Source organism: Peromyscus eremicus, chromosome 16_21 (genome assembly GCF_949786415.1).
Source record: "Peromyscus eremicus chromosome 16_21, PerEre_H2_v1, whole genome shotgun sequence".
Classification (NCBI taxonomy): domain Eukaryota; kingdom Metazoa; phylum Chordata; class Mammalia; order Rodentia; family Cricetidae; genus Peromyscus; species Peromyscus eremicus.
Genome location: NC_081432.1, coordinates 33,629,116 through 33,773,294, shown reverse-complemented (window position 1 = coordinate 33,773,294; position 144,179 = coordinate 33,629,116). Strand labels below are relative to the sequence as shown.

General features: G+C 43.0%; 3 protein-coding genes, 1 long non-coding RNA gene, 2 other non-coding genes and 1 pseudogene across 7 annotated transcripts; 3 read left to right on the top strand and 4 right to left on the bottom strand.

Annotated features, from left to right (window-relative positions):
* The first annotated feature begins 4,873 nt into the window (after nt 1-4,873).
* Nucleotides 4,874-15,826, top strand: Cnot11 (CCR4-NOT transcription complex subunit 11). The gene is made up of 7 exons (XM_059281580.1): nt 4,874-5,506; nt 6,817-6,981; nt 8,510-8,662; nt 11,128-11,330; nt 13,020-13,222; nt 15,381-15,477; nt 15,557-15,826. Exons 1-7 carry the CDS (start codon nt 5,002-5,004, stop codon nt 15,752-15,754), a joined length of 1,524 nt encoding a protein of 507 aa, XP_059137563.1. The 5' UTR covers nt 4,874-5,001; the 3' UTR covers nt 15,755-15,826.
* Nucleotides 15,827-16,805: 979 nt separating this feature from the next.
* On the top strand, nt 16,806-21,689 carry LOC131893963 (tumor susceptibility gene 101 protein-like; annotated as a pseudogene).
* Nucleotides 19,204-19,318, bottom strand: LOC131893988 (small nucleolar RNA SNORD89). Its single transcript, XR_009374783.1, has one exon. It is a non-coding gene; the product is annotated as a small nucleolar RNA SNORD89 (small nucleolar RNA).
* Rnf149 (ring finger protein 149) lies at nt 21,630-47,421 on the bottom strand. The gene is made up of 7 exons (XM_059244136.1): nt 46,953-47,421; nt 36,256-36,506; nt 35,135-35,203; nt 31,859-31,941; nt 29,550-29,646; nt 26,033-26,228; nt 21,630-22,941 (listed from the first exon to the last, which is right to left on the bottom strand). Exons 1-7 carry the CDS (start codon nt 47,404-47,406, stop codon nt 22,898-22,900), a joined length of 1,194 nt encoding a protein of 397 aa, XP_059100119.1. The 5' UTR covers nt 47,407-47,421; the 3' UTR covers nt 21,630-22,897.
* LOC131893987 (small nucleolar RNA SNORA33) lies at nt 43,484-43,612 on the bottom strand. The gene has a single exon (XR_009374782.1). It is a non-coding gene; the product is annotated as a small nucleolar RNA SNORA33 (small nucleolar RNA).
* Nucleotides 47,422-76,511: 29,090 nt separating the features above from the next.
* Nucleotides 76,512-92,603, top strand: LOC131926779 (uncharacterized). Of its 2 annotated transcripts, none has more exons than XR_009383564.1 (5): nt 76,512-76,760; nt 78,057-78,119; nt 87,359-87,416; nt 90,544-90,777; nt 92,441-92,603. It is a non-coding gene; the product is annotated as an uncharacterized LOC131926779 (long non-coding RNA). The 2 variants fall into 2 exon arrangements; XR_009383565.1 differs by lacking the exon at nt 92,441-92,603 and adding an exon at nt 91,430-92,192.
* An 11,675-nt stretch (nt 92,604-104,278) lies between these two features.
* Creg2 (cellular repressor of E1A stimulated genes 2) lies at nt 104,279-142,643 on the bottom strand. Its single transcript, XM_059244061.1, has 4 exons — nt 142,209-142,643; nt 139,348-139,517; nt 106,035-106,148; nt 104,279-104,678 (listed from the first exon to the last, which is right to left on the bottom strand). Exons 1-4 carry the CDS (start codon nt 142,641-142,643, stop codon nt 104,531-104,533), a joined length of 867 nt encoding a protein of 288 aa, XP_059100044.1. The 3' UTR covers nt 104,279-104,530.
* Nucleotides 142,644-144,179: the final 1,536 nt, after the last annotated feature.

The window sequence follows — 144,179 nt, the reverse complement described above, 5'->3', positions numbered from 1 at the left end:
GATGACAAGTACCTTTACCTGCTGAGCCACTTTGCTGACCCTCTGTCAGATCTCAAACCTGGGACAAATAGTAAACTGAGGTGCCTATCAAACATATCAAAGCAGACATGGCTGCCAGATTCTCCCAGCATCCCTCAGTCCCTACCTGTCACAGGGTATGGCTGGCCTCCCCTGGCCCCTATCCTGCACTCTCCAGCCCCGGGGCTGACTGCCCTTCTCCCGCAGCTCTTCCCTATGTGATCCAGCCATTCTGGCTCTGCTGGCCCTCTGCATCTTTTGTTCCCTCTTTGCCTCCTGGTCTCTTGGCTCCCAGATCTCCCTGTTATAGGAATTCAGCAGAGTCACTGAATCCGGGGTAGATATTAGAATGAACAACCATTTTTAGAAGTACTTTGACTTTGAATAATCCTTGTGGAAAACAGTGATTGTTTCCTGTGATCTGTAGAATTGTTTTGTTTGAAGGCACATTGTAGCCACCCCGTGACTTTGGTCACAAGATGTCTCAGGCACACCTGAGGCTCTTGTACTATTATGTATTGCACATGATACATAATGGAGGACTAGAGAGTCATGGGGATGTGTGATGCTCTTCTTTAGTAAGACATGTAAATTAGATTAGGAACCTTAGTATGAGGAAACACTTTGTGTAACTTCCAATAGATACACTTTTGTACAGCTGTTTGGGGTTCAATCCATCAGAGAGGCTGGACCTTCCTGCTGCCAGATAGGTCTTAAAGTTTCATCTTGGAGCACCTTCTTTCTTCAACTGACCTGCGGTATAGGGTGCACTCCGACACCTCCCTTCTTACCTTCCCATCTCTCCTCACAAGGCACAGCTCAGTCTGCTGCTCATATCCATTCTGGACTCTCCCAGATGTCTGCCTCTGGCTATGCTCTCTGGCATATCTACAATAAACTTTCTCCTCCACCCTACGGAGGAGCAGTCAGGTCCTCCTTCTTTTCTTTTTTTCCTTCACCCTCATGCCTTGTTTAAAGATGTTGTTGTTGTTGCTTATCTTCACTCAAGCAGTTCAAAGGCAGACTACTCCCTGATCACCATAGCTCCCTGTACTGGGCTGACACCAAGGCTCCATCCACATGCTGTGCCATGGATTTCCTCCTCTGTAATAAAGGTTAGACCCGAGGGCTATCTCCTATCACATCTACCTCCATTTCTCCTGCTGTCGGATTCTTCTCATGGATTCCAAAGTTTTGGATCCTGGGAGGGCCTGTTTGGTACACATTGATTTTGTATTTTCTTTCCTTAAGTGTTCTCCATTCCCAGCAAGAAAAAAACAAGCAGCCAGCACTCCATCTTCTCCTCCTTCTTCGTTAGTTCTTTCCCTTTTCCATCAGCTTAGAGGCTAGTGTGAAGGACAGCATCATACTTGTTTTTCTCATTGCAATTTCTCCCTTACATGGGCAATTCTTTTCTGGGCAGATGGTGTAGCCTCAAGATGCATGTCTTATGTCCAGAACAAGGGCCATGTAACTGATGTCACATCTGGCTTATGATCCTGTCTTACCCACACTGCATGGGGGGGGGGGTCACAATATATCCTTTAGTCTATACGTCACAGGACAATATGGGGTGTCCCCACTCATTAATGAGGCATCCCGCTCCATAATGCATAGAGGAGCAGCCATTGTGGGATTCTCCTCATGGACACTCCATCCTACATTGGAGCTGCCTTCGTTGTATCTTTTCGCCCATAGTAGGGTGAAATGTAGGCCATGAAAATGAAATAACAGGCCGGGTGGTGGTGGCGCACGCCTTTAATCCCAGCACTCGGGAGGCAGAGCCAGGCGGATCTCTGTGAGTTCGAGGCCAGCCTGGGCTACCAAGTGAGTCCCAGGAAAAGCGCAAAGCTACACAGAGAAACCCTGTCTCGGGAAGAAAAAAAAAAAAAAAAAAAAAAGAAAGAAAAGAAAAAGAAAATGAAATAACAGGGATAACGCAATTGTTACTGCAGCAACAGAACATGCCAGTTCACACCACAGAGGGAAAGAGCCACATTGGGGTTGCCTGGCGTTTGTTCCGCCCTCAGATGGCTCAGCTCAGTAGGTCTCATCACCCACAGCAGAGACAACACAAATGCTCCTCACAAATGTGTCTTTGGTGCTTTTATGTCCCTGTTTATGGTGTTCATGTCTTCATCCCAAGTAGGGCACCAAAACCAGACCTCAAGTTTAGCTGGGTGAGTCAATGAGTTCAGCTGGGAGCTTACTTACAAGATACTTACAGGAGCATGGGGAGGGGTTACCCACAGGAGCATATATACCAGACTTTTTCTTTTGGCCCACCAACCAGCTTCCAAATCATGACATGGAGACTTATTATTGGTTTTGAATGCTTGGCCTTAGCTTATGCTCGTTTCTGGCTAGCTTTTTTGTTTCTTTAACTTACATTAACCTATTTCTTTTCGTCTATATTTTGCCTTAGGGCTTCTTACCTTTCTTTCTGTAGGTCCTACTCTGTGTCTCCTGGCTGGCAGCTGCCTGGATGCCCTGGGCACCTCCCTCTCTTTCTCCCTCGTTCCCCTCCTTGAGTCTAGCTATGGCCTCCTATTTATCTCTGCCTCCCCTAACCCTCCTCTGCCTGGTGACTGGCGGTTTGGCTCTTTATTAGACCAATCAGGTGCCTTAGGCAGGCAAGGTGAAACAAATGTAACACATCTTTGCATAGTTAAACAAATGCAGTACAAACAAATGTAACACATCCTTACATCATTAAACAAATGTAGCATAAACAAATGTAACACACCTTTACACAGTTGAAGTAATATTCCACAGCATCAACAAATGTAACACATCCTTACATCATTAAACAAATGTGGCATAAACAAATGTAACACACCTTTACACAGTTAAAGTCATATTCCACAGCATCGGCAAATGTGACACATCTTTACATAGTTAAATATTCCACAAGAAGCATAGACAACTTATAGGCAACTACACTGCATAAGTCTTCTAACCCAACAACTGTTCACTAGCATACGCCTTGGGGGAGGGGCCGTGCCTTGTGCATCTAATACACTACTTCACAAGCCCCATGCGCCCACTCTCCCTTCCACAAGGGAATGTTAGCGGGTCCAACCCTGTGAGGGTTTCAAGAGGGTAATCACAGCTGTTCTGACAGCAACATCCGGGGCTCAGAGCACAGCCTTCGGTACCAGGAGGCCACAGAAAAACTTAGAGGAGACACAATTAAGGCCAGATGACAAAAGAAGCAGGGATTGGCATGGCGAGGCAGAAAGGGAAGGGACACCAAGGACTTTGGGTAAATGCCAGAAGTTAGTACAAGACAAGGAAGGATTCTTCCCTTGATGCCTCAGAGGGGAATGCCCGAGCTGACATCCGGATTCCAGACTTTCAGCCTCAGAAAGGGAGAGAAAGTTGGTTTCTACTGTGAAAATGTACCAGTTTGTGGTTATGCCACAGAAGCCCTAGAAATGAACACAGAATGGAAAACTCGAGAGGAACTCTTGGTACCCCATTAATCTTGATGGAAGAGCAGCTCTATTTGGGGGTAACATGCTATGTTCAAATATTTTAACACATCTTGAAACACCCACACGGTACTAACATTTAAATGATTAATAAGTAGTAACAATGAATAACTAGCACGAGTCAGTTTTAGTATTGTAGACTAGCTATCACAAATAGAGTCTACAATGTAAAAGGGCTCAAAGAGAATGTAGTTGATTTACAATAATAATAAAAATAAGAGCTAATTTGAATCAGTTCCCCCATTTGCCAAGTTATGTTCTCCGCTGACTGTAGTGTTCACTAGCAGGACTTCTCTACAGGTTTAATAGTAAATTAAAGAAGGCTTTAAAATATGCATCCTACCCAACACCTCTTCCTCAAAAATTTCTTTAGAATTTTGGCGGTAAGCAAATAGAAAACTCTTAAGCTGCTGCCATTATTTAGCACAGGGTAGCAGGTGATGCTGATGACATTCCTGTCGGTACTGTAGTTCTAGCGTGGGTACCAGTCACCACCAGTGCCCACGTGTGTGTGTGTGTGTGTGTGTGTGTGTGTGTGTGTGTGTGTGTGTGTGTGTGAGGGCATGGGGAGTTGGCAGCGGTGTTTTTGAACATCTGAATCACATCACAGGGGACCAGACTAAGAGGCTGGTATGTAAGGAAATTTCCAGGGTTTTCCAGTGTTCAGCCAAGGGGTACAGGCACCCTAGAGCAGGCTAAGGAAAAAAGAAATACAGCAAACGATTCTGTAAATGAATATTTCTTGAGACACGTTCTCAGATTTTTGTTTCCTTTTTTTTTTTTTTTTTAATTTCTTTGAGAATGGTCTCTATGTAATCCTGGCTATCCTGGAACTCACTCTATAGACCAGGCTAGCCTCGAACTCACAGAGATCCACGTGCCTCTGCCTCCTTAGTGCCAGGTTCCCGCCCAGGTTTTTGTTTACCTAGCCGTGCACAAACGCTTCCATGCAATAAATATGATCCCATCTCTGAGAATACAAGTAAGTCTTGAAATTTAAACTGGTTGTGAGAAACCTGTTTTTATTTTGTATACAATTTCACCATGAATCATTAACAATGTTCTGTTAAGCCAGTTAGCATCTAAGACCCATTTTTCAAATCATAACTAAGGCAATATTTTACTGGGCCGGTTTGGCACCAACCAGCACCCAGAGACAGCTTTTGCTGGCTTTAGCCACACCTTCGGCCCACCCTATGTTACACAGGCAGCAAAGGAAAGACTGGACGGACCCCTCTCTGTCCACGGGGCCCCACCCTCCAGAACGCTCCTCCCACTTCCGGGCACGGCGCCCCGCCCACCTCGCGTCTCCGGAACCCGGGCTTGGTCTCTCGCGCTATCGATCTGCGCTTGTTTCTCAGTTCCGATCGTCTGACTTCCGCGCTGTTTTGTTTGCGACGCTGTCGTGTAACGGCGCGCTTTACGGCCGTTCCCCGCGAACCGGTGCCAGGGCCTTTCGGCCGGGCAGCAGGGCAGGCGGGCCAAGTGGATGCCCGGCGGCGGGGCGAGCACGGCGTCTGGCCGGCTTCTCTCCGCAGCGGATCAAAGAGGAGCGCGGGAGGCGGCGGCGGCGGCGGCGGCGGCGGCGGCGGCGGCGTTCCGAGGCGGAGCAGGTGGTCCCGGGCCGGGGAGTGGAGGCCCCGGGGGCCCCGCGGGCAGGATGAGCCTGACCCCGAAGGAACTCTCAAGCCTGCTTAGCATCATCTCCGAGGAGGCGGGCGGCGGCAGCACTTTCGAGGGCTTGTCCACCGCCTTCCACCACTACTTCAACAAGGCCGACCACTTCCGCCTGGGCTCGGTGCTGGTGATGCTGCTGCAGCAGCCGGACCTGCTGCCCAGCGCGGCGCAGCGTCTGACGGCGCTCTACCTGCTGTGGGAGATGTACCGCACCGAGCCGCTCGCCGCCAACCCGTTTGCGGCCAGCTTCGCGCACCTGCTCAACCCCGCGCCGCCCGCCCGCGGCGGACAGGAGCCCGACCGGCCCCCGCTCTCAGGTACCTCCCACAGCCAGCCAGCTGTGCGGGTGCAGCCAGCTGTTCTACTGGGAGCTCACCGGCTAGGAAAATTCAGCCTCCTTGGAGAGGACCCCCCCCCCCCTCCACCCCTCCGCGCGCGCCTCCTTTTCCACACTTTTACTAAAATAGGGGAGGGGTAGCCAAAAGTTCCAAGTTGTTTTTGTCTTTGTTTTTGCTTTTTTTTTTTTTTTTTTTTTAATTCACTGCACTCCAAATGATCCCCCGCAACCGATAAAAAACCAACACATCGTACAGCCCACCGAAGGACTGCACATAGTTTAGTATGTTAAATACAGGTCATTTATTATTTTAAGGCCCTGGGGTATGTGAAGTTATAGCCAGTGACACTGAGTCTATCCCCCCTTTTAAGTCTCAGTAAAGAAGTCAATATTCAAGTGGCAGGTTGAAATCCACATTACATAGCATCTAACGTCTTTGCAGCCGCCTTCTTGGTCTGCAGGAATGTCACGTGGGCAGAGAATGAAGTCTTTTCTAATTCACTGTTAGAAGATGCGTGTCTCTGGGGCAGATTTAGAGTGTTTACTTTTGCAGCATTGCCGATATCAGATGTAGATCAGATTCGAGGATGCTCCCTTAACTTCAGTGCCACAGATAGACAGCGTCACCCCCTTGACCCCATGAGCCTAGCCCAGGGCTCTAGGACAGCTATACCCACCACTCACCACGTCACACGGCTGCATTTTAGATTTTTTTGAATTTATTTTTATTTTATGTGCATTGGTGTTTTGCCTACATGCACGTCTGTGTGAGGGTGTCGGAAGTCTTGGAACTTGAGTTACAGAGAGGGTGAGCTGCCATGTGGGTGCTGGGAACTGAACCCCCCCCCCCTCAACTGGAAAAGCAGACAATGCTTTCAACTGCTGAGCCATCTCTCCACCCCCCCGGCCCCCCAGATTTTTTTTTTTAAGTGTGCTTATACTGGGCTGTACTCCAAGCCCTAGGAAAGCAATTCTGATTGCTACCATATGTAAGCTTTAGCCTTTGCAGGGATTGATGTATTTGATAACAGAAAATTCTCAATAGTTATTAAGGCCATAAGTTTTATTGACACTCTGGAGATCACAGACTCTCAAGTGATACAGTTGCTTATAGACTTTATATGTGATTAATTGGAACTCAGTTACATTTAGCATATAAACATAGTTTGGTGTGGCAAGTAGCCAAATGCTGTTTTACCAGATTCAAGTTAATTTAAAAAAAGTAACCAAAAAATAAAAAATAAAAGAAGTAACCATTGGAGAGACATCGGTATACATTTTTATTTGCAGGGTTTTTGCCTCCTATAACTCCACCAGAAAAGTTTTTTCTTTCCCAGCTGATGCTGGCACCCCCAAGGGAGCTCTTCAAAAAGACACCTCGCCAGATCGCGTTGATGGATGTTGGAAACATGGGACAGTCTGTGGACATCAGCGGCCTTCAGTTGGCCTTGGCAGGTAAGGAAGGGCCGTGGTTGGGGCATTTTGTCTGCTCCTGAGAGCCTCTGCCTAAAATCAAGATTTATTATTTTTTTAATTTACCTTTTTGCCTCTCTTTCTCCCCATCTCCCTGTCTGCCACCCTCCTCTTTTGTTTGTGTGGGTTTTTTTTGTTTGTTTTTTTGGGTTTTTTTTTTTTTTTTTTTTTTTTTTTTTTTTTTTTTGGTTTTTTGAGACAGGGTTTCTCTGTGTAGCTTTGTACCTTTTCTGGAACTCACTCTGTAGTCCAGGCTGGCCTCGAACTCACAGAGATCCGCCTGCCTATGCCTCCCGAGTGCTGGGATTAAGGGTGTGCACCACCACCACCGCCCTGCTTGTTTTGTTCTTGAGACAAGGTTTCTTTGTGGCTGTTCCTGGCTGTCCTGGCACTTGCTCTTGTAGACCAGGCTAGCCTCTAAGAGCTGCTCCTGCCTCTGACTCAGGTATTGGGCTTACAGGTGTGCATGCCTAGCTGCCATCCCGATTAAACCCTTCCACCCCAGTGTCCCCTCCTTCCCTGCTGTCCACCTTTCTCAAACGGGTTCACTCTAGCATTGCCTTTCATGTTTGTTTGCATCACGTGTGCTGTATTACCTCTCTTCCTCCCTCCCTTAAAGCCTCCTTATACTCCCTCATGGTCCACTTTCTAGTTTCCCGGAATTTACACACATTACCATATTGCATAGGTTAAAATCTGCATATGAGAGGGAACCTTCTTTGTCTGTCTTTCCAGCAGGAGGGAGTGACTAACAGGGCCTTCTCTCCTCCCCTCAGATGGAAGCTGCCCAAATCCCTTTCTTCGTCTGCTTCATACTCTCCCCAGAGCTTACCACACAGTTCATCTCTGAATGAGACTTGGTGGCACAGGCCTTTAATCCCAGCACTCAGGAGGCAGAGGCAGGCAGATCTCTGATTTCTAGGCCATCCAGGGTTACATAGTGAGATCCTGTCTGGAAAAAAACAAACAAAATATAACATAAAACAAACATCCAAAATCCAGATCATCTCTGTAAGGCACGAAACAGATGTCTTATAGTAGGATCTGTGTACTAAAGGTGTGGTTGTGGGTAATTCATATTGTGTTTTCTGAATTTTAAAAACACAAGCAAACAGGTTAAATTTTAGTGACTCTAAGGGGCAGAGATTTATCATTAACAATTTGTTCATTTCAGAAGTTTTATTTAAAATTTCCAACCAGTGCCTGCTATATATTGGTTTTAACAGTAGGTATTTGTTAGAAATACCTACTGTTAAAATCATTAGTCCTTTTTTCCTTGCTGGGATATTTTAATGTTATTGTTTGGTTTATAGGAATTAAAGATACTTATTTTGCACTCTGTTCATGGTGTTCTCAATTTTAAAATGTTCTTTGTCCCCCCAATCTCAAATGGCTAAGGTTTAAGACCTTGAATTCTTGATCCTCCTGCCTCCACCTTCCAAGTGCTGGGGTTGCAGATGTCCTGCCCCCAGATCTGGCTTAAAATGCTTCTTGTCTGAATCTCTTCCAGAACGTCAGTCTGAACTGCCAACCCAGAGTAAAGCTAGCTTCCCAAGTATCCTTAGCGACCCAGACCCGGATTCCTCTAACTCTGGATTTGATAGCTCTGTTGCATCTCGGATCACAGAGTCTTTAGTCAGTGGACCAAAGCCACCTATTGAAAGTAGGTATATATGGATTCACTGTATAGCTTAAGGTTTATTCTAGCGGTACTCCGTGGGACTTTTCAGTTCTTGCAATGCTTGTTTTCATTGAATCTGATGAGAGACTAACTACTGCCTTACTGCCTAGAATATAGCAGAGATGAATGGTACAACTGAGTTCCTTTTTAAAGCAAGTTATACACTAGGATGTTTATTACTTATTTGTTATATGCCTGCCTGGAGATAGAAATTTGAATTTTACTAAAATGAATCTTTTAGTTTGTTTTTGTTTTAATGAGATGGGGTCTTGTGTAGTGCAGAGGAGCCTTGAAAACTCTCTGTATAGCTGAGGACGACCCTAAAATCCTGAGCCTCCTGCTTCTGTCTCCCAAGTGCTGCAGTTTCTGAGGTGTGCCATGCCCAGCTTTTTTGTTTTCTTTAAAGTGTTTGGGATCAAACCCAGGACCACTGTGTAAAAGGAAAGTACTCCATAGCTAAGTTCCATCTCCAGCCCCTTCCAGACCTCAGTCTAATAGAGGTCATTTTATACTTCTTTAGTAATCTTTTTTTAAAGATTTATTTATTATGTATACAGCATATGTAACTGCAGGCCAGAAGAGGGCACCAGATCTCATTACAGATGGTTGTGAGCCACCATGTGGTTGCTGGGAATTGAACTCAGGACCTTTGGAAGAGCAGTCAGTGCTCTTAACCTCTGAGCCATCTCTCCAGCCCTCTTTAGTAATCTTATCGTTACCTTTTGTCTCTCAGTTTTACTGACTTGACAGCCTTTAATCTACTTTAATTGACAAAAAACAAACAAACAACAACAAAAAAAACCCAAAACCAACCAAACAAAAAAACTCTGAATTTGTACCATTTGGTTTTACAAGCTTCTGGGTGGTTTGAATGACAAAGACATTCTGCACAGGGGTAGGAACATCATCTCCTAATTACAGTGTTTTCAGGACGTGGAAGCTTACAATGTGACTTCCATTTGGTTTAAAGTGGTTTTACTGTTTGAAGTTTAAGCTAGTCACAAGCATGTCTTCAGATCCATGGGACATGGTGGTTTTTGGTGTTTGGAGACAGGGTTTCTCTGTGTAACCCTGGAACTCACTCTGTAGACAATGCTAGCCTTGAACTCAGAGATCTGCCTGCCTCTGGGTTTGAGTGCACGGGCCATCAGCCAGGTATGTGTGTAACTGAGTGTAGTCACACCTCGACATTCCTACCTCACATAAGGAGTGCTTCCTGTGTTGTCCAAGGAGAGACACGGGAATTCATTCTGGTGATGCTAGGGAGCCTGCGTTAGAGATGTGTGCTTGGTGATTCTTTGCCAGCAAAAGACTTTGTTAGTAAATTAGAGATTAGTCTCAAATTTGGGAGAGCCTAGGATCCATAACAGGACAAACCACCTTCCGTCCTATGTGGGAAATGCTTTTTGGAAGGCTGGGTAAAAGTTACTATTAGGACAAAAAGAGAATGTATTGCTGTACACTAGACGCCGCAGAGGGGGAGTGAGAATTCTTTTTATCACAGTTTAGTGGATATTACTTGCTCTTAACTCCTGGGTCTTTTGTGGGGTTTATTGTGCAGGCAAGACCATAGCTGGGTAGATAGGTGGGTGTCTGTTTTGTTAAGTAGTAAAATTTACCATGCAATTTGTCTTTCTTGAGACTGGCCACTTGGATATAGTACTGTGGGTCACTAGGAGTTAGGCTGCAACTAATATAATTTACATAAACGAATGTTTATGTAAGACATTATAAATTATAAGCCACTGGTGGCAGGCTCTGTGACTTGGTTGTCATAGTATGGGGTTTTAGCTTTTCATCTGTGTAGTAACCAAGTAAGGTGTGATGTTAGTTCAGGAGAAGTCCTAATGAGTTTATTTTAGTATGTTGATAACTTACACTTCAACCTTGAATTGCAGGGACAGCTCCAAGCACTCTATAGCACTGTGAGGTCCTGAGTGCAAAAATAATATAAAGAAAAAAAATAATAAAATCTTAGTTATAAGCTGGGTATGGTGACAAATGCCTTTAATCCCAGCAGAGGCAGGCAGATCTTTGTGAGTTTGAGATTAACCTGGTCTACATAGTGAATTCCAGGACAGCCAGGGCTGCATAGTGAGACTTTAAAAAAAATAATAGTAATAAAAATCTGCCAGTTGGCATCTGCATCCTTAGCCTAAATGGACATACTTAAAACTTCATGCACATGATTTTGTCTTTCCAAAAAGCAGATTTGGTTCCTGGCATCATGCTGATTTTGTGTGTGTGTGTGTGTGTGTGTGTGTGTGTGTGTGTGTTTTCTTAGGTATAATTTGGGTGGAACTCTCATTTTATATCATTACTATTTGAAGCATGAATTTATCATATGTTCTTATTAAAGACATTCTTGCACTTCATTAAGTGAAATGCACATGAGGTGTGTGCAGATTTTAGCTCACTGATACAGTCATGTATTACTGTCATTATAGGTCACTTCCGGCCAGAGTTTATCCGCCCACCACCACCTCTCCACATTTGTGAGGATGAACTGGCCTGGCTAAATCCTACAGAACCCGAGCATGCCATTCAGTGGGATAAATCAATGTGTGTTAAGAATAGCACTGGTGTGGAGATCAAGCGAATCATGGCCAAAGCCTTCAAAAGCCCTTTATCTTCTCCCCAACAAACACAGGTATGTATGTATTACAAACAGTGTCCCATCTGTGACCCATCACAAGGTTTTCCTCCCATAAGTGATAAGTCAGCAGTCAGTGGTTGATGTGAGCCAGCAGGAGGAAGCAATCTCTGAAGCTGTGTTCTGACCTTTCCTCGTTTGATAATTTTGCTCTGATGAGATAAGAAGTCTAATGAATGAAAATGTCTAGACTCTGTGTTCATTTTGTCTCGGGGAGGTGGTGGGATAGGAAGAGTCTCAAATTAGGGCACCGTTCCAGGTGCGTATCAGCTAGGCATGTCATATGCATTGCTGTATTTGGCTGGACAGTAACTCGAGGATGTGTGGAGTTGTTGATGTTGTATAAACAGTGAGGTTCAGGGAGTACACTAGGCTTTAGCATATGGTGTTTAGTGGTGGGGTGAGGTTATCTCCCTTGCTGCCCAAGATTACAACTGGATGGACACCCTGGGTTGTATGTTTCATTAGGTTTATACACTTTCAAGTTAGAACTGGTAGGAAGATACTGTTACTTCCAATTCAGTTCATCATTTAAAATGTCCATTAAATTTTAATCCAATTAAAAAAAAAGGTTTTATGCATATGGGTATTTTGTCAGCCTGCATGTCTGTGCACTGTATGGGTGCAGTGCCCACAGATGCCAGAAGAGGGCATCAGATCCTTTGGAACTGGGGTTACAGATGTGAGCCTCCATGTGGGTGCTAGGAACCAAACCCTGGTCCTCTAGAAGAGCAGCAAGTGCTCCTGACCACTGGCTCATCTTCCAGTCTCCTCCACAAATATTTTTGAAGTGATGCAATTGTCTGTAGTTTCAGTTTGCTATTCGACAATCATGAAACAGTCCAGTGTGGAATATATAAGTAGCTGAAAGAAGATAAAGAGTTAAAAGAAATAGGCATGGTGCATGCCCGTAATCCTAGCACTTGGAAGGTAGAGATTGAAAATCAGGAATTAAAGATCAGGCTCCACAAGATAGGGAACTCAAGGGCAGCCTGGGCCACAGGGTAAATAGCCTCAAGATAAATGAATTCTTTTAAAAGAAAAAGTATGTATTTGGACAAGGATAACAATTTTTCCATCTCTTATAATTTGCGAAGTGTGGGTATAACTTGAACTATAAAATATTACAGGTAGAACACTTGAAGTATTTCTGTTCTGTCCCTTTCTAGGGTATTTCTGTTATTTCTGGGTGAGACAGGGCATAGCCCTTATTCTGAATTATTTTGTGGTTTATGGAGGGTGTGTGGCTTTTTTTTCTTTTTTAAACTGAGACAGGGTCTTACCGTATATACCTTGAATAGCCTTGAACTCACAATGTAGCCTTGGCTGGCCACCTCCTGCCTCAAGTGCTACCACACTCAACTTGGTTTGTGTGTTTTGGGAGAAGTTAGTAATTAAGATTTTAAGAATGACACTATTATGGTCATACTGTATTCTGCCAGACAAAATCAAGACTGTCTTGTCTACAGGAAGAATGTCTAGTGGATTTACAAATTGTCTTTTTTTTGTATCATCACAATTCAAATTTGAAAATACATCAAGACATAATGAACATGGATTTGAGGGAAGACATTTAACAGATTAACTTAACAAAGATAGTTTTTATAATTCTTATATAAAACGTGTTTGTATGCAGGAAAAATATTTTAATATGACTCAAAAACCTCTCAATTTGGTTTTCTTTAGCTACTTGGTGAGCTGGAAAAAGATCCCAAACTTGTTTATCACATTGGCCTTACTCCAGCGAAACTTCCAGACCTAGTGGAGAACAACCCTTTAGTCGCTATAGAAATGCTGCTGAAACTCATGCAGTCAAGCCAGATCACGGAGTACTTCTCTGTCCTGGTCAATATGGACATGTCCTTACATTCGATGGAAGTTGTAAATCGGTAAGTGTTCATGGTCCGCCAAAAGTGTAATTAGTATTCAAACCCTGAGTAAATGACCTGGAACTTTGAAAAGCTGTGGCAGGTTTTTCCCTTTTCTGATACTGTTAGCCTAAACTGATCCTTAGTGTTCACTACATGTGACTTTAGCCTCCATTTGTAAGAACTCAGTTGTTAACTGTACTTCACTGTCTTTTGTGCCCCCTACAAGTCCAGGTTTTCATCCCTTGGCAGCCAGTACGTGTGGCCCTTAGACTTGCAGCACTAGGCACGCACTCCTGGAGAGTACTCGTGCTCTCCCAGCTTTTGTTGGTGTTCTTTGAGACAGAGTCTCTCTGTAGCCCTGCCTGGCTTCCCAGCTCTTTGTTGACTTTGTCTTCAGTGACCATCAAGGAAAGAATGCATTCCCCTATGGGTGTGGTCTATGTAGTTTTCATCACAGATATGTTTTAGGTAAATTACGAATTAAATGTACTTCGGTGGGTGGGTATTATTTTTCTGAGGTAATCTTTACCTTCTTTTTGAAATAGGATCTCATAGTATCCTGGCTTCAAACCCTAGCAGTCCTGCCTCATTCTCTGAGCCTTGGACTAGGGGTGTGAACCAGATCACATTCTTTTTGAACATCTATATGTAAGGTGGCAACTTTTTGAAACTTGAACTAAAGATTGTGTTAAGTCAGCTGGTGACAGAAGCTTGGCTGGTAGCTCTGTGCACAAGAAAGAGGTGGGAGAAGGAAGCAAGAGCTTCCCAGTTCCTTTGTAAGCATTGCGTCACTGGTGGAGCTGGCTGGCTACTTGTTGAAAACACACTGCTTGCTTCTACCTCCTTTATTATAGTCACAGTTGCTGTTTTTGCGTTGGCTAAATTCTGCCATTGGATGGAGCAATCTGAGTGTTCTTGGATTCTTCCTCACTGCATTCCTGTAGTGTCTTTACCAGTCAAGTCCTAGTTCTGCTTGTTTTCTAGCTTATCATAATTTATTATTCCCAAGGATAAGCAGCCTTGCTGCTGATCTACAAATCTCAGTAGGCAGTGCTGGTGGCAGTTTTCTTAAAGTACTTTAGTGCCTTATGTTTTTTTTTTTTTTTTTTTTTTTTCGAGACAGGGTTTCTCTGTGTAGCTTTGCGCCTTTCCTGGAACTCACTTGGTAGCCCAGGCTGGCCTCGAACTCACAGAGATCCGCCTGGCTCTGCCTCCCGAGTGCTGGGATTAAAGGCGTGCGCCACCACCGCCCGGCTAGTGCCTTATGTTTTAAGGTCAAATAGTTTACAGTAGCCAGCCCAGTGTCCTAATAGTCCCTGGACTGAACTTGAACTCTGTATGGAATTCTTACCTGATTCCATTTCTCTTTCTCTCCCTCTCCCCTGCCCCCCCCCCCCCTTCTTTTGAGACAAGGTTTCTCCATGTAGCCCTGGCTATTGTGAAAATCACTCTGTAGACCAGGCTGGCCTCGAACTCAGAGATCCACCTGCTTCTGCCTCCCAAATATTGGGATTAAAGGCCTGCACCACCACCACCTGGCTCTGACTCTTTCTTATTATTCCACTTAATCCTTTGGAAAATACTTAGGCTTAAAAACTCTTAAGCTTGTTACATAGATGCTGAGTCTTTAAGACTGTGCAATAGTCAGTTCTAAGCCTGTGTTCCATGCTCAATTCTCAGATAGGCCTGTTTTATTCCCTATCAGTTCGAGTAACTTTTGAAGGCTTTACCAAGTTCATGTTTCTTCTGCAAAGCTCCACTTTAGTGTGATTATATGTTGTGCTGTTTGGTCTACCTTCATCTGAGCACACTGCCTCTCATAGTGCTTACACTTACAGGACTTTTCTAAGTTTTAAATGATGGCAGTACCTGCTGAGGTTGAGCTTGGACATGGGTAAGACTGTGACTGACAGTGATTTAGCCTGGGAAATAAGTGTTTCAGGGACATAGCATGACACTCATTGCTTAATGGGTAATTACAGAGTATAATATGTAAGTATAAACTTAATAGAAGTGTCAGAGGTTTAAGTGGCTGTGGCTCTTGGGTTTAAAAGTAGAGAATTGGGTCACATAAATTTTTACTAGATGACCACAGGGAAATTTTGACTTCATATTTACAGTACTTCTTAATATTGGCAAATACAATGCACAGCTCAATTTTTTTTCCCTAAAACAGACTAACTACAGCTGTTGATCTACCTCCTGAATTTATTCACCTTTACATATCAAATTGCATCTCTACTTGTGAACAAATTAAGGATAAATATATGCAGGTGAGTAGTAGAAATGTTTGTAACATTATTATGTGCCAGGAAAACAAGTTCCTAAAACTTGTCCCTTTTTCTTTTCCAGAATCGTTTGGTGCGTCTTGTGTGTGTGTTTCTCCAGTCTTTGATCCGTAACAAAATTATTAACGTGCAGGACTTGTTTATAGAGGTGCAGGCCTTCTGTATTGAATTTAGTAGGATACGGGAAGCTGCAGGCCTATTCCGGTTGCTGAAGACACTGGATACTGGGGAAACCCCTTCAGAGACCAAAATATCAAAATAATACCTCACCGGAACTTCTCCTTCTATTGCTCAACTGTATTTGGATTGGTTTTTAAAAACTGTTGAAACTCGAGTGGATTGTTTGCTTTATCTAAGAAATATAAATGACACTATTTAACTTAAGCAAAAAAAAAAAAAAATTCCTTTTTCTTAGATGATTTTCCATGGATGAATTTTGGTAAGAACTTGGGAAAGTGTCTTTTAACTCTCTTGTTGATGACAATCCATAGGAGGAATAGTTATTCCAGGAAAGGAGGTGCAGGTATTTCTCTTAATTTAAAACAAAGTACCCACTTTTTTTTTTTTCCTTTTTTTAGAATAGTAACTGCAGGTTTCCTAGAAGCCATGAACCCTGCTTTTTGTAGCTTCTAGTACAAAACATGTTCAATGAGAGTAAGTGAAGACACTGAGAATTTATGGTCTGGTCTGTGCTTAGAGCAGCTGAGTGTAGTTATTAAGCAGGGTCTGAACCAGGGGCTAACAATTTTTTGTTTTTTCAAGACAGGGTCTCTCTGTGTAGCTCTAGCTGGAACTTGACCAGGCTGTTCCAGGCTGGTCTCAAATTCAAGAAATTCACTTGCCTCTGCTGGGATTAAAGGTGTGCCATCACTGCCTAGTTGGCACACCCTTCTTGGCAACAGTGTTTCCTGGGCCTCTAACAAACATGGGCACTCCCAGGCAGGGACCTTTTGCTAGGCTATAATAGCTGGAACTTTAGCTGGAACTTTATTCTCTACTAATGGTAGTCTAAGATGGGCATTTGTTGTTGTTTTATAGACAGATAGGAGCTGGTATACCAATAAGGGTGTACCCTAGATGCCTGTTTGGTGGGGAAGTTGAATAAGGTCAGTGCCTTAAAAAAAATTTTTTTTTTTCCCCCCACAACAGGTTCTGTCTATGTAGCTTTGGCTGTCCTGGAGCTCACTATATAGACTAGGCTTGGCCTTTGAACTTAAAGATCCTCCTGCTTCTGAGTGCTGGAATTAAAGGTGTATGCCATCACATCCAGCTTTTTTTTTTGGTCTGACTTACCTTCTTATTTAAAGAAATTATGAAAAAATTCCTCTTATGGAGGCATTCCTAGAACAGATTTATAGATAGACTCTGTTCTCCAACATTTGGCTAGAGTTAAAGGAAGCCAAGCTTGGTGGTTGTGTCTTATTGTACAAGTTAGTCTTCTAATAGCAGAGAAGGAACAGAACTAACTCCAGATGTGTAACACATTCTCTTTATCCTTATGGTTAGAGGAATGAGCCTAGAGCCGCTGTAGGAGTGACCACCTCTGCACTAAACAGCTGACTTCTCTCAATGCCTCCAAGTGACCACCACCATTTTGCAGATGGCACTGGGCAAAGGCCAGCACAGGACCAAAACAGTTTTAGAAGGACAGGTTTCAAAGACTCACTGTGGGAACAGCTCTACAGCTATCACCATGTCTAACCTGTAGCCCAGGACAGCTACAGCTGCAGCCCAACACCAAACTGAAAACTTAAATACCATTTTAGGGAAGGCCTATGTGTGCATGTGTCTTTAAAAGGTGATCGTGTCGTTCTTGAGTGAATTCTGTAGATGACAAGTGTCCTGTCAAGATGTCTAAAGGATGGTTGCCTGAGTTTAGTAAAATACATTTAACCTGCAGCCAACAAGGACAGAACTTGGGACCCAAACACATGCCTGAAACTTATAAAGCCTGTCATAGCCTTGTTAAGATGACACCAAGACATGGTAATTCACTATGTTCATTTTCATGTAACTGCCAAGACAAACATGGTACACCCCGCCCCCTAAGGTACAAGTTGGGAAGGGACTCTTGTAGTGAGAGCTGTAGCAAAAGGCACAAGCAACTCAAAAATTCCTACACATCAGAAAATAAGTCATGTCGTGGCACACAAGAGGAAAAAAATCAAGTGTCCTTGTTGATTTTGGAACCCCAAATAAAATTCTCAAATACAGACCCTACAATGAAGTCAAGATCACAGTCTTGGTGAACATTAGATGTACATAATCAAAGTTTGTAGCACCACTAAATTACTAGGCTTAGCATGTTTACACTGGAAGTACACCCTGGTTCAGCCCTGTAGTCTCAGCTACCTGGGTTTACTGGAGCAGGATTGCTTAAACCTAGAAAGTTAAGGCCAGCCTGGGCAAACAAGTTACCATCTCCAAAAAAGTAAGCAGAATTATAATCTTGAGTGAGACTGAATAACCACAATCGACTTTGAAGTATAATTAAACTAGTTTAATTTAACAGGTTAAAATTCAAGATTTTTTTTTTAGTTCAACTTAAATCTTCAAATCACCTGTTCAGGAAAAAAAAAGAACACTAGTCAGTAACATTTTAAGAGTAGAAGTTTTTTAAAAACACATTTTGGAATCCCAAAATACAAGCACTTAAATAATTTTCAACAGCATTTAATCAACTTTACAGAAATAAGATCACTAAGTTTATAGGGCACATTCTTATTTACACCTAATTTTAAGTAGCACACTTCATATATTTTAGTTAACATTTCCATAGTAATTGTGGATCTCAGAGTCTGATCTACGAGACAGTCTACACAATAGCTCTTGGTAACGAGAGTATTTATCTGAGAAATTAGTAATTAGGAAAAAGGTTTCATACATTCATCAAATCTTAGCAACTGCTTACTAAGACTGCTGATTTAATTTCATCCTGCTCTTTTTCTGTAACTACTACTGTCTATATTAGGAACATTAGGCAGAAGCTTGAGATTTGGTAACTACAATGGGCCCACAGAAAATACTGCTTTTCTCAAAGCTTTTCATCAGCCCAGCACACAACCTACCATTTGTCAGAAAGATGGACTTTTGTTCCTCATATTTTCAAATGAACAGGTATATAGATACTTCAACTCATGATTTTGTTCTAGACTTCACTGAGGCAGGTGGCTGGCTGCATGGCAGACACTACTATAATGAGGATTCATCTACAACTATTTTTGGAAATGAAACTTTGACAAATGTTTCTAAGGCCATAGAAGCAAGACTGAGCTGAGAAGAGTCACAGGTGGCTTTTCTAATGCAGTGTCTCGTCAGAGAAGCACATCACAGTAAACCACAAAGCCATCTCTGCTTCAGACCAACACCTAGTGCTTAGGAAATGACAAAGCAATGTTTTCCTGATCTGTACAAACTACATTTGTCTAAAACAATGTCCTCAAGTTCCAGCTAATAATAGAGACACACTGATTAAACCTCATCCTTCCTTGAGCAAATAATATCAATTTGCCTCAAGGACACTGCTGCCCAGTTTAGCTATCTTATTCTGGGAGGGCTACTATTATTTTTATAATTCTAGCAGTCCTTGATTTGATAAATGTATTTAAAGGTACACTGATGCTGCTTGGTCAAGGTAGTTAGTCTAAGACACTGATTATTTTTCTTAGTGTGGGAAGCTGACCACAGGCAGGAAGCTTCCACCCTGGCATTACTGAGGTCAGACAGTGTTTCGCTTCAGGAGGTTTTGTCATCGTGTGCCCACACAGAGAGCAAACTGTTGATGGAGACACTGCAATTCGGCCTTTTATTGTCATCATTCCTCAGCAGCCATTGGAAAGAAAGGTTCAAGACCCCAATCAGTTCAGCAATGTGAGAAACAATTACCTGCCAAGTTGAGAACACGTGGTCCCAACTCTGGTTTTCTGCTAAGAGTCGAAATACCAATCAATACTGTAGAGTGAAAAGCCAGGAGAGCAGGAACACAGCAAATAACGTTCTGTGTCATGGACACTGCCTCTTTCAACCACAGCCTCCAATCTTCAAAACACTATTCAGAGTCAGAAGTGGTCCACATGCTTGTAATCTCACCACTGGGAAAGCTGAGACAGAAGGATGGTGAATGCAAACTCAGATTGGATTAAACAATGAGACCCTGCCTTAAAAAATGCTTCAAGAATGGTTAAATGATTAAAAACAATTTACCTTGCTCTATCACAATATCCTTTGTAAAAGCCAGCTTCATCCGCTGTTAGAATGATTACAGCATTTTCCCTGGCATGTCTTAAATGACAGCACTAATCTATGTGATAAAGAATTCATATTTTGGAGCTGGAGAGATGGCTCAGAGGTTAAGAGCACTGACTGCTCTTCCAGAGGTTCCGAGGTCCCGAGTTCAATTCCCAGCAACCACATGGTGGCTCAAAACCATCTGTAATGAGATCTGGTGCCCTCTTCTGACCTGCAGTCATACATGCTGTATACATAAATAAATCTTAAAAAAAAAAAAAAATTCATATTTCCTGTCTGAACTGACCACACAGAGAGGTTCAGTGAGAACTTGTAAAACCAACTTTGAGACTCTTAGTAAGTGCTCAAAATAGGAGAGATTTTTCTTCAACAGCTCATATTAATCTGGTTGTACATTTCTTTCAGTAAAATTCACCACATATTTTACTATGAGTAGCTAGAATCGAACTGTAAAAAACAGCTTTCATGTCTTAGATATGGCTCTAAGAATAAATTTAGCCTTTAAAATTCTATTTTCTTGGTGCTGACTTGGGATAGCCTCTGCATTTCTCTGGATGCTGATGCTCTGCCTATGAAGATGTAGGTGTAGAGTGCCATGGTGCTGTCCCACGGCCAGCTGTAGGAGATGGTGTCCATATATAAACACATCTGTATGTGAAACTGTCAGTTATTACTCTATACAAAGATCCCAAAATTGTACTGGACTCATTTTTTAAATGATGGCAGTTCCAGGGAACTAATGAACCTTACTAGAACAATTCCTGTTATTATGGAAGCAGTATGTGTAATATTCCAATATACCTATGGTTGCTGGATACAGACACCATCCCATTTTGTTAAGTCCACTAGTTCAATGACTACTGAAACAGAAAGCATGTAGTTTAAAATGGGAAGATCTACCTTCCATACCTACATGAATAGAAACACTTACAGTCAGACTGTTGAAGCTTATTCAGGTCATGACTGCAGTGTTTAGAGAAGGATCTTTTCAGTGTTCTCCATCCTACCATTTCTACATCCTTTCACTGTACCTAAAAACAGGACCACCAAAGACCTACATGCCAGGCATGCCAGGCATAATTTCTATACCCATCTGGATACCTCTCTCCCTAATCCCAGTGGTTACCCTAGCTGTCCTTACCCACCAGGTGGTCCATACCCTGCCAAATTCCTAGTATGCTTTCCAGGATCCTGTGGTCAGAGATGACATAATCAGTAAGGACACTACTGGAGCACCTCTCAACAGTCAGTGACAAACTGAGATGGCAGGTGGAGGAAATGGATCACACCTAGGTAGGGCTCAATGCTTTGAAACAAAGACCACAACAGATCACTGGGAACTAGAAGAAATGGTCACCCATTTAGATTAAGAAATAGCTGAAGTTGATCAAAACAGAACTCGTGAAGAAAGATAATTAAATTTTGCTCTGGAGAAAATGGAAAATAAATCTGAAAATGATATTGATGAAGTTATTCCTGAATCTGTATGCAGAGGAAATGCTATGAAGATACTTATCTTTTACCCGGTGGAAGCCTCAAAGTGGAGAGTAATAGACCTGGATATGTTCCTGATTCATGTCTGTCTCCTGTCCTGTAAGTAATTCCAGCTGAGGACGTTAATGCAAAAGGCAAGAAAGACTGTGGGTCAGTGACCTCTACTGACTTGTGGTGTCAGCCAGAAACACTTCTTAAAAGTCTTTTCTTGGGCTGGAGAGGTGGTTCAGTGGTCACAGAACTCAGGTTCAATACCCAGGACCCAGAAGGCGGCTCATGACCTTCTGTAATTCCAGTTCCAACAGATCCGATGCCCTCTTCTGGCCTCTTTTGGTACTAGGCATGCAGATGGTGCACAGACATACAGGGAAAGTACCCATACACACAAAATAAACTTAAAAAAAAAAAAAGCACTCCCAGTTTATTACTGAAGTGTAAAGTATTTTGAATCAATATATTTTCTGTATCCTTTGGGTAAAGACTGGCTTTTATTAATACACTTTTTATCCTCTGTAAACTTTTTGTGCTGAATGTTGGGACTGATTATGCTAAATAAAATTTGTTATATAAATTTTTTTTTGTCACTAAGCATTTATTTTTGTCTACAAAGTAGACATACAACACAAGTTTGGGATCAACAAAGGACTCCTACTCTTATTAAAGTATTTGACCACTCTAAAGAACTCAGACAACAACCTTCAAAGGCTTTATCTGTGGGAACATCAAACAGAGGAAAGACGAATAAAGGTCACAGTATTGAACTATCTTAAAATCTCATTAGGAAAATGTTATTTTAGTCTAACAACAAAAATCAAAAATTTTAATTTAAATTGTTTTAATTGTAAAGATTAGGGCCACTGAAATATACTAATCATTTAAAAACATCACAGTATGTTTACTTGATTTTCTTAATGAATCAATATTTTAATACTTTTAATGTGCAATATGGCATTCCTGCCATTTTTTTTGTGTGTGGAAAAACACAGATAATTTTTTCTCCTTCCAAGTGTCAAAAGAAAATAGGCAATAAAGATAAAAATGCAAATCATAAAATCAACTAGTGTTCTTTTCACAATTCCAAACAAGAAAAAGTTATGCTTGGTTTTGAAGTCTCTATGGACAATATAGTGCAAGACAGTTAGTTGATTTCTCTTTCCCCTCAGTCCCTTCTTCTTTTTGGCTTGAACTCAAAACCCTCTTGCCTCAGCCTCCTGAGTGCTGGGTTTACAGGCGTGCACCACTGCACTGCCCATGGCAAGGTTTCTCAGTTTACGAGTTCTAAAGAGTCTGCTTCAGAGAATGTCCATTTGATCAATTACTGAATTATATTACACAATTCTACTTTAACTTAGAAACAGAATTTTGTTTAACAGTACCACAGAAGCTAGTCTAGTACGCAGAAATATCACCACCCCCACATCTGTGACAGTCTGACACAACAAAATTTATGATATACATCATACTTTAGTAGATAAATAGATGAAGGCTAATTAAAAGTCCTCTTAGGAATAAAATATCTCAGCCCTTTGTATCAAATCTGAAAGGTAAAGTAAAATAATATCCACTGTTTTCAAGTATACAAACTATGCCTTAGAGTAAAAAATTAAATGTCCTGTAGTTCAAGCCAAGGCTCTGTCGGGGAGGCTGTCGGGGAGGCTGTGTGCTAGCAGGTGGCTCCTCCATGCTGAGGGTCGTTCCTGCAGGCTCCTACAACAAAGCATCAGAAGCCACCCTAGGTCAGTAGGTCTGTCCAACCTCAGTTACACATATGGAGATAATACTTTAAAAAGCAAATTATAGAAACATTTAAATAAAACTTACATGTAAAAATGACAACCCATCTCAAAGAACACCAGTAAGAGAAATATCCTTCCTTTAGTGTGGTAAACAGGCTTTCTAGTGTTTCCTGAGCCAACATTCACCTAGTGAGTACCTTTGAAGGACCTCTGTGTTTACACATCTCACAAGTGGGGCCATGTTCTTGAGAAAAGAAATTTAGTTTTCTTTCTGGTTCTTTCTGATTCTGAAGTCAGTGGCCCAAATCATCTGTCTCAACAGGATTCCTAAAAGCAAAATTCCTCACTATGCCAAATACACTGCCTTGTAATGTGGTCAGTTCAGTGTTGGCCAGAGAAATGGCGCGACCAAGTCCCAGCTATAATTATGACCTGTGAAATCCACTCCCTAGTGCTGCCCACTCTCCAAAGCATTCCTTCTCCTCTCTCCTCTAGCACTGGTTTAGAACTTAAGATATAAGAGCTTGGAAGATAGTTCAGCTCAAAAGTGCTTACTTACTACCTCAGTCCAATCCCTAGAAAACTCATAAAAAAAAGTTGCACGTAGTAGGTGTGTGCTTGTAATCCCAGCACTAGAAAAAGTAGAGAGGGATGATGGATCCCTGAGGCTCTCCAGTCAGCCAGCCTAGCTTAGCAGGCAAGTCCCAGGGCAGTAGGAGACCTTGTCTCAAAAAGGAAGTGGATGATGCCCTGAAGACTGACACCCGAGGGTGACCTCTGGCCTGCACAACAGTGTGCACCACTGCACTTTCACCTGCATACACATGTGCAGTCCACCCTCCCAGTACACATATATCTGTACACAATAAAAACCCAAGTTCTAACGTTTCTGTAAGTTTTCCTAAGCATGTTAAAAGACACACTGATTCAATTTGAATCTTACTGTTTTGGAAATCTTCTAGGATGGCCAAATTCAAAGTTAGAAGCATCAATTATTCTCAACTAAAATAATCTATAGATTAATTCTACTAAAATATTGGTGGGATTGTCTTTTAATTGACAAAATAAAACTTTATTTTATGTGTATGCGTATTTTGCCTATATGTATGTATGTATACGTGTATGTATGTATGTATGTATGTATGTACATACAACATGCATGTCTGGTGCCTGCAGAGGCCAAACAGGGTATGGAATTTCCAGGAACTGGTGTTACAGATGGTTGTGAGCCATCATGTGAGTGCTGGTAATGATCTCAGGTCTTCTGGAAGAGCAGCCAGTGCTCTTAACCATGGAGCCATCACTACACCCTCTTTTGTTTGGAGACAGGGTCTCACTATGAGTCCTAGCTGGCCTGGAACTCCCTATATAGACCAGGCTGGCCTCACACTCACCAAGATCCACATGCCTCTGCCTCTCAAGTGCTGGGAATAAAGACATCACACCACTATCACACCAGGCTCAAAATAATTTCATAATTAATCTTTAAAGAATGCAGAAGAGGGGGCCAGTAAGATGGTTGAGAGGTACTTTCTGCCAAGCCTGACAACCTAAGTTTGATCCCTGAGACCCATGGTAGGAGGAGAGAACTGACTACTCAAAAGTTATCCTCTGACTTCTACACTTGAGTAATAGCACACCTGGGTACCCCAATAAATCAATGAATAAATTAATTAAAAGGGGGTAGAAATGGGGATGTAGCTCAGTTGGTAGAGTGCTTGCTTAGCATGCACACAACCCTAGGTTTGATCCCAAGCACTGCATAAAAACCATGGTGGTAACGCATGCCTATAATCTTAGCACTTGGGAGGTGGTGGTCAGATAAATCAGAAGTTCAAGGTCATCCTCAGCTACCTAGGGAGTTTGAGGCTAGCCTGGTCTACATAAAATGCTGTTTCAAAAAAGAATTTGAAGAAAAAAAAAACCCACAAATATTAGCAAAATACAAGTCAATAATTCTATAGCCAACCCCAAGAAGAAAGACTTTCCTATTTAGCATGTCATAAAAGGCCTAAGGAGATGCTAGAAGACAAAAAAATTATAAAGAAACTGAAAGATACAGAAATTAGGCACTGGAAGATGGCTGAGTGCCAGAGTTTGTGCTCAGTATTCCCCAAACCCCGAGTTCCATCCCTAACACTAAGAAGAAATAAAGAAACTGAAGGAAAAGATAACAATATAATAATATATGACAGAGGTTGTGTATTTTCATAATTAAATTCTAAAAAGTTGTAAGAAAGGGCTAAGCCCAAAGCTGCAGGTTTCAGTGACACACCACTGCAATACAAAAAAAGCTGCTTTTCTCAAGAGTCTGTGGTGGTTTGAATGAGATGCCGCACAGGCGCACACATCTGAACACCTGGTCCCCAGCCGGTGGAGCTGTCTGTCTGGGAGGAACAGTGGTCTAGCCTTGTTGAGGTGGTCTCTGGGGGTGGGGCTTTGAGGTCTGAAACCTCCGCACCAAGTCCATTTTCTTTCCCTCTCTGCCTTGAACTTGTGGATGAGATGTGAGCTCTCAGCTACTGCTCCAGCGCATGCCTGCCTGCTGTCATGCTCCCCACCATCATGGTCATGGATTCTAACCTTCAGGAAGAGTGAGCCCCAATAAATGTTTTAAGTTGCTTTGGTCATGGTGTTCTGTCATGGCATTAGAAAAGTAACTAAGACAGAGCTTGAATTAGTATGAAAAGTTAGGTGGGTTGAGAAGCAGAGGCAAGGAGACTATGAGCTATGCTAACTATACAATACAATGAGAATACAAAAAGCCAAACAAAACACAAAAAAAGTAGAGATGAATTGAGCAATTAATTCAGAAGAAAAATTTAAATACAAGATAGTCATAAAAATTTATCTAGCAATGATAAAGAACATTATACATTATAAGAACAGCTTACCAAACATTTACACGATATTTCCCCGTTCTTGAGAATGTATTTATCAAAAGGTTAAAATGGTATCTCTAAGTGTGGGACTGTAGTTTTCATTTATGCTTTTATATTTTTCTCTTTTCCACTCCACTCCATCACTGGTAACATCGTGGTGTTATAACTGCAGCCACATACCTAGTAGTGCTGTGTCTTCCCCGGCATCTTCTTTAAAGCAGGGGCGGTGTGGCCCAGACTCACTTGAGGAAGATGATGGAAGGCTGCTTTCCCCACTCCTGTCCTCATCGTGGGATGTCACACTCAGATTCCCAACAGAAACACTTCCCGGAGCAGCGTCTGGAATGGGTAACTCCTGTGGATCCTCAGGGTCCCCCTTGAGAGGTAGACAAAAGGCAATGACTTTTTCAGTGACATGACCACACTGTGGGGTCATTTGCTCGAAGTTAACACAAGACCTCCTTGACTCTCTACAGGTAATCTGGTGGGAAGCACACCACCTACCTACTCAATCCAATGTCATGATAAAAGGGGTTACTTCGCAATAGGCAGCTTTCTAAGACCGACCAAGTTTGGTTGTTTTCCTCTAAAGATAGTCTCATGCAAGTTGCGTCTCACCTTTTAAACTATTTAGTCACAAAGTGGCTTTCCTGAAACTTTCTTCTTGTAGAGTGTGAACTTGTGCAGCCTCACTGCTGTTCCCTCAGGAGGCAGCCAGGTGCCCTAATGACAGCCCCAGGCTCAACACAGCCCTGGGGTGTCAGAGACAAACAGTCTCTGAACAGCTAAAGGCTTCAGATTTTTGTTTTAAAGTCAGTCCTGACTTCTTCCTTATATATAGTTTCTCAGCTGTGCTTTATCTCCAACTTCCCTCCCTCCCTCTTTGCTGCTTTGAAGGACGATAATGAAAGGAGGGCCAGGGACTCCTTTAGCACCACTACAGTAAGCCTCAACACGAGTGGGTGGTTGTTTCAGACATTCTTCTTGGTTAATCAAAGAGCTAAAGCTGCACGTGGGCAGATGAAACTGCTGGAAAGTGACTAACATCTGGTAGGCTTGTGAGCATGGGAGTCACAGGCACTCGACCTCCTTGGGTTCTCAGACATCTTTGGTCTGCTCTATGTGCTTTTTTTTAAAGCCACCCCCTCCTCCCTCAGCAGTAACTTGGCATCCTAGACACTCAAACCGCTCTTTCCTGACACCAACTCATAACACATCAAGCAAACATTCCTGTTGTCGTAATGTCACAATGCCAACTCCTGTTCAGCCCCATCCCAACCGGTGTCTCTAAATACCTGCCAAACTCAAATCTTCACAAATCTCTAACCTGATAGTTCATATCCCTGTGCACATACCATCCACCTACTAGACACTGAGGGGACAGTCAAAGCCCCCATCAGTCCCACTAAAATATACTCTCTCCATCTTTCCACATCTAACAGGCAGTATAAGATCTTTCTTTTCTGATCCAGATGGCATTTACCATGTTCCTTGTATCTCTGGATATGTACTGGCTCCATTTGGCCTGAAAGAGAAATCCTTAAGAGTCCTTATCTAGCAAAGGAGCTGTACCTTATTTATCTCTGAGCCAAGTTCAGCTTAACATCTTAGACAGCATTGTTTGCCCAATGAATGCAGTGGACACAGCTTCAAACCAAAGGACTGCCTTTAAAGGCTGTCTAAAGGGTCACTGGGACTCTTGAGTGGTTATAAGGGAATAGAAACCTCTAAAAATTGAAACATCAAAGACAGACAAATCCTTAGCTTTGAAGTTACAATAACTTTCCATCCTTCACAAAGTAAGTCATACACTCTGGTTCTCTATAGTCTAGCTTCTTGAAATAAACACTCCAAGAAAATAATCCAACTTCATATAAAATGAAAACTGATTTCTAATACATGAGTATATGTGGACTTATAATCTCTAAACAAAATGTATGAGGGTGCAAGTCTTTGGCTTAGCTAAGAACAGAAATCAGTCTCACATAAATGTCAAGAGATGAAAAGCTGGTTTTGAGTCACTTAAAAGACAACAACTTAGCACAAGCTTTAGAGTGCACCTAAGGGAGTTCAAGACTTTTTTCAAGAAAACAATTCATCAAGCTCTATGATGAATCTCTTTTAAGATTCTGAACCATCAGGCTCAGCTTCTTGCTAAACTGTGGTTTCTATAATAGAGAGCACAAACCAAACTCATTAGGGAGGAATGCTATCCCAGGCCAAAGTGACTGAAGGAAGTTTAGGTATTCTGTAAGAAAGACACATTTCAGGACAAAGCAGGATAAGGCACAGCTGGGTGCCAACCTTTCCTCCCTGAGGAACTATAGCAAGGGCATCCTGGACCACCATGTGAAACACTCTACAGGGCATGTCAGCAGCAAGAGATCTCTTAGTATCTGCTGAAGACATACCAAGCTAGAAGATGATGTCATACCTGCAGCCTATGAAGCCAGTCTTGTTCCATGGGCAGTTTGTTAGTGACACCATTAAAGTTGCATAAATGTTCATCCAGTTTATGTGCTGTGGGGAACTGAATCTGAGGCTTCAATGCAAGGTATTCAAGCACTCTGAGCTACATTCCTAGTCACTTCAAATATTTTTTATCTAAAATACTTTAATCAGTAGTATTTTGAGTCATAATAGATCATATGGAGATCTAAAAAACAAACAATAACAACAAAAATACCCAAAAAACTTAAAAAGAGCTCTTCCATATCTTTTCTAAGTAGGGAAGAAATAGCTTACGTTTGAAAGCCAGTTCCTTACCAATTAGCTATGAGACCTTATATGAAAAGTCAGCGACTCTAAGCTTAAGTTTCTAATTAATAGAGTAGGGATAATAAGAGTACTTCATATAGAGACTGTGAAGATAAATGTGAAGATAAAATGTAATCATGTGTTTAAGGCTTGGAGCAAGCATGTGGCTAGCTATTGTTATAATCTCTTTCATTTTACCCTTGTATCTCCAGGAAGATCCTTGTCCATCAAAATATCACAAAATAGCTGGGCGGTGGTGGTGCACGCCTTTAATCCCAGCACTCGGGAGGCAGAGCCAGGCGGATCTCTGTGAGTTCGAGGCCAGCCTGGGCTACAGAGTGAGTTCCAGGAAAGGCGCAAAGCTACACAGAGAAACCCTGTCTTGAAAAACCAAAAAAAAAAAAAAAAATCACAAAATAATGGGCAAAACTTAATATAGAACAAATTTATCCTGTACTAATGAACTGTGAAACCCAGCAACAGTGAAAACAGATGTCAAAAACTGTTGGGTATAGTATGTGTAAAATGTGTCTCTGAAGCCAGAAAATGTAGAATGCTCTTCTGTTTCATACATTCTATGATTCAGGTTTACATAAACCAAACATACACATACATGTGCACACACACGCACACATACATGTACACATGTGTACACACACACACACACACACACACACTACTATAGTATACAGAACTATACTGCTCTAAGTAGTTAAAAACTGGGGATACATGCTAGCATCTTTTTCTGTCATAAACTCAGTTCACTGATTTTAGTGGGTTACTCTACAAAGTCATTTTTAGTACAGAAAACTTCTTTAGATAACAGCAAGGATATCAGAAGGAGCATTCTGTCTGTTCCTCTTGCCTCTAGTCATAATAAAAGTGAGATACTCGGGAAGAACTGGGGCAGAGATTGAATATAAACAAAAACGTAACAAACCCAATATCCCAGGGCTTTGATGACATCAAGTTTACACATTGGACACGTTCGGTGATCCAAAAGCCATGGGTCAATGCATATTCTATGAAAAATATGCCTAAAAAAATTAAGTATGTATTAATGTCTTAAAATAAATGCTTCCGTATCTTATAAAGGAAATAATGCATTTTACCAACATATCCCTCTATTAAAAGTTAGACAACAGTACACTAACATTACAGTCTAATCACTTATCTATTTTCTTTTCTATTTTCTACTTAAATAGATTTTGGACTTAATAGTGAAATGTTTTTAAAAAGTGAAAGCTTCTCTTCATTCCACAAAATAGGATGGATCAATTTCTACCACATACCAGGTTATACATTTCTGTGTGTATACTATTTTATTTTTTTGAGATAGAGTCTTGCTATGTCATTCAAGCTAGCCTAGAATGTGCTATGCAGTCCAGGATTACCTTGGATTTAGAATCCTTTACCTCTGCCTCCCAACTGTACTAGGATTACAGTTATGTGCTACAGTGCCCAAGCATTTTTATGTGACTTAGTAGAACACTTATAAACCACTTAGGCTAGTAAAGCCCATAAATAAGCTCTTACTACTAATAAACTAATCCTAAACTGAGCATATCTTTAAGTGGAAATACGTGACAATACCGATGAGCAGCACGAAGAAGTTGTTTCCTCTTGTGTACCTTTAGGAACCCTTCTTTAATAAACATCTGTTGCTACCAGGAAGACACATACACGTTCCTTTCTTGTTGGTTTATCTTGGTTTCCTGCCCTTCCCATGTTACGTGTGAAGTTAATTAGAGGCTTTGAAGCCAGACAGATTAGGCTCAAGCAGTAGCTGTGACTAAAAAGCATGACCACAAGGAGCTGTGTCTCCCCTAATTTCTATACCTACACCATGAGCTGTTCGCAGTGTCTACAATAAGTATATACCTAGTAACTGTTCATTATTATTGTTCATTATTATTACTCTTTTTCTCTTTTTTCTTTTTTTTTGGAGACAGGGTTTCTCTGTGTAGCCCTGGCTGTCCTGGAACTTGCTTTGTAGACCAGGCTGGGCCTCAAACCTACAGAGATCCAACTGCCTCTGCCTGTTATTAGTCTTTTGAAGACTTTTTCTATTAAACAAAAGCTGCAGTGCCACTAAAAATAGCAATTCTTAACTATGTATCAGTCTAATCCAGCTTATCATTCAACCTTAAATTAATACTAACTGACCCAGAAGAATTTTTCAAAAAACAAGAAACTTCTAGTTTTGTTGGGGGATGTTTAACATATTGCTCCGGAGAAAAATGACCAAAATAAAAATCCCAATAATGTGCACACCACAGCGTATCTGCAGAGGTCAAGTCAAGCTCAGTGCAGACATCAGCACATACCTACTGCCTCTCTCCTGCGCACTCTTGAGCATCACTCTGAAAGGGGAAAGACCTGCTCTAAAACCAGCCTAAAACTCGACTTTCAATGCTTTTCTGCAGAACACGATCATCACATACTGACCTCAATTCATTAAGTATCTACTGTGCTGACCTTAGGTAAATGCTGACAGATTTTAGCCAGACACTTTTCTCAGTGAACTCTTATTATTTTAATACTCATTTTTTTATTTCCTCAACGGAGATATCAAGAACTTAATCTACGAAAAAGTACTATATACGTAGTAAAGTATTTTGTTAAAAAAAAAAAAAAAAGCAAATACACTAACTTGTAACTTGATTCTAAATTATGTAAAGTATAATTGAAATTTATCAGACTTGGAAAAATCTAATTTTCACACATACAAAAAACTCTTCTGCTGATTAGCAGTTCTTTTAAAAAAGTCAATTACAGTAGCAGATTATTAAAATGAAATGGCAACTTCCCAGGGTTAAAACTGCACCTGTGCTACTGAACCTGAGTAAAGGGAGGAATACTCATTTTTCACAGCTTCAAAAGGAACTCACACTCAGGGGATAAATAATAGCAAACCACTGCCTGCTTTCAGGTCACAGAAGGCCCTGGGTCCTTCATCTTTCCTCCTTTAATCAAGCATGTGTTCTGCTTCACTAGGTGTCCAATAGAGTCTAAACAAGCCTTGGGAAGACTAAAAGCCAGTCTAAAACAAAGATATAATGGATTTTAGTGCTCACCTAGAAGTCTCTCAAGCTGAGTAATTTTAAGGAGTCTTGAAAACAATATGAAAGATGAGCTAATCAAAGATCACAAGATCTTCCTATCAGAAAAAGCATGGAACTCTTTTGTCAGAAAACTGAAACTTGTTAAGTAATTTTTAGTATCTTAGTAGGAAAAACTTATTCATACTTGCATGGCAGGATTCTGATAACATCCTTTACTTTAAAGTTTTCAATACACACTGCACAATTCTCGGCATCAATATCAATTCCCTGCAAAGAGAGTTAGAGTTACACACACACATTACACATATAATAAGTTAGAAAAAAAAATGAAAATTGACTAAAACAATGGATTCTACTCTATGCTGGAACAACCTGATCTAAAAACACAGATAATCATACTTGGCATTTACTTCTTACTACTATATCAAGCAGTTATATAAAGAATCTAAATGAAAAGAAAGAAAAATTCATTGTCTGCCTAGTCAAACATTAGCAGTTTTAAATAGTATGTTAGTGTTTGAAAAAATACAGACTATTGAGGGCTATAGAAATGCAAATCACACACACACATTTTTTGAGACAAGGTCTCTTGTTTTCAGGCTGACCTAAGGTTCATTGTATAGCCAATAGTGATCTTGATTTTCTGATGCTCCTGCCTTCATCTTCCAAAAGTATGGATTATAGTAGTGAACCACCAGGCCAAGTTTATATGGGGCCGGAGATCAAACTCAGGACTTCATCAATGCCAGGAAACACTCTACGAAGTTAGCTGCACTCCAGTCAGGCTTGTTATTATGGTTAAACAAAATATTTTCAAGTATAATACTTGAATATTCAAAGTCACTATTTATCTTCTAGAATTATTTAAAAGAGATTTGTATCTCTCTTAAAAACAGTTACTTCGAGGCCAGCCTGGACGACCAAGTGAGTTCCAGGAAAGGCGCAAAGCTACACAGGGAAACCCTGTCTCGAAAAACCAAAAACCAGTTACAACTTGGAGAAAGTACAAATGGCTACATATCTGAAATTTTACTTCATTAGTGTTAACCCCTCCATTAGAACAAGTTGCCACTTTTGCCTAACAAATGAATAAATGTATAAAAAACAAAAATTGTTGGTTGTAGGTTGGGAGAGTTGGCAACATTTCTCCACCAAGAATCTTTAGGCCATGGACTCTTTCTGTGAGTTAGTTGGGGTCAGTGTAGCCAGGAAAAGCTGAGATTCTGAGGCAGGGATTCAGGAACTCAAGCAGTATTTGCTTCTAAGGCTGCAATTTTGGCAGCTTCACATTATGAAACACAGCCACACTACCCTTGAGTTGTTATTTAAACATACCCTTAGCCAGGTGTAGCAATTAACAAGGAAGCAGTAAAAACCTGATTTAGTATGTACATACCATTATCAAAGACTATTAAAATGAACTTTAACAGCATTTTAAAATTTTATGTTGTGATATTTTATAAAAAGATTTTCTTACTATTCTTATGTAAGTAGTGTCCTTGTATGAGTTTATGTACACCATGTGCATGCATAAAGCCTCAGAGGCCAGAAGCACTGGATCACACCATGTATGTATGAAGCCTCAGAGGCCAAAAGCACTGGATCCCCTGGAACTGCAGTTACAAGTAGTTATGGGCTGACATGGGTGCTGGAAACCAAAGCCAGGTTCTCCGCAGGACAAGTTAACTCTCTAGACCACTGAGCCATCTCTCCAGCCCCTTAAATTCTATGTTGTAACAAAATAATTTCACTTGTATTTCATGTTGTGCAGGAAACCATTTTAAAATTCTTTAATAATTTACAAGCTTATACATTATTGTAAATAAATCCACAAGAAAAGAAAAATTAAAAATATAATCACTTGTCTCCAGAATTGGATAAGATGCAGACTGCAAAAATTCATTTTCCTATGTAAGTTCACAATGTAAAAATGCTTCCATATCCAGGTACACACTTCACAAACCATTTAGAGACCTTTTAAAAATTATTATGACAATTTTAAAACAAGCTCCTAGTATCATACTTTAACAAATGCTGGGTATAGGAAGAGAATAGTATCAATTTACTTATATTCTCAAGGGCTTGGTTCAGTAACTTATACATGTGAATCTGTCTTCTCACATGTAAGCAATGAGATTTTTTGCTAAGGAGGGGAAAAAAAAACATGCAGCAGGTACAGTAGAATTTTAAGTTTGTACAAAGTCTTGATTTCCTTCCTGAAAAGGAATTGAAGAATAAACTTTTAGAAATCAATTCTCACAACCTAGATTAGCATCTAATTTATAAATCAGAAGAATTTCCTATTAATATCCATGAAAAACTCTACACATACTCTGTATGGCTAGTTATTAAATGGAAACTCTCCTGGTGATTTGCAGGATAAGAAATCAGTACTTTGCACCAACTATTAAAATTCCACTATACTACAGTGTAAAAGTTATTGGGGGAAGGAATGACCCACCCATACAATCCTGAGCATATCTTAATCCTAACTATACCACAGAAGCCATTGATAACAGATTTCAATTTTTAAAACTCAAAAGGTCTGTAATTTAATGTCTTTTAAGAAAAGTCCTTTAAGTAGGGCAGAGGAAGAGATGTAAGTAGTTTCTTATAGTCTTCCTTTCGTGAAGGGAAGGGAGGAATGGAAGGTGAAACAGATTGAGTCTCAAAGCTTAATGAGATAAAATCAGCATCCAAGGGACTGCTTCAGCCCACAGCTATAAGGCAACATGTCACTGCAGAGGATGGCCCACTACAAGACCAAATGTTACACATTAGCAAAGTTCCCTTCTAAGGGTGTATCCTTGAGGAGTTAGTGCCTCTGGAGTAAGGTTTTGTTTGCACTGTTCCCTAAATGCTTTAAATCTCTGACTGAGCATGTCAGAAAGGTTCCCTTTTAAAAGTATAGTTTAAAAAATATGCTTTCTCTCCTCTACAAATGTTCAGTATTCTCCCTGTAACTGAGGGGCTTTGAGAGAATGTGCACATAGTCTTAGAATTCATAGCATCCCAGGTCCATACTTTTAAGTGCACGGCATCTTTATTGTCATTTACTTTGGCCCAATGGAACTTTCAGTGACAGGAATATTGGCACATTGTTGTCACTGAGTACATACAATGTAGGAACTATCTTTTAAATTCAGTGTAATTCATTTAACCTTTTTGGGAGGTGGGGTGCTGGGGTCAATTCAGGACTCTACTATTGAGCCACAGACCTGGACGGTAATTGTAATTCATTTACATTTAAACAGCCATGTGACTAACGACTGCTCTAAAGGGCCTCTTCATTCATTCCATCTCCGCCAGCCTTTCTTTAAACTACTGGAAGAGACATATGAAGGCTTAACAAAGCTCACATGCTTGTTACTGCTCAACAGTAGACTGGAGAGAAAAGACTTCCCAAAGACACAAACATCCTCCTGTCTGGACCCCAAACAAAGCACAATCAAAGTATTACCTTCTCTCCATGCTTTACAGTATGTAGTGGAAGCTGGCCAATAACTTTCTTAGTTTCCTTTCTATGATTCTTGGGGAGAAAAACAGTATTATTAAAATAGTCTTTAAAAAATAACCCGTAAAATACAATGTAAACAAAACAGAAAAGTTTTCATTAGTAAAACAAAGTTAAATGATTACTATGAAAATAACTTAGAAAAAACTTTTGATATATAAAAGAACCATATAACTTATAAGCTACTTGGTAAGCTTTTTTTTCTCTCTCTCTTTCTTTCTTTCAAGTCCTGATTGGCCTTAAGATCACAGCACCCTTCTGCCTCAGCTAAGAATGTATTTGTTTACTTACTTGCTTATTTGCAATGAAGTCTAGGGCCTCACACATGCTAAACAAGTACCCTACACCACAGGGCTATATCCCTAGCCCAGCAATAGTTGCTTTGAATTCTGTATCTGAGAAATACCCCACCCCCACCACTTTTGTGATGCTGGAATGGAACTCAGAAACTCCTAGCACTCTAAACATGTGCTGACATTCGGCCACACTTTCAACTTCCAGAAAACAATTCCTACACTTAAACATTGGCAAGAAAATAATGAAGCCCAGGAAGAAGGTACCAATTCACTCTCCATCAATAGTCCCTAAGAGAAGAGCCCTGCCTAGTTATCAGACCAGGAAGTCTATTGTGCATTAGGACTCAGTATGCCACTGGAAGCCTCTGGCTCTTCTCTCTGCTCAAGAAAGGGCTTGCTTTCAGATAAATAGCTTATCAGCTACTATAGTGCAGACAGAGCAGGCCGTTCCTCTTTGCTCCTCAACCTTATGCCAAGCTAGAGAACAGGGTTATATAAGCTCTTTCTGTCACATGCCCTTCTGCTAGTCCTCTGTCTACAAGAAGACAAAGAGGGTACAGGTACCTGCAGGAACCAAATGTACAAAAAGTAACCTAGACTTAAAAATACATTCCAATTAAAAAATTCATCAAAGTGAGGAATACTCAAATAAGCAAACTGAAATTAGTGCGATTAAATGTAACTTCAAGTAGTACATAGAATGTATTTATGAGCTATCATTTAAAATGAACCAAACTGCATAAATTAAAATGAATAGTTATCCATAACTACCTGACTTCCAAACTGTGAGCCAGTATATAGGAAACGCTGTATATAATAGAATATTAGCCATGCTAATGAGATAATCATCATCGTGATGAAGGCAATGGCCACAAACACCACAGACTGACCACTGATGAATTCTTGCATATGACGGGTACCAATTGCTATGCTCATTTTTACTGGAATTCCTTTTTGCACCAGCTCAAAAATTTCTCGTCCTTTTGGGTAGCTAATCATAATGACGACTGTCTTTCCTGTCCCTGCACAAAAGAACAAAGAAATGAACAAAGAGAAAAGTTAGATAAAATTAAGAGTATGTTCTTCAATACATCAAATACATTTGAAAACTTCAATAAAAATGAGTAATATTCAGCAAAACATCAACTGCCAAAACTGGTTCCAAAAGAGAAAACAGGCTGACTGAAATTAGGAAAATCACTATGAACTATTCTCTGAAAAGCGAGGACACCATTTAGATTCACAAATGAATCTATCATTAGACCTTTAAGAAGCACAAAATACTAATGGTACTGAAACTGTTCCATAGCTAATTAAAAGGCTACTTACAATTTTTTCTAAGCTAGGCATGGTGGTGAAAGCCTTTAACCCAGAGGCGGAGATAGTCGACTTCAGTTTAAAGATAAGCCTGGATTATACAGTAAGTAAAGGCCAGCCTGGCTAGACAGTGAGACCGTGTTGTGCCTCCGCCCTCCCAAAACCACCACCCCAACAGCTGCAGATGTGCCTCAATGGCAGAGCACCTGCCTCGCATGTACAAGGCCCTGTGTTCAAATTCCAGCACTATAAAAAGGTATTAAAAACCAAACATGGTAATAAAAAGCAAAAGAATCATACAGGTTAATTTCATTTATGATTATGAATGTTCCAGGGTAGCCAAGAGCTACACAGAGAGAAAGCCTGTCTCAAAAAATCAGGAAAAAGAAAAAGAAAAAAGGGAATATGAGAACTCTATTGTGATCACTACCATTTTTAAAAATTTTTTATTTTGTGGTTGCCGTATTAGGCATGAGGCTCTTTTTGATGCTGAATATTCTCTTTTTCTTTTTTAAGACAGTGTCTCATAGCAGACCTTAAATTCCTCCTGCCTCTGCCTCCTGAGTACTGGGATTAAATATGCATTACCATGTCTGGCAAAAATTTAAAAAGCTTCCTTTCAGAAAACTCATGAATTTTTTCACTACCCCCTCCCCAAAGTTTCAAGCACAGAAACCAAAATAAGGTAGCATTAATTGGAAACCGTTACTGTCCTACTTACCACTGTCCTTGCTTTAAAAGTTTAGAGCTGGGGGAATGGGTTAGCAGTGAGTGCACACCTACTAGGCCCAAGGCTGATTTCTATCTCCAGGACCAGGAAAAAAGTTTAACATCCAGTTATCAATGCCAAATCAGTACACTGAATTTTCTCCTTCAGTTAGTTTTCAACCAAGTTGAAGTTAAACCAATCTAAGTGAAAAAGGATAAACAAGACTAGTGTTTAAGGGGCCGGGAAACAGCTTAATGATACAATGTGTGCTCAGCATGGGAGAGGCAGGATTTAAACCCAACTACCTTCTCTAAAAATGTGTTTATTGCATGTTATCTGAATGAGACGAACTAATGCCTGAGACCCCAGTTTCAGTCCCAAGTAACAGAGAGGTGGGAAGCAGGCATGAAGAACTGGCTGCAAGACAGATCTAAAGAGATCCATCAGGTCTTCAAAGATACTAGGTGCTTTCTGTTTTTTTTAAAAGAGCCCTGCCAAGTCTGAGGTCGTTTGGAGGCACAAAAAAAAAAATCATTTCTACCACATGAGAACAAGTTTTGCAGTAAAGTGTCTCAAAAATCAGTTCTTTCTCTAGCTCTAGCCTCAGTTTAACAGATTTTTAAAAATTAAAAAAAAAAAAAATCCCACTTTTGTAGTACTTTCATTTACCGTAACTCTAGTTCAAGGGGCTCTGATGTCCTCTGGCCCCTGTGGGCACTTGTTCACATATGGTACAAAAAATTCATGACACCACAAATACATAAACATAAAAATAATACATAATTCTTTTTTTTTTTTTTTTTTTTTTTTTTTTAAAAACCACCTCTTTCCTGGGAAAAGCCAGGAGCTTACTGCCTACTACCACAGTGAAATGTGGCACACTGATGGCATATGTAAATAAGGGCAATTGTTTGGTGGCCCCCCTTTTCCAACAAGTCTGTTCCTTATGTCTCTTCTTGATTTGTCATTTTCCCCTAAGTACCTGCTACCACAGTCTAAATATGTCCATCAAAATAACAGGGCTCTAACATTAGAGTATGTGCACAGGGTCCAACAGTAGCTGTTAGCACGGTCTGCACTCAAGAGAAGAAGCAACGGGTCAAGTGTGGACAGCATGCTATCCTTAGACATCTCCAGGAAGTTATCTGACTGGCTCCTGGATGGATGGAGTGGGAGTTGTCTCACTCTGCAGAGCAGAAGGTCTAAGTAGAAATTCTGCACCACACAAGTCCTATGATAGACAGTATAATGTGTTAGGTCTCAAAGAAACCCGGGAAAACGGGCTGAGGTGACTACTGAACACATCAAAGCGGACCCTGGCCACCAGTCTCTCCCTACACACAAGCACCTGCTACAGAGTCACAGAGACTGGCATATCTCGTCTCCTACCCAAACCTCTCCAGCACCGGACTTTGCTTCCTTTTCCCCAGCTTCTCTTTTCCTATAAAACCTAGCCATTTTGGCTACATGTTCTCTTTGGTGCTCTTGGACTCCTGGCTCTCTCCCGGCCTCTTGGCTTCCAGTCCCTCTCTGTCTTCTTTGCTCTTCCTCTCTTGCTCTCCCCATTTTCTCCTCTTCATAGCCCAATTTAGTCTGGACCCTTCCAGATGCCTCTGGCTGGGCTCTCTCTCATATCTACAATACATCTTCTCCTCAACCATTCCTTGGAGCATCATGTTCTCATTTTTTTCATTCATCTGGTGAGAACAAAGCATAGACTATTTTATCTTGGTGAGACACATAGTCTAGAGCATTTCCACTATGATCTTAGCCACAGGAACTTTGTTTCTGAAGTGCCAGAAGGGCACCCTTCTAAGGTGGCTTCTGTCTGCAAGATGATACTGGAACCAGTTGGAGGCTAACTAGAGGAAACTATGGTTTTACAGCATGTTCATTAACGACCCTGCTGTCACTGGGAAATACACTGAGAGGCAGGTATTGACTACCTTTAGGAAAATATTCAGCAGTCTAGAAACATACATAGCAACAACTATGACATGGCTATAACCCATGTACTATGACAAGGTACAAGCTAAAAGTCCTTTTAATTAAAAAAAAAAAAAAAAAGAAAAGAAAAGAAAAGAAAGAAAAGGAAAAAAGAAACTTGCAGAACATTTCAAATAGAAACAATGGTATAATTCTGCCATCTTGGTTAAAAGCTTTCATACAGAACCCCAAATGGCTTCTATACTACCAGCTGGTAACAATTTCTGGTGCCATTTTTTGTGACAATGAGAGACAGGGTGTGTGGGGAAACCCTCCATTATAGAACATATCACTTAAAGCAGAAAGCTGCCAAATTTGTCATTCTACAGCTGTGGACTCAGAAATCTTCAGGGAGTTGTTCAATGTCACCACCTGGAAATGCTGGTTCTCAGGGTCTGAAAGTTTATGTCCAAGGCAGTATTCATTTCTTGAACCTTCTCCACAGGGTGTGTTGTTGCAGAGCTAGACCTGGGCTCAGATCTCATCTTGTTCACTGCCTGAGGAGACCTGTGTATTCCTGGACAACTGCTCTCTGAAAATGATTCTTCTTCCTTTTTTTTTTTTTTTTTCTGTCATTGTTAATTAGTTTAAGAATGATTCTTCTTTGGGCTGCCACTTATGTAATAAGCAAGTAGAATAAAGAACTAGACCTGTGAGGGATAATCTTGTTTGGAGTAGAGGGAAATCTTTCCCTGAGAGGCACATTTACACTTTATCTTCAAGAACAGAAAAAGTTTAACGAACCAAAGGAAAGGAATTTTTCTAGGTCATAAAATGATCATAGAATCATATCTGAGGGACTAGAAATATGGCTCAGTGGTTAAGAACACTGCGTCTTGTTCCAGAGGACCCAGGTTTAAATCTCAGCACCCACATGAAGCTTGCAACTGTCTATATAACTCCAGTTTCTGGAGATGCAATGCCCTCTTCTAGTCTCTGCAGGCACTGATGCACAAATAATAGCATGCAGATAAGAAACTCAGAAGAAACTAAACCTTTTAAATATTTATATTTGAGAAGGTGAGGAGTCCAGCTTGGTTAGTTATTAAAAACAGGCATTATGTTGAACGAATAGGAAAATGAAAAATTAGGCAAAATGAGAAAAGTGCACACTTAGCTTAATGAGTGAGAAAGAAATCATAGTATTTTTCAAAAAGCTGTAGCCTGTAGAGGCAGTGCGATGGGCTGGGGATAGTTCGTTATTCAACAGTTTGAGCAGCCAGACTGCTTCCAAGACCTATTTAAATTGACAAAACTCAGTGATGACTTTTTTTACCCTGTGATTTATTCACTTTTCACAGCTACTCAGGAGGCTAGGACAGAGGAGTTCCCAAGGCCAGCCTGATCAATATGCCAAGAACAAGTCTCAAAGCTGGGGCAGGCAGATGAACAAGCAGCAAGGCAGATGGGTGAAAATGTCCTAGCTCTGAAGTCAGTTCGTGCACAAGTTGAGGGACACCGAGCACATCTATCACACTCCCCCCAGACTTCATTGCCTGTCAAATCACTGGCTCTCTGGTCCAATCCACAAGAGCTAATCTGCTCAAGTAATTTTGCACAACTGTGTGTACACTGGCAGAGAAAGATCACAGCCTAACAGGTGAATTTCTTCACAGGAGGCCTAGAGACTTGAAATATAAGAAATAAGCTGTGGAATTCTTTTTCTTCCCCAGGGCTTAGTGTTGCTATCATTCTTGCCTGATTAAAAAGGTCATCTTGCACAATCTCACCCACAAAGTAATCTCTACACCTTCCCATTAGGCAGGAAGCTCCCTAAGGGCAGTTTCTGTTTTATTTTTGTCTTACACTGAGCACAATGTCATTGTACACAGCAGCATCATAAACCTCTTTGTTGAGTAGCAGATACAGAATAGTATTTTTAGCAGGCCAAATTACCAGTAACAGAATTTCAAATGTTCCTATGCCAAAAATAAAATGGTTTCCATTTCCTTCTCAAATTTTTTATGCTCCTCTTGCTACCTTGTCAAAAGCTAAAAACAGAGTTGTAAAGGATTAGCACTTGAACAGTAACTTCAAAATTTAGTATCAAGACTTATGAATGTAATGTACCATTTCTCCTCCCAAGGAAACTAAAGTCTACTTCAGTATTGTCTTGAAGGAGATAAGGACTACTGAAATATTTAAAGTAGTAGATTGAATTTCTGGTGGAGAAAACTAATTTAACAGCAATAACTGATCTTGAGGTTTCAGTAGCAGAACCTCCCAAACTTTCAGGTTTTCTTTTTTAGAAATAAAGTGCCACATTCTAGCCACTTCTATTCCCCTGGGGGAATCCTCAACAAACCTAGATTTAGTGCAAACTCAGCTTAAGTTCTATAGTGACTCTTGCTCTACTTGTAGTTATCAATTTTATTGAACTGTGTGTTGTACACACACACACATACACACACACACACATGCATGCAACTGAGGTGCCCAAGGAGGCCAGAAGAAGGAATTAGATTCTCTGGAGCTGGAATTACAGGCACTGAGTCATCTAGCATGGGTGCAGGGAACTGAAATGAGGGGCCTCTGCAAAAGCAATACTCACTTTTAACCACGGAGCCATCTTTCCAGCCTCAAATAGGCCTCCTTTCACACATCTTGTCTGATTTCTTCATAGGTCGCTCCTCATTAGATTAGACAAGTACTACCTGTTCAGTTTATCAGGTTTTTGTGGCATGGACCATGGATGGCCCGTGGAAGGTTTCTTCATGAATGAATGGATTGGAAAAACTAGCTTATCTTCCAGGACTACAGCTGAAATTACCTAGCAAGGAGAATTACAATAGAGGAAATACTCTGGAATGTCTTGTTATACGAAACAGAAATGTTTGAATGGTTGGCTAGGGTGAAGGAGGACAACACAATTCACAATTGGGCACTATATAATTATAAATATTTTTGTATGATTGGTTTAGTCAAAAATATTGGGGTTGGGGGAGACCTGGAATGATGGCTCAGTGCTTAAGAGAACTTGCTGCTCTTTAGCAGAGGATTCCCAGGACCCCCACAGTGACTTAAAGCCACTGTAACTCCAGCGCCCTCATCCGGCCTCCACAGGCACCCGCCATGCATGTGGTGCACTTCCATACACACAGACAAAACACTCATACACATAAAAATAAACCAATAAAAAAACCTGGCCAGTATGATAATTTATGTCTATAACCCCAGCACTTGGGAAGCTAAGATAAGAAGATCATGAGTTAAGGACCAGCATGAGCTACTTAGCAAGACCCCATCACAAGTAAACATACAAACACAAAACAACACAAACTTCACCACCACTACCTCTCCCTCAAAAACGGATTTGTTGAAACTACTACTGAACACTTACTGAGAACTCTTGCAGCTTTTTCCGTGTTAGTTCACTTCAGACCTTTCAGCCTTTTGCAACATTACTCCTGCTACATGGAAGTCCTATAGCCCACCTACCACACATATACATAACTCCCTAATGTCCTGAACCTGCCCATCAAGTCAATCTTTCCAGGGAACTGTCCTAGTTGGCCCCATCCTCTATGAGGCTATTAGGGTGCCACTTCTGGCCCCTTAGAGCACCAAGATACATTTTAAATTCAAATTAAAGTTGTAGATCAGTTGAGAGCACAGTTTTACAGATAATCAATAACTGACTATGCATAAAGACCATTTAACATGCACTGTCGGTACAAAATGAATACCTCTTAATATACAGCTTCTCTAAAGTTGGATATTTCATTTTTTCCAAGACTAGGTTCTTAGAACTAGTCACAGTGAAATTTTAATTAAAAGTCTTAATGGGTCCCATCATTACAATATTGTGGCCATTTTTAGGAATCTTTTTTGTTGTTGTTTGTTTTTTTGGTTTTTCAAGACAGGGTTTCTCTGTGTAGTTTTGGTGCCTGTCATGGATCTCCCTCTGTAGACCAGGCTGACCTTGAACTCACAGAGATCCGCCTGGCTCTGCCTCCCAAGTGCTGAAATTAAAGGCTTGTGCCACGACCGCCCGGCCATTTTTAGGTATCTTAAAGACTTGAGCTATCTTTAAAGTTTGTAATGTAGCATCACCACTGCAAGCTTTTTCTAAATGTCTGCAGAAACATTCAGGTAAACAGATTAACTGGCTGACTAAGTGGGGGTATTTCTTCTCTACCTCTGAAATCCTCCTTGTTTTATTTCAATTAGATTCCTTTTTCCTGCCCTTTGCCAACTGTTTTGCACTTAGTAAACAACATTCAAGAATGTAAAATGCTGTTCTTAAAAGGCTGTGCCAAAATTTCACCTAGAGGTGCATGTTACTTAAGCTACAATAACTACAGTAAGGTCAACACCAAGACCTTAACGATTTGACTGTTATCTATTTTTACCTATCTTGGTCAAGATAATTTCTACAACTTTCAGCATCCTTTAGGCTTTCTAAGCACCTGTGCATATAGTGAAGTCTAGACTCTTCTGCCTGGAAAGTTATGCTTATCACTACTGACAGACCATAAACCCTCCATAGGCAGCCATCCATCTTAGGCAGTTCCAACTCCAACTGAGCACAATACTTGATCCAAAGCAGCTGGCAAACTTAAGTCTGCTAAAAACAGAACATTAGCACAGCTCTAAGTCCTTACTGCTGTTCTGAGAGAGTAGGATCTTAAGGCGATGATTCTTTTAAAATCCTCAGTTTCCGTAATGATTAAATTTTAAAAGTTACCTAAAGCCAGATTCCAGTGAGAGGAAAAATGGGTTTCAGAAGAACTGGGGAGTAATTCTCCCCACAACTTAGGAAGATGATCAGTATTCAGTTTCAGAAGCACACCTCTACCTGTTGATAGAAATCCACTGTTACACCTCGGCACTAAGAACAGTGGAATCAGTGGATTTTCCTGGCTTCAGCTACATTCTGACTAAACAGAGGAAACCAACCTAAGTGTACACAGCTCAATAAATATTCTGCTCAAGTTTAAACCTAGTCTGTCAAAGTTGGCTTCTCCCATCTTCTTCTTTTTGTTTGTTTTTTGAGACAGGGTTTCTGTGTAGACCCAGATGTCTTGGAACTCGCTCCATAGATCAGGCTGGCCTCCAACTCATAGAGACCTGCTTGCCTCTGCCTCCAGAGTGCTGGGATTAAAGGTGTGTGCCACCACTGCCCAGCCCCATCTTCTTAACTCTATTCTCAAAGTGCTGCTGCCACTGTCATCCCTGGTACCCACATGGGCTCCATTCTGTGAGTCAACCTTTCCACCTCTGCAGTCTCTACAGCCCAAGGGTCTACATTTGTTTCCAGCTTTTCTTCCTTGTTAACTACACTACTACAATTCATATTCTTTTAGGTCAGTGGTTCAAAACGCTAGATAATATTTTTGTCCCCTGAAGTTCTGGCCAAAACTCAAGGCATTTCTGGTTGTCACAACTGTGCAGAAGGCACCTAGAATATGGATGGGAAGACAGGAATGCATCTAGATATCCTATAGGTCACCAAGCAATCTGGACTTGTATTAAAATGCTTTTGAGAATGTTTCCTTACTGGACAGTGCAGTTAGGGATCTACCTTAAAGGGCCCTCAGGAAGATTCAGTCACTCGCTGTATCACATTTTTTAATGTGTGCACTTTCATACATTTTTCAAAAGGTGCTAATCTTCCCTTTAAAAAAATCAGAATTATTATCATGCTAAGAAGGCTTAGAAAGGAGGCAGATAATGAGAACAGAAGTGTCCCTCCACCGATGACTCTAATTAACATCGCTGAGGTGCTTTTCTGAGTCCAGATAAATTATATATGTCAACAATATAAACAAGAAAGGTTGCTGAGCCATAGTTAGAACAAGTGTTGTCTGCTTAGGAGGATGCTAATGTCATTATCAAAAAATGCAGTATGGTAGAGTTAGAAAATTGTAGGGTGGTAAGCCTGCCATTTGAAAGAAAAAGTCTACATTAAGATGTGTATGCATCCAAAAATGCACACACCCACCATCAAGGAATCAGGTCCAGCACAGACCTCTTTTCACTGACAAAACTGAATTTGGGAATGCTGTATATGGGCTACATCTGTAATGCTAGGATCTTTCCTGAGTCTTCTGGAAACAGGGCGTGTGTACAATGACAATTAGGCCAATTTGTAATCACCAGACTAACTGCAGCTGACCCAACACCACCACCACAGGGACATCTGTACTCATTCTCACCCACCACTGTCTGCAGCCAACCAAACTTCATATTCTCAAAGACCCAACTTCTTCAGGGTTTCTCCATTCTAGCCGATTACTTTCATGAAGTTTCAAAGTCTCCTTACCTCCTCCTCCACCCTACCATGCTCCTACGGTCTGAACCCATTTCTCTGCTAACCCGGAGTCAACATTCCTGAAAAAGAGTTGACCTAGCCGGGCGGTGGTGGTGCACACCTTTAATCCCAGCACTCGGGAGGCAGAGCCAGGCGGATCTCTGTGAGTTCGAGGCACAGCCTGGCCTACTAAGTGAGCTCCAGGAAAGGCACAAAGCTACACAGAGAAACCCTATCTCGGAAAAAAAGGGGGGGAAAAAAAAGTTGATCTATAAGTGGAGGTCACTTCCTTGCCATCAAATGGCCATCATTCCCAACCTATAAAAATGGCCAAATCCAATGTCATTTCCTGTCTTTATACATTCTGTGTTGCATTTATGCCAAAACAGAACAACAACAAACACAGTACAGGAAAAGGATGTCTGACTTAGTAGCAGCAGAAACAAAAACGGTAATCACGGGAAATGCAGAATGAGTCAACTGTGTGATGCTGCCTTAAAGCTAATGTGATCTTAGTAGCACAACAGAAATACGATCAAATTCTGGGTCCCCCGGAGAGAACTCTGTCCCAAGGATGGCATTTTGCAAACTCATCCTTGTCTGAAGTGCATGCAACCTGCTGTCCCTGGAATGGTGTGTTTAGGATCGGCCTCCTGACTGAGAGAGCAACGTCTTTTCTTCAATGAATACAGTAAAAAGATTTCGTCTGAACTCCGAACTGTCCAAATACAATGAGCGAGTGCGATCGCCCTACGTGTGTCGCCAGAGACAAGCAGGTGTCGTGCTTGCTACCAGGTTTTCCGATTCAGGGTTTTGAAACATTCAGAGACGCCTCGTCCAAAGTGAAGAAACCAGAGAGCCACCAAGCCATCACGCTAGGTTGGTGAATGGGCAATGCGACCCTGGAGCGCGCATGAGGAAGGGTCTCCCTCCACTCCCACACACTCACCACGCAACCAACTTTGGGAAACGGTGAATCGCCCTTAAGTGACCCCGTGATTAGGAATCTGGAATCTTTTTTTTTTTGCAAGTGGTGGGAGCTTCCTCCTGCGGAGTTTCTTCGCTACTCCCCTGCCTTCTTTCTTACCCTCCCGAGGAGAAGCTCCCATCCAGTGTGTGCACGCACTTTCCTCTCCACACCACCGGGGGAAGCCACCAGGCTCGCCCCTGCTCCCCCACCCCCCAGCCCCCCGGCCTGCTCACCCGCGTGCGACATGGGCTCGGTGGCGTTCCCGTAGCGCTCCAGGTTGTACACCACCACCGCCGAGGCGTTCCTCCGCGCCGCCGCCAGCACCTTGTCCTTGAAGGTGCAGCCGCCGCGCGCCACCAGCGCGACCCAGGGCGCGGCGCCCAGGCTGCCGGGCGCCACGAAGCGCGTGTCGGGCGCGCAGCCCTCCTCGTCCCCCTCGGCGCGCGGGACGCCCACCAGGCCCTGCTTGTCCTCCCGGGGCGAGCTATCGCCGAAGCGGCCGCTCTCGGACACGCTCCACACCGTCATGTTCGACTGCGGGTCCACGTACTCGATGCTCACCACGGCCGAGTACCACTCGAGCGCCCCGCCGCCCACCCCGGGGGCGCACAAGGCCAGCGCCAGCAGCGTGAGCGTGTCCCGGGCTCCCACGCCAGCCGTGGGCCGCCGCCGCCGTCGCGCCGCCATGGCCGCCCGGCCGGGCTGCGGAGGAAGAGAGAGAGCGAGCGAGCGAGCGAGCGAGCGAGCGCCGGGCGACCCTGCTCCCTCCAGGCCGACCCGCAGCTCTGAGGAGGCGGCCGCCGCTCGCGAGAGACACCGCTGATCGCGGCGGGGGGCGGGCCCGCGGCGCACGCGCACCTGGAGGGGCGGGAGCGGGAGGGCGTGGCGAGACGGAAGGGGTGGGGCCCTGCCCGCGGCCCTAAGGTGTGCGCAGGCGCAAGGGTCTGTGCCCCCGGGGGGGGGGGGGGAACGGACGGACTGTGGGCGGCCGTGCTGGAGCTTGCCGCTGCAAATGTGTCTTGTGCAACCGGACAGCTACAGTCCCCAAGTCTGGGGAAATTTGTGTGGTTCGGGCAGGCGAGCGTGGGACTGCGGTTGTGTAAAATCTCTCAAGAGGGTGGAGTTGACGGCGCGAGGCACACGGCCAAGGCCTGGCTATCTAAACCACTTAAAACAACAACAACGCAGACAAAGCCGCCCTCGTGTTGTCCGGATGCCTTTTGTTACCAACTTCGTTGATTCTTTGGTGCTCATCTCTCAAGGGTTCGCGTCAACCCTTTCTGTTAGTTTATGTGTAGCGTGTAGGCTTCTATTTGGATGAAGACGAAGGTGCTATATGAATCAAAAGAAAAAGGGGGGGAAAAGGACTTGTTTGGAAATAAATGCTGGCTGATAAATAGTCCTGTGATAACATAGTGGGTGGGTAATTTTTTGTGTGCCGTTAAATGATTCTTGAACACACTTAACGTAGTTAAGTGCATTTATGATAACTCTTTGGTAAAAACTTGGGGTGGGAGGGTAGAGCTGAGGTTTGCAATGCTCAGTGGTAGAGCATCTCCCCGAATTTGAAAGGTGTTTCCCCTTTCTTCGAAGAATATGAAGTCTGACTAGACCCCAATAGATGAGATCTCTCCTTCCCTCTGAGGTGACATCATCATATATGCGCTACCAAATAACAAAATGCATTTAAAATATCCCATCCTATATGAGCTACTGAATACCAAAATACATTTAAACCTAAGAATTGGACACTGTAAGAGCTTACAGCATAGCTATACATTGTCAGGCATTTCTCTGAACACACACACACACACACACACACACAGGAATATGCTGTGACAGACCTTCAATTCATCACCCAAGCCTGACTTACCCACCCTCACATTATCCTCTAGCTCTGAGGGGCCTCAGGTACCCTCACAGATCTCTGCTGAATTGGTCAAACCAGTTTCTCCTGAGAACCACTTACATAAAGGTGCGTCAAGTCTTTAATTAGACTGGACTTTTTCAGAAGAGGCCTGCTTCTATGCTGATGGAGCAACCGGATCAGGATTTCAAAACTCACTATGTGGTTGTGCCTCATCTGCTAAGTGTGTTCCCCGTGAGGTTCTTTCATGTTATTCTCCCTCTTCTAAATAGTGTGAGCAAAAGGCCAAAAGTTCCCTTTGTGTGGCAATAAGCTGTGTTGCCCGTGAAATCATATTTTGTTTGTCTATTTTCCACCAAGCAAACCACTAAGGAGCTGGAAATGAAGTTTAGCGCTTTGATTTATGATTGACTCATTTCTCTTCCTTCTTTGTACGAGGGTCTATAATTACAAGGAAGTCAGTTGTTGCTGCTCAGACCATGTGTTTTATGTGGGACCTTAAACCCTCTCTGCTCCTCTTTGTCTTTTGGATTGCATCTGTGGTCTGAAATACAGCCCGAGTTCCAGCTTTGAAGTTGACTCTCTTCTCCCACTCCCATTACTAAAGGAAATTATTTATTTTTATTTTATGTGTATGAGTGTTTTGCCTGCATATCTGTCTGTACACCGATGCCCTTGGTTACCCCTGAAACTGGAGTTACAGACTGTTGCAAGCCAACATGTGGGTACTTGGAATTGAACCTGGGTTCTCTGGAAGAACCAGTGCTCTTAACCACTGAGCCATCTCCCCTGCCCCAGTAAAGGACTTTTTAAAGGCCAATAGGATTTTGAGCTTAAGGCCTTTCCTTTGTTTTAGACCCAGAATAAGGTTGTATGTTGCAGCCTGAGGAACAAGCTCTAGAACCCCTGACTTTTATGTTCCAGCCGTGCAGATATTTGTAGTTCCCAGAACACATCACTGTGGTTTCATGCCGTCTGAAACATTATTTCCTTCTTCCTGAAATGACCTCCTCCTTCTGCCTCTTGTTCTGGCAAACGCTACATTGGTCTTAACGTTTTAACCCCTCAGCTGTTTCTCTGTAGAACCTGTCTTCATTGACTATAGGCCAGCAGAGGCCCTTTCTGCTTCCGTGTTCCTAGAGCACAATATGCACACACATTATATTCATGCTACTGATACTGATTTCCAAATAGGGTTTAGGGCCATCACAAGGGCCAGGATTACTGGGTTGCTCTTTTCACATGCCTACCACAACTAGCAGTATGGTGAGCTTCTTATATGAGTGAAACACTATTCCATAGTAAAGGACCCATGATTAATCAAACACTTGCTCAAAAAAGCCAAACTGGCTCATAGGACAATCCTCGTTGCTGTTGAACTCTTGGGCACAGCACAACTTCTTGTTTTTTGTTTTTTTTTTTACTTTTTCTTTTTTGCTGAGACAAAGTTTCTCTGCAGCCTTGACTATCCTGGAACTCACTTTGTAGACCAGACAGAGATCCACCTGCCTCTGCCTCCAGGGTGTTGGGATTAAAGGTGTACGCCACCACTGCCCTGTTTTTTCATCATCAGACTAAGCCTCAGCTGGTTTTTCCTGCTGTTACACTCCACCACTGGCACATACTTCTGAGACCTCCTTGTGTACTGACTGCCAAGTACCATTCCAATTCCTCTTCCTCAGAAGAGCTAACAGGACTTATCACCAACACTTATTTTTGAAGGGAAAGAACAGAGGTAACATTACCTTTTGATCATTTTAGTATGGAATATTTCAAATAGTTCTCAGAGCAGAGAAACTAATGGAATGAAGCTCTATGCATTCCTTACTTAGGTTCAAGAATGACCAGCACATGGCAACAATTTTAGATCGACACATATCTATCTCCTTTCTCTTCTATAACATTACTTTGAAGGACACTCCAAACATCATATCAATTTTTTTGTAATACTTTTAGCATGTACTCATGATTATTACTTTTTTGTTAAGTTGATTGGATTTAGAATCACCATGGAAACACACCTCTGGGTGTGTCTATGACATGTTTCCAGAAAGGTTTAATTGAAGAGGTGGTTTAACTGAATGTGAGTAGTACCATCCCACCAGCTGGGATCCCAGAGTGAATAAAGAAGGAGAAAAGCGAGCTGGACAATAAAATTCATCTCTCTCTGGTTCTTGTCTCGGATGTGGGGTGACTGGCTGTCCCATGCAACTACCATTATTACTTCCTGCCCATAGCAGGCTGTCACCTTCAAACTGTGGGCCAAAGGAAACCCTTTGAGCCTTATGTCACCTTTGCCAGGCCATTTGCCATGGCGACAACAAAAGTGTATGTCACAGAAAATTGGTTCGGTTGCTGCCGTGATGAACCTGACTATGTGGTTTGAAGGCCTTTGAAACTTTAAGGGAAGAATGTGGAAGAGTTTGAAGTTTTGTTTTTGTTTTTTAAATTCCAGAATCCCTGGAACTCTGTAAGCTGAGCTCCATGGGCCAGGCTTGTGGGAGTTTGGAGAACTAGAATGTTGAGAAAAAATATTTCAGAAAGGAGCAAAGATGATGAGGAATTGGGCTACAAGCCATTTTTGTGTTACACTCCAACAAGGAATCCGGCTTCATTCTGTCCAGTCCTTCCAATTTACATGAAGCTGAATTCAATGGACGAATGTTCGGTGGAAGAAATTTCAAGACAGCAAAGTAGTCAGGCTGTGGCTGGGCTGCTGCTCATTGTTTTTAATTCAGAGCCACAGTGAGAGCAGAACAATAGGAAAAATATGCAGTTTGGTGAGGAAAAACAAGCGAGAAATTTAAAGTTGTGGGCAAGGAGGTTACAGACAAAACATCTGTAATTGTTAATGAAATTAGCCACGACGTTAAAGAGAAACCTCACATTCTTCACAGGGACAATAGGAAAAGCGCCCTGTGGCAAGACCACATTCATTGCCAAAGGCCCCAATTTATGAAAATGAAAGTTAATAGAAAGAAGAAAGCCTGTACTTAGAATGCCACCATAGCAGTCCCCTCCTCCAAAATGGTCCCCCTAGTAAAGTGTTTTTCCAGGGCCAGCCAGGAAGACACACGATTGGCACAGCAGCTGTGGTCCAATGGGTGGGGCAAACTGAAGGGAACCTTTCAGCTCAGGACCAAGTTCTCAGCACAAAGGAGATTTATTTGCCCCAGAGGGACAGAGGGCAGGGAGTAAGAGACAAAGACAGGTGACAGAGATGAAGGAGAAGGCGAAAAAAACAAGGGAGAGGGGAAGGAGTATTTGTCCCAGAGGTGGGGACACGGGACTACCTCTGGATAGAGGAGACAGATGTAGCCCACAGGCAAATGGTTTATAAAGGTAAAACAGCGTAGCTAGAGTTTTTCTCTCCGGGTCCCGCCAAGCCCCGGCAGTCCCATAGCCCACTTATAAAATAAACATATAGATGCTTATATTATTTAAACTGCTCGGCCATTAGCTCAGGCCTACCACCGTCTAGCTCTTACTCTTATACTCAGCCCATTTCTGTTAATCTATATGTCCCCACATGCTCCGTGGCTTTACCTGCTGCCTTTACATGAGGTTTCCTGGACGGCAGGCTGGTGTCTCCTCCTCTCCGCCTTCCTGTTCTCTCAATTCTCCTCTCTGCTAGTCCCGCCTATACTTCCTGCCTGGCTACTGGCCAATCAGTGTTTTATTTATCAATCAATCATCCACAGCAAAAACGGGGAACCCCTGTGTTAGGATAAAGAGTTTAATTTTAATTGGGCGTGTTAATTAGGTGAGCCAAAGGGGGCTTTTGATTACTGGACTTCAATACTTTGATAGCTGGACCTTGGTTGTCAGCCTCAGGAGGAGGAAATGGCCAAATAAGGGACTAGACCTTGGTGGCCAGCTTTAAGAATGTAATTTAATGGCTTTTGGCAAGGCAGAGAGAATGGAGAGAAGGGCAAGGCCTGCCAGAGCCATGCGGCCATGCTTGGGCTGGCTAGAGTCTCTACACGGGCTACATCTCAAGCTGATAGCAGACCTGGGCAATGTTGTCCATGTAGTATTTGTTTTATAGGCGAGAAAGATACAAAGTAAGAGGGTTATAGTTGCTTACACCAAGGTTCCAGAAAGTCACCGGGACAAGGCAATGTGCAGTAGGGTTAAACTCCCTGCAGGGAAGACCTGATAGGCTTAAAGCCAGGAAGATGGAGTCTAAGTTGCAGTGCAACCCCAGTGTCTTAGTGAGGGTTTCCACTGCTGTGAAGAGACTCCATGACCGTGGCAACTCTTCTAAAGGAAAACATTTAATTTGGGTGGCTCACCTATACTTCAGAGGTTCAGTCCATCATCAACATGGTTCGACATGGCACCACTCAGGCAGACATGGTGCTGGAGAAAAAGCTGATACATCTTGATCCACAGGCAACAGGAAGTGAACTGTACCACACTGGGCATAGCTTGAGCATAGGAGACTTCAAAGCCCACCCCACCCCCAGTGACACATTTCCTCCAATAAGACCACACCCACTCCAACAAAATTACATAGTACCACTCCCTTTGGGAGTCATTTTCTTTCAAACTACCACACCCAGGGTTCTGGAAATGTCAAGAATATGGGATGTCAGCAGAAAAACTCTGTAGGCCCTTAGTGGAATTACACTACACCAAGAGGGAGGCTCTGGGTGCTTGCAGGAAGTGAAACTGGAGGAGTTATAATGACCAAGGCCATTGGAACCAGCATGATTCCATCATGAGCCCCAGACACTGGACACGGATCTTCAGGATTTAGTGTTTGCTCTGCTTGGTTTCAGTTTTGTTTTGGTCCTGTCTTTGCCCTTATTCCTCCCTTTTAGAGTGGGAATGTTTACTTTGTGCCATTACGTGTTGAAAACATGTAACTTCTTTTAAAATAATTTACTGTAGTTCATAATTCAGAGATTCTTTTGCATTTCAGAAGAGACTTCAGACTAATAATTTTTATGTAATATATTTTGAGCATATTCTTTTTTTCCCCCAACTCCTCCCAGATCCTCCCTACCTTTCTGCCCACCCAACTTTATAATATCTCTCTCTCTATCTCTCTCTCTCTCTGTCTCTCTCTCAAAACATATTAAAAAATGAAAATGAAAACAAATAAACAAAACCAGTAAGACAAAAAAAATAACAAAACAAAAAGCACACAAAAAATATGGAGTCTGTTTTGTGTTGGCTAATTACTACTGGGTATGGAGTCTACCTTGATGTAGGGGGTTAATATACCCAGTGACACTCCATTGTTGAAAACATATTTTCCCTTTCCCAGCAGTTATGAGTTACAAATATTTTCTTGTTTAAGGGTAGGGTTTTGTGTTCACATCTTTTTCTTAGTTCAGGGATTTTTGTCTGTTTTGAACACCCGTGCAGGTCTGTGCATGCTGTCATAGTTTCTCTGAGCTCATATGTGTATCAGTTCTGTTGTGTAAGAAGATACTGTTTTCTTGGAGTCATCCATCAACTTTGACTCTTACCATCTTCTTCCCTCCTCTTCTGCATAGATCCCTGAGCCTTGAGGGGAGGGGTTTGATAAAGACATGACAATTAGGACTAAGTGCTCCAAAGTCTCTCACTCTCTGCACCCAGTCGTGGGTCTCTATGTTAATTACCATCTACTGCAAGAAGAAGCTTCTCTGATGAGGACCAAGCAATGTGCTGATCTACGAGTATAACAATATGTCATTAGGAGTCCCTTTAGTAGAATAATAGTAGTAGGTTTTCCCCTAGAGCCTATGGCTTATGTAGCTCAGGTTCTTGGTCACTTTAGCAGTGTCATGTATGGGTTCTATCTCATGGAGTGGGCCTAAAATAAAATAATAAAGTGGTTGGTAACTCCCATAACATCTGTGCCACTATTCCACCAGGATATCTTAGCTGGTGGAATTTCTGTTGGCAGGCAGGTTTCTGTTGTAGGACTCAGGGTTTATAGTTGGGTGATATTGATGATTACATTTCTCCCCCAGTAGCATGCAAAGACCTACAAATACTAGTCAGTAGGTGCGAAGCTTCTAATTGAGCACCAGTTTGATTTCTCCATGTTCAAAGACACAAGTAAATCTTGTCTTCAACAACAGGGCCATATCATCAGGTTGTGGAGAGCAACAAGTAGCCTTGGCCATAGCCTGTGGTGTTTGTAGAGAGGTCTATGGGAGCCTTTGGCCAACACAATTTAGCAAGATGTAACCCATTCCTGGCACTGGAGGTTTTACTTGGTGGCATAGATGTCTAGTTGAGGCATTGTCTCCCTGATTATATGGTGGCTTCATTTAAATTTCTTTCATACATGTATAATTTTTAGGATACTTACATAGTAGTAGGTTTCTGTATGGCTTTACAAAGGGCTTCTAGTATTAATTTTTCCTCCCCATGATCCCTCCTTCACTATACCCTTCTATCTCCCTCCCATTTAACCCTCCTATGTTAGTGTCCCTTTATCTCTTTGCATTCTATTTCTCCTCCCTTGGAAGATTCCCTACTTCACCCTGGTCCCTTATTAGACATCTAACCTCTGTGGTTATTGTAATTTAAACACACATCTAAAGCCCAAAAGCTGACATTAACATATAAGAGAAAACATGCAATATTTGTCTTTTGGGGTCTGAGCTACCTCGGAATGATTGTTTCTACCTATATCTATTTACCTGCAAATTTCTTAATTTCATTTTTCTTTTTTTTTTTTTTTCTTTTCTTTCTTTTTTTTTTTTTTGTTTTTTCGAGACAGGGTTTCTCTGTGTAGCTTTGAGCCTCTCCTGGAACTCACTTGGTAGCCCAGGCTGGCCTCGAACTCACAGAGATCCACCTGGCTCTGCCTCCCGAGTGCTGGGATTAAAGGCGTGCGCCACCACCGCCCGGCTCAATTTCATTTTTCTTAACAGCTGAATAATATTCCATTGTGTAAATGTACCACATGTTCATTATCCATTCATCAACTGATAGACATCTAAGCTGTTCCCAGTTTCTGTCTATTCTGAATAGAGCAGCAATGAACATGGATGAGCAAGTATTTCTATATTAAGATGTAATGACTTTTGTGTCTATGACCAAGAGTGATATAGCTAGAGCTTGAGGTATATCTATTGCCAGCTTCCTGAGGAACCTCCACACTTAGTTCCATAGTGGCTGTACCAGTTTGCACTCCCATCAGCCAGGAATAGGTGCTCCCCTCCCCCCAGATGCTCATCAACATGTCCTGTCATTTGTATTTACTGATCTGGGCCATTCTGACTGGAGTAAGAAGAAGTCCCTGAGCAGTTTTAATTTGCATTTTCCTGCTGGCCAAGGATGTTGAACATTTTTTTTAAGTGTTTTTCATCCATTTGAGTTTCATCATCTGAGAACTCCCTGTTTAGCTCTAAACCTCATTTTTAAATTGGGTTATTTGTTTTCTTGTTCAGTTGTTTAGTTCTTTATATATTCTGGATACCAACTCTCTGTCAGATGCATAATTAATAAAGTATTCCCTCCTTTCTGTGGGCTGCTGCTTTGTTTGAATGTTGGTGTCCTTTGTTGTAACAGAGAAGCTCTTTAGCTTTGTGAGGTCCCGTTTATTGTTGTTAATCTTAATGCCCATGCTACTGGCATCCTGTTCAGAAAGTCCTTCCCTATGCCAATAAGTTCAAACCTATCTTCACTTTCTCTTTTGTCAGATTCAGGGTATCTGATACTATGTCGAGGTCCTTGATCCATTTATATTTAATCTATTTGCATCCTCCTACATGAAGCCATCTAGTTTGACCAGAACCACTTGTTGAAGATGCTGCCTTTTCTATAGTGTGTATTTTTGGCTTCTTTGTAAAAAATCAGGTGTCTGTAGGTGTGTAGAATTATACTTGGGTCTTCAATTTTATTCCATTTACCAACATGTCTGTTTTTATGCCAATACCATGCTGTTTTCATTACCAGCTCTACAATAAAACTTGAAATCTAGGATGGTGATACATTCTGAAGTTTATTATTATTAATATTATATTCTTTATGTAATTATTTATAATATTATTATTCATAATTATTTTAACTCTCCTGCTTTGTGTGTCTGTGTGCGTTTCCATTTGAAGTTGAAGACTTTTTTCAATTTCTGTGAAGAATTGTGTGGAATTTTGATGGGGAGTGTATTGAATTTGTAGTTTGCCTTTGTTAGGATGGCTATTTTCCCAGTATTAATCCTACAGACCCATGAACATGGGAGGTTTTTGCATGTTTTGGTGTCTTCTTCAATTTTTTCCCTCAATATTTAAAGTTCTATTATACAAATCTTTCACTGGCTTGGTTAGAGTTATCCCAAGATAATTTTTCCCCCGTTTTTAAAGAAAGGGTTTCCCTGTGTAGTTTTGGTGCCTGTCCTGGATCTCGCTTTGTAGACCAGGCTGGCCTCAAACTCACAGAGATTCACCTGGCTCTGCCTCCTGAGTGCTGGGATTAAAGGCGTGTGCCCCCACTGCCTGGCCCAAGACAATTTTTTGAGGCTATTATAAAAGGTACTGTTTCCCTGATTTCTTCCTCAGTTTATCTGTTAATTGTATACAAAAAAGCTACTGATTTTTGTGTGTTTGTTTTATATCCTACTTTGCTGAAAGTATTTATCAGCTATAGAAGTTTCCTGGTGGAGTATTTAATGTATACAACTTTATCGTCTGCAAATAAGAATACTTTGACTTCTTCCTTTCCTATTTGTGTCCCTAGCTAAGACTTCAAGTTCTATATTGTTGCAAGATATTTGTTCTAAAAAGCTGATTCTGTAATCACACATTTATTTTAAGTTATGGCCATCATGGAAATACGTGTACAAATGAAGACTGACAATGTTCCAGCATATGTCTCTAGTAAAATAAAACAGTTTTTTTGCATATTACAACATAAAGCATATTATAGGTATGTCACATAATCCTACAGGACAAGTAGTTATAGAAAGATCTAATTGCACTTTAAAAGATATGCTTAATAAGCAGATAGGGGTAAGAAAGACCTCCCAGGGATAGATTACACAATGCCTTATTAATTTTAATTTTTTAAAATGCTAATGAGAAAGAATGACATCTGTGGAGAGACATTGGATAGTAGAAAAATGGCTGAATTAAATCAGCCTGTATACTGTAAAGATGTGTTGACCTCAGAACGGAAACCAGAATATGTGTTATGTTGGGGAAGAGGTTTTGTTTCTATGGATACCATCAAAATTGATAAAGATTAGATTCGAACAGGAAAGACCTCTTGATTAGGAGAGGTGATAGTTTATCAAACAGTGTGCCTATTCAAATTAAACTAACGTATAAGACTAACAAATGCTTTTCATTTGATCAGATATAACCTGCCAAAAAGGGGAACTCCCCAAAGTTAGGGTTGGTGCAGGGTTTTGTTTTTGTCTTTTCAGGAGAATGAAAAGGCATTTTCAGGCATCCAACTAAGGAATCTGAAGACCACTGGACAAATGAAACATCTGAAGAAAAAGGACAAATCATCCAGAGAAAATGTCCCAAGAAAAGACTAAATTGGCTTATTGTTATAGCACATTTCCAACAGGATAAAAATCTCATAAACCTTCCCAGATGTTTTGTTTCTGCTGTTCTCTCCAGACATATAAGGCAAATGGTCTTTTTGTAGTCCCAATTTATTTAAAAATTTAAGTTGGCTTTGGAGTTGGAATATGACTCTCTCCTTCTCTAAACCCAAGCATGCTTGTTAAAGTAAAATCCAAAAATCCCTATCTCATGTCAGAAGAGCCACCTGATATAGGACAGAAGAAAAACCAAAATTAGAGACTATTCTGTTGCCACTAATCTCATAATTCTTTGGTTTTATTTCAACTCTTTAAAACTTTTCTTAAGGTGTAAATGTTATCCCAAAATTTATATATATATATATATATATATATATATATATATATATATATATATAATACCCCTACTGTCATGATGTTAATGGTCATATAGAGCACTAACTAATTCTAGAAATAGGCTTCATCTCACTTCCTGTATGTGATTTCGGGCTTGAGTTTGAAGCAGGTAATTAGGAACTAAATTTGTGTACCCCAGACGCATTTAATAGATTGTGGTCCTTTAACCTCTCTGATATCTGCTGCATATGACGTTTAAAATGTTTAACTTTTCTACAGTAAACTATGAAGATTCCTAACAGTGACCTTTAAAGTCTCCAAATGGCCGGGCAGTGGTGGCGCATGCCTTTAATCCCAGCACTCGGGAGGCAGAGCCAGGCGAATCTCTGTGAGTTTGAGGCCAGCCTGGGCTACCAAGTGAGTTCTAGGAAAGGTGCAAAGCTACACAGAGAAACCCTGTCTCAAAAAACCAAATAATAATAAATAAATAAATAAATAAATAAATAAATAAAGTCTCCAAATGATGTTGCGGCCCTACAATGATAAATCCACCTGGATCGTGTTAGCACCTCTAGTTGACAAACACCACCCAAAGATCAACTTTGGACTACAAACAGCTCAGGACAACTTCAAAGCAGTTAGTTAAGATGGTCCAGCCTTGTAGACTGCTCCAGTCAGGACTTCAGCTAAACATTGCACTCTTGCATCACACTGAGCCTGAACAATAGCTAGCTCTCCCAGAACTTGATCTTTTTTTTTTTTTTTTTTTTTTTTTTTTTTTTTTTTTTAAAGATTTATTTATTTATTATGTATACAGAAGAGGGCGCCAGATCCCATTACAGATGGTTGTGAGCCACCATGTGGTTGCTGGGAATTGAACTCAGGACCTCTGGAAGAGCAGTCAGTGCTCTTAACCTCTGAGCCATCTCTCCAGCCCCCAGAACTTGATCTTTATCTTAATTTTTTCAGCATCCCCTAAAGATACTATTGCCCCCAGACAGCAAGACATAATTTTAAGAACACAACATCCACATTCCCAATAAGTGGGATGGGTGGTTTTTGGTCATTCAATGGATGTATGTCATCGTTTAAGGGGGTTGGTTACAATTTGTTATTTGTCATGGTTAGGAGGAAACTAAGAAAAGGAAATTAGATTCAGGAATCTCATTCTGAATAGAAAAAAGGGGGGATATAGAAATTATAGGATAGAAGGGTAGGTTATTGAATCTACTTTGAAACAAAAAAAAGCAACTACTAGTCTCAAATATTTTACATTGGTATGAATTTTTGTATAGTGATACAAATCTAAGGTTATTTTTGTTACACTATATATATGTTTCTACTATTGTTTAAGATATTTTTGTATATTGATACAAATCTAAGGTTATTTTTGTTATACTGTATTATATGTTTATATTTCTTAGGGATTGTACCTATGCAGCTCATTTAAAAATGTAATGTAGGTTGGGTGGTAGTGGCACATGCCTTTAATCCCAGCACTCGGGGGCAGAGCCAGGCAGATCTCTGTGAGTTTGAGGCCAGTCTGGTCTACAGAGCGAGATCCAGGACAGGCACCAAAACTACACAGAGAAACCCTGCCTTGAAAAAAACAAAATAAAAAAAAAAGTAATGTAAAGTTCTAGTCCTTGAAAGCTATTTAGGATAATAAAGAAATACAGTTAGTCATCTATAACAATCAGACTTATAGTCATGTAAGATATGTCAGAGACGTAGTATAAATAGAGACCTTACAGAATATAGCATTTTAATTTTTAATAACCTAAGGCTTTTTATGACAGTTAGGTACCTTTGTTCCTGGCAGCACCAATTTACTTCAAAAGAGGATGACAGGCATTGAAGACCCTTCATATGGAGTTTGCTTTCATTTGTGGCAAAGTTAGCCACTGGGCAAAGAAACTGCTCTTGCTTTGACTGCTGACAGCATGCTGTCCAAATTGGACAAGCAAGACACAAAAGAAGGCAACTGCTCAACTTTGCCAAGACGAGGTGGGACAGTCCTTCAAAATTCCTGCTTCACAGAAAAGTCTGTCAGATTAGGCCTGTTGGCCGACGATGAATGCCCCAACGTTACAGAGGAACCCTGGGAGTGACTGTCCAGGCAGCCAGATATCTCTGTCAGTTCTTAGTTTGGGAAGTTGCTTGCTCTGCACTTCCTGTTTACTCAGGTCATATTATATTCTTCTTGGGTCTTTGATGGGGTTGAAGATTGGATAATTATAGTTACAGTTTTCCTTAGTTATGATAGAAAGTAAATTAGGTACAAAACTTTGGAATCACCAAGATAGGATAAATAGAGTATTTTCTCTAAATTTGCCAAATTCTAATGGACTAGACATTGTGAATGTGTTTCTTACTTGATAATTGTTCTTATTGTATATAGTTTTACTACGTTAGAGTTGAAACCTTTCCTATCTATTTAGACAAAAAAGGGAGAAATGTAGTTGGAGAATTGTTCATATGGCCATTCCACTGTGCCAATAAAGCCACCTTGAATCAAAGGATGGAATCAGCGATTGGCTGACCAGGATCAACCACAGAGTTGCTGGAGGACTGAGGAGGTCTGCTAGAGAGGGACAGGAAGAGAGAAGAGGGATTTCCAGGGGGATTTCCGGGGCTGATTAATTGGGAAAAACATAGAGAGAGGGTCAGCCAATCGACTCTCCACTGTTCTTTGGATATATCAGATCTTTATCTCAATTTCTGACTCTTGAGTTTTTATTATACTGGAATAATTTAGGTAATCATTTCACTATATTGAATAGGTATGGACAGAGTGGACATCCTCATCTTGTTCCTGATTTTAATTGAAATCTTTGAATTTCTCTCTGTTTAGGGTGAGCTTGACTTTGGGCTTGCTGTAAATTGCCTTTATTATGTTGTGATATGCCCTTATATTCCTCGTCTCTCCAGGACTTTTATCATGAAGAGATGTTGGATTTTATCAAAGCCCTTTTTGGTGAATGAGATGATCATGTGGTTTTTGTCTTTTAGTCTGTTTATGTAGTATATTATGTTTATTGAACCATCCCTGTATCTCTGCAATGAAACCATCTCTATCACACTCTGGATAATCTTTTTATGTGTTCTTCAATTTGGTTTGAAAGTATTTTATTGAAAATGTTTGCATCTGTGTTCGAAAGGGATATTGGTATATAATTTTCTTTTGAGGGTGTCTTTGAGTGGTTTTGATAACAGAGTAGTAGTGGCTTCATAAACAGAATTAGGAAATGTTCCTTCATTTCTATTTTGTAGAATAATTTGAGGAATATTGATAGACTTCTTTGAAAGTCTTGTAGAATCCATTCTGTGTTAGATCCATCTGGCCCTGAGCTTTTTTTGGGAGGAGGGGAGAGATTTCAGTTGCTACTTCTGTTTCATTGAGAGTTATGGGTCTGTTTAAATTAGTGGTTCTCAACCTTCCTAATGTTGCAACCCTTGAATACAGCTCCTCATGTTGTGGTGACCCCCCCAACCATAAAATGATTTCATTACTGTAATTTTGCCACTGCTATGAATTGTAATATAAATATCTGATATACAGGATATCTGCTATATAACCCCCCAAAGGATTATAACCCACTAGTTGAGAACCACTGGTTTAAATTGTTTATTTCATCTTGATTTAACTTTGATAGGTTGCATAGATCAAGAAATCCAGGCCAGGTGGAATACAGATTTTTTTTTTTTTTTGAGACAGGGTTTCCCTGTGTAGCTTTGTGCCTTTCCTGGAACTTACTTGGTAGCCCAGGCTGGCCTTGAACTCACAAAGATCCGCCTGGCTCTGCCTCCCAAGTGCTGGGATTAAAGGCGTGCACCACCACTGCCTGGCGGAATACAGATTTTTAAAGTCTATCATTATGATTGTATGAATCTCCTTAGTATCCATTGAAATGTGTCACTTTTCATCTCTAATTTTATTAATTTGGATCTTCTCTTTCTGCTTTTTGTTAATTTAGCTAAAGGTTTGTCAATCTTATTGATCTTTTAAAAAACAAAACAGGAATCTCTCAAAAAAAAAAAAACAACCCACAACTTTTTTCATTGATTCTTTTTGTTTGTTTCTGTTTCAATGATGTCAGCCCTGAGTTTGGTTATTTATTCCAATTTTGTTTTTTTGGGTGTTTTTCATCTTGTTTTTCTAGCACTTTCAAATGTGTTATTGAAAGACCCTAACACTTCAGGCTTACACTCCCAAGCCCCAGGAAATGAGAAACTAAAAATCTAGTTCCAAGAGCAAGCTGACTCAATCATTATTCAACCACCCCTACAATGTAACAATGTAAAAAGACTTCTGTTAAGAGATGTGCTCAACTGTGACTGGGATAGTTGCAAGTGTTCCAGGAAGGACCACTGTGACCTTTGTGTAAACTCTACTCCCGCCTTAATACCCCACCTTGAGGTTTCAGGAAGAATGTACCTGTTGACATAACTGTACCCCCTCTGTGATCACTCTGTAACCAGACCATGATCTTATGAAGTTAGCCTCTAGATATAAATCAATCGAAAGGAAATTGTATGGGAATTGTAATCTTGTGGTTTTTGTGGGTTTTTCCTTTAAAAAAAACCCATGTGGCTGCAGTAAGATGCGACTCTTGCTCTCTGGAGCAGAGTTTGCCCGACTGTACAGCCACAACAATAAACACCTCTTGCTGTTGCATCAACTGGACTGGAGTCTGGGTTCTTGGGGCGCCCACTTGAGACCCTAAACTTTTGGGGTCCAACATTATTAAGTTACTAAAATAAGATCTCTCCACTTAGTGCTGTTTGCTTTGAACTTGAATCTTAGAACTGCCTTCATTGTGTCCAGTAGGTTTGGTATGTCACGTTTTCATTTCCACTCCATTCTAAAAAGTTTTATTTTTTTTTCTTGATTTCTTTCTTTACCCAATTTTCATTCAGTAGTGAACTGGCTAACTTTCATATGTATCCTTTCTGCTGTCTCTATTGTTGTTAATATCCAGCTTTAATCCGTAGTGATCAGCTAGGATACAGGGTGTTACTTCAATCGCCTTATGTCTGTTGGGACTACCTTTGTTTCATAATATGTGGTCAATTTGGGGCTGTTGAGAAGAAAGTATATTTTTTAGTATTTGGGTGGAATGTTCTGTAGCTATCTCTTAGGTTTGTGTGATTAATGATGCTATTTAACACCAGTGTTTCTCTGTTTATTTTTTGACTGTATCATCCATCTGTTGTGGAGAGTGGAATATTGAAGCCAACTGCTATCAACGTATTAAGTCAATCTGTGATTTTAACTGTAGTTGTATTTCTTCTATGAACTTGTATTTAGTGCATAAATGTTTAGAGTTGTGAACTCCTGTTGGTGGATTTTCCTTACTGAGAATGTAGTGTGTTTCCCTATCTTGATGTTAGACTTTTGAATGGTGGTGATGCAATTGAAGATTATGGGGACTTTTGGGGTGAATATATTTTGAGTTATGAGATGGTCGTGAACCTACACAGGGGTAGAATGCTGTGATTTCCAGTGATGTCCTTGGATTTCAAGTTGACATTGGGTGGAACTGTAACAGCTAATCTGCTTTGTCAACTTTGCTGGACTTAGAATCACCATGGACACATACTTCTAGTTGTATCCATAAGGGTGTTCCTAGAGAAGTTTCACTGGAGAGAGAAGACCCACCCTGGGTGTGGGTGGCACCATCCCATGAGCTGGCATCCTGGACTGAATGAAAAGGAGAAGGCTAGCCGAGTACGGGCATCCATTTCTCACTCTCCTCTTCCTGGCTGCAGATGCAAGGTGACCATCTCAAGTCAACCACCGTGACTTCCATGAGGGACTGCACCTTCAAAGTCCACCCTTCCTTTCTTAAGCTGTTCTTGTGAGGCATAAAAATGTAACGAGTAACGAGACAGTAATTAATATGGTGCTTTTTAAAAGATGTGGACCTGTGAAAAGCGTGAGCACAGTTATCATATTTTTTTTACACTGTCTTTCATTCAGACATGGTGGCATGTGCCTATCATCCCAGCTACTTGGGAGACTGAGGCGGGAAGATTGTTCCTAGTAGCTTGAATTTATTCCTTCCTACTCTTCTAGGAGTGCCAGCTGTTGAAGTTGTAATTAGAAACTTAATTCACTTTTTTAAAATATATATTTTTTCCTGTACTGGGGCCTTGTGTATTCTACAGAAGTGCTATACCACCAAACTCCAGCTCTGTGGAAATCCACAGAGGATTCCTAGTGAGAACTTACTCAGGGTCTGAGAATCTGACCTTGTTTTACCCTGCAGGGCTGCATAAGGGGATGATTTGACCAAGGGTGTGGTTACCAGGTGTTTGGAAGGGTCTACACTTGGCTCTGCGGTATGCTTTGATCTTGCTAGGGGGAGGGCTTTTGCTCTGCCCCTTGGCATTGTTATATAAAGCCCTTTTGAACAAATGGAAGGGGCCATTGGGTAGCAATCCAGGCCCTCCTGAAGCCCATCCTGTGTTTCTGTCTTTCTTCTCGTCAACTAGGTCTCTCTTTCTATCTAATATTTTCTTACCCCTCTCTCCTCCTCCTAAGAACCCTAGAAAAGGTGGGAAAGGTAGGAGCTGAACTCCCACGGTAGGTATCCCACACAGCTCCAGGTAGAAACATTATTTCATTCACACCAGAGACTTTAATTATACTACCAAAATAGCCCCTCCTTTTTCTCTCCCCCCTCCTTTCCTGCTTACCTCCTCTTGGTCTAATTCAAGGTGTGTGACAGAATTCAGAGAACAACAAAGATGAACCAAGCCATTCTGGCAAGATTTCAGGTTGTGTTTGCTCTAAATTCAAAATGTGGAAGTAGCCGAATGAAAACAGAGACAATGAGCCATTGTATGATATTTTTGTTCTTTTACAAATATTTAAATGTACAACAGGCCCCAGGATGACACTTCATTCTAACTGTAAGTGGGAAAAGATGTTACGGCAAGGAATCCGGATTCTTAAGTAAGACTGGAAGACTGTCACCATCATTTCATGTACAAAGAACAGCTTACTTTTTGCCAGTTTTCTTAAGTCCTTCTGCGGCCAGAGGGTCATCCTCATGGCCTTTTAGCTCCCAAGTTTCTGCTGGTCCTCTCTTTGTTTTTGCTCCACTCCATCCTCTTCCTCACCCGCTTCCTCAGTCCACTTCTTTGGCTGTTCTAAGGGCTTCCTTTTGCCACTCTTTGTGCCCAACATGGCACCCATCACTCCTTTCCTAGACCCTAACCCTTTGCCATCATTTTTTTAAGGTTTTAAAACTTATTTTATGTTTTTTTTGTCTTTTTTTAAAATTTTATTTTACAATACAATTCGGTTCTACATATTAGCCAAATTTTTTTTTTTTTTTCGAGACAGGGTTTCTCTGTGTAGCTTTGCTACCTTTCTTGGATCTCGCTCTGTAGACCAGGCTGGCCTCGAACTCACAAAGATCCACCAGCCTCTGCCTCCCAAGTGCTGGGATTAAAGGCCTGCGCCACCACCGCCCAGCTTATTTTATGTTTATAATGTTTTGCCTGCACGTATGCCTGTGTATCTCACGCATGCACTGTCCATCAACACTAAAAGAGGACACTGGATCTGGGATCGAAACTTGAGTCCTCTCTACTTTGTCTTTCTTGTTGGACTTTCTTTGAGACCACCAGCTCCCCAGTAATGACACAGAGACTTCTTATTAATTACAAAAGCTAAGCCTTAGCTTACTCTCATCCCATTAGCTCTTATAACTTAAATTAATCCATTTCTATTAATCTACATTTTGCCATGTGGCTCTTTACCTCTCCTCTGTACCTAGCGTCTCCCACCATGCCAGATTCTAAACCTGAGTTCTTTTCTCTGCCTGGAAGTCCTGTCTATTATCTCCTTCCTAGCCATTGGACAGTCAGATCTTTATTAAACTGATTGGGTCCCTTAACACTGGGCCATCTTGACAGCACCTGTTATGCCCAGATTGTGACCCCAAAGAGACCACCGAAGACCTTGCATGTCCAGAATGCAACAGCAAGGTTTATTCTGTAGATACAAGTCTAGACAGGGAACTCATTCCTACACCCAATACATTGAGGCAGGGAGGAGTTGCTCTTTCTTTGTGTGGCTAGCTTTTTAAAGGCAAAAACCACAAGCCCTTCAGGGGGGTTGGGGGTGTTTTGCACAGGTGCAACTCGGATTGGTTTATTTTTATATCTGTTCTCTTTTAATTGGGTGATGGTATGTAACCTTTGAATTTACTGGTTGGTGGTTACAATTATCACTTTGGGGGCAGTCCAGCACAAGTCCCAGGCTTTGTCCTTGAGCTGCCATAGGGGCTAGCTGGCCTAGCACGTACTGACTATGGGAGCTGGCTCAGTGGCTCAGGCTCTGTCCTTGACTCATGTACATAACTCTAAGTTGGTGAGGGGTCCCAGACAGTAAACATCTGGCTGAACTTTGAGCAGTCAGAGTCCGTGCAGAAAGGGAGCTACTACAAGAACTATGTCTTTTGTTCATGGCCCTCCCAGAGACTGCTTACTCAGTCTCAGGAAACTGGAATTGAGGCCTGATCTCTGAGAGAAGACTGAGCAGCCTGTTATGGCATCTGCTTGGTCCTTTCACCCCCTCTTCCCTCCACTTTTGTGAGCATGTCAAAGTTGTCATAGTCAAAATGTTGTTGGCTTACAGAAATTTAAAAACAAAAATAAATACATTAGGCAGGGGATTCAAGAAGGAGCAAATCTCAGGCATACTTTCCCTGCCAAACAAATTATACACACACACACACACACACACAGAGAGAGAGAGAGAGAGAGAGAGACAGACAGACAGACAGACAGACAGACAGACAGAGAGTTGCTACAGCCAGTACTTTGCACAAAGATGCTTGTCTAGCCTTGGACTAAGGTGACTCTTGCTGCTGATCCACAGTCAGTCTTTTTGCTTTAAGAAACTTCCTCTTGCTTTAATATATTCAGACTTGAATACATTCGGACTTCGTTATATCACATCTATTTCCATTCAGGGCTACTTCTAAAGAAGCTTATTAACCTTTGGAGACCATCTAGCACTTCGATGGTCATTTTAGGTTGGTATTCTTATTAAAGAAATGCCTTAAAGGGAGGCTGGCTTTAGAGGGTGTCATTCATAACCCTCAACTAAAAAATTAATCATTTGTCAACATCATTTATGGCCTCGCTTGTTTTAAAAAAATATTTTATTGCCATGACATGAATATGGAGGTCCGTGGACAACTTGTGGAAGTTGAATCTCCTCTTCCATCACTGGGAATCAAACTCAGGTTATCAGGCTTTGGGGAAGGTGACTCCCCTTTCTCCAGCAGTCTCAACAGCCTCTTTATTTGTTGACTTTATACTGTGTACGATGGAGAAGAATTTTAGCCTGCAGTCTCAGAAGCACAAATACCATCTGACTCTTTGTCCTTCCAAGTGGTGAGTTTTGACTGTTTTAAATAAAAACAAACTGGATTGTGATTGCACACCATGGTGAATGTCTCGGGTAGCCAAGTGCTCCTAGAAAGATGTAAGCAATAATGTGGTGTAGAAACCAGGCTGGAGTCGGAGAAGCATTTCCTGGTTAGCTTTGGGGATAAGTATGGGAGATGATTTTGATGGGTCATGAGTTCCACCCAGTGCCTCTCATCCACTGCATCACACATTCATTTGAATATGTTTCTGCTTGGGGATGTAGTTCAGTGGTAGATCACCTGGCTAGCATCCCACAAGGCTTGACATCTCTTCACAAAGTAACGCTGAGCTTTGCGAGTCCCTTGGGTGGATTTCTTTTCTTCCCCTTCTTCAAGATGTAACATGCAGCTCTCCTGAACCCTTTATTCTAGTCACATGACTCTCACACCTTAATGTGCACACTCATTACCAGAAGAACTTGTTGGAAGGCTCTGGGAGCTCCTCTTGTGGAAGTGGGGCAGGGCTCATTAACTCACACTTCTAAGGAGCTCCAGGTTCCAGGGAGGATCAGCCTTCTGGAACCTTGCCCCTGCCCTTTCCAAGGGTGGAATGATCTTAAACTCTCTGTGCTGTCCACTCTACAAAAGTCCCTCGGGCAAACTGGTGGTTCACCCCAGCCCTGGTTGGACTGAGTGTGGCATGATGTGGGCTCAGGGAGAAGACAGTTGGGTTTCAAAGTTAATATTAACAGTTTGGGATTACAAAATTGGGTCCTACTAATAACATGCCCCTGATCACATTAATATGTAGACTTTATATTTATTAGAAATTGTCGAGTTTTTTGTTTGTTTGTTTTTTGTTTTTTGAGGAGGGAAAAGGTGATCATAAATGAATCCATTTTCCTGTGCAGGATTCTTTCATAATGGCTGGGGGGAAGGATGGCTTTTAGATTTGTATGTCCTAAGAAACAGTGATAAATGAATACTTATTGCAACAGAAAAACACAATCACCTTCACACATCCATTAAAAAAAAGACTTCAATGAATATCACATAATTGTTAATAATCATTGTTTATGATGTTGGTCTTACTCTGAATAAAATTTCTCTGATTTTAGTTTCATTTTAGACACACTTACAATGCTTGTTTTTCTATTTTAGATACCCAACACACTTGTAGTAATTAAAAAAAATTTTTTTTTGCTAATAGAATATAAACAAACCTAATTAAATCTGGATTGGTAGCACTAAAAATCTCTTTGGCTGTGTTCAGGCTGTGTAAATGTGTATTAGGGGAAGAACAGAGAGCAAAGGACATCTGGGAGTACAAAGATCCTATCTTTCTAGGCTGTCACAGTGAACTGGTCAACGGCTCTGAGCACCTGACTTTTGTGGGGGTGTTAGAAGAGAATGGTGAACTTCCACTGGGTTATACACAAACCAGAAAATCTAGGTTAGCTTCTGAGAACTGTGAAGACTCATTTCAAGTCTGGAGTCCAGGTCCACAGTGGGTCCCCACGGACTAGACTTTAATGTAGAGCAAGGTAAGTACAGGCCCTTCAATGTTCCCATCTCTATTTAAAATAAATACTAATAAAAGAGTTCATAAATGTGGCACTAAATCACAGAAAGGGGTAATTTGGTAATGTTGGTCATGAGGCCGTAAACTGGGACATTATCAAACATCTTTTTGAGGGACTGAATCAAACTATAATTAGGTAGATACAAGCCTGTGCAACCATTTTCATAGTAACCTATTTTTTTTTTTAACTTGCTAACCAACTCTTCAGTTTTATGAACACTGTCTGTGTCAAGAAATGATGGAGAGCTGGGTGTGGTGGTGCATGCTTTGGTGGTGCATGCTTTCAATCCTAGCGCACAAGAGGAAGAGGCAGGAGACTCTGAATTCAAGGTCAAGTTGGTCTGTATAGAGAGGGTTTAAGGCTACCTAGTGATATAGTGAGAACCTATCTCAGAAGAAGAAGAAAGAGAGGAAGAAAAAAGAAAAAAAAAAAAGAAATTGTGGTGAACCCTGATTCCATTCTCAACCATTCTGAACCCCTTTGGCCCTGCCTATCTGTGATGTTGACCGCAGTGCCCTTCCTTTGCATTGCCAATCTGTCTGTGATAAGATTACATCATCAGTATCCACATAGATAACATAGCCATGTGGGTAATTTAAGTTTTTAGTAGCCACATGAAAACACAAAAAGAAATAGATGAAATTTGTTTTATCAATGCATTTTATTCAGTCTAACATACCCCAAATATATCAACATGTAAGCAATATAAAACTTTTGAGATCATTACAATTACTTTTTGCAAACGCTTTAGAATTAAAATGTATTTTACACACACAGCACATCTCTGCTAGGATTTGTTTCACTTCAAGTACTCAGCAGCCACACTGGATTATTGAACAGTGTGATATGCAGCTGTGCCTAATAAGAGCATATTATTTGTTGCTAGACTCCAGCTATACCTTGATGTCCTGCACAAGCAAGATCTTAAAAGACCTGTTCTGACATGTGCTGAAGACCCAAGTGTCAATCATCTTAGCTTCTAAGATTTTTCTTTATCCAATATCTTCTACTTGTGAAAATAGGATTCTCTAACAAATGGCCCAAAGTGGCTCCACAAATATTTTGTCAATTATGAGGTTGGGTATTTAATGAAATGCTGATGTAAAGACTGTCTTATCCTTGTGAAACATGTACCTAATGTACGTGTTATGTAAATTTCTACATAACTCATAAAGGTGCAGATTTGTAAATGGTTGCTAGAAGCTCATAAAGAGGGGCCATAATCTGTTAAGTTCCTCATCTCACCACTCTAGGTCATTTAGTGATTATAGGTTGTCTTAGCGAGGCCTTGTGCAATGCTCACCATGTGGGAAACTTCCTTTTCCTCAAGTCTGTGAACCACACGGCTGACCTGGAAATAAGGAACACATCCATTTGCTTATTCTCATGCAGTGAACCACTATCCAGTGGCTATTTAGAAGAAAAGGCAAAGTTCTTTATTGAACTTAATGAATTTTTAAAAATTATCATTTTAAGCCCAAGGACAATTTCATGAGTTTGGGAGTAAAATAGCAGAACAAGCAAGCTGCGAGCCTCCACAGCAGCTGGAAGGGAGATAGAGGGGAGACAGTGAGGAAGCCATGCTGCTTGACTTAGACCACTGTAGCTGGAGAGTTTTCTCTCCTGGTCCCACCAAGCCCTGGCAGTCCGACAGCCCACTTATAAAATAAACCCACAGACGCTTATATTATTTAAACTGTTTGGCCTAATGGCTCAGGCTTCTAGCTATCTAGTTCTTACATCTTAAATAAATCCATTTCTATAAATCTATACCTTGCCATGTGGCTCGTGGCTTACTGACATCTTCACATGCTGCTTGTCATGGCGGCGGCTCACAGTGTCTGCCTCCGCCTTCCTGTCCTCTCAATTCTCCTCTCTGTTAGTCCCACCTATACTTCCTGCCTGGCTACTGGCCAATCAGTGTTTTATTTATTGACCAATCAGAGCAACACATTTGACATACAGACCAACCCACAGCAGACCACCATGTTTAACAAGGGAAGTCAGCGAGCAGTCACATGGAGAACAGAGGCCCATTGTCCTCTGTCATCAGTCAGTATTGAGAACACAGCTAACTTCTTTGCTTACTCTCTGGAAACACATGTCTAAGGCCAGGCAGAGAAATACATCTCCATTGTGTAAATGTGTTAAAATTGTATCTATAAGAATTTGTTCCACTTAGAATATCTTATTTATTGCCATGTAATTGCTCATGTTACTCCTTAAAGTCCTTTTTACTTCTGTTAGTTTGGTAGTGATGTCTCCTCTTTTGGTGATAATTTAATGATTTGAATTCTCTCTTTTTGGCAGTATAGTGAATGGTTTATCTTCTGATTTCATGACTTCTCTCTCATCTGACTTGCTTATTTCTGTTGTAGGTTTTGACAAGGTTTCCTTCTGGTTGCTTGGAGGTTGCTATTGTTGTTGTTTGTTTCTTTTTTTTTTTCTTTTCTTTCTTTGGACAGGGTAATTCTGCCTGGCTTGGAATTTTGCCTAGTAATTCAAGACTGGCCTTGAACGCACAGAAATCTGCCTATTTCTGCTTCCTAAGTGCTGGAATCAAAGGCCTGAACCACCACACCCAGCTCTTTTATCTTTTTTTTTTTTGAAGATAAAAGTTGTTAGGTTATTGATTTGATATCTTTCTAATGAAGACAATTGAAACTGTGTATTTCTCATTAAGTACTGCTTCAATTGTAATGATGTAGTTTTTGTCATTTTCATTCATTGTATTTTCTTTTTGGTTGTGTTTTGACACAGGGCATTACATAGTCTGAACTTCATATGTAGCTGAGGATGTTCTTGAACCAGGATATTTCTAACTCTACCTCCCAAGTGCTGGGATCACAGGCACGTGTCAACATACCTGGTTTATTTTGTTGTTGTCCATTGCAAGGTATTTTCTGATTTTTTCCCTTAAAAAATTACTTGATACATTGATTATTTAGGACTGAATAGTCTAATTTATAAATTTACAAACTACTTTCATTTCTTGTGTGTGTGTGTGTGTGTGTGTGTGTGTGTGTATGCACACTCCCATGATTGTGTTGTACTGTATATGTATATGGTGTGTGCATGAGGGGGGTAGGCATGTACATTTGATTTTGTGTGTGTGTGTGTGTGTGTGTGCGCGTGCGCGTGTGTGTGTGTGTGTGTGTGTGTGTGTGTGTGTGTGTGTGTGTGTAGATCTGAGGTAGACATCAGATGCCTTTTTTCCATTACTCTCCAATTTTTTTGAGACAGAGTTTCTCACTGAGAAGCTCATCAGTTTGGTTAGGCTGGCTGGCCAATGAACGTAAGGATCCCCCTCATCTGTCTCTCTCCATCCATCAGCCCAAGGCTGGGGTTACAAGTGTGCTCCACTATGCCAAGCATTTTATGTAGATTCTTGGGATCTGAGTTCATGTTCAAGTACCTTCATGGCAGACACTTTGCTGATCCAGCCATCTGCTTTCTCCTCGTGTATGAACTATTGACTTAGGGTAATAAAGATGTGTCAATACTCGGCAGTCACGTGCAGCATGTGTACCACCCTGCTGGGGGATGTAGTAGTGAGGAAGGCTGTGCCTATGCCAGGACGGGGGAGCTGGGGACACTCTGTACCTTCTGCTCAGTTTGGCTGTGAATCTAAAAATGCTCTTAAAAAGGAAGGAAGAAAGAAAGAAAGAAAGAAAGAAAGAAAGAAAGAAAGAAAGAAAGGAAGGACGGAAGGAAGGAAGGAAGAAAGAAAGGAAGAAAGAAAGGTAGAAAGAAAAACAAAAACAAAAACAAAAAAGGTCTTCAGAGAAATCTATCGAAAGGTTCTGTGTGCTAGGACAGTCTACTTAAAAATGTGGTCTGTGCTTGGGGTGCTGATCAGTGAATTGTTTGTTACTGTTCTGCTGTGAGATAAGGAGCTTGTTCTAGATGTCAATCAGTCTACTGTTTCCTGTTCTCACAAAGTCTTTCCATAAAAAGACAAACGGGCTCAGCTGAGTAGGATAGTGCATTTGTTCCTGCGGCTTTTGCATGTAGGAGACTTCGTCTGAGGAGATACAAAGAGGAGTCTGGCATCAGCCTGCTCACAGGCTGTGGTGACAGAGATAAGATGCTCCCATTTGTCTTGTTTCTCACTAAGCCGAGCTCAGGACAGTGAGAGGCACTGAGCAAGGGGAGCTTCTAACAGGGAGACCATGGGCTGCTTCCTGGAAGCAGTGAAGGCGAAGGGGACTTGAAATGCTGGTTAACATTTGGACGATATGTCGGGGAGAAAAGGAATGGTATCTGAGGTAAATGCAACCTAAGCAAAGGTCTGAAAATGTGAAAATAGAGGTTGTAGTCAGAGACCAGGAGACAGTTTTAAATGAAAATGAGACATATACGTTAAATACATCGAAGAGAAGTCAGGAAGGGTTTGAAGGCAGACTAGGTAGGGCTTAGATTCCATACCGTGAACTTTGTCTTCTGGTTGGAGGATAATAGGAACCAGAAACATGACATGACTCAGCTGTGATTTAAAATTAACCTTGCACCTCTAAGGGAAGCCATCCGAAGAGGAGGAACCTGGAGTGAGAGGATCCTTTGGATGCTCCTTAACCAGTAAGAGCCCCACGTGAGGGACTGAAGTGGCTCCTAAGCCAAGGGCAACATACAAAGCTGTGATGATGGAGGGAAGGCCGCGGATCTGAAAACTGCTCAAGCGTGAACAAGGGAAAGAAAGGGTGTCTGGAAGGAAGACTGCACAAAGCCCGGGGTGGAAAGGCTGCACGAAGAACCGGTTGGGTGGGAAGATAATGGTTTTGGCTTGGCTTGAGCTTGAGGGACTTGGCAAGACATCCAAGTAGAAATGTCCATAGAAAATGTAGGTCAACAACTCCAGAGAGCCCTGAGCTCTGGGCAGCCAGCCGTGCGGAGATGCCCAGAAAGAGAAACTACAGGACAGAGGAAAAAGCTGTTCCCCCCGGGGGAGAACCCTGGAGGTGCAGTGGGGGATGGAGTGGAGATCAGAGAATGGAGAAGAGCTGGTGAAAATGATTGACAGACAAGTGTTCAGGGATGAAGACCTCCAAAGAACATGACCCCCACAGAGGGACAGGTGCAGACAATGGTGAGCCATGATCGTAGGCAGCAGGCTAAGTATTACTGACTGTAATACTAGGGCCCCTAAGCTTCAGTCACCTAGGTCGTTTGCAAAGGCTCATGATGGGTTTTCCCAAACAGCAGGATTGAGGGAAACACATTCCCTCGTGGACCACAGGTCAACACCAAGGAAGCAGGAGAGCAAGAGAAGACAGAGGCTGCAGAGTAGAGGAAGTAGTTGAGGCAACAAGTCTGCAAAAAATGAGCTAAGAAGTTAAGGGTGGTGTAGAGATGTGACCCTAGAAGAGCGGTTCTCAACATGTGGGACATGACCCCTTTGGGGGGAATCAAACAACCCTTTCACAGGGATTGCATGTCAGATAACCTGCATATCAGATGTTTACATTATAACTGTAACAGTAGCAAAATACAGGTATGAAGTAGCCATGAAAATAATGTTATGGCTGGGGGGGTCACCCCAGCATGAGGAACTGAGTTAAAGGGTCGCAGCACTAGGAAGGCTGAGAACCCCTGCCCTAGAAAGAAGGAGGTGTGCTGCTTTCTGTGGTGCAGGGGAAAAATACAGATGTCAGGAGGGTGCACAGTCAGTTTCACAGCAAGGACAGAAAGCTGAAGACATTCTTGGCAGGTGCTCGGCTCTCTTCTCAAGCAGGAAGTGAGGTCATCAGAAATGGGGAGGGGGCAGGGTCGGAAATAAGGGAAAAGATTGACAGGACTGCTGGGCGTGGAATGAAGAGTCTGCTATAAACGGGTAAACACACTTCCGAAGTCCATCAAAGGCCCGAGTCAAAAACGCAAGAGTGTGCAGAGAAATCAGTTGGCAGGTTGCCAAAGTGAAAGCAGCAACTATATCGTGGGAACCTGAGTCAATCCAAGCAGCCACCTGTTTGTTTTATATTGTCACTGAAAGTGAAGAATTGGTCCGGACTGCGTTCGTTATTGTATTTCTAGTATCCACAACGGCGTATATTCGCGTGCGTGTTTACGAGTAGGTGTCAGCGCAGGTTCCCATGCTTACAGGTTGCTATTGTATGCGCACGGGGCCAGTGATCAACCTTGGATTGTTCTCAGGTGTCACTCACCTTGTCTTCTGACGTGGGGTCTCTTACCGGGACCTGAGCCTTTTGGGCCAGGCTAGGCCACCTCCAGGGAATCTCCTGTTCCCACTTCCAAGTGTGTTATGTACCACCACGCCGAGCTTCTTACACGGTCAATGGGCGGCAGGGGTAGAAGGCTGCTGATCACAGTGCATCTAAAGTTGGGAAGCAGAGAGACGAAGGTATAAGATAAAATCATGACTCATTTCGATGTTATAGGAACACATACTTGACGGACATACCTTTTAAAAATTCATACTTTTACAGAGAACACCCCCTTAAGAGATCAGGGGACAATGGCTTGCTCTTGCCATTTTTACATAGAACAGCCCCTTAAGGGGCCAGGGAACAATGGCTTGCTATTGCTACTGATTGTATGTCATGGTCCTTGTACTACAGGAGGAGTAAATGATATGATGACTGACAGGGAACTTCAGTAAGGGATACTAAGACAGGTCCCAGAACGTATGGACCTCTCTTGACCACCAACTTTGGCTCGAGTGCCTTATTTTGGTCTTGTGGCCTTCCTTGGGTCACCAAGTAGTTTAGGGCACTTCTGGACACTCTTCCCTCACTCCTTTACTTAGTATCAGACTTTTATGGAGTCCAGTGGGGCTCTCAACTATTTCCGGCTTTCTTCTTCTTAGGACTCAGAGAGCCTTCCGCCATTACCCTCATCATGGATTCTCTGAGGACCTGGATTGGCACAGATCTTTTATACCAGAGCCCAGATGTTAGAAAGGGGTGGAGGTGGGTGTCAGGCGTGGGTTTTCGTAGCAACTCGGATTTTTCACAGTGAGGCTTTCTCTGAGATCCTAAACTAGAGCAGGACAAAACTGCAAACCTCAGGGAAGGGTCCCTTGAGGGCCAGGACTCCGGAGAGGCCCTTCCTTAGCCCGCGTGCGGTAATCTGCCTCCTCTGTGTGACCTTCAAAAGTCAGGAGCTTCCGCTTTCTTTCAGGTCTACGGCCATGCCCGAAGCCTCCAGTGTTCCCTCGCCGCAGTTGACCGGATGTGGTTTCCACTTCCGAGCTGTCCGCCGCACTTCAGGCCAAACCCCAGGAAGGGATGGCCAGGAGACACTGAAATTTGTTTATGTGTCTAGACTGGATGCCTCGTGGTCATCATGGAGCCACTGATGTCACTGTCATCATTATCACTGTCATTACCATGGCCCTCTTCCTCATGGTAAGTAGACCTTGCCCAGCTTCGTAATTAGGAAGTGGCAGGGTTGAGACACATAGTCAGCTCTGTCTGACTCAGCAATGCATGCTGGGATCTCCAAACACCCTCCTTGAGGGCATGTCTTATCCTTAGGTGATGACTCTGGTTTCTTCACTTTATACTTTGTGAAATGTGGGGCCTGGCGCTTCCACAGCTCCAATTGTATACTTTCAGCCTTTCTTTCTTTCTTTCTTTCTTTCTTTCTTTCTTTCTTTCTTTCTTTCTTTCTTTCTTTCTTTCTCTCTTTCTCTCTTTCTCTCTTTCTCTCTCTCTCTCTCTCTCTCTCTCTCTCTCTCTCTCTCTCTCTCTCTCTCTCCTCCTCCCTCTCTCTCAAATGTAGATGGAAAATAGACTGTAAGAATAACATTTCCTTAGCTGAGTATGCTGGCTTACATTTATAATCTTCAAGTTGGGAAGATGAGGCAAATTTGATTCCTGTCTGGGCTATATAGTAAGTTCCAGATAAGCCTGGACTACAAAATAAGATGCTGTCAAAAGAAAGAAAGACAGAAAGACAGACAGACAGACATAGACAGAAAGAAAGAGAGAGAGGAAGAAAGGGAGGGAGAGAGGGAGGGAGGGAGGGAGGGAGGAAGGAAGGAAGGAAGGAAGGAAAAGATAGGTAGATAGGTAGATGGATGGATGGATGGATGGATGGACAGAGATTATTTCTTCTGTTCTTAGTATGTGCCAGTCTCTATTCTAAGCACTGTGTGGTGCATGTTTGTGTGTGTGTGTGTGTGTGTGTGTGTGTGTGTGTGTGTGTGTGTGTGTGTTCATTCACTTAGCTTCATAACATTCTGATGAAGTAAGTGCTGTGTTGCTCTATCTCACAAGTGAGGAACTTAAGTCTGGAAACACCTGAGTGATTTAGTCAAGGTCATACAGACAGCAAATGACAGGTCCTCTCTGGCACAGAGTCCCCACAAAGGCATGGGGATTGGCTTGTTTATTATTCTATTTACTCAGTGCCTGGTATCAAGTGGGTAAGTGAATACCAGAACAGACGAAGGAGCAAGTAAAATAAGAAAAAGGAGTAGCTGATGAGTACAGAGGGGTATGAGGACACAGAGTCCAGATTTCTCCCACTCTAAACAGATGTTTTCTGCATTTCTTGGTGCTCCCTTGGGTTCCTATTATTTCCCAAGTAGTCTGTAGGTATTTTAATGAGATTCCTGAATTAGTTCTTTTTTGTCCAGCTGATATAGAGACACGGTTTCTGAATCTGCCACATTTTTTTCTGTGTCTTCTTTCACATAGGATCAATAACTACGTGAGAGTACTTGAGTGATGACGGAATATCATTTATCGTCTCAGGATTAGGTATGGCAGAGTCCTGGGGTTGCTGCAGACCATGTACCTTAGACCCAGCAGGAGTTTTCCATGGCCGATGCTTGAAGAAAGCCTTTGGCTGAATTTGTTATCCACGGGCATCACTTGGGAGACGTAGCTGCAGAGCGTGCCTGAAAGGCAAGGGTAGAGGACATCCTGGGCCTGACTTCTTGGATGGAGAGGTAGCCGAGGAGATCATTTGTGGTGTTTGTGGGCACTAGTGAAAGGTTGACTAGAAAGTCAGGGGTCTGGAATGTAGAAGGTTAACAACTGGGTGTTCTGGGAAAGTAATGCATGGGTGGGTCTCCAGATAACATTTGTGGAGATATTTAGGTTCTAGAAATAGTCACCAAAGAGCAACTTTGGCAGAAAAGGGCCATAATGAAAGTGAACAGGCTGTCCTATGCTGTGGTCATCAGCCCGTGTCTCCAGGCTCCCCTGCTTCTGCACAATGGATGTAGGTGAGATGTAGACTCCGCAACATTTCTTCTTTCAAGGCTTATTAACTCCTGTAACTACTGTGACTTAGATGTTTCAAAATCAGAAGTCCATGCTTAATCCTCCAATATGGCGCTGTTCCCAGAAGGGCTGAGCATTCACCTGGTGGGCAATTTTATTATAAGAGACTATCATTTGACAGTCAGCGTCTTTAGGTCTTTGAGCCAAAAATCTGGGGTGATTGTGCCTGGTGACCTAGAAGAAAGCACTTCTGCCACACAGAAGGGTTTTAGACATCTCTTAGTGAAACACAGGAAAAGACTACAGGAACCAAGAAAAATAGGATTGCCAAGGGACAAGACCTGACAGAATGAAGGTTTGGCCACTTGCCTAGGTGACAAACCCCATCTGAGCTGCTAACAGGAGCAGAAAGGATTCGAACTCTACAGTAGAAGAAGAAAGCTCTGGGTAGCAACTGTGGCCACCGACACAAAGCTGTTAGTGTTCATTCTTCGTTTTCCTTCTTGTTCATATTTCTATTAATGAAAAAAAATCCCCCTTTCCTATTGTTTTATAGAAAGAGTATGGGTGGGAACTGTCAACTTGGTTTTGGGGCCCTAGGGTACCCAGAGTGGGAGACAGTGCCTGATGGGCTTTTCTGGAGATAGCAAGAGTATCTTTGCGTAAAAGCATAATTGCATTTTAAGGGGAGAAGCGTGTGCCTTGCTGGCAAAGGGATGTTTAGATGTTATTAAAGGGTACGGACGCTGAGTAGTCAAAGGAACGGACTGTACCAGTTTGGAGCTGTCTCTTTAATCCACGGTAGCTCTTTTTCATGTGGTCACATAAGGTTAAGCTGAGCACCAGCATCCATGTGAGAGCCAGGAAGTCAGTCTCTCTCACTTCCTGTTAGCTTTTGCTACTAAGAGGCACCGGTGGTAAGCCGGACAAGAAGGGGAGACACTACTTCTTTAATAGGTGAAACCCGTACTCAGATGAACTAAGATAAACCGTTAGCCTCTCTGGATATTTGATGTTGGTAACTGATGAAAAACTTAACGGGGCTGAATTACACAGCACCGAAAACCACAAGTCATTATGCCACCAGTGCCTGATGTCATTGCTCCCTATCAGAGTTAGCCTGGGTATTTCGACTGCTCTCTCTGGGAAGGCCTGGGGAGTATTATCTGCCCTGCTGATCACTGTGCATTCCTGGTTTATTAAAATGTGCGAAGCGAGCCTGGGCTTTCCTCTGAGGTAGCATTGAGCCCCTTTGATCTTTATTGACTTCCACTGACAGGATTTGGAAGTCTCTGCTGGCGTCAGAAAAGACAAAAGAGTGGGTCAGATAGCTGTTTGATATTTGGCCTCTTTTAACTGAAACAATTGCAGTCTTTATAAGTTCATTTATTATTAATATTTGGTGACTAACTGTGCTTAAACATCTGTGAAGATGAAATTTCAAAAAATGATTATTTTGGCTGTACCGTATGGTTGATGATATGAAATGTGACTGAAGTGGGCACTTCAGAATGGTTAATTCTCTGTGATGGGAATTTTGCTTCGATTAAAGAAAAATCAAGTATCCTTGTTTTACAATGAATATTTTGTTTGTGTGAACTGAAATTGCTAGAAAAAAGCCATAGATATGTTAAAGATTCTACAAAGATGATGGATAGATTAGAACTTTGGGATTGTGGACTTGTAGACCCAGAGTTAAATTATTTTAGGCTGTCTTTAGCCTCTGTTTTACCTAACACCCCGTGACTCTCAGGGAAGTGTTTGGAAATACATTAACAGACCATTAGTTTCCCTCCACCCCAAGGCTCAGACTACCACCAGACAGTCCCTGCCCTCCCCCATCGCTCCCCTCATGTTGTTTTGTGACCCCCTTCTCTGTGACCGCCCACCTACCGTTTTCAAATATGAAAACAGTAATTCACGACTTTCTTTTGTTCTATAACTGTAAAAACCTCAGGAAACCATTTGCATGTTAGAACACGGTATCTGGGGCAACCTGAGTTAATCCGTGCTTCCGGGTTATGGCCACTTAATATTTGGCTTCAGAATAAACTATCCCTTGTTTCCTGTGAGGTGAGCTGCGTTTTGCCTGGACATGTGGCTATGATTTCACCTTGGTTCAAGGATATCTGCAGGAGAGCTCACTGCCTGTTTCAGCTTATCTTTATGCCGAGAGCCAGTTAAAAGAGTTCTCAGATCTCAGGCAGTTTTTATCTCTAGTGACGTTCATGAATTTTAATCATATAATAGATAAAACGAGCCAGGAGCGACTCCCACTAGCTATTAACTACATCAAAAGAATGAAAACACCCAAGTATAAAAACTGTACAGATTGTCTCAAGATTCTTTCTTATGAAAACTTAAAAAAAAAATGACCAGTTTTAAACTTTCATGAAATCACTAACACGCAGTGATTGGTTAAGATAGTTATCGTAAGATTTTATAACGTGACTACAAACAGCTCTGATTCCTGCTCAATACTATTTTTTCATAATGCTTGTGTCTGTATGGGCCACACTGTTCTCCTTTCAAAATAAAAGTATTTAGAGGAAAAGCATACCTCTTTTCAGGATGAATACTCATCTTCTTCAGATGCTGTTGAGGATTTTGAGGGGCCTGAGAGATGTCTTAAGGGGTAAAGGTACCTGCGGTCAACCCTGACAACCTGCATTTGATTCCTGGACCCATGTGGTAGAAGGACAGAACCATGTCTAACAAGTTGTCTGTCTTCTGGTCTCCACAAGCATGGTGGCACCCCCACCACACACACCCATAAGTCAATAATGTAATAAAATTTTAAATATTTTTTTCTGGACTTAACATTGTTGGTTTGTTTTTTCAGTGCTGGGGATTGAACTCAGAGCCCTGCACACGCTCAGCAAGCACTCTCCCTCTGAGCTACATCCCCAGCCCTGTTGATGGACATTTTCTAAAGCTTACAATTACGAAGACAATCATTTTAAGTTTGTTTGGACATTCAACTGGATATTTATTGGTGGAATATATTTTCTATTTATTATAGCTTATCTTTAGCCTTGACTTAAAGCTTTGAATATTCTAATCCTTTTTTTTTTTTTCAAAGCCCAAAGTCTTTTTTTTTTTTTTTTTTTTTTTTTTGGTTTTTCGAGACAGGGTTTCTCTGTGTAGCTTTGCGCCTTTTCCTGGCACTCACTTGGTAGTCCAGGCTGGCCTCGAACTCACAGAGATCCACCTGGCTCTGCCTCCCGAGTGCTGGGATTAAAGGCGTGCGCCACCACCGCCCGGCTAGCCCAAAGTCTTACTTACTTAATGGTAGAATCAATTTGTAGTGAGTGACGTTGTTATTATTATATGTTGGTAAGGGGCACCTTTCTTTCTTTCTTTCTTTTTTTTTTTTTTTTTTTTTTTTGGTTTTTCGAGACAGGGTTTCTCTGTGTAGTTTTGGTGCCTGTCCTGGATCTCATTCTGTAGAGCAGGCTGGCATCGAACTCACAGAGATCCGCCTAGCTCTGCCTCTGAGTGCTGGGATTAAAGGCGGAGGCACCTTTCCTTTAGTGTACTTCATTTCATTTGGCCCCATTTTTTTACTACTTAGGTCTTTGGCACAAAGAACGAATACGTATTATTCAAATTTACTTGTTATTTTCAAAAGAATATTCCAGAGCCAGCTCATTTAATTGACTTGAGCAAGGCCCAGCTCATTCACGTAAACTGAGGTTTGTTTTGAGTTGGGTTCTGTCAGTCAGCTGTCTGTTACTGTGACAGAATACCTGGCTACCTTAAGGGGAGGAAGGGTTTCTTCTGGCTCAAGGTTTTGGTCTGTGACCACTTGGCTTCTGGGTTTGTGGTGAGGCACAGCCTGTGGTGGACATGTGTGAGAGCAAAGCTGCTCACCTCATAATAGCCAGGAAGTAGAGAAGAGAGGGGGCCGAGAGAGAGAGGTGAGGAAGGGGGAGAGAACTCACTAAGTACCCTTAATGGACCACTTCAACTAGGTACTGACCTCCAGCAACTCTCAGTAGCTCTGACAGCTGAGGGGCAAGCCTTCAACACACAAGTTCCGAGGGGACATCTAGGATCAAATTCACAATGCTAACCTTCAGCCTTGACTTGTTTGTCACATGAACAAATTTGTCATCACTGTGTGTTATATCAATTTCCTCTTCCTGCTTGACAAAATACCACAAGCTCAAGGGCTTAAGATCTCATGCGTTTATTGTCCTAAAGATCTGGGGGTGGTAGTGTCAGAATTGTCAATCAATTCCCAACGAGTTAAAGTTGAGATGTCAGGATAGCTATGGAGTTTTCATAGGGGCTTCAGAACAGAATTCTTCTCTTGGTCTTCTCCCGCTCTGAGAAGGTTCTTCAGCTCACGGCTGTCTGTTCTTGAAGTCCAGATGTCCTGCATGGTCTGGAGAATGATCCTCTATAGCCCTGGCCCTAATTTTGGTTTTTGAGTGAGTGAGCTTATTAAGTAAATAGCAAGCCAAAGCACAAGAATAATAGTAAGAGGTTGTTAGGTAAGTAGATAGATAGATAGATAGATAGGTGCTCAAAACAACCAGCGGAAATTGATTGTGGAAATCCCCTTTAAGGCAGTCAGCTGAAGTTCTCAACTCTGAGTCTCATGCAAAGCAGAGTGTCCCCTCAGGTAAGGCTTCTAAAAAACAAAACAAAACAAGTAGAGATAACATCTCAAATCTAGTGTTTACCACGGCCACCAGAAACTAACCGAGGCAGCCAGCTGGAGTTCCAAATGGAACTTTCTCTCCCGTGGCTGAGCTTCCGGCTTCTCTATCTCCCTGTAGTTATTTTTATATCACGAGATAAACAATAGTAACGTCCTCTTGGAACTGGTTCACCTTCTGGTTGTTCTCAAGGGCACAGTGTTTTCACACGTAGGCTGTTTTGTTGTTTACTGCCTGTCACAGAGCTTATAGATGGAGGGGATGAATGATGGATGGGTGGATGGATGGATGAATGGAGGCAATCTCATCTCAGACAAGAGGTCTTAGAGGACACTTGACATAAACATGCATAGGTCTAAAATGTGTGTGTGTGTGTGTGTGTGTGTGTGTGTGTGTGTGTGTGTGTGTGTGGACTGCCTCCAGAGCCAGCTTCTCAGTGAGCTTAAACAGCCTGTGACAGTTTACCAATCTGAACCCCATTACAGCAGCAGACATAGCTTGTTTGGAGTTTCTCACACTGCATCATTCAGACGCCTCCCTCTTTGACTTACAACCATATCTGCAAAATTCATTTGGCTATTTGAGGTAATCAGTCCACAAGTTCAGAGGAGTACAGTGCTGACATCTTTAGGGGGCCATTATTCTGCTTGCTGCATGTAACAGTAGAAAACACATCATCAAAACCCAATGTTGCAAAAGTATGGGCCATATGAGTTCGATTATGTTAATTCGATACAATACCGTGGTTCTGTGTGGTGGTACACACAATTTGGGTAAGCATGAAAATCATCACGAAGATGATATATTTGCCATCTGCTGGGGTAGGGGTGAATAGCAAAGGTCCTCACCCATAACGAGAGTGCTGGAGACTCAGACTAGCAAAACTAAGGTAGTTTATTCTACAGCTTTGCAAAGTCCAATATCAGCCTACGAGGACTGATGGGCATGTTGACCGTGCAGAGGATGGTTTATAAATGCTAATAAATGACCCTTTCTCCTGTTCCTCTTACTGAATGATCAGGAGGGCACAGTCCTGCTATAATTCACATTTGTCTTTTCTCAACAAAAACTATACGTGAGTTCATGTCTACATGTTACATTCTGTTTGTTTTAAAGCTTATCAGATGCAAGACCTTGAGGCAAGCTTGGTCATTAGTTTTTTAAATTTTTATTTATTTATTTATTTACTTATTTATTTATTTATTTATTTATTTAGAGATTAATAACCCCCAACCATAAAATTATTTTTGTTGCTACTTCATAACTGTAATTTTGCTACTGTTATGAATTATAGTGTGAATATTTGATATTCAGGATATCTGATATGAGACCCCCTGTGAAAGGGTCGTTTGACCCCCGAAGGGGTTGAGACCCCACAGGTTAAGAATCACTGTTTTCTGCCGGGCGGTGGTGGCGCACGCCTTTAATCCCAGCACTCGGGAGGCAGAGCCAGGCGGATCTCTGTGAGTTCAAGGCCAGCCTGGACTACCAAGTGAGTGCCAGGAAAGGCGCAAAGCTACACACAGAGAAACCCTGTCTCGAAAAACCAAAAAAAAAAAAAAAAAAAAAAAAAGAATCACTGTTTTCTGTTCATTTGGACCTAAGTTAGATCATCTTTGAAAATGAACCACCAGATTTTATTTCTTTTTTTTTTTTTTTTTTTTTTTGTTTGTTTTTTGAAACAGGGTTTCTCTGTGTAGCTTTGCGCCTTTCCTGGAACTCACTTGGTAGCCCAGGCTGGCCTCGAACTCACAGAGATCCGCCTGGCTCTGCCTCCCGAGTGCTGGGATTAAAGGCGTGCGCCACCACCGCCCGGTCAGATTTTATTTCTTACAATGGGAAAGGGAGAAAGTGGGGAGACATAGATAGATGATAAATAGAAACAGTTGGTTTACTTCTGTAGTCGGATTTTTCTGTCCCTCCTGCCAGCTCCCAAATAACCACATGGAGACTTATTATTAATTACGAAAGCTCGGCTGATAGCTTAGGCTTGTTTCTAACTAGCCCTCATAACTTAAATTAACCCATTTTTATTAATTTACTTTCTGCTTCATGGATTTATTACCTCATCTCCTTAGTACCCATCCTGCTTGCTCTGTGTTCCTGGTGTCTCCCTTCTTCTTCCCAGCGTCCTCTCTGCCCTGAAAATCCTGCCTAGCTATTGGCTGTTCATCTTTTTATTAAACCAATCTGAGTGACACATCTTCACAGTGTACAAAAAGATTATTCCACAACATATTTCTTTAAATAAAATTAAAAAGATAGTTTTCTAATGAATGGATGTCTAATATATTATGATGATATGCTTCATAATTCAAAAAGAAAGATAGAATTAATGAACTTCTCACACAATAATGAATGGTTTAAGATAATTACAATTTGACTTTATTAATATAAGGGAACAGTTTTCAAAACAATTACAAAACATACTGGAAAGTGAATGAAAATTTGTTTAATATTTGCTATATTTATTTAATTTAAAAATTTATGTTTGTTTGTTTTTCAAGACAAGGTTTCTTTGTGTAGGTCTGGCTGTCCTGGAACTCACTCTGTAGGCCAGGCTGGCCTCAAACTCAGAGATCTGCCTGCCTCTGCCTCCCAGTGCTGGGATTAAAGGTGTGTGCCACCACTGCCCAGCTAACGTTTGGTATTTTTAGCATTTAGCATTCAATTTGATAGCCTAGTTCAAAGAGTTGATGTTTTTTTGCTTCAAGGAAGGAACTATCTGTGTAGTCATAGCATTTGCATATTAACCTGGTCACTGGCTAGAAGAGCAAGAAGAGATGAAAACAGACCCATCTTAGGGGTCGATTGGACTCTTTGGGTACTATGGTTTGATGCTGAAATGCCACCACAGATGTATGTTTTGATGCTTGGTTCCCAGCTGATGGTGTGGTTTGGAAGGCTGTGGAATCTCTAGGAAGTGCTGTCTAGCAAGCAGAAGTAGGTCATTAAGGGTGGGCCTTTGAGGGTTATTTTTTCCCCTTGGTTTCTGCCTCACTGTGAGCTTTCTGGTCTACCAAGATGTGAACAGCTATTGCCACATGTTCCTACCACCGTGAAACTAAACTGTTGTTACACCATGGTCAAAATAGATGTTTTTTTCCTCTCTTAGGTCGTTTCTGACAGGTGCTGAGGTTACAGTGATGTAAAAGCAATGAATACACCAAGTACTGACCTACAGAATATCAACACTGTGACAGAAAGAAATCCATTAGTTTAATAGAAAAAAGAAAAATAAAAGCTTGAAAGTCCCCTATAGATAAAAGTGTCAAAAAGTTTTTAAAAGGAAAGCAAACCAAATCAAACCAAAATAAAACTAGTATCAAAAATTTCAAAGTCAATTATGACGGTTATTTTTAATTGTCAACTTGACACAATCTAGAATTGCCTGGGAAAAGAGTCTCCGAGAGGAATGGTCTGGGTTACGCTGGCATGTGGACACACTTGCAAGGAATTTTCTTATTTGGTTTCACTGAGGTGGGAAGAAGACCCACTCTGAATATAAGTGTTGTATGATATTTTGTTTGTGTTCTAACAAATAAAGCTTGCCTAGAGATCAGAGGGCAGAGCTAGCCACTAGTTAACCAGAGGCCAGGCAGTGGTGGCTCACACCTTTAATCCCAGCACTTGGGAGGAGGAAGCAGGAAGATCAGGAGTTCAAGGCCACCTTGGGCCATGTGATGTAACCAGTCTAAAAGAGAAACAGAGCCAGGTGGTGGTGGTGCACGCCTTTGATCCCAGCACGTGGGAGACTCATACCTTTAATCCCAGCACTAGGGAGGTGGAGAAAGGAATATAAGGTGGGTAAGACAGGTTCTCAACAGCCCATTCAGTCTGAGGATTCACAGAGACAGGATAGCCCCCATTCACTCTGAGATTTCATAGAGGTAAGAAGTCTCTCTACTGGCTGCTGCTCTGCTTCTCTGATCTTTCAGCTTTAACTCTCAATGTCTGACTCCAGGTTTTTATTGTTAAGACTAATTAGGGCCATGCTTCATGTGGGTTGTACCCTTTTCTGGGCTGGACCCTAGAAAGTGTGGAAAGGAAAGAGAGAGTTGAATACTGTTAGGCAGGCATGCATTAACTCTCTTTCTTCTCTAGATGTTGGAGATGAGCTGCTTCAAGTTCCTGCCACCTTGATGGACTGTAACCTAGAACTGTGAGCTAAAATAAAGCCCCTCTCCCCTCTAAGTTGCCTTTCTTAGGGTATTTTATCAGAGCCACAGGAAATGAAACCAGGACACTGATTACAAGCAAAGTAACAATAGACATCATTTCCAAGAGCAGTGAAAGAAAGTGCAATCCAAACTCTTTATAAAAACTACCAAGTCCTGCAGAATATACTTTCAACCTGTGATATTTTATCCAACTCTGCCGTCAACCTGAGGAGTCCCCTAAGGGAAGATTATTATCTCACCCACTGTGGTAATTAATATTGATTGCCAACCCCACAGGATCTAGGACCAAGGAAACAAGTCTCTGGGCGTGTCTGTGAGAGAATGTTTAGGTTAAGATAGTTGAGGTTGGAAGACTCCACACTAAAAATGAGCAGTGCCATTCCACGGGCTGGAGTTCCCCATAGCATAAAAAGGAGGAAGCTATTGGAGCATCCATGGCCTTCTCTCACCGCTTCCTGACTGTGGAGTCAATATTAACTAGCCACATTCTACTACCACCATGCTTTCTCTACTATGATGGGCCGTGTCCTTTGGACCAACAAGTCAAAATAAACCCTTCCTGGCTCAGGTTGCTTTTGTTAGGCATTTCATCACAGCTATGAGACTAGTAACTAATTACCCTCTGAAAAAATGGAAAATGTCAACAGACTGACGTTGAACACTTTAAAAAAAATACAGACATTTAAGATTAAAACAAAAATCAGAGCAAAGGTTAATGTACAAACGTTGTATGTTATTATAATGTTGGAAAAAGGCAGCTAAATTATAGGCAAAAGGGAAAGCTGAAGAAGCTTGTTGGTTGTTACGGACAGTAGGTGGGCTTTATAAGACACGTAGACAAAGCCACATAAGGAAACAGAGGGACGAGTTTGTTTAAAAACTGAGCATTGGGGGATGTCGCTCAGTGGTGGAGATGCAACAGCCTTTAGAGGTCTGCAGCTAAGTTTACTCTCCTGCCAACACCCCCCAACACCCCCCCCAACTCCTGAGTACTGTCCCTTAATCCCTCAGGTGCGTGGACCAGGAGGTTTCCAACGAGGTTGGTGACTAAAGGATTGATTCCTAGCCCTGTCAGAGACCCAAGCGTTTCTCCCATTAGCATTTTATGTATTCATCCAGGGTCCCATACTGCCTTGTCTCTCTTCATCTCTTGCTCTCTCTTTTTCAGACCCAGAACCTCAGCTGCTCTAAGTACAATGCCCCTGTGTTTTGTGTTTCTTTAGTTTGTTTGTTTTGAGGCAGGGTCTCATGTGTGTGTGTGTATGTGTGTGTGTGTGTGTGTGTGTGTGTGTATTCTAAGCTGACCTTTAACTCACTGTGAACTTGATCTCCTCGATGCTCCTGCCTCTACCTCCCAAGTGCTGGGGTCACAGGCAGGCACCTGTCTGCTCAGTTTCAGGTGATGCTGGGGATCCAACCCAGGGCATCTAGGCAAACACGCCATGAACGAAGCCACGTTCCCAGCACTTTATTTTGTATTCCTAATTTTAAAAATCTTCCAAGAGGTTAGCGCTGATTTAATTGACCATTACAACAGAGGTTATTATTAAAGCAAAAAGCTAGTTCATCATCCTAAATAAAGTAATTCATAACACCATCAATTATATAAAGCATTCAGAGAGCTCACACTACCTGCCTGAGAATAACAGCATACAGCAAGGGGGGCGTCCTGTGCCACAGTGAGCCATGGTGTGTCCCAAGGGGTTGGGGCAAAGGGAAGTTTTAGAAGACAAGAACATGAGGATTACATCGGATGCTTTGAATCAATAATCTTTGGCCACAACGATGATTAATAACGAGAGTGGTGTGCTGTCGATCAAGGTCGGTCAGTTTGTGTGCACAGGTCCTTGTAGAAGGCTGTGGTGTCCTTTGCTGGCATAGCCTCTCCTGATGGCCACTATCAGGTAGCACACAAGTACACACCCTTCTTTCACAACCTTCAGGCTTTATTTATCTTTTATTTTCTGTTGCTACAATTGACACAACTGATTCTATTTTGACTCCGATGTCTTCCCCATTTCTGCTACATACCGATACAAATATAGTTTTCCCTGGTGGCAGTTTTTCTTTGGCCACAATAACAATGAGTTGTTCCTATTATTACAGGTGTCTCTACAATAATTTCACATTATTTTAAAATAGCTCTACTCTTGATATTTTAATAGGGACTTCATTGATTCTGTAGATTGCTCTGGGTAGATGAACATTTAAACAATATTTGTTCTTCCCACGGACAGACGAACATTTAAATATATTTATTCTTCCTGTGGGTAGATGAACATTTAAGGAATATTTATTTTTCCCATGGGTAGATGGGAATTTAAACAATATTTATTCTTCCCATCAGTAAGCATAGGATGCTTTTTCATTTGTTTTATTTTCTCCAGTTTCTTTCATCAGTGTCATTTAGTTTCATCACGCATATCTTTCATCTCTTTGGTTAGATTGATCCCTCGATATTTTTAGTTTTGTAGCGATTGTTACCAGGGTCTTTTTCTTGGCTTCTTTCCCAAAAGTTATGGAAAGGCTATCGATGGTTTTGTCTCCTACAACTCTACTTCCTTTATTCTTGGTGTTGGCACTCACACCCGGGGCATGCTAGGCACTCGCTCTCTCATTGAGCTGCGTTCACAGTCCCTAATCATTTATCGTTAAGAGCTAGGTCACACGGTGCTGCCCAGAGTGATCTCAGACTCCTGGGTTTAAGTGATCTCCCTGCCTCAGTTTCCCAAGGAGCTGGAACTACAGGCATGTGTCATTGTGCCTGGTTCTACTTAAAAAAAAAAAATTATGAAGGTATGTGTGTGGGTTGGTGCACATGAGTGCAGTACCTGAGGAGGCCAGAAGAGGGCATTGGATCTTCTGGAGCAGGAGTGTCCAGAGTGAGTGCTATCTAGATTTGGATTTTCAGTTTTAGGGAAAATGACGTATGTAATGTTCTCAGCCTCGGAAATTATGTGAGATAATTTAGCTCATGCTTGCCTCAACTTGCCATCCCCCTGCCTCTGTCTCCTGAGAGACAGGACTACAGTAGGCATGCACTGCCATGCTGGCCTTACATGTATTGTTTTAAGCAGCTAATTCGGGTGTGTGGGCAATATGTTTCAGAGCAGTGGATAAGTAAAGCAACGAAATCCAGTCTGTCAGCTAAGCAGAGGAATTGGAATTTGTCATGGAAGGGCATCTCTAGACTTTTGACGGTTCCAGTGAAAGCAACATATTACATCACATCTCACGACTGTGCAAGAGGGCCAGGCATGACAGCTCCATCCATGATAGGAAGCTTTTAGTCACCAAGGTCCCCTGAGGAGAAAAAGGCCACCCAGTTTGGATTATGTACAGGTAACTCGCTGCCTTCTCTGTTAGGAAATAAAGATTTGTTCATTTCTCTGTTTTTGAGTTTAGGTAAACAACCTTTCCTAGCCATCCTACTTTTTTTTTTCCCCTTTCTTTTTTGAGACAAGGTCTCATTATACAGCCCAGGCTGGTCTCAAATTCAGAGAAAGCCACTTGCACTTGCCTCCCAATTGCTGGGATTAAAGGAGCCACCACACCCAGCCATTCCCTCTACCTTTAAAATCTGTGTCATATGCTCCATAAGCAGTGGTGTGAGTAATCAGCTTCCCCAGGGGACTAGGAACCAGAGTGGATTTGCCCTGATTGATGCTGGAATTGTGGGGTCACTGTGCTGACATAATCAAATGCCACAGGGACACTTGACACCTAAGGAAGTTAGGGGAGTGTGGACCAGTGGAACCGCTGAGCATCCTACCAGAAATGTGTCAGGATGTTCTTTGGGGAAGAGAGGCATGTAGGTACAATTAAACCAAATTATGTTTGATGGCCTTAAGGCAGGGGTTCTCTGCCACCCTTTAATACAGTTCCTCAGGTTGTGGTGACCCTCAACCACAAAATTATTTTCATTGCTACTTCATAACCATAATTTTGCTACTTTTATGAATTTTAATGTACTTTTTTTTTTTTTTGGAGATAGAGGTTTGCCAAAGGAGTCGCAACCTACAGGTTGAGAACTGATCCTTTAAGGTAAACAGAGCCGTGTGTGACAGTTTAATCTACAAGCTCGATGCAGGGCTGTTGCCTGGGACAGAGGAAGCTTGGTGGCAATTAGTATTGTGTGGGAGCCTGTCTGGAGGCTGCACCTGTGTGGGAACATGGGCTCGTTCCTTCTGGATCAAAGACTCAGACCCTCCAGGCAGAGGTGAAACATTTCATTCTTACTGAGTCGGTTTGAAAAGTTTCTGATGTGCTAAAATGTGAAGAGTTTCCTCCTGACCCCAGAAAGCCAAAATGGCTCCAAAGGGCTTATGTATGACTTCTCACAGCTTTACGGTGACCTCGAGAGGGTTACAATGTCCAGTTACTCTCACAGCTGGAGCTGTCTGTTGCTTATATGCTGGCCTGACTCATGGCAGGGCAGGCTTTCCCTTTCTTGCTGAGTTGATTATTGCTTTTTCAATAAGAGAATCTGGAGAGAGATGTCTGAGTCTCTATTCTCTATAAGCAATAACTACTAGGTACTTTCCAGCTTATAGGACACCATAGGACATGTAACAAAAATGATGAATATGTCCCAAACCAAACAAAAACTACCAAACATTTAAGATAGTCACATAGTCCTTTCCAAGTATTTGTGGAAAAAAAAATGACTTTTGCATAAGATAGATCTAAACTTAGAGGGGATGAGAAGATGGTGCAGAGGTCAAGGGAGCATCCTGCTCTTGTAGTGGAAGCAATTCTGTTCCCAGCATCCTTTTGGTGCAATTCACAACTGCCTGTAATTCCAGCTCCAGGGCATCTGGTGCCCTGTTCAGGCCTCTGTGGGCACTGCACTCACACGTGCAAACCCACACTTGAACACACATACACATAATTTAAAAATAAATTCTAAGATAAAAAGACAGATCTAGAACTTGGCCCTAAAAGTTGTCAAAAGACAACATTACCTTTACTTTCAAGATCTTGATTGTCTTATTTTTCATTCTAGACTCTCACAACTCCTATAAAACATAGCAGGATTGCCAGTGACCCAAGTACCGGAGGCTTGCTTTATGGACAGCAGCATGCGGAAGAAAACAGGAACAAGGAAATACAAAGTGGCTTCCTTGGCTCAGCGTTATTCCTCTTGTAAGGCTGGGACTGGGAGATGGATCAACAGGATAAGATCAGGCTACTTCAGGTCCTTTGTGTGTGTGTGTGTGTGTGTGTGTGTGTGTGTGTGTGTGTGTGTGTGTGTAGCCTAAGGCAGAAGGAAGTTAAGTAACAGGACAACCAAAACTGGTTTGGGAAATTTGGCCATTAATCGTCTCCTCTGGTTTCTCAGAACAATGAAGAAAAGCTCCATTTTAATTTGCTGAAGGGGGACTGTTGCCAGTCAGGTGACATTGTCCTTTTGCATCAGTCACCCTAGTCTCTCTGCTAGGCTGTCGGGAGAAATGCTCTCTCTGACTTGGGTGGCAATGGCTTCTGGGAATAGCCAATGCAAACTGTTGGAAGTAGTTGTGGTTGGGGCCTCGCCTGTGGGAGCCAGTACAAGACGCTGCTCTTGTTGTGTGGCTTCCTCCAGGTGTCTGTGGGGGTTCAAAATGGCGGGTGCTGACACAGGCTAAAGGCTAATAACCCCCAAAGCCTCCAGTGAGTGGAGAAACTCCAGACAGCTAAGTTGACACAAAGATAACACCTTCTGCAGGAAGTTAGGATCCAGTGAACTCTTTCAGAAGTGCAGCCTCCATTGGAAATTCCAACCTCGAGACCACAAGGGAACAGAACTGCAGATGGACTCTTCCACCAAAAAAACTTCCCTTTTCTGTCCTATAAAACTCCAAGTCCCAGGCAGGGTGGTGGCCCACGCCTTTGATCCCAGCGCTCAGGAGGCAGAGACAGGCGAATCTCTGTGAGTTCGAGGCCAGCCTGGTCTACAGAACGAGTTCTAGGACAGGCTCCAAAGCTACACAGAGAAACTCTGTCTCCAAAAACCAAACCAAACCAAAAATAACACCTTCCAAGTTCCCCCATGCCTTAGCACGTAGTCTCCACTCCCCAGGGGAGGCTGCTGTCCCTCCCTGCTCTGACTAAGGGACAACCTGCTTCTATGGGGTCTGGTCGTGTTTGTGTGTTCCCGCAGCCGCCATCAATCCTGATCTAACACTGGCCTCTGGCACAGGGGGCATGGGTAAGCACAGCTCAGAGAGGCTTCTGTGGTCTTCATCATCTTCTAGAAGTCACTACTCCTCCAGCCAGGTGGGGTCTGCAGTGATTATGCTGAGGACATTGACTAAGAGAAGGACAACCCAAGGAAGGGAAAGAGGACCCTCCTCCATCTTTATAGAACTCCTCACAGGACGGTCAGAAGGGAGAGGACCTGAGTCAAGGTGGGGTTTACTATTTGCTTAGCCTAAAGGACATGGGTTGTGGCATCACTGAACCTCCAGGTCCCCATGTGAACACAAAAGCATTTCCTTCCTTGGAGGGCAGATGTGAAAACTAAATGAAATCATGTTTGCAAAGCCACCGTTCATAATAGGAAACTTCAAGCTACAGTAACTGCTAAAAAACGGCTTTTAAAAATATAGTTTCAATAATCCTAGAGTTTAAGGGGCTAAGGGAGGTGGATCTTGAATTCCAGGAAGGCCCGTGTTACACTGGGAGATGCTGTCTCAAAAAAAAAAAAAAAAAAAAAAAAAAAAAAAAAAAGGAAAGAAAAGAAATATCACTGTCGAAGTTTCATGTTTTGTAAGTCTACACTGTGCAGAAAGTATTCATCTGGGTGTATTTACAAAGGGAGAGAGCTTAGTGTGTCTCTGCTATAGACTAGTCCTGAAATTGGCTCCTGGCTTCCCAGTTCTCTCTTGGATTGGGGGGGGGGGGGGGGGGAGGGTTCTAAGAAAGTGAAGTTTCCCCGCTCAACCACCAGGTGGCGCAGTGATTCTTTGCCTCTGCCGTCCTACAAAATCACCCCGAAACCATGGCAAAGTTAGAAACTCCCAGAGGTTCAGCTTCTCATCTAGAAATGGCCAGGAGACTAAGATTAACTCCCGTGAGACGTGGAGAAGGTGGAAGCCAAAGCAAGAGGGGAAGCCATCCCCTCTCAAATACCTCCCGTTCTTGTCAGGGGGACCTGACAGTCGACAAACGGCTTCTGTGAGATGTGAAAACTAGGGAAGAGACCGCGCAGCCAGTTCTTTAACCCTTCCGGTGAGCCGAGCATGCCTGCGAACAATCCCATTCCATGTGGGAAGAAACCGACTTTTAAGGAGGAGAAGCAGTGAATCGAGGTCAGCTCCATCTCCCAGCCAATTTTATGATCCTAGGATGGAGGAAGACATCATTCTACCCACAGTTGAGCTGAGAGGGGGATGGTTTGGGGGATAACGGTACCCAGAGAAGCACACAAGGAGCAAGAAGCTAAATGGTGTTCCCAGCTTGACCATTTAGGACAATACCAATACCGAAAGAACTGACTGTTGCATGCCAGGTTATTTCTGTCACCGTTTCTGGGTATAACGCTGAAGGCAGAAGGAAATTTAGTATCGCATCAATTGAAATCAATCTCTTATGATCTCTCCTCTGCATCAGTTATGTGTGACTGTGACCAAAACATCTGGAGAGAACAGCTCACGGGCAGAAAGATCAATGAAAGATCAATGCGGCTCACAGTTTCAGTCCGTGGTGATTAGAGTAGGCACGGCGGAGCATTTGGTTCACGGTTCTTCTCATCGCATCAGAACAGGAAGCAGAGGATCAGGCAGGAACCAGGGCCAGGAGTGACCTTCCACGGCCACCCCTAGTGATTGGGACTTCTGTAGCTAGGCTCCACCCCTAATGTTTAGTGTCTCCTTAAACTGCATCAACAGTTGGGGACCAGGTGTTCAAACGGTGGGCCTGTGGGAGACATTTCCTTTCAAACCAGATTACCCCTCAATCCTGATTCCTCACAAGGTTGTTTTAGTGCCCTGGCTTCAGCATGGTGGTATAGATCTCCAGCATTTGTGACTCCATCTTGAGTTTTATCCTGGTCTTTTGGGGCCCAGTGTAGGAGCTCAGCCCCAAACAATAGTCTTCAGTAATTTTTATCTGACATTCCTGGGACTGGGGATGTAGCCCGTTGATCGAATGCTTGTCTTGCAGGCAGGCCTGAAGCTCTGGGTTCAGTCCCTGGCATCACGCAAATCTGGGTGTGGTGGATCATGCCTGTAATCCCATGGTGGGAGTAGGGAGGTCAGAAGTTCAAAGTCATCTTCATCTACATAGTGAGTTCAAGGTCAGTCTGTCTCAACAAACAAAAACCAAGCAAACACTGGAACCAAACCAAATCAAAATAAACAGTAACAAAATCCCCAAACCATTACTCACCCAATATGCCAAAATAGCCATCATACTTTAAAGCTCATAGTGCTGCGTGAGCTTTGCCCTTAGCAAGGGCTGACAAGCAGACAGCTGAGTGTAGATGCCCAGAGGATCTCACTGGCCTCGCTTCTCCCTGTAGGTACCACCCCACCTCTGACCGCAGCATCTGGCTTTCTCAAGCCACTGTCTTCTACGTCTTCCTGCTTTCAATGCTCTGGCCTTTGCTTATGAGTACAGGTTCCCCCCACCCCCACCCAGCTGGTTGGTTTCTTAATCTGCTTCCTGGCATTGCTGGCTTCCTTCCTTTTGAGAAGAGTGTTGCTACCAAGATGAAGTCACTCTTACCAGACCCCAGTGAAATCCAGAGCTGGGAAACCATGAAGTGCGTAGGAGGGTGACCCGCCCTCAGTAAGGATGGTTTCAGGACTTCCTCAAGACCTGAACAGAGTGTCCTTCAAACTCCCTGTGCCGCTCCTGCCTCATGGGTTTCTCTAATCAAAACTGTCCAGCATTCTGTGTATTCACTGTAGTGAAAGGACACCTCCTCCACGGACCTGATGTGGGCTTTGTATCCAGGCAACTTAGGACTTTTGCCAGAAAGAGCATCTTCTTTCTTCACACACACCTGGTGTGCCATCTCGTGAATCCTCAATTCTAATCCTTTTGCTCACTTACAAGGTAATTTCTTAATGCTTGCCAATGCTTCTCAGCATTTTCTTTTCACCTTTAATACTTTCCGTAATATGGCCGATCACCCACTCTTAGAAACAGTCAGAAGACTTCCAGGATCTCCCCTTTATCTCCTGCACCTGCTCCCATCCGTCATATAACTAATTATCTTCGCTCTGCCTCCACACAGAGTCATCCCACAGGAGGAGAAACGGTGTCTGCTCTCTTGGGAAATCTGCCCTCTTGGGAAATCTGCTGCGGGCATGCCCAGTCAAAGAGGTGGACCTTGAAAATGTGGACCTCAGGTTTAAAATGAGCGCCAGTCCTTGTGAACACAATTCAGCACAGAGACAAACAGAAACTACCCAGGGATGGAGTGTGTTATGTAGTTAGCCTGGGAGCCGCAGATACTGAGGATGCCGGCTGAACTGATGGAGTTGGAAGTTCACAGGCTGAGGCCTACTTAGTGTTTATGAAATGCGGTATCTTGAGGGCAGGGTCATTGACTTGCTCTCCACTGTAGACCTGTTCTGCCACCGCCAACCTTTCTGAATAGGTGTGTCAGGAGAGCATGCTGGAGAGTCTCTCTGCTCGGCCTGCAGGAAAGCAAGGGTTGGGTGGATAGAAGGAGGAAGAGTCTGGACACACGGACAGAGGTGATCAGTTCTGGAGATAGCCTGCTCCAAGTGTGGCCATGGGATTGGGGGCTGAGGTAGAGGTGAGGAGGAGACAAGCCACCTGGGTTTGCAAGGAGTTCCGGACTGTAGGAATAACAGTTGTATTAAAAAACAGTAAATGCAGGGGCTGGGGAGATGACTCAGTCAGTAGAGTGCCAAGCACACAAGCATGAGGACCTGGGTTCAAATCCCCAGCTTCCATGTCACAGTGGGTTATGGTGGCATACTGCCTGCTACCCCAGTACTGGGAGAACCAGGACAGGCGGAATCCTGGAGCTCGTTGGATAACTAGCCTAGCCAACTTAGTAAGCAAAGTGGAGGGAGACTGGGTTAACGGCTCGGCCAGGAAAAGTGTTTGTTATGCAAACACAATGACCTGAGTTCAAATCCCCAGCACCCATGTGAAAATCGGGGCATGGCCAAGCTCAAGACCTCACACTTGTAACCCCATTTTTTGTAGGGGGCCAAGATAGGAGTATCACTTAGCTGACGGTCTAGCTGTGGTTCAGTGAGAGACCCTGTCTCAGGGGAATAAGATGAAGAGTAACAGAGAGTGGGACATTTGATGTCCTCCTTTGATCTCTGTGTATATGTCCATGCGTGCACACCTGCACACACACATGGGCGGATAGTGCACACGCACACGTGCACGCACACACATGTGCCCACGCACGTGCGCACATACACACACACCTAAGAAAATGAACGTGGAGAACATTTAAGGAAAACATCTGACATTGACTTCCAACCTGCACATGCACACACATGCATGCACACCTGTATGCATATGTACACACACTAGCATGTCTATATAGAGAGTATGCCACATGTGCATGCGTGTGTGCATACACACACACACACACACACAATTAAAACAATGAAACTGGTAACTACTTCAAGAATGGGAGAGTGGCTAGAGTACTAGAGAGTGGCTATTACAGCATTTCTTTCTATTTATATATTTTTATTCCTTGACATTTTAGTGTGTGTTTACAAAGAAATGTACTCAGCCCACCCAGTTTTCCCCCTTCCTCTCCCCTGGGATTTCTGTCCCCCGAGGCCACTTCTCAATTTCATGTCCTCTTCTCTTTGTTTAGTTCAAGGAAAAACCCGCTACACCCATTTAGTGCTGACATGGCTGGTGCAACCAGAGGCCACGCCTCCAAAGAAGAAGGATTCTCCGTCCTCAGCAGTCAGTTGCCAACGGCTCCTCAAACTGTTGGGCTAGAATTTACAACAGTATCTCTAAGTCAGCAAATAAAGTTCATGTAACTCAGAGCCTCATGAAGTCATAGCAGCCAGGATCCACGGGAAGCCGTGAGAGTTCCAGCTACTCCCGAGGATTGCTTGAGCCTAGGGGTTCGAGACCAGCCTGGGCAAGACAGCAAGCTCGATCTCACCAGAAAAAAAGGTCCTAACAAAAGTCACCTGCTTGTTCTTTTCTTTCTATTGGACAGTTTTCAGCAGCTGTATTGTAGTAGCCTCTGTTTTCTTAGGAATCTAATAATGTTAAGTTATAACAGTACATATAAAAGACTATGTATAAATATCCCGACACAGGATAGTACAGTCAAGCATAGAAGCTGTATTGGGAATGAAATAGCCTTTGACAAAACAGACATACCTAGTATGAAGCTCCACATGCTTTACACAGGACAGACTAACCACAACTGTCGCAATGAAGTTCCCCTAAATGACTTGCTATCACAACCAAATAAACATCAGTAAGTTATTCCTGAGACGTTTACCACCACTAAATACTTCACCGGTGACAGCTATGTTATTAAAGATGAAATACAAGACTTTGGGGATCAATTTCAGGAACATATTTCAATCCTAAAACAACATAGTCACCGAGAGTCAATATACGCCAAGGTATGTGGACACCGGCTGGGAGCAGAATTTCACAATGCGCTAGCTTCGTGGTTGTGGGAGGTCATGACCAATACGTAGGAGTCTGGCTTTACTGTAGACGTCTCATTTGCAGAAAGCAAAGACCAGACCCTCCAGGTATTTAGAGGATGCTTACTGATAATGTAGTGAGAAAACTGTATTTACAAACTCAATTACTTACATATACTTATCGCTTACTCAACATGTGTACATCAGAAACTTGAAGACACTCATCTCTCCTAAGTGACCCACAGAAAATCTGTATGGTACATCCATTCAGTTTCTTTTTCATGGTGCTGGAGCTCCGCCCAGTGCTCCATGCTAAACAAGTGCCCTGTTGGGCTGTACCCCAAGCCCTGTCAGCGTCTTAGGAATTTGTGTTCAGCACTAAATAAAATACATTAAACAACCTTTAAAAGAAGGGTTACATGGCTTCCACAAATGTGTATATTAGTAATTAACGAAAGTAATGTCTCCTTTCTGCTAGGTTTTGATCTGTAGCTCTTCATTTTGTTAGGGACTCACAAGTGAGTTGGCATCAATGACTTATTAAGTAAGTCTTTCCATTAAACACTTCCTCTGAGGCAATTGTGGAAGGTGAGATCGTTGTAGATAATTGAAGATTCAGATGCAGTTTTAAGAAATAATACAAAGAGGTCCCATGTTCCTTTTACCCAGTTTCCCCATTTTAATACTGATTTAGGTCAAGATGTGGATACTTCATCAGGGCAAGAATCTGTCATTATCCACTTGTAGTTACGTTCACCTGTCTCATTCTGTACCCTCTTCCTGAAAACTCCTGACATAGTCTTCGTTGTTAAATTTTACATTCAGAATGTTACATGAATAGAATTTTATAACGTGAACACTCTCGTGGCTTGTTTAATCGCTTAGCATAATCTTCTGTGGATTCCTCAAGCTGCTGCTTGTATCAATAATTAGTTCCTTTGTAGTGCTTAGTAGTACTCTATGTCATAGATATACCGCCATTTGTCTTATCAGCCACCGGATTAAAGGACATCTAGTTGATTCCAGGAGAGAGAGAGAGAGAGAGAGAGAGAGAGAGAGAGAGAGAGAGAGAGAGAGAGAGAGAGAGTCAGAGTGTGTTTTGAGACATGGTCTCTCCGTGTAAACTTGGCTGTCCTGAAACTTGCTATGTAGACCAAACTGGCCTTGATCTCACAGAGATCTGCCTGCCTCTACCTCCTGAGTGCTGGGATTAAAGATATGTACCATCATGCCCAGCTGATTCCAGTTGTCTAATGTTGAATAATTCATGTGTGTTTTTGTTTTTTGGGGGAGGGGGCGTGTTGTGTGTGAGTGTGTGTATGTGTGTGTGTGTGTGTGTGTGTGTTATGCAACAGTGTGCGTAAGGAAGTCAGAGGTCAATTTTGTGAAGTCAGTTCTCTCTTCCTACCATTTTAGGTGGGGTTCAAGAATTGAAAGTCTGGTCATCAGAGTTGCTTGGTAAGCTCCTTTACCTTCCCTATAGTATGCAAGTCTTTGTGTAAGCATACGTTTTCATTTCTATGGGATCAGTGTCCAGTTTCTGGTTGGTAGGCAGTTGCATATTTAGTGTTTTAGGAAACAGCCAAGTGGCTTTTCAGTGTCCATTCTATTTGATGTTCCCAGCAGCAGTCTATCACTACCTGTTTCCTTTAGACCCTTCTTGACATTTGCATATATTCCGAACACTAGCCCTTGGCCAGATGTGTAGTCTGCAGACATTAGCATATATTCCCAACACTAGACCTTGGCCACATGTGCAGTCTGCAGACATTAGCATATATTCCCAACACTAGACCTTGGCCACATGTGCAGTCTGTAGACATTAGCATATATTCCCAACACCAGACCTTGGCCAGATTTGCGGTCTGTAGACATTCTGTCACCATCATCTGTCTCTTCATCCTTTTAACAGAGTCCTTTGCACAACCAAACTTAAATTTTAATGAGGTCTAATTTATCAAAATTTCCTTTTATAGATTGTGCTGTTATTTTCAAGTGCAAAAACACTCTGCCGAGCCCTTGTTCCAAAGGTTTTTCTATTTCTTTCCATTGCATTGTAGTTTCATATCTGTATGTTTACAAACATGAGCCTTCTGACTTAGTTTTTATGTAAGGTCTGAGGTTAGCCCAGAGTTCACTATGAGTGTCCTCATACTCCATCACATTTGTGTGATTTGGCTGTCCTGTGTTAAACCTCCATACCTTTATAAAAAACAGACAAAACAAAACAAACAAACGAACAAACGAACAAACAAAAAACTCAGTGCAGCATATTCAGTCTGTTTCTAGATTCTCTGTTCTGTCCCATGGATCCATGTGTCCATGAGTCTATTAATAACAAAACTGTTTTGCTTACTATTGATATACAATGCACCTCCACCTTCTCATTGGTTCAAATGATTTCTCCTACTTGTCCTTTTTTTTTTTTTTTTTTTTTTTTTTGTCAGTTTGTTTTTCGAGACAAGGTTTCTCCGTGCAGTTTTGGTGCCTGTCCTGGATCTTGCTCTGTAGACCAGGCTGGCCTCGAACTCACAGAGATCCACCTGGCTCTGACTCCTGAATGCTGGGATTAGAGGCATGTGCCACCATGCCCAGCTGTTTTTTTTTTTTTAAAGAATTTTTAAAGCTATTTTAAAGACTGCAAACCTTGGAATATATAACTATTTTTTTGTGAGTGGTGCTTGTGATTAAACATAGGGCTTTGTGCATGCCAGGCAAATGCTATGCCACTAAGCTGTACTCCTATTCTGGAATACGACTTTTATAGTAAGCCTATATATGTTTACTAAAGTCTTGATGGGGTTTTTGTACAAACTTCATGAAGTCCAGAGCCCAGTTTAGAAGAATTAACCTCAACTCTATTTTGTATCTTCAAATCCATGAACATGGTACATCCTATTGTTTAAGTCTTTGATTACTTTTGTTAGCATTAAAAATAATTTTTCATCATATAAATGCTACACATAATTTGTTAACTTTATATCCCAAATACTTAACTTTCATTGGAGTGATTGTATATGTTATCATGCTTTTAATTTCAACTGCTTTTAATATATGGAAATTTGATCAAATTTTGTGTGCTGGTATTATATTCTGAGACCTTACTATGCCCTTTAGGCTTGTTGATGTTTTTCTTTCTTTTTTAAAGATTTATTTATTTATTATGTATACAGTGTTCTGCCTGCATGACAGAAGAGGGCATCAGATTTCATTATAGATGGTTGTGAGCCACCATGTGGTTGCTGGGAACAACCTTTAAGTTGTCTCTCCAACCCCAACTTGTTGACTTTTTAAAAGTGAATTATTTGGAATTTTCTGTGTAGATAATCATGCCATTTTAAATAAGGATACTTTTATATTTTTCTTTCCAATTTGTATGCAGTTAATTTTTCTTGCCTTATTGCTATTTCTAAAACTTCTAATTCAGTCCTACAAATTTTAACTCAATGTGAATTCCCGGAGATTTGCTAAAACACATTTGCTTGAAGAGGGCCCATCTGTCTCAGGCCCATGAGCTTTCAATATTTTTCTCACTGTTTGGCCTACTCAGATTTCATTTCTTGTAATTTTGATAAATAGCTGATAACACTCTTTAGTATTTCTAAGTGGAACCTGCTCTTCAAAGCCTTTGAAGCACTGTCCATAAAAGGAACTGGATCATACAGTATGACTGACAAGAAGACATCAGTAAGACAGGCTGGGAAGCGGTGGTACTTGGAAGATTGCTATCTGAGATCGACTTATGGAGTACCTTTAACACGTATTTGTTCTTCCAGCCCCTCCCCCACTGTCTATTGGGAGTAGCAATATTTTAAATTTTAAATTTAAATTTTAAATTCTAGAAATAGAAATACCTTTAGCAAAGCTACCCTATGATTATGTATTCAAAATAATGATTGTTGGGAACGCTTGTGAACTGGCTTAAGTAAAAAAAAAAAAAAAAGCAAGCAAGAAAGAAAGAAAGATTGTGCAGCTTCCTGCGTTTCTAGTAATCAGCACTTAAATATATTTTGGCAACGTAAACTCTGCTCATGTATTACTTTGTTAAACAAAATTATTTTGTTTTAAGAATGTGTACATTTTCTACATTAGTGTTGTAATTTTATGTTCTATAACATACCTGATCCACTAAAGAGAGTTTTTAGCCATTATAGAAAGATAGAAAACATGGATACTGTTAGAGCCTTTCTGGCCTTGGTGGTGCATGCTTTGGTTCGATCAGGCCTCAGGTATATACACAGTTTCACTCTAGTATCTTTCAAATGCCGGAAACTCTTGTAAATGGTTTATTGAGAAACTTCAAAGCATGCTCCCTACCCTGGCACTCCTGGCACCCCCAGCAGTGACAAAGGATCTCCAGGCAAATTAGTCATTATCCTTTATAATCACAAGCCTAGCTTGATGACTCCCTGTGCATGTCAGTAACACTTTCATTTTTAAAACTGGGAAACGTGGAGGTAGCACCCCATCCATCACGTGCCGTGAACTCAGGCATCTGAGCTTGGGATACTGACTGGCCCTTTATGAGCCTCAGTCTCCCTGCCTGAAAGAGACACTAAGGACACACATCTTACTGGGTAGGGCTTCAGTGAGGTGACTTCTGTTGAGGGTCTGGCCCAGGGCTGGGCAGTGAGCAGACTCTCAGGAGATTTCCTTCTCTTGCACATTGCTTGGCTTTCTCTATTGCACTCTCCCCCTTCCCTCCCCGCCCCCATCTTCACTACGTCATGTGGAAGAAGGTGCCTCTTATTCTGGATGTCACATCTCATGAATGGTAGAGGGGCACGTTCTACCGGAAATACTAGCAGTGGGGATCTGGGAAGCTCTGTACGAAAACCACCCCATTCTCACTAGCAGCCTGCTCACCCACGACAGGCCGGGCACAAAACTGCACGTTCTTACTCCACCTGCTATACAGTGGGGAAAAGGCTCCTCAAGTGACCTGTACATTCTAGAAAATACATCTGCAGTTCAGTGATGTAGTGAGTAATCTTCAGACGGAAAGCCTTCCACCTTGCCCTGAACCCACAGCAACGCAATGCGGAGCACGTTCAGCTCTTTTAATGCAAGGAGCTTCCATCCGAAGCACTGCTTTCGGATAGTAAGCAACACAATGTTCTCATGATACAAGGCAAAAACGTGGCACATATGCATCACCATCATTTTGTTTTTTAAAGAAAAGAGCAGCAACTACCACCACTTCTGTTTTGACAACCATGATTTCCAAGTGGGTGTGTCCGGATTGTGTACAGCATAAACAATATCTTTCTACGGGACGTGCCTGTGTGGACGGCAGATCTGCATAGGACCACTCCAGTGAATCTGAAGTCAAGGTCCCCTGTTGTCCTTTCTCATTCTGCTGCAGGATGACAGGGCGGCTAGGCACCCTTCAGCAAAGAGACAGCAGTCAGGCAGGGACCGTCTGGCTTCTTCACTCCAAAGGTCTTCACTTTAATGCAAAGCCCAGGACCTTGGCGTTACTGTCAGGCCTTTCTGGGAGCTGCTTTGAAGTATTCCTCCCTTGGGATGTCTGACACACCTCCATACCATTTCTGAAGCCAGACGTGCTCTACCCACATCTTCATGAAGAACCATTCGTACTGGCGGGGCCACTTCCTCATCCCTGGATGCCTGGAGAAGCAAAGGGAGAAGACAGTGAGCCTGTAATCGTCAGCGTGTGGGTGCACCTCAGCCAGTCCCAGGGACCTCCCACCTCTATGCCTCATTCGGGCTGAGAGTTGCTCAACGCCCCCCCCCCAAAAAAAAGGTAGAAGCTGATGAGCTGGGGAGCAGGGGCTGGAGGAGCCTTAGGAAGCAGGAAGCTGTAGTCTCTATACAGAGTGGCTAAGAGCTCCATTCTGGAGCCACACACATTCTGAGGTGTGAATCCCAGTTCCATCGCTGATGGGTTCAGATGCTAATGCTGCACCTATGGCTGTCCCCTCACCTGGCATGTGGGTGAAGGTGATGATGCTCATCACAGGGCTGTATGGGGAGCAAACAGGAAGTACAAAACAGAAATAGCCTTCGGTTCTAGCCAGTGCTCAGTGGATGCTGATGATTGCCAGTGGGAAACATCGAGAAAGACTATGTGTGTTTCTGTATGAAAGGTAACAGAATTGTGAGCCCGTGAATGCATCTCCTCATGGCCTCATGGGGGAGATTTCCAATCCTGTGGGAAGCTGAGAACCCAGGTAGCATATACAGGGAGCTCTACCTTCCCCCTGCTATACTGACACCTGCCTTCCAAACGCATGGTAATATCTTCGGAGGCAGGGGCTAGAGTTGGTCTGTTTTGTTTTTGGTTTTTTTTTTTTTTTAATTTTATAAAATAAAAATTTCCTTCACATCTAAAGACGTTATAAACGTAAGTCAAGGACCAACAGCCAACTGGAAGACCATCTGTAACAAAGCAAACGCCATCATGATCTTCATAGAGATGTTTGAGCATGTCCGTGGCACTGGTCGGGGGAGGGGCTAGGAAGGCTCAGTCGCTTTCATTGCAAGGCACATGGGCTGGCTGGTTTTTGCCAGTTTGGCAAGGGCCAGGGTCATCTGGGAAGAGGAAGCTTCCACGGAGAAAAATGCCTTCATCAGATTGGCCTATGGGCAATTTCTTGATTAATGATTGATGTGGAAGGACCCAGTCCACTGTGGGCAGTACAACCCCTATGCAGGTTGGTCCTGGGGAGTATAAGAAAGCCAACTGAGCAAGTCAGGAGGAGCAGGCCAGCACATAGCATTCCTCCACCATCTCTGACATCCTTCTATTCTTGTCTATTTTGGGACAAACAATTTTTTGCTGTAATTTATTTATTTATTTTTTTGGTATGGTAAGGTCTCACTACGTAGCTTAGGCTAGCCTTTATTTACTCTGCCGTCCAGACTGGCTTCAAATGCTTAATTTTTCTGCTTCGGCTTTCCAAACGCTGGACATGCACCACCATACCTGGCTCCAGGGAGGCCAACTTTAAAGCATCTTCATACCTTGAAAACATAGCTTGTTTGGCGAATTCTACTTCCCCTGGTGGCACCATGATCATCCGGCCAGTGAGTGTTAGCCGGGCACATCGGGGGTCTTCTGGGTCGACGATGTTTTTCCTGCACAGGAAGGACATTGTTTGTGTGTTTAGGCAGTGGTGACACAAGAGTCTGAAATACCAAGGGTTTCACCAGACCTTTAAAACGGCCACATTGCTGATTATACCAATGCCGACTTTTGTATCGTCTGTAACCACTGTGAAATATTTTGTCATAGGCAGTGTGGACTTTGTGCACATGCTGGACACCACCAGGGTAGTCAGAGGACAGCTGAAGTACTCTGGGCTAGGGCCCACGTGCCACGGGTACGGTCCCCGCTCACTTGTTACCTGAGAGTTCAAGGTGTATGTCAAGGGACCCACAATCAGAAAATTCCTGACCATATCTGAGACCGGGGCTCGGCTCCGTCCTCACTGCCTGGGGCAGTCTACTTGAACTGCTGTCTGTTTGTCCATCTGCCCATGTTTGGAGACTGTCCTCCGTTTTCCTGTCTCTGCAGCTGACTCAGTCAGCCTCATGGCCCGGTGGGCCAGCTCACCCAGGAGACCCGCGGCTTTGTGTCGCCAGCATCTCTTACGCTTTTATTTATGTGTGCGAGTGTTTGGTCTGCACGATATCTAGGCACCAGGTATATCCCTGGTGCCCAAGGGAAACAGAAGAGGGCATTGGATCCTTCGGAACTGGAGTTGCAGATGTTTACAAGAACTATGTGGGTGCTGGGAATCAAACCCGGGTCCTCTGGAAGAGCGGCCAGTGCTCTTAACCACTGAGCCATCCCACTGGCTCTCTTTAACGGTTTTTTTTTTTTTTAATATCTTACCAGCTGCAATGACTCTGTATCTGCACTGGTCCTCTCCTTCTGCCTCCCGGGAGGCTGCCTTAACCCTTTGGTAGCCAATCTGTAACCCACATATATTTCCTATGGCTATAGATGAGTGTATTCACTACGGGACATACAAAGCAGGATCTGAGAGTTTCCCAATGGAGACTGGAATAAATGAACCTGTGTTTGCCCATTGCTAGTTTTCAAGGGAAATTGGGATTGCCAGGGAAATTGCAGCCAAGGGAAGGAAGGAAACTTGTTATTTGTTGTTATTCAATAACTCCGGACATTGTGGAGAGATACAGGTATGTCCATCTATGTTCTGGGATAGCATCTTCACTGCATGCTGTTCCCATCATGACATCTCGTCCCCCAAATGAGCCAGGAGGCCCCAAGGTAGCATCTCAGCTTTCTCTTGCTTTTCTGTGTCAGAGATGTCCATGAAGAAATTCTCAGCTTGTGAGATCGTAAGAACTTCTTGAACTCCAGTTCAGGAAGGTTCTGCCCCGTGCCCTGGAGAAAGGAATGCTGGCCAGAGATGCCTAGAAGAGCTGGACAGACTCTGCTGTCTCCTCATTGCTTGTTCCCGTTCTCACAGATGCCTTGCCCAATCACTTTCTACCTGCCCGTCCACACTTTGTCCATCTAAGTCTAAATGTGGGGAGTTCACCTGGGGCCTTCGAGTCATCAACCTGAAGGCTCCTGTATCATGTAAAACTATGACTAGATACAATGCAACACTGTCCTCTCCCTAGAGTGTTTATTGTTGAAGGAGTGTCACCTTGTGGCATCATACTGACATACTGAAACCTGACATACTGGAACCAAGAAATCACGGGGTTAAAGAAAGCAAACCCGGCTTGACTTATGTCCAAAATAGAGCCACAAACCAAAAAAACCAAGGCTCAGCAAAACTGAAAGAGCGTTCTGAGAGGAAAGCCGCTGAGCCGCTCCCAAGTTCAGCCCTTGGAAGCTGGGGCCACTTAGGCTGGTACTGAATTTTGTCAGTTCATTGGAATGTTCAGGATAGGAGGAAAGACTGGTCACCCCGGTATTTCTCAAGCCTTGAAAGGCATTGCTAGGTTCCTGAAAAGTGTTCCTCTGGGCAGATTCAGTTCCAGACAGTGTGTCTGTGTGGCTGTCCTGTCAGCAAATTTCTAAGGCTTAGGAAAGATCCACTCACCACCCCCCTCCACCCCCGGGTGTCTCACTCTGTCTTTTTCTTTATTTCTCCCTCTTCCCTTTGTCTATTCTGTAACCATTTTGACTTATTGTAATAACATGCATCATGCAACCTTGTCAGATCTTGAAGTTTCATAGTCTTTGCCCTTTTCTTCATTTTTTTTTTTTTTTATAGGAAGACACAAGCAGTGAAGCCCCCACATACCACAATGCCATTCTCTTTCTGCCCCTTGGAGTTCCCTTTAATTTAGAGTTTTTACATCTGGACATGTTTTTGTATTTTATTATTTACAGGCACCAGCAAGCAATATCTTGCTTTCTGTATGCTTAACACGGTGCACATATATCAAATCATAAGCCTGCAACTTGATGTCTTCCACTTGATTTATGTGGAAGATTTATTCTTGTTGACAGCGAGTAGTTCTACTCCACTTATTTTTGTCTTGCCTATAGTAGTCTATGATAAAAACATTTATCAAATTTATTTATTCATTCCAATTTAGTTGCCCCATTTTCAATTTCATTTGGTTGTAAATGATTCTGTGCTAGTCACTGCTGCCTGGGACTCCCCAGGTAGATCTGAGAATTGCTATTGGTTAGCATGATCTTTTTGGCTTTGCAAAGTGCTCTTGCAATTTATATTCTAAGCAAGAAGGACCTTGTGGCGATTTATTCTGACACCTGATATTCCCAGAATAAAGTTTTTCCAATGAAAAGTTCAGCAGTGTTTCAGTTGCATCTCCTTGATTGTGTATAAAGTTAAACAAATAACATGCTTCTACGTTTATTGCTCAGTGGCTTTTCTTTTCCTGTATATTTTTCTGTTAGGTTATGTGGTTTGCCTTTTTCTTACTGATCTATAACCACGCTCTCACACTTTAGTTGCAACCCTGTCTCCAGATATCTACGTATTTATATTTAATTTTAACTCTAAGTCTACCTATTTAATATGTAATAACCTAATTATTAGAGTTATCAGATAAAAGAATTGCCTGGGCCATACTCACAGGAAGAAACGTATTTGTTGTTTATTAGAAATTCAAATATATGCAGTCAATTTTTCATCACTGAGCAAAATAACTTAATGGAGGAGGGTTCACTTTGGTCCATGGCTTCAGAGGTATCAGTTTGGCATCAGCGAACCTATTGCTGTGGGTCCAAAGGAAGCTGAGTACTCTAGTTGGGTAGCATGAGGAAGGGAAGGGCTGTTCACTTCCTGGTGGATGGGAAGCAGGAAGGTCAGGAGGAAGGTATATCTTCCTAAGGCATGTGATTTAATTCCTTTATGATGGCTATTCTTGGTTGTCAACCTGACTATAGCTGGAATTAACTAAAATCCAAATGTCTGGGTACACCTGTGAGGGATTTTTTTCCTTAGTTAAATCATTTGAAATGGAAAGACCAAATTTGGTCCTGATCTTTTGAGGTAGGAAGATATACCTTAAATCTGGATCGTACCTTCTGCTGGCAGCCTATGGAAAGGACGTGGCCGAGGAGGCTTTCACTCTGCCTGCTTGATCTCGCTGGCGAGTCTATTCCTTCCCTGAGATTCTGTTGTGCACTGAAGACCAGCTGAGACATCCAGCCTCCTGGACTGAACTACTGGATTCTTGGAACTTCCATTGGTAGACAGCCATTGTTGGACTAGCAGGACCACAGCCTGTAAGTTACTCTAATAACCTCCCCTCTACACACACACAAATGCACACACACACACACACACACACACACACACACACACACACACTTATAGTCTATCAGTTCTGTCCCTCTAGAGAACCCTGGCTAATATATCCTCTAACTATGCCTCATCTTCTGGAGTTTTCATCAGGTACCAAAATTATGCTGTCAACTGGGGACCGAGTTTTCACACATGAGACCATGGGGAGTATTATATATCCAAACCATGCACTCTGCCTGGGCCCCAAAGACTCATGGTCATCTCTTAATAGCAATATGCATTTAGTCCATCTCCAATGTTCCCCACAGTCTGAACGGTTCTAGCATGGCTTAGAAGTTCAAGCTCAAAGTTTCTTCTAAGACTGAAGGCAAACTCACGGGGAGCCTCTGCAAATTCAAAAGGCAAGTTACATAATTAGAACATACAATGGCACAAAGTAAACATCCCCACTTCACAAAGGAAGAGTCGGGGAACAGAGAGGAGGGGTGCAAGGAAAGCAAGACCCAAACCTAGCAGGGTAAACACTAAATCCTGCAGATCCGCATCCAGCTCCCGGGCACGTGGAGGTGTGACGTCAGCTCCACTCCGCAGCTTTGGTGTCCGCAGCCCTCTAGGCTTCTCTTTTGTGTTGGCTCCATTTGCCGCCTGTAGTTTTCATTAGCAGTTGTTTCACACTCGGGGTCCCAACATCCACTGTGTCTGTTACAGCGTTGGGGTCAACCTGGAAGCTTTATTCACTGCCCTTTCTGGGGGTGCTGGAAGTGTCCCGGCCCCACGACACATTTTTGGGCCTTTTAAACTTTGCTTGGGAATCTGGGTGTAGGCTTCCATGACCCCATCATTTTTGCATTTTGCATTCATGCAAAATCAGGATGCATGCAGACAATGCCAAGTTCTTCTGTCAGACTAGCGGTAGCCAGTCCTTCTTGGACCACGTCTTGGTGGTCTCTGAGTGCCTAAAGAGTTGCAGTGGGAAAGGAGTTCCAGGAAAACAGCTTCCTGTGAGGTCCTCTGAGCCCTCTTCTCCAAGCCAAGTCTTTCACACAAGTTTATTCCTTCACATCTTTAGGCCAGAAAAGGGCAGAGTCTGCCCAATTCCCCAGCTGCCCTCCAAACATCTTTGCCATTGTTCTGGTGCAAAGTAGGAATTTTTTTTTAATTGGGGCTAATCTGTTCTGCAATGCTGCCTTCCTTACACCCAAACTTGAAAAGACTTCTTTCCTTGTCTAAACAGTGAGTTTTTCAAATCTCCTTGATCTTTCTTTCTGCTCTCAAATCTCATTCTAAATCATTGTAAGAAACATGCAGAAAAACCCACTACACAGCCTGAATGCTGAAACGCCTCCCACAAAGTGTCAGGGAATGGGCAGAATGGAGGCCAGACCTTTGTCACAGCGTAACACACACACAGTCTCCAGTCAGTTCTCAACAGAATACTTACTCCCTCCTGATGTCAACTGTGCACAGTTTTGCGGCCACATTCTAGTCAACCAGAACCACCTACTCCTCTCTGCTCACTGTGTTCTCTAGCTTCTTTGGATTGCATTTCCAAACTTCTAGATTCATCTAGCAAACCAGTTCTGAAAGCCTCCAAACCACAGATCTGGTTTTACCACAGTTTTTCACTGAGCAAAAAGAATTTAAAGGAGGGTTTACTCTGTCTCCTGGCTTCAGGGGTTACAACCACTGTCTGCTACTTCTACTGCTGTGGGCCCAAAGGGAAGCTGAGCATCATGGTGGGGAGCATCTGCTGGAGCAAGCAAGCTCACCTTAAGATGGACAAGAGGCAGAGAGGTCCAGGAGGAGAGGGCAGGGACAAGGTCCATCTTTCCAAGGCATGTCCCCAGTGACCTATTTGCTCCAGCTAGGCCCACCTCCTGAACTTTCTATTTCATTCCAAAGTACTGCTACTTTCTGGGGACCCAGACTTTACCAATGTGGAGGATACTTCCCATCCAGATCACAACATATGCAAAACATATAACTGCCCTTTGAACACATCTAGTCCTGGAGGCTTGTGTATCCACAGCCTTGTGCAACAGTCTAACTTTAGACCATGCACCATAGCGTGTGTCAGTCAGACTGGGTGGTGGATGTGAACTTCACATGGGATAGCAGAATTCCAACAGTCAGCATCACTGTAAGGAAGGGTAACAAAGCTAGAGGCCTTTCTCTGCCAGACAGTGAGCTCAGCCAAAGTCATAGTCATTAGCGCAGCTCCTGGGCGTTGGTAGGAGAACAAAGGATAGGCAAGAAGACCCAGAAACAGACCTTTCATATAGGATACCTGGTATTTGACAATGACCGAAACAGAAACCAGCAGGTAACATTTTATTATTATTATTATTTTTTATTTTTTATTTATTTTTTTGTTTTTGTTTTTCGAGACAGGGTTTCTCTGTGTAGCTTTGCGCCTTTCCTGGAACTCACTTGGTAGTCCAGGCTGGCCTTGAACTCACAGAGATCCGCCTGGCTCTGCCTCCCGAGTGCTGGGATTAAAGGCGTGCGCCACCACTGCCTGGCAACATTTTATTTTTTAATAATTAGTGATGAAAAAGTTGGCTAGATAGAAAAAACTAAAAATAGATCATAATGAACCAGCATAGTGGTGTATACCTTTAATCCCAGCACTCAGGAGGCAGAGGCAGGTGGATCTCTGTGGGTTTTAGGTCACTCTGCTCTACAGAATGAGTTCCAGGACAGCCAGAGCTATGTAGTGAGACCCTGTCTGGAAAAAACAAAACAAAACAACACCCCCTCCTTCAAATCCTTATGTCACCCTGCACACAATTCAGTTCTAAACAGAATTGTGAAGCAAAACTTTACTGCACTTGAGATGAAATGTAGGAACTATATTATGCTTATAACTTTAAATTGGAAAGGATTTCTTAAGACAGAATGAATAGATCATGTAGACTGAGTAGATTTCTTAAAATACCAATTTTGGGACTGAGGGGATGGGTAGGAGGGCTTGTTGTGCAAGCAAGAGGACCTGAATTCAGATCCCAGCATCCATGTCAAAGCTGGGCATTGTTCTGCATGCCTGTAACCCCAGCACTGGAGGGCAGACACGGCTGGATCCTAGGAGATGGCTGGCCAGTCAGCCTAACTGAAATGGTGAAGTTCAGGTTCAGCAAGAGACCCTACCTCACAAGAGAAGATGAAGAGCAGTAGACTCTATTGAATAGAGGAAGACAATCTTTGTTCTCTGGCCTTTGAATGAACATGCAGGGTTGCACACCACAACCACACATACACATGTGCACAACACACACACACACACACACACACACACACACACACACACACACACACTTTTCCCATAACCAAGATCTGCCTGCTTCAACCTCTTGAATGCTGGTATTAAAGGCACCTGGCTCATAGCTAAATCTTTAAAAACCTATCCTTTGGGCTACAGTGGTGGTGCATGCCTTTAACTCAAGCACCTGGAGTCCAGAGGCAAGCTGATCTCTGTGAGTTCAAGGCTATCCTGTACTACAGGAAGGTCCAGATTATCCAGAGCTACACAGGGAGATTCTATTCCCCCCCCCAAATCCATCCTTTGAGGGTGGGACTACTAAATTGAGCAAATAAAGACACACACCCAAGTTTATGATGCCATAACAATATAATTTCTGTAGTCTTTACTGTTTCTACTGATGTGGTTAGCTATATGAATGGACTTAACTTTTTCACTAACAGTTCTGCAAATCAAATGGATAGCTAGGAATTGTGGGTGCAGCTTGCTGACAACTTATTGTGGACTTCTGTTTCTATGTGAACTATTTTCATAAGTAGTTCTAGTGTCTGAACAGTCTAGCTGGTATTAAATTTGTATTCACTCTGTAAATGATGGGACAGTTGGCACCCAAGGAACCAAATCTTGGGTTTTCTGTCCTCTGGCCCCATGCTCATGCACACATATGTGTATGCATCCATGTCTACATGAACAGACATGTATATCATACTGCAAACAAACAAATTCTGGCTGGGTTTAACTGCTTAAATGTGCGAAGCAGCATGCCAACACATCAGCAGGAAGTTCACAGCACATAGTTAACTTTTCAGCCATCAGAAAGTCTTACCACCTCTAGTAAGCCAAGACTGAGTCTTATATAATATTCAACAAGCACTGGATTGCATCCTAGCACCCTTATTATCTTTGGCAGGGCAGACAGGAGGCTGATCTCCTGCCCATACTCAAAGCAGAGGGAGTGCGCAGGTGTCCAGAGACAGAGGTGAAAAGTGCCAGTTTGGAGTTCTGTAGCCACCCTTACAGAGAGAAACTACAAAAAAAGAAAGAAAGAAAGAAAAAGGAGGAAACAGGAAACTCTTGGCCTCATTACTTCCTGAAGACGTGCAACACAATCGACAACGAATTCTTTGAGAACTGGAAAGTCGGGTGATGAAAAAGAGGGAGCCAATAGTATGAGACTATTGTATGAAAAGAGGAACGTGACACGTGAGCGTAAGTTCAGAAGGATAGCATCACAAGTATCTTCATGTGAAAAAAGTGTGAAGACTTGGATGAAAAAGAAAAAGAGTTTTAAAGTATCTTTCAAGAAGACACCATAAAATAGTAGAATCAGTTGTACTTACAAAGCTACTATGGGGCTCAGTGATTTTATATATTCATTTTCTAAACACCCAACGAACAGAAAACTCACCATTATGCCCGTGGTTGCAGAGATTTAAAAAAAAAAAATGCTCTATTGATTGTGCTCTCTGCTCAATTCCTACTTTTATTTTTTTCCATATAGGTAATAAAAGAATGTCAGCACATATTTGAGCAATTCTCTCATAACAAATTTCCATGTTAGTGAAGGTTTTTGTTTTCTTTTTAAATCACTGTGACAAAAATACCTGAGCAAAGCCATGAAGGGAGGGATTTATTTTGGTTTCAGAGATCTCAGTCCATGACAGCCTGCTGCCATTGCTGTGGGCTCGAGTGACTCCATGTCATAGTGGAGGATGGTGTGGAGCAAAGCTGCTTGCCTCATCGGGGGACAGAGAGCAGAGATTGGCAGGAGGAGAGAGAGGGGCCAGGAGCAAAGGCATGTTCCCAGTGGCCCACTTCCTCCAACTAAGCATACCTCTTACATTTTCCGTCTCCTAAAACAGCACAACTAGCTGGAGACTAAAGCATTCATCAATGAACCCTTGGGTGTTTTACCTGCATGTATGTCTATGCATCACTTGTGTGCCTGGTACCCACGGAGAGCAGAGGAGGGCATTGGATCTCCTGGAACTGGAGTTACAGATGATTGTGAGCCACCGTGTGGGTACTGAGAATGGAACCCAGGTCCTCTGGAAGAGCAGCCCGTCAGTGCTCCCAACTGCTAAGCCAGCTCTCTGGCCCCAAGCCTATTTTTTAAACCCATCACCAAGGGAGCAGCTGTGTTTATGGCAGATTTGGGTTGTTGTGGTATTGGAGGAGATTAAGCTAAGGGGGTAGTGGATGATGCACCGTGTGAGCAGGTATCAGTTGACACAAAAAATTGAAAGTTTTTGGAAAATTCAGGTTTCAATGGAGATTAGCTGCGTTTGTTACAGATCTTCCAGGAAACCCAGGAGCTTACGGGGAAAAATGTATTTTATATTTTACCATCTTTCATATGATCAAACATGATGTCCTGGGTTTTATCACCAGGGAAAGGACATCAAAGATGCTGATGTCTGTTGAAACCATAGTGAAGGCCAGGCTCCATCTTAATCAGAGCACATTTTGTGGGATATGGAAATTGGTTCAAATCTCCTAACCTGGTTGGTCAGTTGTTTAGTTTTAAAGCTAGGTATAATTATTTAGCATGGATATATTTTATACTTTAGAGGTTGATTAATCCTCACAATATCCATTTGATGTAGTGATACACCAAGAACAGCAATAGTGCTGTTAGCAGAGCAGTAACTTAGAAGGCTTGGGTTGTTCAAATACAGCATAATCTAAGGAAGGTCCATCTTCAGGAGACAGACCCTTTAACAGTTAGTTCCTGGATGAGAATCTGAGTTCTTTGAGTGCTCCAACTGAGGACCTTGTGTCACACCACATCATTGGCTCCCTGGGAAGTTGAAGTTTAAGTAGCTGAGATCAAATACAGCTCCTGTGGTGTGCACAGGACTGGATTACACTTAAAACACAGATTACCCGGGTCCAGAAGCTTGGGTGGCAACACTTTGCACATATTTCTATGCATCGTTGCCTGAATCTGCCCCATGCAACTCCATGGCGGGAGACACTTGACAGCTTACCTCTGGTACCTCATGGACTTTATGGCACACACCCTGTGCCTTTGCTGATCTCACCCTCTGACTTTTCAATGAAGTGATCCATGAGCTTTTGAGTCCCGGGAGGCCTTCTAGTAAGTCACTGAGCCTTGGGGAGCCTGGGGGACCCTGACACACCCCGACACCCTGATGGTAGATATCATAAAACAGCTGTCTGGAGGCGTGACTCAGCCCCACTCATTCTCGTTCATTATGTTAAAGTCTTGAGAAAGATACCTCTGTCAAGCCATGTACGTGTTTAGCATAGACTTTAGGAACTTGTCTTTACCTGCCTGGAAACTTTTCTTTATCACACACTCTGTTGAGTCTGGACAAGAGAGGGTAATATTGGCCATGCCCACGAACTCAGACAAATTGCTGCACGGAAGAACACCCTGTTCCGTCAAAAAAGTATCATCTGTGGCGTTTTCAACACTGCAAAAGTCTAGTTGCTGAGCTGTGAATTTTTCTTGTGGGCTGAGATAAAGGAATCACAGAATGCAATCACAAGAAAAATAGAATCTACTCGGCTCTGCGTTAAAACAAACCAACCAGCCCTGAGTTACACAGGAGAAAATAAATACAATCAGCAAATAAGGAACAACTTTGCGTGCATTACAAGTAATTAGAATTTGTCTGGGTGAGAACATTATCAGCTTTATTTGCTCATGATTAAAGCCAATTTCTTCAACAAAATCTCTCTTGAATGAAGCAATGGAATTAATAATAAAGTATTATATTTAAACAAGGAGCTTTCTTCTCTTCTCTATTGGCAGTGGTTATATAGAACAGAAAAGAAATGATGTATTTTATGCAAGTACAGAATTTTCCAATTGTACAATAGGAAGCCCAGCGTATTTTGGTATCATTTTTTCCCCCTCTGTGATAAGTTGGGTAGTGAGCCCTCAGAGGTGTGCACATTCTCACCTCTGGAGCATGTGACTAAGCTACCTTAGGTGGCAAGACAGAATTGAGGTTGGTAGTCATCTGACTTTGAATAGGGAGGTTTTCCTGGGCTGTGACTAGGTCCAAGATAATCACAAGGCTCCGTTGTTCTTTCTTTCTTTTTAGTATCAATTTACTGACATAGAGTCTCACTAACCTAGGCTGGCCTTGAACTTTCAATCCTCCTGCCTCAGCTTCCTGAGTACTGGGATTAAAGGAATAGGCCACCACACTTGGCTACAAGTTTAAAGTAGGAGAAGGAGGAGAATGGAAGTGTTGAAGGGTTAGGATGTGAGAAAGACTCCGCCGCCATTCCTGGCTTCGAGTGTGGCGGAGGGCACAAGCTGTGGAAGGCAGAAGATGCAGAAGCCAGGAAAGTCAAGAGAGTGGCCATTCCCTAGAGCCTTCAGAAAGGAACAGAGCCCTGACAACTCCTAGACTTTTGTCCAGCGAAACCCGCTGCTGGTTTCTGACCGCAGTACCATCATATAAGAAATCTGGGAAGCCGAGCAGTGGTGGTGCACGCTTTTAATCCCAGCACTCCGGAGGCAGAGGCAGGCGGATCTCTGTGAGTTCGAGGCCAGCCTGGTCTATAGAGCAAGCTCCAGGACAGGCAACAAATACACAGAGAAACCCTGTCTCGAAAAACCAAAAAAAAAAAAAAAAAAAAAAAAGAAAGAAATTCGAGATGCTTAAGCCACCGCGCTGTGGTAGCTTGCTGCAGCAGCAATGGGACACTAAGGAATCCTGTAGAGGACTCTGGTTTCAAGTTGCACCTATGGTTGCCAGCAACTGCTGCCTCTGAATTGGCCAGCAAATTTAATACTGACTAGGAGGGAGGACACTGTATACCCTGAAGGCCCCGATGCGCGGCTGTCAGTCTATGATCAACTGTTTTTCTGAAGAGGGCGGGTGGAAGCATTGCCCCTTTCCCTGAAACACATCTCAGGTATTGCTTTGTTACCTGCTCCTCTCTATTGCCAGATCCCAGAATCCTATGCCAATGTCAAGCCTCAAGCTTCAGGAAGGATGCGGTTGTTCTGATAAATACATATGCAGCCTTTGCCAACACTCTATGACCAGAAATTTAGTTATTTAAAGGTCTATGTGTTGGTGTTCAGAAAAAAAGAAAAATTAAGGGAAAGTGTCATAGGAAAGAATATATCATGATCTTTCAGGGTTTCGAAAGTTATATCAGTACATACAAATATATTAAACAAATTATACTAAAATAGTTATTCAGCATCACTTGGATTCCCTTTAAAATTAATTTTCTTTGGTAATTTGAGATATGAATACAATGTATTTAGACCATAAATACTCCCTCTCTTCTCCTACAAGTCTCCCTGGGCCCCATCCCCCTCCCAATTTCATGTCCTTGTCTCTTTTAAATACCCGCTGAGTTCAGTTAGTGCTTCGCATGTGCACATCAGCGTAGAGCATCACCCGTTGGAGCATGAGCGATCAACCACAGACCATAACACTGGAGAACACTGACTCCCTCCCTCGCTGGCTACCAACTGCCAAAGATCCTCAGATAGGGGTTGGACCGTGTGAGCCCCCCCCCCCCCCCCATCTCCATGCTGGAGTATCGATTGGCTTGATCTTATGTCAGTCTTATGCCAAGAGCCACAGCTGCTGTGAGTTCATAGTCAAAACAGCCCTGTTTTGATTCTTTAAAATATAGAAAAAGAGAATCTGTTTTGTTGAATTTCCAAAGGGTAGAGGGTTCATGAGACTGGACAGCACAGCCCTGTCACTGGTAAAATAATTGTCACTGCACAGTGGTTTTCAACTGCAGAGAAGTCTCTTTAAAAAAACAATTGAAAATCTGTGGTCTGTCTTTGGTGTCACAGAGGTTAGGGGAGGGCTCTATTTGCATTTAGTGGGTAGGGACCAGAGATTTCCTATGTTCTACAATCATAGGATGATTCTACTCCTGACATTGTTCTGAACAATAGAAACAGAGGGAACATTGCCAAACTCTTTTTATGAGGCTATAGTTATCCTGATACCCAAACTACACAAAGATACAACAAAGAAAGAGAATTACAGACTAGTCTCCCTCATGAACATTGATGCAAAAATACTCAATAAAATACTAGCAAGCTGAATCCAAGAACACATAAAAAAAATCATCCACTCTGATCAAGTAGGCTTCATCTCAGAGATACAAGGATGGTTCAACATACGAAAATCTGTCAATGTAATCCTCCCTATAAACAAATTGAAAGAAAAATAAACGCATGATCATCTCATCAGATGTTGAAAAAGCCTTTGACAAAAATCCAACACCCCTTCATGATAAAGGTCTTGGAGAGATCAGGGATACAAGGAACATACCTAAACATAATAAAGGCAATATACAGTAAGCCAACAGCCAACATCAAATTAAATGGCAAGAAACTCAAAGAGATTCCACTAAAATCAGAAACAAGACAAGGATGTCTACTCTCTCCATACCTATTCAATATAATACTTGAAGTTCTAGCTAGAACGATAAGACAGCCAAAGGAGATCAAGGGTTTACAAATTGGAAAGGAAGAAGTCAGACTTTCACTATTTACAGATGATATGATAGTATATATAAGTGACCTCAAAAATTCTACTGGGGAACTCCTACAGCTGATAAACACCTTCAGTAATGTGGCAGGATACAAGATTAACCCAAAAGAATTAGTAGCCCTCCTATATACAAATGATAAATGGGCTGAGAAAGAAATTAGAAAAACATCACCCTTTACAATAGTCACAAATAACATAAAATATCTTGGGGTAACTCTAACCAAACAAGTGCAATATCTGTATGACAAAAACTTTAAGTCTTTGATGAAAGAAATTGGAGAAGATATCAAAAGATGGAAAGATCTCTCATGCTCTTGGATAGGTAGGATCAACATAGTAAAAATGGCAATCTTACCAAAAGCAATCTACAGATTCAATGCACTCCCCATCAAAATCCCAATGTAATTCTTTACAGATCTTGAAAGAACAATACTCAACTTCATATGGAAAAAACAAAAAACCCCAGGATAGCCAAAACAATCTTATACAATAAAGGAACTTCCAGAGGCATCACCATCCCTGACTTCAAGCTCTACTATAAAGCTATAGTCATAAAAACTGCTTGGTATTGGTATAAAAACAGAAACATTGATCAATGGAATCAAATTGAAGACCCTGACATTAATCCACACACCTATGAACACCTGATTTTTAACAAAGAAGCCAAAATTATACTATGGAAAAAAGAAAGCATCTTCAACAAATAGTGCTGGCATAACTAGATGTCAACATGTAGAAGAATGCAAATAGATCCATATCTATCACCGTGCACAAAACTCAAGTCCAAATGGATCAAAGGCCTCAACATAAATCTAGTTACACTGAACCTCATAGAAGAGAAAGTAGGAAGTATCCTTGGACGCATTGGTACAGGAGACCACCTCCTAAATATAACACCAGCAGCACAGACACTGAAAGCAACAATCAATAAGTGGACCTCCTGAAACTGAGAAACTTCTGTAAGGCAAAGAACACTGTCAATAAGACAAAACAACAGCCTACAGGATGGGAAAAGATCTTTACCAACTCCACATCTGTCAGAGGGCTGGTCTCTATAATATATAAAGAACTCAAGAAATTAGACATCAAAATATCAAATAATCCTTGGGCTGGAGAGATGGCTCAGAGGTTAAGAGCACCGACTGTTCTTCCAGATATTCTGAGTTCAATTCCCAGCAACCACATGGTGGCTCACAACCATCTGTAATGAGATCTGGTGCCCTCTTCTGGCCTGCAGGCATACATGCAGACAGAACATTGTATACATAGTAAATAAATCTTAAAAAAAAAAGAGTAATAAAAAAAATCAAATAATCCAATTAAAAATAAGGTGCAGATATAAACAGAGAATTCTCAAAAGAGGAATCTCAAATGACCAAAAGCCACTTAAGGAAGTGTTCAACATCGTTAGTCATCAGGGAAATGCAAATCAAAATCTTACACCTGTCAGTATGGCTAAGATTAAAAACACTGAAGACAGCATATGTTGGAGAGGATGTGGAGAAAGAGCAAACACTCCACCACTGCTGGTGGGAATAAAATCTTGTACAACCACTCTGGAAATCAGTATGGTGGTATCTCAGAAAACTGGGAATCAACCTACCTCAAGACCTAGCAATACCACTCTTAGGCATATACCCAAAAGATGCTCGACCACAAGGACATAGGCTCAACTGTGTTCATAGCAGCATTATTTGCAATAGCCAGAAGCTGGAAACAACCTAGATGCCCCTCAACCAAAGAATGGATAAAGAAAATGTGGTACATATACACAATGGAGCATCACTCAGAGGTAAAAAACAATGTTATCATGAAATTTGTAGGCAAATGGATGAAACTAGAAAAAATCATCCTGAGTGAGGTAACCCAGACCCAGAAAGACAAACATGGTATATACTGATCCATAAGTGAATATTAGACACAAAGCAAAGGATAACCAGGCTAAAATTCACAATCCCAGAGAAGCTAGGTAAGAGGAGGACCCTAAGAGGGACATGTATAGATTGCCCCAGAAAGGAGAAAGGGTTAAGATCTCCTGGGTAAACTGGGAAGGGGAAATAGAGGGGAGGATGGAAGGTTGGAACATGAGGGTTTGAGATGGCCAAGTTGGAGGGAGGGACAGAGAAGGAGAGCAATGAAAGAGATATCTTGACAAAGTGAACCATCAAGGGTTTAGGGAGAAATCTGGAATTAAGGAAATCCCCAGGAACTCACAAGGATGTCCCCAGCTAAGACTCATATCAATGGTGGACAGGGTGCTTGAACTAGCCTTCCACTGTACTCAGATTGGTGTTTACACTAATTGTTATCATAGAACCTACATCCAGTGATTGATGGATGCATGTGCAGAGACCCACAGCCAAGACTTGGCCAAGCTCCTGGAGTTCAGCCAAAGAGAGGGAGGAGGGATTATAGGAGGGGGGCGGTGTTTCAAGATGATGATGGAAAAAACCACAGAGATAGCTGAGCAAAGTTAGTGGGAGCTCATGGACTCTGTTCTGACAGCTGGGGAGCCTGCATGGGACCGAACTAGGCGCTCTGAATGTGGGTGACAGTTGTGTGGCTTGATGTGTTTGTGGGTCCCCTGGCAATGAGATCAGGACTTATCCCAGGTACAGGAACTGTCTTTTTAGAACCCATTCCCTATGGTGCAATGCCTTACTCAGCTGTGAAGCAGCGGGGAGGGGCTTGGTTCTACCCTAACTTGGTATGCCAGCCTGTGTTGACTACCCAATGGAGGCATTACCCTCTGTGAGGAAGGGATGTGGGTGGGATGGGGGCAGATGTGGGGAGTGGGAGAAGGGAAGGGAGGGGGAACCAGGTTTGGTATGTAAAATGAAAAAAAATTTAAATAAAAAAATTCAGCATGACTTCAGAGGTGGAAGGTAAACCATACTGGAAACACATCCCTTTTTTCTTGACAACTTTTCTATGTCCCAATAGGATTCCCTGTATCAAGCCTCTCGTTAGTTCATCCCCAGGATCGTTTGACTTCCTGGGTGCCACTATTTTTCAGGTGGTCCAGTGGTCAAGGACACAGAAACATCATACTTTGAATTTAGATTAATCCCTGTCCTGTTATAAACATCTTTTGGATATTCAGCTGCTTGTTCATCCAGCTACAATTCCACATCGTTTGTGAAATTCAGTGTAAGACACACAAACAAATATGAATCTACCCACATTGTTTTCCCAGGTCATTTTTTTTTTTTTGTCCATTTCCTCCACAAATGTGTGTTCATGCAGACTCTGGCTAATACCTCTTTAAACCCCTGTCATTTGGATATCAATCATCTCCCAAAGTTCATGTGCTAAAGGCTTGGTCCCAGGGTGGCACTACCGGGAAATGGTAACACATTTTGAGAGACAGGGTTTGATGAGAGGTCCTTAAGGGATTAGGGGAGCTGGACCCTTTCTTGATTCTCTTTTGCTTCCTGGCCATGAGGTGAACAAGTTAGCTCCCATGAACCTCCACTGTGATGTGCCTTCTTGCCATAGGGAAACAGAGGCAATTGGTCATGTATAGGAATCCTACAAGTGTGAGGCCAACTTGAGCTGGAAGCCCAGCCCTCCCTGAGGTAACATAGATCCATAGACAGTTAACGGCTGCTGGGGAAAGCTGCCGTGTAGCTATTTCCTCCTACAGGGATGTCCTTTAAGGCTCAGTAAGTACAGGGAGCTTTGTTAAGGATGAGCAAGTAAAAGGTTCAGGAAGTCCCTAAAACTGACCAGGCACGTTAGGCCCCTCCTACTCCAAGCTTACATAAGCATGAAGTACTGAGAAAGAGAGACTCTCAGACAAGCCCAGCTGCCTAGAAGAGGTGCAGACTAGCCAAGCTTCCTGGAACAGGCTCAGGCTAACTGAGCTGCCTGGAAAAGACACACTCCAAACTGTCGGGCTGCCTGTAAGCTGTGCAGTGCACCACACGTTTCCAGATGCCATGAGCCATCACCCATGCTGCGGTGGGCTTTTGATGATGTGGTTGTCTTTGAGTCATTTCTGTGCCTGTAAGAAATCCTTCAAACGAACTCCTGTGAGTAACCAATTGGACTTCAGTGGTATCTGTACTTCGGTCTGTTGTCAGGTCCCTGTGTGGGGTGAATAGACATTTGTTCACATTTCCTCAGAAACAGGGTCACACAACAGAGGCCGAGACATATTCTTCAGGGGTATAGCCACTAGTAAGCTGCCCATGCTTCTGTAAATAACCCCTCCCCCACGCTCTCGTAAGTGGAAGGAGGATCTAGCTGGAAAGGGGAAGGTGATTAGCACAAGTGGGCAGGGGACATGGGAGAATAATGTGGGGGGTGGGGGGAATGTGATAGAAATATATTATGGACATGCATAAATGTAATAATGAAATCCATTATTACATATAATTAATACATATTAATAAAACTTTTTGAAAATGAGATTTTTTCTCTTTAAAAAGGCTGATTTACAAAATACCAGAGCTCCAGGAAGCTGACTAACATGGAAACCTGTAATGGTTTCCCAGAGTATCATAGGGAAGCTCTCGAAGGAAGGCTGGACTTTTGAGTTGACGTCCTCCCCTGTGGGTGGTCATTTCTCAACAGTCTGACAAGGAGTCACTCTTGAAGTCACTTGGGTAGTCCACAGACCCCTTCCAGTCTCTGGATTTTTCAACTCTGAAGATCTGTCCATTTATCCTCAGGCTCTTGCACTGGTTTCCACACCTCCATTTGAAGGTCCTACCTGTGAACTCTCTGAGTCTCTGAGGATGAAATTGGAGTGGTTCAAATACATTTCCTTATTCATCTGGGGCTAGAAACTTCTCTCACTCTTTGTCAAGTCTTAGGATTCAATAGACACTGGCCAGCCACACAGACCCACAACAGGGCCAGACAGCTAAACCCGGAAGAAGAGCCTCTCCTGGGTGGAAGGGAAGGGAAGACCATTCCACTGTGAGTGGCCAGTTACTCTCTGAGTGAAGCTTCTCCATGCTTCCCTTCGTAACGGCTTGCTGCTGCGTTTTCAGATCTCTCTCAATCTAATACGATTGGAATATGGCAAGATTTACCTTCACCAACCAACTGGATACTATATGTACTAGAAACACACACACACACACACACACACACACACACACACACACACACACACACACATTTCATTTGTGAAGGAAAATTCCATCTAAATGCAGGGCCCTAAAACAGGCGTATGGTTCTAGGAAGTCAAGCTCATGGAATTCCCAATGAATAACTCACCCCCACCACACACCCAGAAGCCTGGAGGTTGCAAAAACAAGCAGTTTGATTTAGTTCCCACCCCACAGTTTCTAGGCAGTTGAAGCCATGCCCTCCCTACTCTCTACCCCCACTTACAAAAATTGCCCTCAGACTCTGGACTGCACGCTCCCCTGAATCCTTGGATGCTGTGCCACAGGACCTTGAGGCTCCCCTCTCAGACCAGTAAATGTCTGCTCTTGCCATTGAGGATGATCTGAGTTTTTAGTCTTGCATTTCCCTCTGCCCGTTTCGTTCTCACAATATGTGTGGAAGAGATAAGTGTGCCTGTGTGTGCACTTTGGTCCGTGCACATGTGAGCACATGTATGTGGAGGCCCAGGGGCAGGTGTCAGGAGTCTCCTGGATCCATCTCCACCTTTCTTCTGTTTGAGGCAGGGTCTATCATCCAGACTCAGAGATCACTGATATGGCTAGTTTCTCTAGACAGCTTGCTTGAGAGATTGCCTGTTTCCTCCTTCGGAAGCTGGAAATAGGGGTAAGCTGCCACGACTACCCAGCTATGAGTTCTGGGGATCCAAAATGGTCCTCTTGCTTACGTGGCAAGCACTCTAACTACTGAGCTATTTCTCTAGTCCAATATTCCCAGCTCTATATTTTAAAACATTTTAACTATAAGTAGGTACAATCGTGACACCCCCAAAATACCAAAGGGAGGCACTGCATACATTAGAATGAATTACCATGTTTCTGTCCTCGTTTGCAAGTTCGTTTAAACTAGCACATCCTTCTGAGACAGGTTAAATTCACAGCTCCCCCAGAGCTGTCCATATCCCAATCCCCAGAATGTCCTGCTTCATCTTATTCCACGGATGTGATTAGGTTATACATCTTGAGAGGGAATGATGACCTTGTATTAGCCCATAGATAAAATGTAATCAGACCAATCTTCAGGGCAGGGGGCAGAGTTTAAAGTGGGCAGTAGCATCAGGGATGACCAAAGCCAGGGCTACAGTGATGAAAGCGTGAGGCTCCACGCCAAGGACTGTGGATACTCTCTGTTCTGAGAAAAGTGGGGAAGTGAATTCTCTCTTGGAGCCTTCAGAAGGAAGCGACCCCACGGCCTCCTTGGTTTTAGCCTTGTAAGACTCACCATAGACCTCTGCACTCTAGATTAGCATAAACATACTATTTAAAGCCCCAACAGAACTCACAACAGTTCACTAACAACAGAAAATGAGTCCACCGTTTCTCAATGCCCATCTCCCCAAATTCCACACATTCAACCAATAATTACCGGATCCCACTTTCTGCTAAAGGCTCTGTCTGTGCTAGTTCTGCTGACCAGGGAGAGGCAGAAGGATGCAGCTCTGGGCCTCCTGAAGCTCGCAGCCCAGCAGGAAAGTCTGGCCAGCTCGCTACACAATTAATAGTGGTTTACTTTCTAGATGACAGGGATCCTGCTTGTGTTCTGGGGGCCAAGGACAGCCGAATCCTGGGAAATCAATTCAAATGAGATGAGGTGGGGACAGGAAGGGCAGTAAGAAAGAAGTGTCCCCTGCCATGACAGAGACCTCCAGCAGTTCTGCCACCCATGGACACGGAGAGAAGTTGGCATCTGTGAACCAGGAAGCTATGGAATATGCCTTGACCTTGAACTTCTTTGACTCCAGAGCTGTGAGAAGTAAATACTCATGATATACAAGCTAATTCAATCCATGGTAAATAACGGTTTATGAGCCACTGGTCTATGGTGAATATCTGCGGTATTATGTAGGCTACTCTGTTTATGGTCTTTTGTTACAGCTACTGAAGGGATAAGACATTGTCACAGAGACCAAGAAAAGGCAAAGGGAAGGCTGATGTCAGGCTACACATGTGGACCGTTTTAGGCTTTGAAGGGCATAGTAAAGAGTTTGATATTTTTAAAAGATTTATTTTTATTATTTTAAATTATGTGTACATGAGTATGTTTGTGTGTGGGTATGTACATGTGAGTGTAGGTGCCCTTGGAGGCCAGAGGCATCTGATCCCTCAGTCACCTGATGTGAACTCAGGTCCTCTAGAAGAACAAGACCAGTATGTACTCTTGAGCTCTGAGTTAGCTCTTCTGCCCAAGAGTTTCAAATTTTATCCTGAATGAGAGCGCATTGAGCAATTTTAAGCAGGGTGGGAGAATGATGATATGGGCGTTTTCAAACCATCCTCTGACTTCAGGATGGAGAAAGGGCTTAAAAGGGGTCAGTCTGGGATCCAGAGAGACCCGTCCAGAGCCCGTAAAAAGGATAAGAATGACAATGGGAACTTGGTGCAGAGAAACAGAGAGCAGTTCCAGGTGAGTAGGGCTATCCTGCTGCCTGCTATAAAAGGGAGAAGCCGCTAAGGGCATTACAGGGGACTTCTCAGAATACGAGAGTGAGTGGGTACCACGGCAGAAAAGGGCCTTGGGGACCTAAGAGGAGACTGAGTTCAAGATGTCCTCAAAGTGTCCAGGAAGCCGATGGATTCAGGGTCTAGAGCTCAGATGTGAGGTATTGGCTAGGAATAAAAATTTAGAAGTTACTGGTACATATATGGAGTTGTTTGGGGTGGTAGGAGAGAGGGAGAATGAGAGAGTACCAACCATCTCCAGGCCGATGTTGGGATAGTCTGCTGGCCTGTATCGCCATGGGTGTATTTACAATAAGCCTCGTGAATTACCTCGACTTTAGTGCAAGTCATGGGGTGGAAATGATACAGAAACGACATTCTCTGCCCTTGAGTGTAGATGGGATGTGACAGCTCCAAGTCCCCGCCGCCTTGACCTCCCACAGTGATGGACTGAAACCTGGGGTTGTGGGTCAAACAAACCCTTTCTCTCTCCTGTCGCTTTTCTCCGGGGATTTTATCACAGCCACTGGCAAGGAAACCAAGATGTGCTATGTGAAGAGGGTAGGTACAGGGATGACGGGTAGATGGAAGTGTTGGCCCATCTGGGTTTGAACCCCAGCCCCATTACAGTTTGGTAGGTGGATCCCTATGCAAGTTCCTTACACTTGTAATGCCTCAGTTTCCTTTTGTTGAAACTGACCGTAGCACCTCTGTCATGGGCATCTCGTAAGGACTGCATCAGTTTTTATGTCACTTGCTTAGAACACTTCATATATCACCGATGTCATGCGATACTTAGAAGTTATGCAGAGACAACGGGGCTCTATCAACTCATTTCTCTCTGCTTCTGCCATCCTCCATCCTGCAGGGAGGCAACAGCTGTTAACGACAATCGCTACCATTTGTTAGCACCGAGCAAGGGGCCACACACTGAGACGGTTCATCCCCGTGGCAGCCTTACAGCCACCGTTACTCCTATTTTTGGGTAAAGGAAGTTGAGAATCAGACAAATTGAGGTACTTAAAGGTGGGCCGATATCAACTGGAAGATTTAGCGTACAGATCAATCAACCGCCAATCAGGAGCCCTTTCATCTATAGCAATCATTCTTAGATCTAAGTGTGCTCCAGGGCTCCCTGGCTGCTCCTTGAAGACGCCTATCTTCAGAGAGTGCTGGAACCAGAAATGGACATCTATGAGTGGACAAGTAACTGCTGCCCTCAGCTCAGTTTCTGCGGTGGTCCAGTGAGATAGTTCCAGAAGCAACACCGATGGGGTCAGGGTTGGTCTCAATCCTGTTCCTAGAGCTAGTCCGAACTGGGCAGTCGGATTGCAGCTGGGGAACTCCAAGCCCACTTTCAGGGCCACGCTGATGCTTCATCCCCAGAATCACTGATTCGTGGTTCCCTACCTGCCTGGCTGCCTGGAGCCAGGACAGACCCTGATTGGACACCATCATGACAGCACTCCTGAGATACCTTCTAGCTCTCGCCCATTCTGCCAACACTCTCAAACCTGTCCTGGGCAGGGGAGATCTGACTGCAGAGTCCTGGCTACTTCAGATCCCCTGTGGCTCCTTACCACCTCTCAGAACAGCACCCTGAGAAGGCACACTTAGACCCATGGAGCCTTCAGGAGGGCTTTATGCTTTACCTTATTCTGCATCGCTGTACACCAGAGTTGTCCCTGTTCTAACAGGTGCGTGGCATGGGCATCTTCTAATGGGGATCTTCCGAACTGCTCATTCAACTACAAATCCTGCTATTCACCTTGCTTAGAGATGAGCATCACATACATTGAAAAAGAAGTTGACTGCTATCTTAAAGGAAAGAGGCCGTTTTAGTCCCTGTCTTTTATTATTATTATTATTATTATTATTATTATTATTATTATTATTATACCAGTGATGGTGCCTCTGTCTCCTGACACTTCAAGGACTTTGTGCATTCCAAGCCAGTGCTCTACCATGGAGCTGTACCCAGTCTGAGTCCGTGGATCTGAGACTGCTTATTTCAAACCACTTGGCATTCCAAAGTCCTATGCTTTGCGGCATCATGTCTGAATCTGAGGGCTGCTCATTCGCCTTGTTGCGGAGAGGCATGGATTTAAGTCCCAGGAGGCTCCAGACACACAGGCGTGTGTCAGAGCCTGCTATATTAAATCAACTCATCGGTGACAAGCAGTCAGGGAACAGCCAGTGTTGTTAAATCTTACTCATGCATGTCAAGCATACAGTAAGTGCTCAATAACTATCATTTGAAGGAAAAAGATCTTGCTTCAATTATAATATTTAATAATTATAATATTTAATATGTTGCTTTGTACATAATATACTTAATAGGTGTTTAGCTGATTACAAATCCAATTAAGGTTTAATTCAGTTTTATTATCTCACCCTGTTTTTATATTATTGGAGTAAGACTTTTCCCTCACAAAATCTTTTGAATCTGATTAATTAAAATCTGGTTTTTGTAGGTGTGTGTGTGTGTGTGTGTGTGTGTGTGTGTGTGTGTGTATACACGCAGGCATGATGGGGATTGTGACTAGGGACTTACACATCACCAGCCAAAGTCTATTTTCTCACTCAGACATTTTATTACCATTTCTACACCCTAGGTAATTTACTCTCCCATGTTATCTTGGGAATATTAGTTTAGCTAATTTGATGGGAAAGGCCCCATCTACAGTAGCAAAGGGAAGCAGCATTGCGGTGGTACATATCCGTAACGTCAGTCACTTAGGAGGCTGATGGGGGATAACTGAATTCCAGTCCAACAGGCCTCTGGCCTACACATACGCACACACACACACACACACACACACACACACACACACACACCACACTAAAATAGACTTTATAAAAAGAGGGGAAAAATTCCTTAGTGCTAGGGATATGGTGTAGTAACAGAGCACTAGCATGCGCAAATTTGTGCTTAAACCTTAGCACCAAAGAGAGGACATCGACACTGATCAAGAATACATACAGTCAGTATGTTAATACTGAATATTTAGCAAGTTTATGTTTCTCTCAATGATTGAAGAAAGTTGGACACAGAGGAGAAAAATATACTTACAAATCATATGTTTGAGAGGGATCATATCTAGACAATATGAAGGAATTCAACAATAAAATAATAAATAACCCATTTTTAAAGAATGGGTAAAGGATTTGAATGATGGTTTTCCCAAGAAGAGTACAAATGGCCAGTTAACCCACAAAAGAGTACTTAATACCACCAGCCCTCAGGGAGCTGCAAATCAAAACCACTGTGTGATGTCACTCCCACAACTGCACAGACTGAACAGAAAAGACAGACAATAACCAGTGTGGGAAGGATATGGGGGACCAGAACCCTCAAATGTTGTGGGTGGGAATAGAGAACGGCACGACCACTCAGGGAAATAAAGCCTGGCAGGTCCTCAAGGAGTTAACCGTGGAAGTAGCATGTGATCTAGCGATTCTACTCCTAGGCACATACCAAAGAGACTTGACGTGTATGTCTGCCCAGAAACTGGACATGGATGCCCACGGCAACATTCATGATTCCTGGTAACTGCAGCATGGGGACAAATGTCCATCAGACCACCCAGAGATGGATAGAAACTGATAAACATGATAAGTCAAACACTGGAATACTATTTAGCCACTAAAAGGAATGGATTATTGATACATGCTGTAAAACCATGGACCTTGAAAACAGAAAGGTAGGTTTTTAAAAAGCCAGCCACAAAATACCACATACTGTATGTTTCCATTCATATAATGTTCAGAATAAGTAAGTAAATTAAATGTGCAGAATATATAAGCCCACAGGGACAGAAATAGATGAATAATTGTGTGGGGCTTGGAGCCCTTTGATAAAACATTTTCATCCACCTTCCCAGTGCTAAAGCCTTTTTTGAAGAGTCTGCATTTATGGTGTTCCCACCTTGTCTCACTGAAGTCCTTCCTGTTTAAGATGGAGATTCTCCCAACAACATTGGCAAACCAGATGGGGAGAAGTTGTCGGAAGACAGAAAGGGTAGTGTAAGGACAGAGGGACAGAAACACGGGTGAATTAATGACTAGCTGGAACCCCAGGGACTGAACTTCACAGAGAGAGCGAAGTGGCCGTCATTTGCTAAGAGATACGCCTGCAGAAATGAGCAGAAGGTGGGAGAGAATCCTGGACACCTGCTCATCACGCTTTCGCTTTTCGGAATCCCCGCATGATCTTTTGAAAGCTACTGAGATTGGTTTCGCTCCAGGAATACATGAATGTTCAGGCAAAGTGTGTGTGTGTGTGTGTGTGTGTGTGTGTGTGTGTGTGTGTGTGTGTGTGTGAGAGAGAGAGAGAGAGAGAGAGAGAGAGAGAGAGAGAGAGAGAGAGAGAGAGACATGGCTCTGCACATAGGGCCATGTCTTACTTAGAGGATTTATCGATTGCTTTGAAGAGGCATGAACAAGAACTAGGGAAGAGAAATTGGATTCAGTTCCCGAGTCTGATTAGGGCTGGGCCTTATGCTTTGAAACGCATGTCACGTCTCTGGTGGATGCAGTTTTCCAGACAGAGATTCATCACAGCCATTGCCAAACAAGTTGCTGCCAGCAGATTCTTACAATGCGTCCCCTTGATGAAGGTCATCCTGGGAGCTGCTGAATGAACAGGGTACCTTCCAAAGCTGTCCCAAGGAGTCAGGCCCAGAACTGCCTTTGGTATCAGGCTGAGCCTCAGCTCACATCAACTATTCACATTTAGTCTTCTGTTTGCTTTTGTTTCCTGGGACAGGGTCTTGCTATGTAGCCCTGACTCATCTGGTGTTCGAAATTTAGCTCAAGCAGGCCTTCAGCCTGTGGGAATCCTCCTGCCTCAGCCTCCCAAGAGCTGGGATTACAGGAGTGTATTACCCACCTTGCTACACATTTTATTCTTATACAAACAGTTAATGGGCATCTACGTGAACAAAGCATGGCCAACCCCACCCATATCTGCAATCCCAGGATTGGCAGGCAGTGATAGGTAGATTCTGGGAATAACAACAACAAAAAATGTGGAGAGAGATGAGAGAGACTCCCAAGGCTCCCAGGATCCTCCTTTGTTCTCTGCATCCACAGGGAGGGTTTATACACGTACATGTATAAACACACACACACACACACACACACACGCAGTTAAATGATGAAGGGACTGCAGTGGCCATTGGTCATTGTCATTTCTTCAACCTTTTTTTTCCACATTTCACAAAGAAATCATTAAACTCAGACATACTAACTCAGTTGTTTCTGCTCAGTAAGGACGGAGGGGTCTCTGAGCCCTGGCAGCATCTGTGACACCTTTTTACCAAAAGCCTTTTGCGGAAGAGGGGAAATGCTTCCGAAACCTCGTTTATGATCATCAAATCAAGTTCACCTGGCATTTATCCAAAGTCACCCTTCAGTTTGTTCTGACTTCAGGAAAAGCATTTGATAACTCTTTGGGTTCCATGGATAGCACAATCATCAAAGTGAAAACTGACCCATTACTATTGAGCAGAATATGAATCAATGGAACGGCCCTCCCTGGTCGAGAGGGTTTGCTATCCTGCTCATTAAAGGATACAGTGCCAAATGTGTGGTTCAAGTAGGCCTACTACAGAAGGAGGAGGCTACAACAGAATTTTTGCTTCTGTCAGTTATAACCGATTAAATTTTTACACAGCCAAGTCTAGTGTCTGTGTGTAAATTCCCTCAGGGGCTGGGCACCTGCCCGTGCATATATGCATATATGTATTGACCGGAGAGGAAATGAAGAAGGTTAGCTAGTTGCCAAGGTCTCTTTTAAGATGGAGTCTTTTTCAATTTGCCGTCTTAACCTGGGCTGGGAAATAGATTCCCAGCCCTAATTCATTTAATTAATTAAATGAAGAAACCACAGCAGCCCAAAGTAAACAGGCTAATTAAATAAAACACTTGAAATAAACTAATGATTATTAATAAAGGCAAATTTGGAGGCTGTGGTGGCTGATGAGCAGAACGGCCTCCTCCTTTGCTGCTTCTCAGGCTGTGTCCTTTTCGTTGAAAACGTTTAATGGTCGAATTCAGAGCGAATTCATTGAAGGCATGCAATGCCATGACTCACTGTATGCTGACGTGTGGCCATCCTGTAATGATTTCCACAATCAACTTGGTAGCCTATGCATGCTGAGCCATGCTGAGCAATAGAGCCCCGAACCTGTGTACCATAGGACTGGCGGTCCTCACAATGTCCAGCACCGCATTCCTGTCTTTCCTGGTTCCTGCAAGTACAGTCTGATTTTTGCTTCTGAGAACTCAACTCCCTTAGATTCTACATGTATGGGAGCTCACACACTCTTTCTCCTTTTTGTTTTGTTTTAGTTTGTTTTGTTTGAGGCAGGGTTTCACTGCGTAGCTCTGGTTGTCGTGGAACTCACATTGTAGACCAGGCTGGCCTCACACTTGTAGAGATCTGCCTGCTTCTGCCTCCTGAGTGCTGAGATTAAAGGTGTGTGCCACTATGGCCTGGCACTATTTTTTTCTTTTTGTCGGACTTTCATTTTAATTTTGATCATTTTAATCATGATCTAAGGGACATGAGTCATTGTATGGGCCAAATTACAGTTATTCACAGGCTTTTCTTGGAAGCACTGGAAATGCATTTGAGACTCAGAAATGTCTCCATCTTCCAGAGGCCTCAGACTCACCCTGGAGCACCTTCAGACTATAAGCCCTCGGACCCTATAAGAGGTCTGGCCCTTGGGCTAAGGGAAGAATAGGCTGTCATTAATAAGTCTCTTTTTTTCTCTGCCCTTTAAGTAATTGAAAGGCACTCTTAAGTTTTGGGAGTTGTACTTCATAATATACAATCTTTGTGGAATGTACACACAGTTATCCCTTGGGATCCCTGAGGACTTGCGTTCGGGATGATCCTTGGATGTTAAAATCTGCAGGTGTCTGTGATGGTTTGAAAGAAAATGGCCCCCTACATTAGGAGGTGTGGCTTTGTTGGAGTAGGTGTGGTCTTGTTGGAGGAAGTATGTCACTGGGGGGGTGGACTTTGAGGTCTCCTATGCCCAAGCTATGCCCAGTGTGGCACACAGTTGCTTCTGCTGCCTGTGGATCAAGATGTAGAACTCTCAGCTCCTTCTCTAGCACCATGTCTGCCTGCATACCGCCAGCAGATAATGGACTAAACCTCTGAAACTGTAAGCCAGCCCTAAGTAAATGTTTTCTTTTATGAAACTTGCTGTGGTCATGGTGTCTCTTCACAGCAACAGAAACCCTAAGACAGAGCCTAAGGCCCTCTATAAAGTAGAAGCATTATAGTATACTTTATTCATGTTGTGTGTGTGTGTGTGGGGGGGCACATGTATGTGCATGCCATAGCACATGTGTGAATGTAAGAGGACACCTTGGGGTGTCAATTCACACTCCATGCCATATGACTCCCAGGAATCAACCTTAGGTCATCAGCCTTAGCCACAGACATCCTTATCTGTGAAGCTGTCTTGCTGACCCCTACAGGTATTTCAGTAGTAATAATATTTGCATGTCAACCCACCCTCCTCCACACACATAGTTTAAATCAGCTCGGGTTCCTTATAATATCTAATTGATGTAAATACTATACAAAGAATTGCTGTATTGCACTGTTTTGGGGGGGGAGGTCACAGCTAAAAAATGTCATTTTTGTTCACTACAGACACATTTTTTTTCTGTAGTTGATTACATCTATGGATGAAGACCTCACAGACGGGCAGTCCTGCTGTATAACACATAACATCCTAGGAGGCTGTTCTCACCCAGGATTCACTGCTGCAAGGTGAATTCAACCACAGATCCACAGGCCCTCAGATTCAACCCCCACATTCTCCAAGATGCCAAGGGAAGTCTGAATAGGCAGAATATTTAACTCTATCCCAGCAGCAACTTTTCCTGGCTACATGGATGCATCAGAATGACCAGTCTAGTACTTTTCTAGTAGTGAATCACTTTAAATATGTTTATTTACTTTGATGTGTGAGTGTTTTTGCCTGCATATATGTATGTGTACCACATGCACGCAGTGCCTAAGGAGGTCAGTAGAGGTCATGTGACTCCCCAGAACTGGAGTTACATGCAATTGTGAACCGCCATGTGGGTGCTGAGAATTGATCCTGGGTCCTCTGCAAAAACAGCCTACACTCTTAACCATCTCTCAAGCCCTGAATGTCACTTTTGAGGGCAGGGTAAAGGCACTCAAATCAACATGCCCTGGCCAGGACAATTTCACCCAACTAACCTTAGTAACTTTACTATGACATTAAACAATAGAGTGCAATAAAAAGTTTTGGTAAGATCTCTGACTAGATGAGGTGGCACAGTGCAGGCTCATTTTACAAATTCATTTAAAAACTCCTTACCGGGATTTGAGAGACAGCTTGGCAGTTAAGAATGATCGCACACTCGTGCAGACTGGAGTCTGGATGCCAGCACCCAGGTGATAAACAGACTCTAGCTCTGAGGGATCTGTCACCCTCTTCTGGCCTGTACGTGGTTAGGCATGTGCACACACATATGTGCACACACTCACACACACATACATGCAAATAGAACAATAACTCTAACAAAAACAAGACTTTTTCTGGTCCTCTAAAATCTGTCTCTTAGGAAGAAGTATGCATTTTTTTCACCATTCCCAAGACACCAGCTTTTCTTTCCTTAATTAAAGAAATTACAGGAGCAGCATTTCCCTCATGGTTGCATTTTCTGAGACTCTGGAACCCGGAGACTCTGGAGCTCTGGAGCCTCAGTTTCCTTCACCCATTTCTACTTGGATTTAACCTTTACAAAAAGATTTATTTTTACTTATTAGCGTGAATATATGTCAATGTACACAGGTTCCCATGGAGGCCAGAAGAGGGTGCTGGATCCCCTGAAGCTGGAGTAACAAATGACTGTGAACTGCCCACCATGGGTGCTAGGAACCAAACTCAGGTCTTCTGCAGGAGCAGTAGGGACTATTAACTGCTGAGCCATCCCTCCAGTCCCTGCCTCAAACCTTTTAATACACAGGCAGCTAATGGACTGGAATACTGTTTTGAGTGACATGCTGTGGGGGCTGCTAAGTGGAAAGTGTTTCTTAGCTACCTGCCAAAGTACTTATGCCAATGCCAGCTTTGATCACAATGAGCCTTCAGGTCAGACTTTTAATTTGATAAAACTGGATATAAATAAAATATTAAGAGAGTTGGCAAAGAGAAGCATCGGGCATAGTGATCTGTTCTGAAAAGGAACGAATGCCCAATCGTACAGGCAGGGCCTGGGAGGCTTCTGTTAATTTTCTTTGTGAAGGATTTTAGCAGAGGGCTAAACCCTCTGCTAAAGGTTTAGCACAAGGTGTACGTGTAGATCCCAGAACCCAGAGCTCACCTGCTCTTGAAGAAAAGCCACAGAATTCAGTTCCAGGGGCAATTTGCAGTTGCACTTGGCTGCACAAGGTTTGCCTACCTGCAGGCAGACACGTGCGAGGGCTGAAAACTGAAGTGATGAGAGAGCAATCTCCATAGAGGCTGGGGGAGGGGCACCTTGACTGACGTCACCACTGTGAGAACAGGAGGCTTCCGAATCCCCGCCCCAGGCGTCAGAATTGCTGCTCAGCACTTGACCGTGTGGTCTCACCAGTGGTACCTCCAGGCCCTGGGAACAGGCAGGAGTCAGCTGGTTGGTCTTTCTAAGCTCTAGCAAGGTGCTTGTCTGGGATGCAGTTCTGGTAGCTGCTTCTATCAGATGCCTCTCTCTAGTGGGATGGCCACCGGAAGCGCCATGCTTACTTATTTGGGGGCTCCGGTACCCGTCTGTCTTTTGATGCAGGCTTTGACTTATTCAGCCCTTGTACTTAATGTTACTAACGTTCTAGATTTCAGGAGTAACGTCAGGTGCAGTGCTGATTGTGAACCTCACATCTGGGCCCAAGTCATTCACTGGAAGATATAGCCTCACTTCAGAACACTTGCTTGGAAGTCTGATTCTTTCTAAGGCAAGCTTAATTTATAACATGTTTCAATACTTCAGAAGTTTAAGGAGTGCTAGGGATTGGCAGTTTTGGGAAACAGTTCCATGAGAAGGTTCTAGACACAGGGTACCAGTGGGTGTGGTTTTTTCTGTCCATAGATTAGGGATACAGGTATGCCTTTGACCCCGGAAGCATCACTTCTGGCCAGATGCTGTCTCATTTCTTACTCAGCATGGTATGCAAATGTTTGCAATTTCTCTGTGTGGCCTTGCACAAAGGAGTCACCACACACACACACACACACACACACACACACACACACACACACCCTAAGATTGTGCAGCCAAAGGCAAGTGGCTGGATTAAGGCACTCTGAGACATGCCCCTCCCCCAGCCTCAATGGAGATTGCTCTCTCATCACTTCAGTTTTCAGCCCTCGCACGTGTCTGCCTGAGGCCTGCAGGTAGGCAAACCTTGTGCAGCCAAGTGCAACTGCAAATTGCCCCTGGAACTGAATTCTGTGGCTTTTCTTCAAGAGCAGGTGAGCTCTGGGTTCTGGGATCTACACGTTCAGCATGGCTGTTTTTAGGACCCTGGAGTTGTGGGAAACAGTATGTTTAGGAAATTCTCCTGGGATCATGTCTCTAGCAGCAGTGAACTTGTTGACTGAGAATAGGGGGACTATTCCATGACAAAGGAGTGTTGTTTCCCTGGCTGGCCATAGCCTGGTGGGGGAACCAGGGAGTCCTGTGGTTTGAGTCTCTAGTTGCTGGGGATAGATGATGGGAGTGGGGTTGGCAAGGCCTTTCCCAGGCTGCATTTGATACTCCATTATTGCTCTAATTACTTTCCACGAGAAGAAACAGGATGGTTGGTTGTTTTCTATGCTGTGCATAGAGAATAGAGCTCGGGAGTGGGATGAATGCTCTCAATCGCCTCTGTATTTGCAGATGGGATGGTAGATGCCAGGGGTCATTCTGCCCTCCCCTCCAGGCCACCCTGTGACGATTGTTAATCTTTGGGGTGGGGAGGAGACCTCCACAGGAGTTCAGCAAAGTGTCTCCCTGGCAGCAAATGATTTGGGGCTTTGTAGTTAGACGATGATATCTGAATGGGTACTCTATTTTTGCTTAAATGTCTTTAGAAGGCTTTTCTTCTAGAGAGCTTTTGAGAAAGTGTATTAAAGGATGCTGGCTTTGTATTACACACATTCCTTGGTGAGAGTGGGGCTATAAATGAATTGAAAAAGCAATACTCTCCAGCCTGTACATGCCCGAGAGATAGACTACTGGCTCTCCTTTCAACTCCCAACCCACTCTTCCTTTATAGTACTAGAGTTGCCATGGCCCCCCCGGTGTCAGATGAGGCACCTAGGGCCGGGAACGGTGCTTGGTTGGTAGAGTGATCGTCTAGCATCCATAAGGCCCTGGGTTCAATCCCCAGCAGGGCATTAACCAAATGTGGTGTATGCATCCTTGGCTATGGAATAGGTTCAAGGCCAACATAGGCTACACAGGACCATATCTCAAAAAAAAGAAAGAAAGGAAGGAAGGAAGAAAGAAAGAAAGAAAGAAAGAAAGAAAGAAAGAAAGAAAGAAAAATGGTCTCACAGAAGGCACCTTGCATCTATTTCCAAGGCTCATCAACACTCTGTAGGGTAGAAATGATTATGAATATCAACTTCTGATGGTTCAGCTTATGAATTTTCATCTTTATGTTGGTTTTAAAGTGATATATATATTCAGCAAACTTTGCGTTGTGATTTTTATTCTTTTTCTTAGGCTATGGCTACAGAAAAAGCCTCTCCCTTTCCTTTGAGTACGGTAGTCAATAAAGTACATTGTCAAGATTTTATTATAAAATAGGCTTTGTGTTAGATGATTTGGTCTACCTGCAGGTCAAGGCCAGTGTTCTGAGAAAAGTTAAGGTGGGGATAGGTTGGGCAGGAGGTTGAGGATAGACTCAGTAGGTTAAGTGTAGCACACACATTTCAACTGACAAAAATTTCACTTTGTAACAGGCTCACTGGACACGTGACCCCAGTGAAAGTCCAAGTCCAAGGACCCTCCCATTTTATAGATGAATAAATTTAGGTAGCTTGCTCCAGATCACACTGCCTGGTCTACAGTAGAATTCTGAGAGTAAAAATGTCAATCCACATCTGTGACCATGCACAACCCACCTTCCACTTCTGCCCAAACCTGTAAGAACAAACCCTCCCCCTCCCTCTCCCCTTCCCCCTACCCCTCTACCTGCAAAATTCTCCTTCCGATTCTGGCAGCATCAAGGAGGCTATGGGGTTCTTCACCAGGTCAGCTACCACAGGGTCCTTGGCTGTCATGTAGAAGAAAGGAGTCCCCGTGCTGTTGTGGAGGGGGCCATCGCTGATGGCCAGGCAGCCCCCAAAGGGCAACCCTTGGATCTAACAAATGCAATGATAACAACAAAAAGGTGTTTTGGCGGCAGAGCTACGGGTCACACAAGCTGGGGGAGGCGGGGGCAAACTTTGTATGACTGGGCAGGAGATGCAGCACTGGGGGCCTTGTTTGGACCGGTGGATTTGACGGGTATACTAAGGCGGGGTGGTCCCGTAGATGCATCTCACTCCGTGATGGTTTCAGAGTTTCTCTGGGGAGGTAAGAGCATTCCGCCTGGGGGCTGTCTTCACACAGCACGTGCACTCATTTTACTGGCGGGTAGGGACACTGAGGCCTGTGAGGAGGAAGAAGAGAGCGCTAGGCCTTTCCCACAAGCTCCTCTTAAATACTTGCTGCCTTCATCATCTCCTCCATTCTTTCCACACTTTGGGGATAGACTTTAATTCACTTTAATGAACTCTTTGGTCTTTGGATGCCAAGAATAATCTATGCTGTTTCAGCTAGGGCAACAGTTCTTTGTTTATTAGTGGTGTTTTATATCGTGATCAGTGACCTTTCGGCATATAACTGAACAAGCGATGGGAAGTTGATGGGTTAGATACCCTTTTAGCCTAAACGGAAGTCACAGAATCATGATCTACTGATCTTTGCCCGTGCTCATCTAGTAGATGGGGGGTGGGGGTGGGGTCCCATGTCATGTCTGTGTGACTTTAAGCAGAAACAAAAGCATTTCAGTCTTAGCATTCCCCAAACTCTGCCGCACCTGCTTTGTCTCTTACAAAGAGCCCCCCCTCCCCCCGCCGTGAGGCTGTCATTGTTTCCCAAGCACCTGACACAGTGCACGGGATAGTGAAAGGAAGGGTTTAAATCATTTAGAAACATGAAAGATTAACGAATTCTCCAAATGGCAATATTACATCATCCACAGATTCTATTTTCAGCCTGTCGTGAACTGCTCAGCAATTCATGCAAATGTTTTCTGAATTGACTGAGTTTGGATTAAAAGTCAGTATTGGAAGGGGAAGGCCTATGGAAGCTAACATAGGGCTGTTGAAGATCAAAATATCTTCAATACAAGGACGCTAGATGCCTTTTCTTCTTTGGTTGTTTATGTTTTTGTGAGGCAGGATCTGGATATGTAGCCAGAGCTGGCTTTGAACTCGCAATTCTCTTGCCTTAGCCTTGGTACTTGGAACTACAGGGGTGGACCACCAAGCCTGACGGGCATCAGATTTCTTTTCTTTGTTTTGTTTTGTGTGTGTGTGTGTGTGTGTGTGTGTGTGTCTGCATATTCATGCATTCTAGTGTGCCTGTGTGTGTATTGCTCATGCATAGTGTGTACACATGGCGGGCGGTCAGGTGACAACCTCCTGGTTTCCTGGTGTCATTCCTCAGGGTCCATTACTGTTATGTTTTTTAGACAGGGTCTCTCGATGGCCTGGAACTCCCCAAGTAGGACAGGCTAGCTTGCCAGCAAGCCCTAAAGACCCACCTGTCTCAACCTTCTCAGCACTGGGGTTACAAATTCATGCCATCATGTTTGGCTCAAAACAAAAACAATGCAAAGCAAAACAAAAAAACAAACAAAAACAAAAAACAAAAACAAAACATGGGTTCTGGAGGTTGGATAACTCAGATCCTCAAGCAGTCTATTGCTGAGACATTTCCCAAACTTTAGGCACTAGGGTTTTTGTTTGTTTGCTTGTTTGTTTGCTTTGTTTTGTTTTTGTTTTTTAACCATGATTAGCTTCATATTTAAACTTCATATTAAGGTATGTGTTAGAAGTGTAAAAACTGTTCGGACACTGGGAATACAGAACTGGCTGGGATTCTAACGTAGAAAGAGGACATGATCACGGGCATTATTAGGATAAAATTGTCATTAGATAATTTTTAAGAAAACAAAAAAGAACTTTCAAGCTCTGCCTATAGAATTACTTAATTTTATATATGGGGAAAATAGGGTGCTTTGGCTAAGCCGGGGGTAGTGAGACCCAGAATTGAGGCAAGAACTCGACTCCCACATAGTGTGATATGTAACGGAAGGATGCTAGTCCTTCCGTGCACAGATTACTTAGGAGCTCGGATCAGATCTCTGTCTTTTAGACAGGACTAGAAGCTTTCTGGAGGCTATTCTTATGGAATATGCCGCTTCAGGGCCTCTCCATGCTATTCCGGGTTAACGTGTGAATAAAGCTTTGGGGACTGAAAGAGAAATTGTGGCTGAAACAGCTCCCTCCAGAGCAGTTGCGCTTTGCCTAAGTCGTCTTTCTCAAAAAATTCGAGTTCCATTTTTTTTTAAGTGTAAATTTCTACCAGTGCGTGGATGGTGCTTTTCTCCCACGCCCACTTGGTGTGGGAGGTGGTGCGGGAGTCTGCCTGCAGGACAGTGCTAAGAGCCCGCGGGGACTGAATGCTCCTCATTTGTGATTCCAAAGGCGATCCTGTCTGCTTTCCAGGTCTCCGTGTGACGCTGATTATTCGACCATCTCTTTGGCCATCTTAAGACAGAGATTCAGTCACTAGCCAGACTGTTCCCCAGGGTCGCCTTCCTCCCCACTCACGTGCACTTGGCCAGATGAACCGACTCCTGCACAGCCGGGTTCCGTTATTCACAAGGCATCTACAGTCTATGCACCTGTGAAATCCGAGTCGCCCTGTGCCCTGGGCTCGCCCCAGAACTGACGGACCACGCCGACACACGCACCACCCCCGCGTCCCGACATCTCGCTTACCTTTTCGTGGGTGGATGCAGTGGCCAGACAGCCCCAGGAGCTGGCGTGGACCAGGGAGCGGGCGGTGCCTGCACGCACCCTGGGGCTGGGGGATGCTGCGGATGAGCCGCTCTCCCGCCGGTAGGAGAACATTCCACGCGGGGCCGGTGCGGGCCTGGCGCGGGCAGAGCCCCGAGGCCGCAGGTGCGTGTCCTCCTTGTGCGCCGAGGCCGGGAAGCTCTGCTGCCAGATGCTGCCCGAGTCCTCCAGTAGCGCGGGCAGTGCCTCCTCCGTGGACGCGCTGTCCAGCTCCTCGTCTACCTCGTTGGTGACAGCCCAGGACACGGAGCTCACGATCACGTAGCCGGCGGCCGGGGACAGCAGGGCGCTGCAGCACAGCAGCCAGGACAGGCGGGTCCCCGGCCCCGCAGGGCGCTCCCCGCCGGACAGCGACATCTTCTTGCAGGCGACGCGCCCTGTGGCGGGGACCGATCGCCTAGCAGCGGCCGGCCAGGGGCGCCCCCCTGCGGCAGAGCGTGAGCCTGGAGTCCCTTCTCCTCTCTGTGGGATTCCCCGGTCGGGGGTCGCGACCAGCCCCCGCGGTGCCCTTATTGCTTTACACCCCGGAGAGAAGCGACGTCTGCCGCAAGGCCAGACTCGCCTCAGCTGTGCGCACCGCCGCTGCCGGACGCAGAGTCCAGGCTTGCCAGGGCGGGATGGCTTGGTTTTCTGCAGACTGGCACGCGTTCTGCAGCCAAAGGGTGGGCGTTCACAACTCAGGCTCAATGAACTCCGCTCGACAGCTGTGAGACTCTTGCATGCTGCTTAACTTCTCTGTGCCACTCCAGGACCGTGCCAGCAAGGAGGACATCACCAGGCTCAGTCACTGCACCTTGAAACCGCCCCCCCCCCAACCATGAGGCACATGACACCCACATTCCCCTTAACTCACCCAGTCCTTAGTGTCATGCCATTAGCAACACTGACTAATAGCGCATCTTAAAAACATCTTGTTCCAGTAAGTTTAATAAGTATCAAAATAACTTAAAATGAATTATAATTTCTTGCCTCTTCTTATGACATGTTCTATAGCTTGTATTCCTAAAATGCAGGAGTCCTGCTCTAATTGGTCCCATAAGAAAGCAACTTGAAATAGCATTTGAGTTTTTGCTACATCTCATCCTCAGCACACCCAGCTGCGATACCTCCTCTGCCCCATCTTGCCGCTCTTCCTGGATGGCTGGATGCTGAGCACCCTGCCAGTGTAGACACAGCTGGCCTCTCTCTTCTGTATGGGGTCTTGTTTTCTCTCCCTAGCTGCCCCTGGCTGCTCTTTTCATCTTTCCGAACCCTGCCCTTTGTCCGCTTCTAAACACTGAAGTTGTCTTCAGTCTCTCCCTGAGCTATCCTGTTTATTTTCACTGCTTCTGCCGTTGCCTGCTGCTGCTCTCTCCCCAGCCTCCCACCCCCTCTCATCCCCGGTTCCTGGGAAGACGTGTCCCACAGTCTTGAGAGGCAGGGTGGTAAGTCATTGAAACCCCAGCCTCTGCAGCCAGCCATGATGACACACACCTGCTATCCCGGCACTCGGGAGGTGGAGGCAGGAGAATCTGAAGTTCAAGGTCATCCTTAACTAGGTAGCAAATTGGACACCAGCCTAGACTACATGAGATACCATCTCAAGATCAAACAAATAAAAGCCAACAACCCCTCCTCCCCAGATATGCCTTCCAGATTGGAAATAATCCAGACCTTGCTCAATCAGGTCCTGACTGTGGGAGACTGGTCTGTCACCTGACACTTCTGTGTCTTTATCTGCAAAATGGGGCCTGTTACATCTCCCTCACCAGGTTTTAGATGTTAAGCAGACTGTCTCTAAGTGTCGGGGGGAGTGCTGACCCCCCGTTATGTCTGCTCAGAGGGAAAAGGATGTCTGTTCCAATCTCAGAAAAGGAAAAGAGACAGGATTAATGTATCAGTTCAGGAAGAGGA

What these genes read in the sequence shown, in the direction of transcription:
- Rnf149 (XM_059244136.1), bottom strand. Translation starts at nt 47,406, where the DNA reads ATGGCGGCGCGACGGCGGCGGCGGCCCACGGCTGGCGTGGGAGCCCGG. An exon ending in CTGTAAAGCATGGAGAGAAG is followed by an intron (nt 31,942 to 35,134) that starts GTAATACTTTGA and finishes CTCTCTTTGCAG; the next exon opens with GGAATTGATATTGATGCCGA. An exon ending in ATCAGAATCCTGCCATGCAA is followed by an intron (nt 29,647 to 31,858) that starts GTATGAATAAGT and finishes TAATTTTTTTAG; the next exon opens with GCATATTTTTCATAGAATAT.
- Creg2 (XM_059244061.1), bottom strand. Translation starts at nt 142,643, where the DNA reads ATGTCGCTGTCCGGCGGGGAGCGCCCTGCGGGGCCGGGGACCCGCCTG. An exon ending in CTGCATCCACCCACGAAAAG is followed by an intron (nt 139,518 to 142,208) that starts GTAAGCGAGATG and finishes TGCATTTGTTAG; the next exon opens with ATCCAAGGGTTGCCCTTTGG. An exon ending in TCGGAAGGAGAATTTTGCAG is followed by an intron (nt 106,149 to 139,347) that starts GTAGAGGGGTAG and finishes CTTCCTGTGCAG; the next exon opens with GAAAAACATCGTCGACCCAG.
- Cnot11 (XM_059281580.1), top strand. Translation starts at nt 5,002, where the DNA reads ATGCCCGGCGGCGGGGCGAGCACGGCGTCTGGCCGGCTTCTCTCCGCA. An exon ending in ACCAAAGCCACCTATTGAAA is followed by an intron (nt 8,663 to 11,127) that starts GTAGGTATATAT and finishes CTGTCATTATAG; the next exon opens with GTCACTTCCGGCCAGAGTTT. An exon ending in TCGATGGAAGTTGTAAATCG is followed by an intron (nt 13,223 to 15,380) that starts GTAAGTGTTCAT and finishes TCCCTAAAACAG; the next exon opens with ACTAACTACAGCTGTTGATC.